Source organism: Epinephelus fuscoguttatus, linkage group LG2 (assembly GCF_011397635.1).
Source record: "Epinephelus fuscoguttatus linkage group LG2, E.fuscoguttatus.final_Chr_v1".
Classification (NCBI taxonomy): Eukaryota; Metazoa; Chordata; class Actinopteri; order Perciformes; family Serranidae; genus Epinephelus; species Epinephelus fuscoguttatus.
Window position 1 is genome coordinate 18441804 of NC_064753.1, and position 118086 is coordinate 18559889.

The 118086-nt window shown below is 40.5% G+C and overlaps 3 protein-coding genes and 2 long non-coding RNA genes across 11 annotated transcripts; 1 reads left to right on the plus strand and 4 right to left on the minus strand.

The window, feature by feature from the left end:
* The first annotated feature begins 2371 nt into the window (after positions 1-2371).
* bcl2l10 (BCL2 like 10) lies at positions 2372-7075 on the plus strand. The gene is made up of 3 exons (XM_049562653.1): positions 2372-2526; positions 4068-4532; positions 6080-7075. Exons 1-3 carry the CDS (start codon positions 2494-2496, stop codon positions 6200-6202), a joined length of 621 nt encoding a protein of 206 aa, XP_049418610.1. The 5' UTR covers positions 2372-2493; the 3' UTR covers positions 6203-7075.
* Positions 7076-10826: 3751 nt separating this feature from the next.
* Positions 10827-15241, minus strand: LOC125898909 (uncharacterized). The gene is made up of 4 exons (XR_007450667.1): positions 15121-15241; positions 14157-14254; positions 13063-13139; positions 10827-12617 (listed from the first exon to the last, which is right to left on the minus strand). It is a non-coding gene; the product is annotated as an uncharacterized LOC125898909 (long non-coding RNA).
* Positions 15242-16219: 978 nt separating this feature from the next.
* Positions 16220-24802, minus strand: LOC125898906 (uncharacterized). Its single transcript, XR_007450666.1, has 4 exons — positions 24675-24802; positions 21194-21294; positions 20864-20940; positions 16220-18727 (listed from the first exon to the last, which is right to left on the minus strand). It is a non-coding gene; the product is annotated as an uncharacterized LOC125898906 (long non-coding RNA).
* A 1275-nt stretch (positions 24803-26077) lies between these two features.
* trpm7 (transient receptor potential cation channel, subfamily M, member 7) lies at positions 26078-85433 on the minus strand. 5 transcript variants are annotated; one of them, XM_049594193.1, is made up of 41 exons: positions 75916-76185; positions 74867-74946; positions 70902-70940; positions 69418-69625; positions 66691-66904; positions 63968-64092; positions 63570-63741; positions 61786-61960; positions 59206-59329; positions 58905-58977; positions 56538-56638; positions 55957-56091; positions 55794-55847; positions 55564-55704; positions 54349-54483; positions 53905-54182; positions 53570-53798; positions 51576-51731; positions 51015-51158; positions 45793-45921; positions 45401-45652; positions 43793-44003; positions 42199-42331; positions 41888-42066; positions 41591-41723; positions 40133-40935; positions 38945-39039; positions 37756-37852; positions 37488-37564; positions 37311-37348; positions 37052-37080; positions 36440-36487; positions 35560-35604; positions 35251-35316; positions 31758-32041; positions 30141-30223; positions 29393-29598; positions 29097-29148; positions 28673-28779; positions 26971-27103; positions 26078-26526 (listed from the first exon to the last, which is right to left on the minus strand). In XM_049594193.1, the coding sequence occupies exons 1-40, from the start codon at positions 75964-75966 to the stop codon at positions 26991-26993; spliced, it is 5814 nt and encodes a 1937-aa protein (XP_049450150.1). In that variant the 5' UTR covers positions 75967-76185; the 3' UTR covers positions 26078-26526; positions 26971-26990. The 5 variants fall into 5 exon arrangements, with proteins under 5 accessions (XP_049450150.1, XP_049450168.1, XP_049450141.1 ...); XM_049594211.1 differs by lacking the exon at positions 75916-76185 and adding an exon at positions 85261-85433 and having other exon boundaries at positions 26078-27103; XM_049594184.1 differs by having other exon boundaries at positions 26078-27103.
* Positions 85434-88424: 2991 nt separating this feature from the next.
* zgc:123258 (uncharacterized protein LOC641502 homolog) lies at positions 88425-103309 on the minus strand. Of its 3 annotated transcripts, XM_049566304.1 has the most exons (17): positions 103095-103308; positions 101821-101931; positions 101277-101459; positions 100813-100902; positions 100553-100686; positions 98417-98571; positions 98223-98319; positions 97705-97806; positions 96662-96743; positions 96224-96298; positions 95737-95793; positions 94511-94564; positions 93126-93225; positions 92418-92498; positions 91923-92083; positions 89588-89621; positions 88425-88892 (listed from the first exon to the last, which is right to left on the minus strand). In XM_049566304.1, the coding sequence occupies exons 1-17, from the start codon at positions 103146-103148 to the stop codon at positions 88852-88854; spliced, it is 1611 nt and encodes a 536-aa protein (XP_049422261.1). In that variant the 5' UTR covers positions 103149-103308; the 3' UTR covers positions 88425-88851. The 3 variants fall into 3 exon arrangements, with proteins under 3 accessions (XP_049422261.1, XP_049422270.1, XP_049422278.1); XM_049566313.1 differs by lacking the exon at positions 89588-89621 and having other exon boundaries at positions 103095-103309; XM_049566321.1 differs by lacking the exon at positions 94511-94564.
* Between the last annotated feature and the right edge of the window lie 14777 nt (positions 103310-118086).

Sequence of the window (118086 nt, forward strand, 5' to 3'; positions counted from 1 at the left end):
TACTGGATAATGCCTCTATGTTTTCACTATGTGCCACCAGGGGGCGTTGCATTGCATCATGATTGCAACAGGAATGTCTGGCTGTCCTTTGTATGTGAAGTCAAGAATAACAACTGAATGATATGCAAATGTATTAGCAGACTTTCAAAACCCAATTGATTTATGTGACTTATCACAGTGAACATCAAGTCAGCATGAACCTTTATTCATCTCACTTATTATTTAAAAAAAATAGCAGGTGTAGAAGTTGTGGCAGGCCCACAGTTACCCCGATATAACAGCACTTGATGTCATTTTACACCCCTACGCTGGAGACTGTACTGTATGTGTGTGTTTTCATGACTGTTTTGTTGACGTGTGTCCTCAAAGCATTATTGATCAGATGGTATCTCCATCTTACACATCTTTACTTTTTAAAACAATGGCCAAAGGTCATCCTGCCTCATCCACATCATCACTTTACATATCACACAACATCCCTTGAGTGCTGAGAATATATATGAACTATTTTTATATCATTACACAAAGGTAGTGAAAGCCATTAAAACCAAAACTGACCTGCCAGTAATTGCAAACAAGGTTATGAGTAACAAAAGAGCCGCAGCATCTTTGCTCCTTTCACTGTGAAATAAAAACCACCTGAGCTGCCTTGAAACCCACTGAAATTTCAGTATTAGACAATCGAAATTATGTTTCCCGGCAGCTCATCTCATGAATCACACACCATCTGGGGATTTGTAGAGTGCAGTTCTCTTTGTCATCTTGTTTTGTCTTTCTGTTTTTCTTGTTTATATTTTAATGACAACTTGGATTAAATGTTTTTTGGATGCCACTGTGGGAAACACCCAGTGGGAAACACCAAAGTAAAGAGAGAGGACGGTGAAAGACAGGAAGAGAAAATGCACTGAGGGATGAGAGGACAGAGGGGTATTACCACGCAGAGGAAGTACCCAAAAATATCACCAGATGCACCAAACTACCTGAAGCATTTGCTTTGACTGCCGCTTTTCTCACTTCCTCATACTGATCACTGAACCGGTCTGTCTGTGCGTGTGTGTAGTTTACAAATTGCGATATCACACAGAGTGTGAGAGAAGTGAGACTGTTCAGTGATGAATGAAACCAAATTGTAAAAATACAAGCTCCCCTGAGCCTTTTCAAAGCAGAGGTGAAACCTGCCTGCACCAGCTGACACCTTTAATTAGTTTAGATAGGTCAAATGAAGATGACATCATCTATGAATTTAAATAAACATGTTATGTGTGAGAGCATTTCACTAACTTTTGCTGTAATGAAAATCAACCATGGGTGCATAGTGAAACAATGGACCCCTGGGCACAGATATGCAAAAGGCCCCACCTCTGCTGCACAGGAGCATGAAACACAGACTGTCTATTTATATGTTGTTGTTTTGCATCCTGTTGTAGTCATTATGCATCTGTTTGTGGGTTTTCCTGGTTGGTATATGTTACAGTAATACGAGTGACATTTTGCAGATGAAGGCTAGGGCCCTCTGACACTTTGGACCTTTGTTTATTTTGCTTAACTAATTTTTTGTTTTCAAAATTCAGGACCACATATTAAAATGTACACTGTCATCTTCAACAACAAACGCCCCCCATCTGCCCACTCCCCAGATCCACATTCAGCTCACATAATCTACTTGCACTTCATGGTTGGGCTTAAAGAGAAGAAAAGAAAAGAAAAGAAAAGAAAAGAAAAGAAAAGAAAAGTAGAGTAAATAATAATAGAGGCACATAATAATAATGATACAATAATGCTAATAAATCAGAAGGGAAACTAAAATTACAGATCATGTTCTTGAGTATTCAATTAATTGCTTGGCCTATAAAATGTCAGAGATAGAAAACTGACATTTTCAAGATGCTCCAGAATTTTGGGGAGCTTTTTCTTAAAAAAAAAAAAAAAACCTCAACAGTGACTCAGTTGTCAAGTAGACCTATACTTTCCATATTACTTTTCTGTTTATTGATCAGTCGATTAATGTTTCTTTGATTATTCCCTATGAGGCCTTGCAGTTGCTTTTATTTACATTAAAAGACTATGATTTTAGAGTTGTACTGACACCTGACAGATACAGGTAAATAGATACAGGTAAAGCTTTCATCTCAACTATATATATGAGAGCCTTATTAACCACTGAATGTATTTAATCCTCACAAGACAGTTCCTTTCAAGAACTTAGTTAGGCTTCACTATAAATATTAACTCCAGCCCCTTTGGTTTTTCCGTCATACCTGATGATGATGTCAAAGATAACGCCTTAATTTGTTTTTCACTTTTCAGTGGGCGAGGTGTGTGGGAGAGGTGAGGGGCTCATCAGAGTGTGTTGATGGGACTTTTGCGGGGTTTTTTTGCGTGGAGCAGATATGTATCAGTAACCCGGAGGCGGAGTCACATAGACGACCACAGTGCAGCCAGCCAGCTGAAGGGAAGCTGTGAGTGTAGAGAGGTTCTCCTTCCGCCGTCCGTATGTGCAGAGAGCAGTCTGATATCGCTGGGAGGGTAAGCTTTTGTCTCTTTTACACATGGAAAACACTGTTTTACCTGCTTATACGTGTGGACTGTTGGAAGTGTGAAACTCGTACCACGCAGAGGTGTTTGTATAATGTCATAAAACGGCGTTGAAGGCGCTGATGTGGCTCTCATAGTTGAGCTAGCTCATCGTAGCCTGTGTGAATGTGGTCCTTTGTGTCCTCCATTGCTCTGGTGACAGATCAACGGGGAACGTTAGTTAGCGGAGGAGAGGTAGCAGGGGCCGGCTAACGTTAACCAACGGCAAGTTCACCGGCTAAACCCCGTAACACACGCTTAATTGACGCTATGCGACGCTCACATTACAGTGTTATTTACACCGGGTTGAAAGGCTATTAAGTTAATGCAGCTGTATTTAGTCTCCAGCATCATCCGGCTCGCATTAACCGACAGCTAACGTTAACGTTCACACCAGCCGAGTCTTTTCCGTAGTTAACGCTGGTGCTAGCGCAGCCGTTAGCTTTCTTCAACACTAACGTTAGCTAACATAAGGTTAACACGTCAAGATGATTTTGACAGCTGGCTGAAATTTTAAGTTATAGCAGGAAATTGGGCTCAGAAGCTCACGATACATTACAATTATTTCCACCTTTTTGTTTTACAAAGCATAAAACACTACCAGTGGTAATACTGGTTATTTCTAAATGGAAGCTAATGCTAACTATTAACTGTGCAGAGCTTGTGTGTAATGTCTTTACTGGCATGATATGCTAATTGGTGGTAACAACTAATTGGTGTAAAGCTGTAACTGCTGATATACTGATTGCCCAATTGGCATAAAATCAAACGGTTGAGTAAAACCTCTTTGTGTGAAAATAAACATAATTTAAATGTAATATTTTTACGTTTGAAAGTGTTGTTTGACAAAGAAAAGGAGTTTGAAGATGACATCTTGGGCCCTAAAAATCATGATGAGCATTTTCACAGTTGTCATGAGGTGTATAGACCTACTAAAAAGTGGAGGAGATATTTTGTGTGGCAATATTGTATCAATACATGAGTGCCAAGTATAGATTTTTGTATTATATAAAGTGTTACTATTGAAAATACAAATTAAACTTTTGGTAGCGTACTAGAATAATGAAAATCACTTGCTTTTCCAGCCTTATCAACTAATTTTGCTGCAATAATAAATGACTGAAGTGAGAAGAATAGACTGAAAACTTTAGATAAAAACAGATGTTGATAATGTTCTCCTTTAGGGACATAATTTGTGGTTGAAAAATGTAATAAATGGGAATATATAGCAATATCTGTTATCACAATACTCTGCAAAACATTTAAATGGCTTGAATATTGTGATAATATCAGTATCTGGTGATTAAGAGTGACTAATTGAGTGTGCAATTGGCAGATAAATTCATAATGTAATTGATTGTAAGTCACACCCCTGAACTGGTTACTCTTTGTTCCAGTCACATCGACAAACCAGTACAATGACTTGATCCTCACATGTCAGCAGGCACCCTTACATTATTAAATTAAGTGAACTGTCTTTTTTCCCCTTTTAGAAAATGTCGTGCGGGCTGTGGAAAGAGACCCTGGCTCTGGCAGAGGACTACCTGTCCCTGTGCTGCACAAGCCCACAGCCAGCACCTCCACCTCCCAGCGAGTCAGCTGCTGCCATGAGGCGCCTGGCGCAGGACATGGAGACGCAGCACCAGGCTCGCTTCCACTCCCTCGCCCAGACCTTCCTGAGGCAGTGCGGGCCGGACCCCTGCTCCAGCCTCAGGAAGGTGATGGAGGAGCTGGTGGGAGATGGACACTTGAACTGGGGGAGGGTTGTTTCCCTTTTCACCTTTAGCGGGGTGCTGGCCAGACAGCTGCTGGAGCAGAAGGGCGTGAAGCCTGGGCTGGACCCTAGGCAGGGGCAGGAACTGGGACAGGAGCCTGGAAACTGCAGGGGACTGGCAGAGACCATAGCTGATTACCTGGGAGAGGAGAAGAAAGACTGGATGCTGGAGAATGAAGGATGGGTAGGTCATAACATGTCTGCTCCTACACTGATTGACTCTTACAGGCAATACTGCAGAGCTGAGTCAACACAAACATTGTAGATTAGAGAGGTATTTTGGTTGTATCTAGGGCAGTGAGCCATCTTAAAACGGAACTGTAAAAAAAAAAAAAAAAAATCCCACTAAGACCTAAGAGCGAAAGTGCTGCTTTTAAACTTTTGGTGCTGGAAACCACCTATTTGATAGGATCATGTTTGCTTCCTGCTCTGCTTTATATTCAGATCTATGTGTAAACGTGGCTTAAAAAATGGTCAGGGCTCAGTTTAGATGCAGCCTTTTTATACTTCACTGTTGCCGATGAGACAAGCGCTCAGACATCTCATGTGGCTGCTGTGATTATGTGAATTGTAGAGTAGCAATAGGCCAGATTGTCTACAACAAGGCAACCCTCAGCAGTGTAAATTCAGTGCCATGATCAAACAGTGTTGGGCTTCAGATCATCAGTTTTGTAATGGTTAAACAAAAGCTGTGTTGTCAGGCAGTTTCGGCCTGTATTCTTGTTTAGCCACTGGAAATCAAAAGTACAAAGATCATTTCAAGCCTGCTTCATATTTAAGTGGAGAAGACATCAAGGGATAGTTATGATAGACTCTAGACTAGAGTCTAAGTTCCCAGAAGCCTCACCAAACCGAACACAACTACAGTTGAATGTCTGCTTTTATGAATGGGCTTGCCCTGGCCCTCGCCCAAACACCCATGTAAACACACACACACACACACACACACACACACACACACACACCCACACACACCCCTCCCTCCCTCCTTTCTTCAGCTGGCAGCTGGTTTCAACAGACACATAACCAGCGCAGCCAGATGGACTTTGTAGTAACAGTCAAAGCTTCTGTGTGTTGAATTTGGCTTCAGCCGTATTGAAAGTAAGCCTGCTATGACTGTAAAAACAAGCAGCTGCAAAGAAGCAAAACACCTGGTCCTGCGAGCAGGTGCACACACTGGTCGAATGTGTGGCGTTGGTTTGAAAACATGATGAAGAAACGTACATCTGCTGAAGGGGCTGAAAAGCATCTGGCTTACCCAGTTTTTATTTTCTTGCTAATGGAGCAGAAGAAGCTAGAATGAGTTCATAACCAAATGAAACCAAACTGAATATCTTCTGTATCGTCTCTATAGAAACTGGCACATTTTTCTATAACTTCGGGTTGACACTTTGACATTATTTTTCTCACTTGAAGAACTGCTGTGCTGTCAGGATATTTGAAAAGTTGCTGATATCAGTGGCACTCTGTGGAAATATTTTCCTGTGTTTGTGGGGAAACACAAGGCTGTCAGCAACTGTGACAGATTTTCCAAAATATATCGTATAATTGCCAGCAGGTGTCAGCTAAGCCACTGTTAGTTGGAAGTCATTTTGGCAGCTAATACTTTCTCTTTTTGTTGTGTAAAACCTACAGTATATGCAGAAAAACTGCAAGTAGCAGATAAATATTCTCTCTTACTGGTAAACAAACATTTTCTAACCATTTCCTGTTTGTTTATGTCTCCCATAGGAGGGGTTCTGTAAGTTCTCCCGCAGTGCCAGAGAGGTGAATCAGGACTCATCCATGAAGACAGCGCTGTTTGCTGCTGCTGGCGTTGGCCTCGCTGGACTCACCTTTCTCCTGGTGCGCTAGCTAGCCATCTACATCCTTAACACATCCTCATTCATGTTCTCATTTCGTTTGGCACAATTAGGTAGACATTTGAATTCTAACATCGATGCTGCAAGTCTAATCTGTAGTGAATTCAGGGTTGTAATCTCAAGTCATCAACTGAATGTTTGCACATACTCAGACCCCCCTCACACACACATACACACACACACATACATACACAGTAATACTGACATTTTGTCACCTACTCCTTAAGATTGTAAAAATGATCTCAATGCCTTTGTAGATTTTGGAGTAAGTGACATCAGCCTGCATATCTTAGACAGTTTAATTACTAAAGCACAGGTTTCTGCACAGAATGGTCTTGCTCAAAGTTTTGTATTTTCAGAGGTGCAGCTAAAAGACTTGATTTCAATTTCCCCACCGCTTTTGGTTTTGATTTGAAAATTGTCAGCTGCCTTTTTATTCATGTGTTTACCTGAGTTGTGTATGTGGTATAGAGCCATTCTAGTGTACAATGTATAAATTAATATATTATATTTATAAGAAATGAAACTAAGCAGTGGCCCTTTTTTTTCTAACTGATCCACGGCTAATTCAGTTGTTTTCTTGTTTTCAAGTCTGTCCTACATTCATGTGAAATGTCTGTGATTTACATGGGTCAGCAGAGCTGGATGCGGCGCTCATGACAACACAACGGTGCTATGATATGTTGTGAAATATTTCTTATATCACTCTACCAAACCAGGGACCAATCTGATTTCAAACATATTGCTATTTGAACAAACCGTTGCTATGTCGTTTCTCCCCCCAACAGATCTCTTAAACATTATATTTTTACATTGTGTTTGTCTATTTATTTCACTGTTTTTTATAATAAAAATGAAGCAATCATGGAGTTTGTGATTCTTGTGATTGAGTGCGGTGAAGTCGGTTTTAACTTTCAATATGAACCAGCATGGTGATGTCACCTTTTACAGCTTTTCCCCCTGACTGTGTAGGCAGCCTGTGAGGAGTGATAAGGGGAATATGGATAGTAAATGATCCTCCCTCCTTTCATATGCAGACATATTGCCATAAATAAAATATGTTCTGCTGTCTGCCTCTGTGCTCCTCCTCATCACAGTGCTCAAGTTACGCAACAGGGACTGCATGCACGAAACATCCGAAGGCTGAAATTTGCCTCATCATACGTTATCAATTTGCTCATCAGGGTACTTTTAATTTTGCGGACTGTTAATTTATTCAAATGTTGTACTTCAACACAGTTTTGAATTAATTGTACTACACTGGATTGCCGATATACATATGTATCCTGCACTTAAAGAAGCTTCAAAATACTGCTGTTTCAACCCAACAACATTTAGTTACAGCTACTTTGAAGATCAAGACTTTTCATACTAAATATATGATGCATTGTCACAGATTTAACTTTTCAGAAGTGTACTTTAGATTAGCTTTACTTAGACAAGCCATAATGTTTAAGTGCTGCTTGCACAGTAATACATCCGTAGTATAAAACTACAATAAAGATCGTTATTGCTATTCTGTGCTAGGACAACAGCTTTAGTCCCTGCTTACTTCCTGTCAACAAACAATGCAACAAAAAATAGAAAAAGGTCCCATTAAGAATGTTTATGTCTGTAACAATCACCTAATGTACCTGTACTTTCATATTTATGTACATTTAGCTTCCAATACTTCTAGACTTGTACTCAACTTAAAATATAAAAACACAGGTATTGTTTTAACTAAGTTAAATTCTCCAAAACTTCTGTCACTACTGTTGCACAGCCAGATAATGTTATGGAATATAAGAGTTACCTCTTATCTCTAGTTACCTCTAAAACTGGTTTGTACAAGAATCAGCTTTCGCTCATCTAAATCGAGGGTGTCAAACTAATTTTAGTTCATGAGCCACACACAGCCCGATTTGATCTCAAGTGAGTCAGACCAAAAAAAAAACCATTGCAACATAACCTATAAATAATAACAGCTCTGACTTTTCCCCTTTGTATTCCTGTACACAAGCACCGGTCCATCTTGTTGACATTCATCCTTTCATAGTACAGATGAGATGTCTTAAGGAAAACAAGTACAATTTCAGTATGTCTCAGTCACATTTTTTTTTAGCGACAGGGTTCCACCAATATCGTTTTAAGATAGAATTTTGATAAAGATTGTTCCGTACTGAAGCAGCAGATTGACAATATTTTGCATAATGTTTAATATCTTTAAGTATTAAGTGTTGTTTTTCCAGAGAGGTATATTCTGATCAGGGTGGAGAGGCCTCTGAAGCAGCAACTCACTGTTTAACTTGCTCCTAAAACCTTGCACCTCTCAGCCTAGTCATCTAGTGGACAGGACTGGACCCTTTGGCGAGCCGGTTCTGGCCCACTGGCTGTATGTTTGACACCCCTGACCTAAATGTGGATAGAGCAACAAAATATTCACTGTAAATATCAATAAAAAGAATTGTCCAAAATGTACCCCTGCTGTGGCTTTAGCAACAACTGTAGGATATTTATAAACACACCAGGGATACATAGTGTACAAGAATACATAATGACATTAAGAGTGTATTTTATATATAGCTGTTTTTAGCAGATAATAATCACAAGACTTATAGACTTTGTCTTAAAGAAGCTCTTTGGAAGCCTTAAAAAAAGATAAGGTTTGTTTAACAGAAGAGATTAAGTCATAAACTTGACACTGCAATGAGGTCATTGTGCCTGCATCTCTCTGACGTCTCACACACACACACACACACACACACACAGCACACAATGAGCCCATGTGTTGGTCTTTCCATTCATTATGAGTACTGAAACTGATCATTTCCCCCAGTATATACACACACTGTATGTACACTCTCACACATTAAGTATTGTCTCCATTACGGTCACAACACACAGCGTAGTGCACATTGTTTGTGAGAAACAGAACCACGACAGCCTCTGATGTGGTGATCTGTGTTTCCTGTTGATAGTTTTTACTCTCCCAGTGAAACCCCGACAGAGTGTCACAAACAGCAGACAGATCTCTTGTTATTATCATTATCTTGTTTATATTATGGATTATATGCTGCAGAGATTACACAGACTGCAGCCCTCTGTAAGTGATTTTAAAATCAATCTAGTCGGCTTAAAAAGCCAAAGTTTAGAGCTGCAGTTTGTGTGCTTTTTTTGTTTCATTCCATAAGCTGATTAATATCTGTCCCTTTAAAAGACAAGTCTGGTGGTATTGTTCTTTTTTTTTTTTAACTGTCAACAAATCCCATGAAAAACTAAAGCAACAGTGAACTGACCCTGGTACCTAGTATTGTCTGTGTAACAAAGCCTGATATAATTTATTTCTCTGTGCCGTCCATTGATGACCTTTATTATGAAAACTGCCCCCAACAGATACACAAATATTTGCTCCTGTCTAAGTAACAATCGCTTAAAACGGCAGTGCCCAGCTGTTTTTGGAAGCTGCTTAATCTTAGAAAAGAATAAAGGAAACTATACATCAGTGACCCATTTTTAAATATGTATGTTTTCAATAGGAAGCAATAAGCTTTGGGCAACGGACATGCCAGGGGATGACCCCATAAGGGTAATGAGGAACATGTTAAAGTCTGTGACCTCAGGGCTGACCAACACAGCAACAACAGACAGACAGCTGGTGCAGATAATATGAACAGATTTTCTCATATGCTTTGTTCATATCCACAGTTTGTTCTTATCCCCAGTGTTCACCAGTGTTTTCTTATTTTTGCTCTCCTCATGGGTAAGAGAAAATTTTATGAGAGCACTCTTACCATGATGAAAAAAAAAAAAATTTTGTACTTGAGGAACATAAACAAATAAACAAATCATCAAATGTAGATAATTATGTTTTAGAGTAATTATAATGAATGGATTATTCAATCTGTGGACTAAAGACATTCTAATACACTTGGTCCATTGATCCCAGTAATTTCATTTACCGTGTGTCCCTCTGCTGGCCTCTGCTGGAATGTAACTAAGTACACATACTCAAGTACTGTACTTAAGTACAATCTGATGTACTTTTACTTTACTTGAGGATTATTTTGATCCCATGCAACTTTCTACGTCTAGGCTAGAAATCTGTATGCATTGCATCTACTTTGTATTTAACATATGAAGCAATATCTTATGCATTTGTCAAATAGTAAACAAGTTAATAAATAAAATACACATCAGGAGGAAATATTGTACATTTTACCCCACTAAAATTATTTAATAACTTAAGTTACTAGTTGCTGTAGTTTCACTTCCTGTGAGTCCCTCTGCTGGCTGATATGTGGATCATAGGTAACAGAGAGTACTACAATTTCAGCACCTATTGTTACCTTGCAGAAAGCTATAATGAGAAGATAAAATATGAATCATTTTAGGTGCATTAATCAAACCAGCATTACAGGAAATAGTTAAAACAGGCAGCTATATATTTACATCTCACAGTGATTCCCCAGATATGATTTGATTTTATCTGCTGGAAACAAAGGGACATGTGAGCGGGAACAGTTCAGGAAATCTTGCTGATCTCTGTTGAGATCACTGATCACCACACACACAGAAATTTGACTACATACTTGCGTAGCCTTCTTTTCCAGAATAACTCAGCACTGTGAAAATCATTGTTGTTTTACCAGTGATATTTTATTGCATTTCAAGTGTTTTGATGGAATTGATTACAGGTGATAGTCTATTGCTTTAATGTGTAAGTTGTTCTGGAGGGTTCAGATGTATTTCCAACGGTGAACTGAAGATCTCATATGGAGCATTTGTCATTGATTTAATGTTTATCTGAACTGCTAAATGCATGCTACAATAGTAACAGAGACAGCAGTAGCAGACAGCAGGTTATAGTGCATGCACATGTTTGAGAAAGCAGAGCATATGTGGCAGGTGTGGATTTAAAATCGATCTGATATGTTAGAATTTAATGAGTCTGTGTCCATGAAGTATTTTAGAGTATGGATGCAGATCTAGAAATACAGGCATTGATATCTGAATGAGGTGGTCGACCATACAGTAAATGCACTGTGTGTGAGGCTTTAATAACGTTGAAAAATCTTTTTGTTTGTTTCCAAATCAGGGAAGTGAATAGCGGCACATTTTATGTTCCGCCACCTTAAATGTAAAGAATAGTTCAACATCTTTGGAAAAACGTTTATTTTGCTGTCTTGCAGAGTAAATTAAGAAGATTGATACCACTCTCATGTCTGTGCGATAAATATACAGCTACCACCAGCTGGTTAGCTTAGCTTAGCATACAGGCTGGAAACAGGGGGAACAGCCAGCCTGGCTCTGTCCAAAGGTAACAAAAACCCGCTGACCACAACCTCTAAAGCTCACTGATTCACATGCTGCTGTATATCTTGTTTGATCTGTACAAAAACCACAGTGCACAGATGACATTTGCCATTTTACAGAGGGGTTAGGAGCCGGACTATTTCATGGCATGGACCAGTAGCACGACTCCAGAAGGTTACTGGTCCAAGCCAAGAAAGAGTCCGGCCCATAACCTCCTGTCAGCAGCAACTTGTGACTTAAACACTGTGGTTTTTGTACAGATTAAACAAACCAGACATCACATGTCAATCAGTGAGCTTTAGAGGTGCCGGTCGGCAGAATGTGTTGACAGGACGGAGCCAGGCTGACTGTGTCTCCCAGCTTCCAGTCTTCATGCTAAGATAAGCTAACAGGCTGCTGGTAGTAGCTTCATATTCATCGTACAAACATCAGAGTGGTATCGATCGTCTCATCTAGCTAACTCTTGGCATGAAAGCCAATAAGCCTATTTCCAGAAATGTCAAACTGTTCCTTTAATTTGTGCCCTGTGATGTCACAGACTGAAATCATTTGGAGTTATCTAAACAGAGAAATATGAAATATATAACAGAGTTACAGTTTCTGATTTTCTATTCCTGAGTAAATGCAGCTGTAGATAGGTTTTATGTTTGAGTAAACGGCAGACGGACATGACGAGAGCAGTTCCTCAGGCTCCAGCCAGCTGAAAAGCTTCTAGGCTTGCATCATGAACACACTGCATGGCTTTTAGTGAGTCCATTCATAAACAGAAGTGCAGATCAGTGCCTGGCTCCTCAGAGTTACTCTCATCATCTTCTGGTCTTTGTCTGTATTCACAGTGAAGATTAATGGTCTGATCTTCTTCTCATGGCTGACGGTGACACTTGAGGGTTTCAATTTAGGTTAAATTAGAATTTTAAAAATGTTTTAATGTCATACTTTAATTGCTGAATTCACTTTTGTATTCAGATAGAGAGCTGTGAGAGAACATAAAGATCAAACCATTGTTCTTACAGTGTGAATACAGCTGGTGTTTTGACCTCCATCTTCTAATGCTTAGAGCCCTTTGCAGATGTTTTTCCTTTGTCAATTATCTTCTGCACCCTCTCCGCCACCTGGTCACATGAAACACAAAACATTTTTAAAGTTAGGACAGTTTACTTTTCCTGTAATGTCCTGACAGTCCACCACTTTGGTCCAAACTGAAATATCTCAACAGTTCTATACACTACTGGTCCTTATGTGCTATTACACACTATTACAGTACTTTAACACACTACTGTGAAGAACACAGACAGGTGTAACATGTCATGTAAAGTATTGGCTGTTTTCTAGATGAAGAAAAAAACAAATGTTACTTGAGATATAAATGTTATTATGACCCTAACCCTACGGTATGATTTGAACAGTTAACAAAAATGTTGTCAGTCTAAAAACATGTTTTGATAAGTCATTTACCAACAGTTACTTAAAATGAATTTGAACTTTTTTTAATGTCATACTGTAAATACAATGTCACTTTTTACAAATAGTAGATACCCATCTCACTAACACACTGACCGTCTGAGATTTTGGAAACAGTCCTGTCTTAAACCTGGAGTAGATCAAATGACCGTTCACTGACACCTCAAAGCTATCTGTGGGGGTGGAAAATGAGAAAATTAAAATGCATCCATGTCAAATCAATATATAATGTAGTTCATCATGCACACACATTATCTGCTTTGGCACCACAACCAGTCACTGCTGGAAGGCTAAGTAAAGACACTGAACTCCTGTCACCACAATGAAACCTGAGAACAAACACAGGCATATTTCACAGCACGCTTTGAAAGATTCTGACATAAAAACACTCAAACATATTTCTGGGGACATATTTGGCACAACAAATAGCCTAACCCGTTTTTGTGAGCAGGGTATATCAAGAACACCCAGAGGGAATTTCTTCAAATTTGGCAAAAATATCCCATTGGACTCAATAATGTACTGATCAGATGTTGGTGGTCAAAGGTAAAAGGTCAAGGCTACTGTAACCTTCTCTGTCTTATTCTTGTGAATGCGATATATCAAAAACTCCTTAGAGAATTACTTCAAATTTGGCACAAACATCCACTTGGACTAAAAAACAAACTGATCAGAATTTGGTGGTCAAAGGTCAAAGTCACTGTGACCTCACAAAACAATATGTGTGGCCAAAACTGAAGAATTCATACACTAATTATGATGACAATTCACACAAATGTCTAAGAGGATATAATGATGAAGTGATGACATTTTATATCCAAAAGGCCAAAGGTCAACTTCACAGTGGCATCATAATATTCTGCATAAAACACTTTTCTGGCCATTACTCAACATCAAACTCAGGAACAGAGGAGGAGACATTTGGTCTGATACTGAATTATTAAATAATTATTACATTGAATAGATCCTCTGTGCTGCAGGTGGGAGATGTGTGTGAAGCAGCCATGTTTTCACACACATGGATGTAAACTATAATTGCAACTTGACAGGAGCTCAGAGGCAAACAACCGCGGGGTCTAATTCTATTTTTTTTCTTTTTTTTTTATACTGAAAGTTTTTTTTTTTAACTTAGTGGCCAGAGTTGGCCTCCATACAGTGCTGCATGAGTGTAGAAAGACAGAGCAGCTTACTCGGCCTCCCTCTGTGTCCCTCGACCGTCACACCGTGGACCAGGGTTGGGACGACACTGGCAAGCTTCCGGAGGTGCCCTGCAGAGGTTCATCATCCACTGTAACAAATAACAACCATATTACTGCCACATAGAAACTCTCATTCTCATAAAAGTTTTCCGCACAGGTCAAAATATGCTGAATTTGAAGCTGGAGTTCAATGCAGAAAGAAACAGGCTATTTCTGCATTAATAACCTACATGAAGTAAAATATGTAGCCTACATAGGTAACATTACGTCCAGTTATATAATAATTCTACTGCTTCTACTGCTACTGGCTACTATGGAGGATTTTCCACAACCTTGTACATACTCAGCCAGGTTCATACAGGAATAATTCCTCTTAATCATCACTAATGACCCACTAGAAGTTTGTGTTGGTGTGTCTATTTGCACACTCTGCACTCTGCCTGTAGGTACTTGTCTTATTTTTTTGTGTTCAGGACGCTGATGGGTGTGTTCCCCTGCGGCGCTCAGGTGAAGTTGGAGTTTTATATAACAGTAGAGACCAGCTGCTAGACTCTCAGCAGGCATCTAAGAATCACAGCACCGAAAAAACACAAATATAGTGAGGCGAAACGCCAAACGAAAGAGAATCTGGGGTTGGTTTTTTCTTTCACCTTCACTGGCCTGCATGTTTACAAAAAATAACTAACAACCCTGCAAAGTAGGAGTCTACCCAAATATATATTTACTTTGTCCTTGAGCTTCTTCTTCTTGAAATTAATATTAGTTAAAATGGAAAATAAAATCTGACGCATCAAGCAGCCTTCTGACATGTAATGCACATAATGTATTTTCAACCAGGTGTTCCTGGACTACACCCTAATTTGAAATTAAACATGAATCTACCTGCCAACCTTAATTACTTTATTATTATCCTAACTACAAGACTTAGCAGCACAATATAAAGTTGTAAACTCACCTATATTCAACGATGATTCTGGTCATGTTTCTGCAACAGGTCTGTGTGCAGCTGTATGCACTGTAGTTGATGCAGAATCCGAAGATGAGCTGTATGTAATGCAGAGCTGTGAATCTTGGACTATTATAAGGTGAACCACACCCAGTGGGAGGGTAATCCAGTCTGTCTAGTGTATACATCATACCTGCTGCCACCAGTATTATTTAGGATAATTACACTTTCAAAATGTCAAAACTTTTCCATGACTTTTCAAGAACCCATAATGCATTTATGTTTTTCTTGCCCCACTTGCCAGGTGTTTTTTTAGACGTAGCAAATTCAAACTAGTCAAACACAATCTGAGCCAGCTGGCATACAGAGAGACAGGGAACTCTGGGAGAAGCTGAGGAGACGTGACATCAACGCATATTAGAGCAGAAAATAAATTTGCCCTTATGTTATATTAGGTGGAGGGTCGTCCATGAAAGATTACTGTAACAATTTCATTACACAAAACAGGTCAAAACATGGAAAATATCATTGTGAAATTTCATGACTTTTCCAGGTTTTCCATGACCATGGGAACCCTGAGTATGTCACAAGAGTTACTGGATCCTCCTGATCATACTGGCCGTAAGAGAGTCCTAACTAGTGATGCTGTTCCAATGCAGATGAAGGACAAAATTGTCTTTTGCACCAAAATAAATCTATTTGTCCAACTGTGACTGCTGAAGCCTCATATTAGCCTCAGCTGAGCTTTACACATTTTTTCTACACAGGAAAAAGACTGTGCATCTTGTCCCCCAGTCACCTACGTAAGTCAGTGAATTCTTCATGGACGGCAGAGACAGGAGGAATGGTTACAGCGACGAGAAACTCTTTCAATGCACAAAAGGACCAGTTAATGTTGTGTTAAGATACACTTGAAAAATACAAACCTATACTTAAAGGCTCAGAGGAAAAAAGTGACAGTACAAACACCAGCTCAGTGTCCTCAGCTGGCACCAATCACCACACACACACACACACACACACACACACACAACAATTTGAATACAGACTTGCATAGCCTTCTTTTTCAGTATAACTCAGCACCATTAAATAAGCAGTGTCAAAATCATTGTTGTTTTACCAGTGATATTTTATTGCATTTGTGTGTCGTGATGATTACAGGTGATACAATGATATAACAATGGTGTGAGTTGTTGAAAAGCTCAAAGGTATTTCCAAAGTCGAATTAAAGATCTCATGATATAATAAGGTTATAGTGCATGCATGTGTTTGAGAAAGCAGAGCATATGTGGCAGGTGTGGATTTAAAATTGATCTGTTAGAATTTAATGAGTCTGTGTCTATGAAGTATTTTAGAGTATGAATGCAGTTCTAGAAATACAGGCATTGATATCTGAATGAGGTGGTCGTCCATACAGTAAATGCACTGTGTGTGAGGCTTTAATAACATTTGAAAAATCTTTTTGTTTGTCTCCAAGAAAGGAAAATAGTGGCACACTTTATGTTTGACCACCCTAAATGTAAAGGATAGTTCAACATCTTTGGAAAAATGTTTATTTCACTTTCTTGCAGAGTAAATTAAGAAGATTGATACCACTCTCATGTCTGTGTGGTAAATATACAGCTACCACCAGCTGGTTAGCTTAGCTTAGCATACAGGCTGGAAACAGGGGGAACAGCCAGCCTGGCTCTGTCCAAAGGTAACAAAAACCCGCTGACCACAACCTCTAAAGCTCACTGATTCACATGCTGCTGTATATCTTGTTTGATCTGTACAAAAACCACAGTGCACAGATGACATTTGCCATTTTACAGAGGGGTTAGGAGCCGGACTATTTCATGGCGTGGACCAGTAGCACGACTCCAGAAGGTTACTGGTCCAAGCCAAGAAAGAGTCCGGCCCATAACCTCCTGTCAGCAGCAACTTGTGACTTAAACACTGTGGTTTTTGTACAGATTAAACAAACCAGACATCACATGTCAATCAGTGAGCTTTAGAGGTGCTGGTCGGCAGATTGTGTTGACAGGACGGAGCCAGGCTGACTGTGTCTCCCAGCTTCCAGTCTTCATGCTAAGATAAGCTAACAGGCTGCTGGTGGTAGCTTCATATTCATCGTACAAACATCAGAGTGGTATCGATCGTCTCATCTAGCTACAGTAACTCTTGACATGAAAGCCAATAAGGCACTGATATCTGAATGAGGTGGTCGACCATACAGTAAATGCACTGTGTGTGAGGCTTTAATAACGTTGAAAAATCTTTTTGTTTGTTTCCAAATCAGGGAGGTGAATAGTAGCACATTTTATGTTCGACCACCTTAAATGTAAAGAATAGTTCAACATCTTTGGAAAAACGTTTATTTTGCTGTCTTGCAGAGTAAATTAAGAAGATTGATACCACTCTCATGTCTGTGCGATAAATATACAGCTACCACCAGCTGGTTAGCTTAGCTTAGCATACAGGCTGGAAACAGGGGGAACAGCCAGCCTGGCTCTGTCCAAAGGTAACAAAAACCCGCCGACCACAACCTCTAAAGCTCACTGATTCACATGCTGCTGTATATCTTGTTTGATCTGTACAAAAACCACAGTGCACAGATGACATTTGCCATTTTACAGAGGGGTTAGGAGCCGGACTATTTCATGGCGTGGACCAGTAGAACGACTCCAGAAGGTTACTGGTCCAAGCCAAGAAAGAGTCCGGCCCATAACCTCCTGTCAGCAGCAACTTGTGACTTAAACACTGTGGTTTTTGTACAGATTAAACAAACCAGACATCACATGTCAATCAGTGAGCTTTAGAGGTGCTGGTCGGCAGATTGTGTTGACAGGACGGAGCCAGGCTGACTGTGTCTCCCAGTTTCCAGTCTTCATGCTAAGATAAGCTAACAGGCTGCTGGTAGTAGCTTCGTATTCATCGTACAAACATCAGAGTGGTATCGATCGTCTCATCTAGCTAACTCTTGGCATGAAAGCCAATAAGCCTATTTCCAGAAATGTCAAACTGTTCCTTTAATTTGTGCCCTGTGATGTCACAGACTGAAATCATTTGGAGTTATCTAAACAGAGAAATATGAAATATATAACAGAGTTACAGTTTCTGATTTTCTATTCCTGAGTAAATGCAGCTGTAGATAGGTTTTATGTTTGAGTAAACGGCAGACGGACATGACGAGAGCAGTTCCTCAGGCTCCAGCCAGCTGAAAAGCTTCTAGGCTTGCATCATGAACACACTGCATGGCTTTTAGTGAGTCCATTCATAAACAGAAGTGCAGATCAGTGCCTGGCTCCTCAGAGTTACTCTCATCATCTTCTGGTCTTTGTCTGTATTCACAGTGAAGATTAATGGTCTGATCTTCTTCTCATGGCTGACGGTGACACTTGAGGGTTTCAATTTAGGTTAAATTAGAATTTTAAAAATGTTTTCATGTCATATTTTTCTTCATTGAAAATTATTCAGATAGAGAACCGTGACAGAATGTAGTCTGAGCCATAAAGATCAAACCATTGTTCTTGCAGTGTGAATACAGCTGGTGTTTTGACCTCCATCTTCTCATGCTTGGAGGCCTTTGCAGATGTTTTTCTTAGCCAAGTCTCTTCTTCAAAGCCTTGACCACCTGGTCACATGAAACACAAAACATTTTTGAAGTGAGTACAATTTACTCTTCTCATTTATTCATTCATTCATTTTCTGTAAGCACTTATCCCGTTGGGGGTCGCGGGGGTGCTGGAGCCTATCCCAGCTGACCTTTTGTGAAGCCGTTAGCAGTGTAGCTCTGGGGATTTTGGTAAATGTTAGTAATCTTACATTGTAAATTAAGATGGTGAATAGGGTAAACACTAAGCCAGCTACACATCAGCATGTTAACATTATCACTATGAGCATGCTGGCAATAGTATTTGGCTCAAAGCTCAGCTGTGCCTTACAGCCTCACAACGCTGCTAGCAGGGCCGTAGACTTGTTTATTGTGGAAAATGGAATAAAATTGTTTTTCATTTATTTCAAATATAATGTACACTCTGTTCTCTCTGTTCAAGTGTGTCCCATGACATCAGTAACCAGAAATGTCACAGGGGAAAAAAAAAAAAAAAAAATCCTGGTTTTCCCCCTGTATTTTTGTGCCTGAATGACTAACTAACTATGTAATACTGAAACAGAAACTAAATTAAAGGTATACTATGCAGGAATTGTTGATTACCATTTTTAAACAATATCGCCAGCAAAAGTGAAAGCCGACCCCAAATGCACTCTTGTTTGCTATGTTTGTATATATTTAGTGCTGTATCTTCCTCTTGGATGCGTGCTGCTTATGGTCTGGCACCTACTTTTTTAATTTGTCCTGACCTCACCTGAACGTTGTCCCTGAACACAGCAAAATAAGAAGATAATACAGGTAGAGGGGGGTGTCTGCAGATAAATACACTGCCACACACTTTTCAAGGATAATAAGTTTTGATTCAGAGGGATTACTTTTGTATGAGTCATGACAACGGCCCTTATTTATGAAACGAACACACAACAGAAAACTTCGTTTCCATGCAAAGCTCAGCATTTATTGAGGCTTTTTTTTGTTTTGTTTTGTTTACTTCTGACCAACCTAAGCATGTTTAGATCATTTATCATTAGAACACCAATGAAAAAAGTCAACAACCCTACAACAGTGTAATTCTTCAAATACTATTAGCCTATGGGTTATTACATTTTTACTGGAGGTGCATATGTGTCTCTTAAGCCACCTGTTATGCCTGAAATGAAGGCAGACCTGACATGTGTGGTCACACACTCCTGATTTGTAAGCTTTTATATTAATAGGTTATTATAACAATACCAATATAATGTAGTATATCATAATGTAGGCTTTAGGTTGGTACTTACTATAGATGTATAAATTAAATGTTCCATACTGCATTTTTCTGACTTCCTTTAATGTCACTTTTCAGGCTGCCAAATGGAACCAGTTGGTTAAACTGGACCTAATACGTCAGCGTTTGCATTTCCAGCTTAGAGAAGTATCTCTTCTTGGCTGTATTATGTCTCTCCATATTGTAAACTCAAAGGTTGAGGCCTCTAAACCCAGACTATATTGGGACGGGATTTGTAAATGATGATTGTTTTCAGCTGCCACATTTATCAGCTTTCATTCCTGTGACATGCTGTGATCTGCGAGATAAGAATGAATCACACACGAACCCTGTCGATTTCTGTCCTCGGATCTGTGCTGGTTTGTACATTAGATTGATAAATTAGGGCCGATGTTTTTTAGGAAGAATCCTGCACAGAATACCTTTAACTATGTATGGCTTCAAACATGACGTTCTTAATTTAGTTCATAGGTATATGAGCTAACACACCCACATTCTTAGGAGTCTAATGTACTGTATGTGGGTGTGAAGCCCCAAACCCCAACAGCTTATTATTACGCACTACTGTGAAGAACGTAGTCGGGTGAAATGTGTCATGTGAAGTATTGGCTGAATGCTTTAATAGAATAGTTTTCGAGACATTTTTTTTTTATTGTTGTTTGAGATACAAATGTTTGTATGACCCTAAACCTCAGGTATAATTTCAATAGTTAATTAACAATTAAAGAAAATATCACTGAAGAGAATTAACACAGTATGTTTAAAAATGTGTATTCATAAGAAAATTATCAGCAGTCCCTTAAAAGTAAGCTAATCACATATTTTTTTATGTCACATTGTAAATAAGATGTCACTTTTTACAAATATATCTATCTCACAAACATACTAACCTCGTCATTATCAGGAAACTTTCCCATCTTGAGCTTGGAGTAGACCTCCTCACCATCCAGTGACACCTCAAAGGCACCTGTAGGGGTGAAAAATGAGACAGTGTAAAATGGAAATGCATCCGTGTCAGTTCAATATAATATGATTCATTATGTACACACATTATCTGCTTTGGCACGACAACCAGTCGAACAGGTTTATATAAAGGAGACTTGAAACAGTATGTCACGGCTAAAAGGCAAAGTTACTCCTGTCAACACAATGAAACCTGGGAATAAAAACAGGTGCAGTAACATTTGAAGGATATTGACATATAAGACAAAGCAGCTTACTGCGTCCCCCCTCTCGTCCCACCACGTTCACATCTTTAAGCTCTGCCTGGATGGCATTGGCAAGCTTCTGGAAGCGAGGGCGATAACCTCATCCTGCGCCACTATACAAAACAACCCGAAGGAGACACACAATAGACCTCATTATTGTCACACTGTGATATTGGGCTTTATAAATAAAATTGATTGATGATTGATTGACATGAAAGGTGGTGCTGTGAACACTGCAGCCTGTTGATTGGTCAATAGTAGACGGTCACTCTGCTCAGGGCCGAGTTGTGGCTGGTTTTGAGGCTCATGTAACCACTGTTTATATCGTGGAGAGCTTTATTAGTAAACTGTGACTATAAAATGAAAGGATGTTTTGCTGCCTCTGGCAGCAACCGAGACTGAGCAAGAAATAATTCACCGGGCCGACTGCTGGCAACTTTTAAGGTAGAACTTTAACTTGTAATGTTACTCAATGCATGAGCTGATGACGTGACTCAATCAGCACACCTTAAAGGTCATTGCGACATCTTTGAAAATTAGTTTTTATATGAGTAATGAGTGGATCTTTAAGCATTTATATGTAATGATTTCGACCAGGTTATGTCAACTGCATATATTCTAATCCTCATTTGGAGAAAAAAAAGAGTGGTGGAGCACATTCCTGTGGGCTACGGCAACATTAACACCTGAGCTTGCCTGAGAAGGACTCAATGCACAAACCGGCTATTTATATATCCCATGGAGAGAGACTAGCTTCTGTTTTGTTCGGAAAATGTCAGCGTGTATTGACCAATCAACAGTATATGAATTTCATGCTCTCATACAGTTATTCTGAAAACACTTTAGAGAGTAGTTAAGTAGGAAAACCTCAACAATGCCTGCTTTAGATCGTTGGAGTATTCTTTTTGGTGTGTCATTAACAGATAACAAATTGGACCTGGTGATCAAGCCAAATTTTTTATTCACAAAGCTAAATTTATTTAAACCCCACCCATCTTTATTGGCTACTAAAATTAAAATTCAACTTTACACCCCTTAGTCCCTTACATTAATTAACTCCAAATGTGCAAAAGACTTCTATAGATTAATTGGTAATGAGTAAATATTTTGAATTGCTTATTCAGCCTTATTATAATGGTTGCGCTTAATTTAATCTATTTTGTGCCTTTTTTTGGTTTTGTTTGTTGTCTTTGTGTTTTGTATCTCTGGGGCCACATTCACAAAGCGTCCTGGTGCTAAGAGTCGCTCCTAGTGATGAAACTCCCTTAAAGTTAAGACTAGATCCTGGTAAAGATAAAAGGTATTCACAGAGGATCTTAGACCTTAACAGAGCTCCTAAGGTGACAAACTGTTGGGAGGACTTTTAAGAGGCTTAAGAGTTTCTCAAGCAGAAGAGAAAATGGTGGAAAAACAACCAAAATCATCACAATACCCTGAACCTCTCTCAGTCAGCTGAGGGTTGATGACGCACACCTGGGGACACTTGTTAACCTGTTTCAAATGTGTGTTTATGGCAAGCCGTTTTAACATTTAATCACTAAGTCTGACTATCCGGAATTACCATTATAGATATCTATAACGTCATTTTGACTAGTAGTAATGCCATTGTGACTAGTATGAATTTTAATTTAAGATATCTGTAACGTCATTCTGACTAGTCAAAACTGAATTACAGATATCTATGACGTCATTCTGACTAGTCAAAACTGAATTACAGATATCTGTAACGTCATTCTGACTAGTCAAAACTGAATTACAGATATCTGTAACGTCATTCTGACTAGTCAAAACTGAATTACAGATATCTATAACGTCATTCTGACTAGTCAAAACTGAATTACAGATATCTATAATGTCATTCTGACTAGTCAAAACTACAGTTACAGATATCTGTAATTCAGTTTTGACTAGTAAGAGTCAAACTATTTTTGCCATTCATGTGTATGGGGTTTGTCATTATAGATATCTCCAATTACATTATGACTATCTATAATTCCAGTTTGACTAGTCATAATTCAGATGCAGATATCTATAACGTCATTTTGACTAGTCATAATTCAGTTGCGGATATCTACAACGTCATTTTGACTAGTAATAATTCGAATTCAAGATATCTACAACGTCATTCTGACTATCTGAAACTCAATTCAAGATATCTAGAAAGGACCATGTAGATATCTTCAATTGATGATAATTAAAGATATCTTGAACTTGAATTATGACTAGTCAAAATTAAATTGTAGATATCTCAAACTGGAATTACAGATATCCACAATTCAGTTGCAGATATCCTCAATAAGAATTGCAGATATCCGCAACTACATTGGAGATATCTATAATGACAAACCCCATACACATGAATGGCAAAAATAGTTTGAATCTTACTAGTCAAAACTGAATTACAGATATCTGTAATTCAGTTTTGACTAGTCAGAATGACGTTATAGATATCTGTAATTCAGTTTTGACTAGTCAGAATGACGTTATAGATATCTGTAATTCAGTTTTGACTAGTCAGAATGACGTCATAGATATCTGTCATTCAGTTTTGACTAGTCAAAATGACATTACAGATATCTGTAATTCAGTTTTGACTAGTCAGAATGACGTTACAGATATCTTAAATTAAAATTCATACTAGTCAAAATGACATTACAGATATCTGTAATTCAGTTTTGACTAGTCAGAATGACGTTACAGATATCTTAAATTAAAATTCATACTAGTCACAATGACATTACTACTAGTCAAAATGACGTTAATGGTAATTCCGGATAGTCGGACTTAGTGATTAAATGTTAAAACGGCTTGCCATACATACATACTACCAAGGAAGGAGCCTTGACATTGAGAGGTGAGTCACCACAACTCCGCCCACAGTTAAGAGCACTGTCTGGAAACGCCAGGGTGTTGACAACATGTCTGGAGGGTAACTTTCGTTTCCAAAGCCTACTCAAAATATTTGGTAGAAACGGGGCTTTAGTACCGAGTCTGTGCGCAACTGAGAGGTGACTAGAATTGGAAACGGTACACGGTTCCGTTGGTACCCCAAACTTTTTTTTACAGTGTAAACGGAAATAAGCGTACCGACCTGAACCGGACCGGACCGCTCGGTGGAAACGGCGTTACAAACTCTCACACTCAAAAAGTATTTCTACAAGAGTCCAAATAAGCCGTACTTGACGCCAGAGTCAGTGAGGAGAGAAGTAGTTCCGCGTTTATGGCCAATTTAGATTAACGCAAGTCTACTCAGATTACTTCTGCTTTGCCCTCGCGTCGCGCTGCTTCGGATCATTAGTTACATTATGTGCTGCGTTACCGCCTCATGTAGTGATATGTAAACCCTAAAGGTGCTTAATTAAACTCTTCTGCCACTTGTACCAGGACCACACCCTAATGTGACATTAAAAATTTACCTCAAAACGTTGATTAGTTTATTACAGTCGGTCCTAACTATAAGATTTAGCAGCACAATATAAAGTTATAAACTTACCAATATTGAACCAAGATTGTTCTTCTTCCACTCATGTTGTGCAAGACAGCTGGACTGTCGCTGAAGTGTAGCTGTGAACCTCAGGTTCGAGGATGTGCTGTATGTGATGCTGCTGAGTCATGATGGAGTAATATAAAGCCAAACCACACCCAGTGGGAGGGTAAACCAGTCTGTCTGGTGTATGGGTCATAGCAGGCCACCAGTATGTTTTGGATAATTACAGGTGTACCAATATGTACAGTGTATTTCTCTCCTGCAGCATATCTGGATAGTTCTTCCTGTTCATACTGGCTGTAAGAGAGTCCTAACTAATAGTGCTATTCCAATGGAAGTGGAGGACAAACTCTGACTGCTGAAGCCTTATATTAGCTTCAGCTGAGCTTTATACACTTTTGACACAGGACAAAGACTGCATCTTGTCCCCAAATCACCTACATTAGTAAGAGACCTCTAAACAGACTGCATAGACAGCAGGAATGGTTACAGCGATGAAAAACCCCTGCAATGCATGTGGACCAGTTTGTGTTGTGTATAGATACACTTTACTTATAAGAGGGAAAAGTGACTGCACAAATGCCAGCTTAGTGTCCTCAGCTAACTCTAACCCTAACCCCTATCTCACAGGTGAGCAGCCTATCAGTTTGGTCTGAGGCAGATAAACAGGTTATTGTGTGTGGATTCAAATAGCAGCAGCTGCTCTTCAACATCAGGCCACCAGGTTTAAACACCAGGCTCATTGTTTCGTGCTGCAGGCATATATTGAAGAATCTACCATCCGTATTTTTCTGCAGGATTTCACTGCTCTACTGACAGTGGGTTTGATGGGATGGCAACATTTTGAATTTCCATTTACATTTTAGGGCGGCATGGTGGTGTGGTGGTTAGCACTGTTGCCTAACAGCAAAATGTTCCTGGTCCTTCTGTGCGGAGTTTGCATGTTCTCCCTGTGTCAGCATGGGCTTTCTCTGTCTGGTTGTCTGTCTCTATGTATCAGCCCTGTGATAGTCTGGCGACCTGTCCAGGGTGTACCCTGCCTCTCACCCAATGTCAGCTGGGATAGGCTCCAGCCCCCCCCCCCATTTGATCATTTGATGTAATCAAATGATTAGATATATGCAACCAACAATCCAAATCCAAAATATGTCTATTTTACGATCATAAATAAAAAGGAAAAGCATAAAATACTCACATTTGGGTCCCAGTAAAGTTTGGTTTGTGTGCTTAATAGTAACAAAAATAGATATATTGTTTCATTATTAATTTATACTGAATATCAGAACTTTGGAATAAAATCTTTAACACATGGCTGATGCTCACTTCTTAAAAGTTGCAGGGAGTTTAATGTGAACATTATCAATCCATTGAAACACATTCATTTAAGACATGAGCGATGTTGCTGAATCTTTTTAACATTTTATTTGTTTAAAATGATGTCCAGTACAAAATGTATACAGTAATAATACCCTTAAGTCTGTCAGTTCCCCTGAATAAAATATTTTAATCTGTTCAGCTCATGCCAGATAACAGTATCTATAAGATACACTAGATTGTAATTTGCTCATACAATAGTTGATGACAAAGATATAGCAATAGTACCTTTGTAACAATAAAAACTATCAGCAATATTTTGGTGGACACACTTTCAATACAATAAAATTACATACATTGTTCTGTAAAAGTTGCATTGCAATCTGCCCATATTTTACAAGATTTTCAAATTCATGTATATCTGTTCATTAACTAAGAGACAAAAGGTTGTGATACGAGTCTTTGTACATTTATAAAAAGGATCTGGTGGCAAACTGCGGCGTCGCAGTGACTGAATCTCAGCAGGCTGTCCTCTCTGAAGCTGCTGTAACAGATGTACAATGCACTTAGATTTGTTCTTTTTTTTTTTTGATAAAACAAGGCAACTTCTCAAACGTCATAATAAATAATAATCCCTCTGCAATGATATTGTACCTGTCGATATATATCCAGTTCATATATATATATATATGTATATATATATATATATATTCATAAACTTGTGTATATATATATTCATAAACTTGTACAAAATATGTTTAAAACTTCTTTTCCTCATTGATGTACTAAAAAAACAAAAAGGTTAAGATGGTTGAATAGTCTTCGACACAGCATTTTGGTGGGATCAACAAAAACATGACAATCTGCATGCACTGGTTTCTGTGGAAACGCAGGTGTGATTCTTCCAGTTGATTGGGTGCGCCTCTCTGCTCCTTGGCTTTGACTGAAATCAAATAGAACAGGTGTCGCTGCATGATCATTCACTCACTGTCTCTCGCTTTTAAACGATCACAGCATCAGCCTCATTGATTGGCGGGACTCTTTGACACCGCCCCCTGGGTTGGGAGGGTCTTCCTGTGGGAACGTCACCTTATCTGGTGTGTAATCGTTCCGCTTTAGATCTGGAAGAAAAGGGAGGTATGTGAGAAAAGAAGATGTTGCAACAGATCAGAGACCATGTTATGTTATCTTAGATATGTGTCTGTAACTTCATTTTTAATCATGGCCCATGTGTGAGTGTGATTTAGATCAATTCAGAACAATTTCGTCTGGTACACTAAAACGTTCTTAAACTACAGTTAAACGCTACACTAAAATATGTTTCTGAACACATATAAACAATAGGCAACTCAGTAACAGAATCCCGGTAACAGAATCAGTTTTTTTCAGATGCTGTTTTTCACAATACAGGAAAAACATTGGCGCCCACTTCCTGCTCCCAATCTCTCGAATTATATCTACGGTCCACTAAAATATGTTTCTGAAGACCATGTAGTTGAGCCATAGGCAATACAGTAACAGAATCTTATTTTATATTTGATCAGCACATCCTAGTTTTACGGTTTGATCAGACTTTGTTCTTGGGGGCGGGTCTCTCTCAATCTGCTCCTACACTCTTTGTGTCGGTGGTGGTGATAGAATTTAAAAAGAGGAAGTATAAACTGTAGTTCAAGCAACACCCTATGAGCCAGCGGAAATCTGTTGGATGACACATTTTGCATCATCCCTGCTCATCTCTGAGTGCTGGCAAGATGAAAGGAAGTTAAACATAGGTCACTTACACATACTACCCACACTTGTGAAACTCATCGAAGTATCGCTTTAGATGGACCTTTTTTGTGTTTTTGTGACATTTCTTTCTGAACACATCATACATGTTTCTGAGAACGTGAAAAGACTGGGAATTCTATAGTGTAGTAGTGAATTGTAAAGTTATACCATTAAATTGTTTTTCACCATTTTTGTGTTCAGGACATTTTGGGCGGGCTTGAGATCATGGCTGGATGACACACTGGAGCCATCCTTACAATAACCCCTCCCCTATACTGACTGTATAAACACTAGAGCCTTTAGCATTAGCTCCTGCTCAATCATTACAACACTCACTTACCACAGCTATCTATCAGCTATTATCAATACCCGCACCCACTCTACCTGATATGAGAGCAAACCGTCAAAAATATGAAATAATCAACCAATAACCCTAACCCTGCATTATAGTAGCGCTACTATAAGGACTGAGGACGGACAGAGACAACGACTAAGCGCTGTGGCACAAGTGTTTGAGACAGAGAGAGAAACAGAGGGTGGTAGGTGGACTATTGCACGCAATGTTTCTTTAAGTTACTAATAACTTACTCAGAATGCTGCTTTGGCTGGTAAAAGTAACCTTCAGCGGACACGCCCCCAGTATTTCAGAGCAGAGAAGACTGCTCATTTTATCACAATTTTGAAACCTAATTTTATATGCTTGGTGATTTTTCTAATCATTCAAACTTGGCTAGGTGGGTAAAACCACACTTTTCCGTGGAGTGACAAACCAACTCCAAACACTGGACTTTAAAACACGTCTGGAGGGGATCTTTAAATCACCCAAGCCTGCGTTGAAGCGTGACAATTTCGAGCACATTTGTGATGTAATTTAGTTTAAGAATAAGGTAGATGAACAGCAACCGGTCAATATCCCTCACCTGGAAGTTTGAGTTTCCGACAGCAGGAGTTGCAGTGGTGTTTTGCTCGGAAGTTCCTGATAGCATCGTCCCCCAGGTTGGCAGGTCCAAATATCATATCATAGGATCTGCAAGAGACGCACAGTGGTGCACAATTACTAGAAAAGCAGCTGGTAAAGTTGACATTTAATCAAAAATGATAGTTTGGTCTATAGTATAAAATGTCAGAAAATTATAGAAAAGTGCCCATCACATTGTCTTCAAGTTCTTACAATTCTTTTTTTTCTTTTTTTTAAACTGAGCAACAGTCAAAACCCAAAGATATTCAGTTTATGATCACATAAGACAAATAAAAGGCAGCAAATCTTCAGCTTCAGCTTTACAATAGTGAGGATTCAAAAGGTGAATAAATGACTTGTCAGAGAAATTCAGAGAGCTCACTTACCCCTTTTCACCGCTCTTAATCACTGATGGATCTGTCAGAATCTCCCCAACCCCTACACACACACACACACACACACACACACGCTTCATTATCACAATATTAACTCTGCACTGGTAGTCAACAGGGAAAGAACATTAATTTAAACACATTTGTCACATACGGGAAACAGAGAAACTACATGTCCCGTCTTCACGAATAATAAATGTTTAATCCTTGTAACAGAGTGCCATTTAGAGATCTAGCGTGGTGGTATGCCAGTGGTGATGTGGTGGTATTCAAGTGTTGAGAGTTTTTACCCTGCAGGTCGAGCACCAGCAGCTCTCCGCGGGTGTACTCATACGTCCAGTGGCTGAAGGCCAGCATAGTTTCCTCCAGGAGGTTGGTGGGGACGATCTCATCTCCGTTGTTGTTGTTGAATTTCCTGAACTCCCCAGTAATGCACTCTTCGATAGCAAACCACTGTCCAGCAGAGTGACAGTAGAGCAAAAACACCTCCAGAAACCTGAACACACAGAGAGTCTCCTTTGTTAATTTAATGTGAGGCTTTAACTGTGAAGAAAGAATTCTGTCTTCAATAACTGCACTGCATCTAAAGTGACTCTGCTTATCATGCATTCAGAATTGTGAAATATGGATTATAAATCTGAAAACAAATCTTAATCAGATAATGTCATATGTTTACAAAAGTCTTGATGATTTAAATCAATAGTCTGAAATTCGCTTGTTTGTTTTCTAGCATGTCTGTCTGTGCAGTATACTGTGAGGCTACAGCCAGCTGCCAGTTAGCTGGAAACAGTTGGAATCAAAGAACAATGGCAACAACGCAGTGACTGACAAGCAAGTTCATCAGGTTGGGTGCAGGAAGGGTTCGTGTTCATGTAAATCACATGGCCTTGCCAAACCACAATGAGCTAAGCAAAATCTGTGACTTGGTTATACAGAGCATCTAAACGTGATTAAGATATGAAAATATAACAGTTTAAAGATGGGCGTGTGTGTGTGAATGGGGTTTCTGTGTCTGAGTTCTGCCAATGCTTCGCTTACCTCGGTGAATAAGGAATAGTCTTCGGCCTGATTTGGTTAAAGGCAAATGTCAGCTTCTGAGCAGCTCGTTGTTGTTGAATTTCCTGCAGTGACACAGACAAACAGAACTTATCATTAGGGCTCTATGCAATGTCTTTCTGTTTTCTACGTGCAAAGCTTCTCCCAAAGTTTTCAAATGACATTTTGAATGTCTATTGTCGTATTTTATGACATCATCACCATAAAAATCCCTGAACAAAATCCTTAATTTGTATAAAGTGATTCATAGGTTTAAATGAGTCAGGCTTTTTTACTGAATTAGCTTTCTTTAATGAATGAATGTAATTTATGGTGCTGTTAGAATTAGAATATTTTGTTAGATAAAAGTATGGTGTGAATTTTGGCAATAATCACATCTGTCTTTTTTGATTAAATTTGACTTTTGGACTTAAAGGGTGCTTTCACACCTGCCCTGTTTGGTCCGCCTCAATCCAACTCAAGTTTGTTTGCAGTTCATTTGGGCAGGTGTGAACACAGCAATCACACTCAGGTGCGCACCAAAACAACCGGACTGAGACCTTCTTGAAGAGGTGGTCTCGGTCCGGTTACAAACGAACTCTGGTGTGGTTCCTTTGTGGTGAGAATGTGTTCCAGCCTCGATCCAAACCAACTGTGGTCGCATTACACATTGTTTGGGTTACAAGCATAATCACGTTACAGTCCTGGAGGATTATTAATGTGCGCCTCCACCTGTACTGCCTTAATACGCACATTCAGCACATCCAATGCATCAAAACCTTGCTTTCTAGTTGGAGCTGCGCCTCGTTTTCAAACTACACAATGACCAGCACTAAAATCAGCCCGTGTAGTTGTCCCTCCATTGTGACATTAGAAAGTGTTACATTTATCTTGCAAGAGTACTCTTCTCCGACGTTTTTTTTTACTTCCTGGATTCTGACCAATCAAGAGCAGCTTTCTCTAGCAAGGCATTTTATCTGGTCCGCTTGTGAATGCTGCCATGAGAACACAAACCAACTCTAGGCAATTACGAAACTTTGTAACAAAATTAGTTCCTGATTGGGGCCAAAGCAAGTGAACTCTAGGTCTGACAGCACCCTAAAATGCTTTGGAGTTATTGGAAATGTTTGGATCACATGAGGCGGAAACAATCCTACGCACCCACCACTGGGATTATAACGGTGTATTATATTAGCAGTGTAGCCTAATCTGTATCTGTAACTGTGCAGAAATGCCAGGTTTAAACTGAATGAATAGACATATTGAAAAAAATATGGCTCAAATGTTTCTGTCATAGCCGCAGTTTTCCAGGTTTATAAGGTTTATGATATTTGCTTTGCCTGCAGTGATACGTCTTTTTAGCTAAAAGCAAGGACTTCTATGTTTTTCGAGAAGAGATGACAATTTGGCATCTCGACAAAGCAGACCCTGGTTGTCTAACACATCATGCTTTCAAAAAGCTGCAGAGAAAAGAGTTCAAACCACAGCAACACATCAAACTGTAACTTATACATTTACATCTCAGACAGTGTCTGTGAAGCCCAGTCCCACCAGTGTGAGGAAAATGGATAAAATCTTACAGGAAGTGGGGTCTACAGTGTATGTGTCTGCGCTCCCTACCCTGAGACAAAGGTGCAGCACAGTGTCCTCCTTGTAGATGCTCTGCCAGGTTTCGACCACCTCAGGGAGGAAGGATTTGACTATATACAGATGTCCTGGTTTCAGGATGTCGTACTCTGACCAAGTGCAGAGCACCTTGAGGGCCCGCCGGAGTCCTCCGCCCATCTCCTCTTTGCTGAGAAACTCTATTTTAGCACAGAGGCCCCGCTGGGCCCAGGAAGACATGCTGTTGTTGATAGTGTTGGGAGAGCTCTCCTCCAGACGGTACACAGTCACCGGCTCCCCTGAGGGAACAGAACAGCAGGTGAGAGTTACACACACTGACAAACACAGCGTTGGTTTGATCAGATTTACTGGCTTAATGTTACATCCCTGTTTGCAGACCTCTGTCTCCCTCTCATCCATTTTCTTTTTGTGTCAGAACAAGAAACACAGTGACACAGATAAAATATCAGTGTTACAGTGGGTTTGTTTTGAACTCTTTTTGCCTCCCTGTGGATGAAATCTGTTGATCAAGTGTTACTGTCAAACATCCTACTCGCACATCCAGCAAACAAAGACCAACACGAACACTCCTGGCCATCTTTGAAATATGTTAGAGACTGTAAAGCCCTCATTCATCATTGTATGCTTTACTCCAGGGCTGGTTGGTGCTCTCTGACCTTCTGTAGGCTGAGTCATTGGTAAGTATCATTGATAATATCATTGTGTAATTATAAAGCAATTCTGGGGAAACTCCCACTGTACATTTGCACTTTGATCGCACAGAGATTTGACTGCAGATGCAGTTCGAGAAGTGAACAGACTGCCTTCATAAAAGAAACTGAAACTATTAGTCTCTGCCAGATTTTAAATATATTAGAAATGCAATGTGTATCTTCTGTTTACTTCTGAGTATTGTTTATGCTATTGTCTTGGCCAGGTCTCCCTTGTAAAGAGATCTCAAAAGGCTTTATTTTTTGGCCAAACAGTACGGTGGCCAAGATGTGTCGAACAAACGGCATACCCAAAATGCTTTGAAAGTTAAATAATGCAGTCTGGATGCAACCTTCACTGACGCTCACTTCCTGTTTTGGCTTTTGTAATTGGGTTTCCATTAATGGAATAGTGTTTTTGGCATTTGGGATACGCAGCTCACTTGACAAGTTTCGACCAACACGATTTTAGTATTATTTGCATACAGCAGAGAATCAGAGATAAAATGTGAGGGCAGGAAGAGTGAGGGAGACGACATACAAAGAAAATGTCTCCAGGCTGGATTTAAACACGGGGCAATGCAATTACAAGATGTGCCACGACACTGACAGGTTTTCGTTGTTCCAGTGCACTGTCACCGTGCCAATATCCACTTTGTTTGTTCTGGGCGTGTCTCTACAGTACTGGTGATATGAAAAACAACAGCTAATGAAAACCAGGTCTAGTCTCTGATTGCAAAACAACTGCAGTTCCTCAGCAGCTGTAAGATCACTGTTGAAGGATGGCGACATTTTTTTGGAGAAGTACTGTAGCTACTCCCAGTATTTACTTTGTTCGGTTATGTCTGTGTTTTGGCACATTGTCTGTACTGAACTACAAAGCCAAAACACTGTAACTACACCTTAAGTTAGAACTGAGTGAAGACCTGAATCTGAACTAGTTGCGTCTGTTTAGTATATCAAAAATGAATGCCAGAAAAATGTGTTTAAACACACACACAAAAAACCCCTGCTAGTTAACTTAACGGCTAGTCAAGGCTGGCAGGTGAGAACCTTAACCAAAGCTAAGAGAAAGGCGACGTCTCTCTCCTTCCTGTGTCCCCAGGGGATCTTAGTTTATGAAAAATACATATGGTAGTCAACGACATGAGACAAATAATTTTTCAGATATTGTTTGAATTGCACCATGAATTACAAATATCACGTTTGTCAATATCAACGATACTTTTTAAAGGTTGTCACAGTACCATTCGTTTTGTGTCAAACTGCCCACTGAGGTACATCTCTTGTCTCGCACAACTTACATTACCAACACCAACAGCTGGGTAACTTAACTATGTCATGCACAAATGTAATGTAATCTTAACTGATGTGTTTTATCCAGCTACTCCTGGTCTTTTCATCAGCCACAAAGCTAAAAAACAAGCAAGATGCTGTGCTGGTCAAAACACACAGGCATTGTAGCTTCAGTGAGACAGAAAGCTACACTTTTGGTTGTTGTAGTGTTTCTTATTCTGTATTTTTATTGTCATACTTAAAGCGTTTAAAGACAAACTGCAACTTTCTTGACTTGCACTCTTTTAAATTGACAAACATCATGTGTAATTACTGACATAATTCAAATAGGATAAAACAAATGATTGCCGTTAACTACTGAACATATTTTCTTTACTAAATCTCCTCCTCTTTACTTACCATCATTTTCACCCTGTTTCCTGCAATAGAAATTTTGATATTTTGACGTTCCAAAAATCCTAATAATATAGTTTGGTTTACCACATAAGTAAGTAACTAAATCTAATCATAATAAATTAAGAAAAAGTAGGCTAACACCAGATAAAGTAGTCTTTCTAAAAAGGTAACTAACCCAGGTTAGCTGCCATCTCGGACTCCAGTGGAATTCATATTAAGGTTAAGCTCGCTACATTTCAATGACATATTTAAATGTATTTAAGATTAATTTACGAAACTAGCTCATTGGTTCAAATGGACGAGAAATGCTAAAATAATGTAGATACCATGTTGTCCCTGTGCCTTTTAGATCCAAACACACAGTGTCTAAATGTGTTATTAGGTTTTATGTTGGGGGAAAATATTATTAGTCAGTATATGAAGGCATAAAATTGAGATTTAACAACTTGTATATCTATTTCAGTTTGGCTAAGAGCCTTCAAACTTCAAGTCCTTTTTTTGTTACCTTCACTGTAACTTAAGTTACAACTTGCCGTCTTTATAAGGCAGTGTAGATTTATGTTTTTTTTTCACAAGTTGTCTACAAAGAAACTCTTTCACACTACAGGACAGGAGTCTTTAGACTAAATCATAATTGTAACTGCAGCCTTTTTGTTTCCTAATTCGAAACATACTGGAACTGTACAATGTGTTTGTTGCAACACACATATTACACCCCCCCATGATGAAATACCTAGAAACTGCACAAATCACAAGACAAGACATCCACAGAAACAACAACAGCGACAGCAATGTGACAACCACATTACTCAAACAGGTACTTCCTCTTCAGCAGGGAGATGTGACTTAATTGTGCAGCCAAAACAATTCCATATAAATACAACGTGCACCCAGAAGACTGCACCTACACTTGGCTTCACAGTCACAAAGCTGGTAATGAGCAAACAGCTGCAGGTGTGGCAGGGCCAAACAAACGAAGACAACACATCTCGGATCTGCCTCCAAACTTCCTCATTCTCCAACTGCCTGCAGTCTTTTCTCAGAAGTGTCTGCGGTGTTTTCACCCAACCTGACACACCTGGGAATGCACAGTGATGCAGACTTACCTCTAGGGGGCACAGGGGTGAAGGGGATACTCTGCGACAGCCTCATCAAGTTGTTGCGCTCCACAGCTGCAGGAGGAAAAGTACAGGCACACATAAAAACATAAACAGGTTTAGGCAAGTGCAGAGTGAACTGAGGTGAAAATACTTTGTAGGGTTATGCATTGCTCTCAGTGAAAGATCATTTTCACCCACGGACAGCACTCTAAATTAAATGCAATGTTTCAATATAACAAAATCTACAATCATTTATTTTGTAAAGTAACATAATATATGACAGCGTCATGATACAACTTCTTCTCCATGTTTCACCTGAGTACTGGTAGCTTTCCATGGGCTTGAAAGGTGAGCCAATAGCTGTGGAGGAAAAAAAGACATATGTTAATATTTTTACAGAATTACGCTATCTAATTAACAAGCCGGTGGTGAGCATTGAACAATCATAAAGGCACATTAATTCAATGGAAAAACACACTGAGCTGTTCCAGCATCCACCAGTAGGTGTCTCTGTATGACTCCACAACAGCTCAACCTTGATGCAACAGTTCTACTTCCTGCAAGTCATTTCTGTTTACAAATGGCACAAAATGGATTTGTATTTCCGTGTATTTTAAACCTCCTTTTTTTTTTATCATAAATAGAAAACAACAAGTACAACACTCAAGTAAAACAGACCAGAATTATCTCTGTAAATATCATGTTAATCAGTCCATCTTATTTTCACCAGTTTATCTGTTTTAATTAGGAAACAGTCCAAAATATTGTGGGAGTGAGGCTGCAACTAGTGACTATTTTCATTAAGACTCATCTACTCATCGACTCATCTTATCAGCTTGATATCTTGATTAACTTCCTGGTTCATTAAATGTCAAGAAGTCATGAAAAACTGCCCTTCACTTTTTATTAGAGCCAAAGGTGATGTCTTCAAATGTCTTATTTTGTCAAACCAACATTCCTAAAGCTAAAAATATTTAATCTACATTTTTATAAAACTGAGAAAAGCAGAAAATCCTTAGAGAAGCTGGATCTGGCAAATGTTTGGCATTTTAACTTATTAATTATCATAATACTTGCTGCCTCCTTTTATTCCTGACCAACTAATTGATTAATAGACAAACTTTTAACTGTAAAAACCCTGCTACATGGCTCTGAGTCGGTTGTACTGTTTCGTCAGTCGGTGTGGGTTACTCACAGTCCTTTCTGGCTCCGAGGTGGGTATGTCGTGGCGCGTAGAGAGAAACTGAGAAGAGAAGCACAGTGAAGCTTTCATCCAGAAACATAAGTAAACATATGTGGTTGAACAGCAGAGTTCACTTTATCTAAGATCTTCCATACACAAAATTTCAAATTACTTACAAAACAGGCTTTCTGTGTCAGCTAAAAGATAATCTAATGCAATATATAGTATAGAGATGTCAATATTACAAATGTAGTTTTAATATCCCCCACAATGCTTCATTTCATAGTAATATGTGGTGACACATTTTACCTTTATGAAAAAATATCAGCTTGTGCAATCTGGAAATTGCACTTATTGCTATTTCAATAATAATTCAATTAATTGTGCAGCTCTTGCCTGTTATAGTATGGACTGTATCACACACATACTCGATGGCCCCACCGCCACACCCTAAAGCACTACGCACATTCAAATGAATAGGAGGACTGGTGTTTTCACCACAATGCCTGATTTGGTGTGAATGCAGCCTAAATGCTGCTGGACCAGCTGATCCAGACAGAACGAGTCTGGCGCAACTAAACCATGTGAGATGGAGGAACTACAGTGAAAAACTACATGTCTTACTATTTGGTGCATCTTCCCCAGGGGCTCGTCTGACAGGGAGCAAGAGAGACAACAGAGGGACGTTAGTTGGCGGTGGTGGTGTGAATAAAGTGAGCATCAGTGAGTGTAGGTTTTGAATAAGTGAAAAAAACATGTGCATCAGAAATCACCAGGCATGAAGTAATTTGACTTACACAAATAAAGTAGAGAGGAAGTGGGTTTGTGTGTGTGCGTGTGTGTGTTTGTGTATACATCTCGTTGTGTATGGGAGGACACTTACAGGCTGCTGGCTTGGGCTGATTTGACCTGAACTCTTTCCTGGTGGAGAAACAATAAGTAGTTAAACACTAACAAAATCCAGCATTCATAGAGTTAACAGGAGTTAAACTATATAGAATTGTTGCTTTGTTAGTTTTGTACTTTGTACTCATGAAAGTATGTACACAGACACACTTACCAGTACTGCAGCTCTGGGGTCCTCGTGGATGAGGATGTCCTCAGCTGACACTCTGCTCCTGTCCTTCTTAGTCAGAGCTACAGAAACACATTGAACAATCACAACCATCATGTGTTGGCAGGATCACTGAAAACTGACAGACTATTTTCAGACACAGTGAACAGAAGCAGCTGTCGATTTTTAGACCGCAGATAACTGAAATGATCACATATATCTAAAACAATGTTCCTCAGCAGATATTTTCTTTGTGTTATTTTTGTGATCTTACTGGAGTCAGGATGGAGGAAAGCCGGGTTTCTGTCAAACTCTGTGAAGCCAGCGTAGGAGTTAACTGCTCTGATGAGACCGTGACCTTCAGGCTGAGCCTGTGGAAACAGACAGAGAGACACACAAAATGGTCAGAGAAGGTAAACATTATTCTGAAATACTGATTAATGGTGAATATCATAAAGTTTAATCTCATCAGGTTAAATCATTAAGTACGAGTGCAACAGAAAAGAGTATAAATCTAAACTATTGTAACACACTCACACCCCTTCATGGTTTCCCTTAGCATTTCATGGACCATTTCAAACTTAGTAACAATCTGAATGGGTCCTTTTGTATTTCCTGTTGTTGTGTTTGCAGTGTATGTGAATTACATCAGCTGACAGGAGGTAACCATGGACCCAAGCTGTTGCCTTATACTGCAATTCCAGTAAAACAGTCGATAATATGATAAATAATGATCAATAACATGGATATAATGACTAAGTTAGTAAAGCCAAATAATAGAACAGCTAAGACAGTCCGGTAAGTTCAGAAAATTACATCGCTTTACTGTAATGCATCCTTTAAGACCAGGACAAGATAACACTTACAATATTATGATATCCGAAAACTATGATGTAATATCAATATATTGCCCAGTCAGCTCTAATGTCAGGCAACAAGCAGTGGTATCACATCACATAATAAAGATCACACATTTAATGAGTGAGGCGACTGAAACCACCATCTACTAACTACATTAAATATGAGATGAGATGCATCAGGGTCTCTCTGACTGAGCTCAACAGGTGATGGATTAATCAATCACATCATACATTGACAATAATCAATCAGGGCATCATGTTTCAGCGTCGAGAAAAAAGAAAACCTTGTCATTTTTGCAAGCTGGGTCAAGCGCGATCAGCCCCATCAGTCAGAGTCAGTTGCTGAGTCAGACACCAGAGACAAAACTTTTTGCAAATACAGTCCACATCGAACTGAGGTTTGGTTTAAGTTGGTATGACCACCTCTGCTAATTACTGAAAGGTGGGTGAGGTCACATTACAAAGGAGACAAAGTTTTTACTTCAACATCAGAAAATCAACTTGGAGGACCTTTAAAATGAGTGTCTGACAGCTACCATTTTCAGTGTCAATACAATTGACATGGATAAAAGAAAAATGGTCCATGCTACCACACGTACACACCTGTGATCTGGCCTGTGTGACCGGGCTTTGCTGTCTGCTGGAAGTGGAGGTCTCTTTGGGTGTAGAGTGCTGGAGGTCCAGACTGTCTTTATGCCCTGAAACCAAGAAAGTACTGTGAGCAACATTGTGACAATTTAAACTGCCAGTTAGTCAGTCACATTATCAAAATAAATAACACACTTTACTTTTTTCCTAGTGATTCATGTTTGCCTCATGTTATAAAATCCCACAAAACAATCTGGACGAATTATTTGCTAGAACAATTTGACAGATTTGTTTACTGATCCCATTGTGAAATGAAAGGCAATCACATTCAGAACAAGACACACTGGTGACATGATCATCATCGCAGTGGTAAAAATAATCACAGGTCAAACATTTGATTCTTATGAGAAACTCATCACCTCCACCTGCCGAACAAATCCCTAGTCAATTATAATTAGTACTGAAAACCTCAAACACTCAACTAATCATTCATGCTCCAGTCATTTTATAGATGAATAAAAAAACTTCAGAACCACCCAGGTACAGAGAGTAAACCAGTCAGACAAGAGGGTCAGACACAGCACAGAAAGGAAAAGGCACAAGCAAAAGGTCTACTGGGATCCTGATCTGAAGATGGACAGGCCCGAGCACCCCGCAGACGCAGTCCTAAACTTAAGCTCAGACTGAAACTCAAACCTCTCGTTGTGTTTGTCTCTCTTGCCGTGCTCCTCTTGTCAAGCGGGACTTCTGACCCACTCTGACTCTCATAGCAGGACACTGGAGGGGCAGGTGGTCCCGACATATTCCACGCCCTTCTCCTTCGTCTGTGGGGTCTCCTCAGTGCCACAGCAGGGGCACAACGTGGCAGGCTGTTATTTCTGAGGGCGTCACTCGCTGATGATTCAGCTTCAGGAGCCAGTGGGACCTCAGTATTTGGTCTACTCAGAGAGCCTGATCTGCCATCGTCATCGCAAAATGCCTCATTCACATATCCCAAACCCACCTCCCTGTCTCTCCCTCTCTCCCTGCTTCCTGACCCCTCTGTGTTCTCAGGCTTCGCAGTGTGAGTAGGCAAGCAGGCAGGCCGAGCAGAGCCCGAAGTCTTAGAGATAACAACAACAGTAGGATACACACACACACAGTTTTCATCCTCCTCTTTTATCTCCTCATCAACACCAGATTCACCCTCGGTCTCATACTTACCAACAAATGCCCCAAACTCTACAGTGGTGCTGTCAGGCTGGAGGGGCTGCTGGTAAAGCCCTGCGAGGGCCAGTTCTGGGTGGCTGGAGCCACTGGGCTGAGAGGGGGTGCTGCTGATGTGGAACTCAGCACCGGGGGAGGGCACATTAGGCAGGCTGGATGGGGAGTCGGAAAGGCCGGGCTCTTGTGGACGGGTCTGCTTACTACGGGTGAGAGAGTGGCCTCGGAGACGCAGCTCCGGAGGGGAAATGGCCACAGCACTTTGGACAAAGGCACTGGAGCCGACACTGCCTGAGGAGCCAGCCTCTGCAGCAAGGTGCCCGAGCCCAAACAACCCCCTCTTCTCTGGACTCAATGCTGGGTTCAAGTTGGGGTCCAGCCCCAGTCCTGCTCCAGGGCTGGGCCCGACTCTCCGGCTACCTTCCGTCCCAGCCCCTCCCGCTACACCAATCCCAAAAAGAGAATCTGCGATGTTGACTCCTGCCTGGGGAAAAGAGGAGCCAAAGTAGGCCCCCACACTGCGCTTGCCTATCACAGAGGATTTGGAGTGGGGGCCAGTGTCTGTTGGCACAGGGGCGATGCTGGGGACCACGTTCTTGGAGAGGCTGAGCTCTCGAGTGATCTGATTGTGGACCTTGCTGGCCTCTGACGCCCTCTGAGCAGTGAGGGTCTTCAGAGTGTCCACAGTCAGAGCTGAGAGGTCCTGCAGGTGGCCGATCTGGGAGTCCAATGTGTGCAAAGAGCGTTTTATAAAGTTGACCTTGTTCCCAACCTCCCTGAGCTGCATACACATGGTCTCAACCCTGGAAATGACAAACAGTAGACTCAGTTACCCACAGGTTGCTAGTGTTACCTATTGTTATTAAGGTTAAATGAAAATATAAAAATGTTATTATACCACTAAATTAGAATTTAAAGAAATTATTTCTTCATTTATAATACACGACCAAGGCTCTAGCATGGTGTGTTCACCAACTCATTTGAAATTGTCATTTTTTTCCTCATTTCTAGTCATTTAGGGAGTTGATTTAATTTAATAATAACCTCTAGTAGCGCTATGGAGCCCACTGTTATGAGTGGTTCCTGTTTGTTTGTCTCAGGCACTTGCATGAGGATGCACATGCATGACTCAAGGATACACAAAATGCATTTTGCTGAGTAACGCTAGTTGGGTTTCCATCCAAATGTAGTGCAAATATTAACTGAATTTTCAGAAAATCTGAAAATATACAAATATTGAGATATGTTGGTTCATTGAGATAAGCAGCAGGTGGCGCCAATTCTCCACTCAGGTGCCATTATTCTACTGCAGAAGAAGGCGCATCAAGATGATTATTTAAGTGTTCCAGTCAGCCTCAAACGCAGGAAACAGTGGATGGAAACGTACTAACTGACTGTAAACATTATCCACAAGAAATCTCCACAGGGCACCTTTAAGAAGGCCTGTAACAGTCCTACCTTTCTGAGGTAAGACGTATGCGCTCCTCACTCCCCGAGTGAAACTGATCATCCTTTTCATGAAAGTATGTCTCCACACACTGCTCCTCAAAATCATGAAGCTTCTTTTGGTCTTCCTCCGTGAGAAACAACTCTGAAAGAAAGACGCCTACTGTTACAAATGACCCTAATGCACAGTATATAGTTTTCTTTTGAACACTAAATCCCAGATGTTTGTGTAAAAGGCCTCCTTTTGCAATAATAAACATTTAAGAGACATTCTTTTTCTGGAAGACAACAATGGTAGTGTGGCCGTACTTGGTCCGTAGGTATGCTCCTTCTTCCTCTTTCGACACATACAGAAGAGGGAGTAGATATGGCAGAGGAGGATGAAGGGGGGAGGGAGGACAGGCTTCTCATGGTAGGCCATAATGAAGTGGTAGCGCTGGTATTTCCACACCAGATTAGAAATGGACTTCACTTGCAGATACACATTGCTAGAAAACAGAGTATGGAAATGACACTAAGGACAATGCTGCTGTGGCAAATATATCTGAAGATTTAACACATGACCAAGGCTCATCAGTACCCACATTATTCTGGATTTTCTGGACATGCGGCGCACTTACTTGAAGAAGGCGATGAGGAGGTTGACCATTAGTATATACTGTACAAAGAGGTAGACTGCTTGTAGGAGGGGAGTCAGCCACACTCCTGCTGTACACAGGTGCTTAACTTGTTGATCACTGTTATTGGCACACACTGTGAAGAGGAAAACCTTTTAGGATATGCACAGACCTCAAAGACAAAGGAGATGGACAATACTGCCTTTAAATGGCATTAAAATATTGTTGGTTTTAAAGGTCCAGTGTGTAGGATTTAGGGAGATATACTGGCGGAAATGGAATATAATATGTTTTCTTTTGTGTATAATCACCTGGAAATAAGAATCGTCATGTTTGTGTGACTTTAGAAGTAGCCGTTCATATCTACATATGGAGTGGGTCCTGATCCACAGAGAACGCCATGTTGAACCACCATATTTCCACAGTAGCCAAGGACAGACAAAACAAACACTGGCTCTAGAAAGGGCCATTCATGTTTTCATGTTTTCTTGTCAGCCACCGCAGTTAGCAGCCTCACGACGAGCATCGGTAAAACCGCTTTATTCAGTGTTTTTACTGGTTTAAATCAACAGGTCTTTTTGTTTTGGAGAGCAAGAGACCTCTGCGGATAATTTGGCTCCTGATAAAAACCATCTGAATGTCTGGAACTTGAGTTATCAGAGAAAAAAGGTGAGCGCACGTTAGCAGGTGCTGGGCTAGCGGCTCGTCTCCTACATGCCAAACAACGTCAGATAAACACTGGTTTGTAACGTCAAACTGTTTTATTCAGTGTTTTAATCGCCTCGTCTGTTTGTTTTGGAGAGGAAGAGACCTCTGAGGATAATTTCCGGAAAAATCCTCCTGAACAATGAACAATCGACTGAAGGAAATCTAACCCAGAAACGTCTCAGCTGGTTGCAATCTGCTGCAGATGCCACTAATTCCCCCTGAATCTTACACACTGCTCCTTTACTAAAATCCTATTTAGATTTTTTTAGTTCATGTATTCCTTGTGATTATGAAACTGTGGAAACAGCTGTTGGTAGCATCATCCCTATATCTTCATTAATGTATTAACTGTAACAATGTAAAACAAAAAGCCGACACATTAACAGGTGCAAAACTTTGGCTCCTCACACAACCAGGATTTGTTCAGAGGAATATTCTAAATGTTCAAGAAGTAACACTGACCTTTTCATTCTCTGTTATTCCTTCTTTTCTTTTCACCAGAAGAACTCGACAAACTTACACTGTGATACTGACATCTGACTATTAAACATTTCCAGGTTGTAATGACAGTGATAAATTTCAACGGTGTGTGAAACCCTGGGATGCCAACTCAGGTCATGGAGCACAGCCGGGTGTTTCGTTTCACCTAAGCTTCAAATGCGCCCGACTCAAGTGACGATCACTTAATCGTTGTCAAGGCAGTCGACGCTGTGGTGAAGCAAAAAGCCCTGCCCTCCCCAAATAGATCGTGTTGGCTTGTTCTGCGTGTGAAAGAGTCTGTGAGGGGGAACGATGATTAGGTCGTTGTGGAGTTGATTTCCAGTGCTTGATTGGAGTGACAATCAGCTGTCATGCTGTGGTGAGAAGCTTTGAATAAAACTGTTCTTACCCTCGTAATCTCCCCTACCATCCTCATCGTCCTTACCATCGATTTCATAGGCATACACTTCCCCGTACATCATCCAGTACGGCTGAAAGACCACGTCTTTGGCCAGCGTCCAGCTGGGCTCCTCGTCTGGGTACAGAATGGCTTTCCTAGGTACGCCATAGCTCAGCAGGACTATAGCCATTATTACCACAATATAAAACATGTTGGCCACCTGCAAGACATGTAACGCACATTGAATCACAGATATGACTCATGCTATTATCGCTATCTAAAATAATACTGTACCTATAAAGTACATTCATAGAGTTTCCTTACTGCACGTGTCTACTGTGGGGATCCAGCTCAGCACTTCTTTACTTTGATAAAAAGAAACATTTAAAAAGTCCCTTCATAGTTCATGTAATAGTTTGTTAAATAAGGAAAATTAAGAACATGGCCATTCTTTTTTATTCTTTGATTTGTGTTGCCTGTTTCAAAGCAATTATTTATAATAGCTGCTGGGTAAAAAATCCTTATGTCGTTTTAGAAATCCCCAGAGCAGACACAGTAATGTTGAAAGGTTCATGACTACTTCACATGATGGAAACTTATACACTTTTTTGCTTTCTTGGTGCGAACTGGATGAGAACATCAATGGAACTCTAACACCTCTACAAATAAAAAAGCTACAGCTAGCAGCTGGTTAGCTTAGATTAGCATCAAGACTGGAAACAGAAGGATTTGCTAACGTGGCTAGGTCACAAAACAGTCCCACACGTAACTCCCTAAAAACTACGACGTGTCAGTTTTGCACTTTTGTTTGTGTGTTGACTAAACAAACAATATATTGTGTCATTCAGTAAAATGTCCAGGTGCTGGTGAACAGACACACCCAGGCTAGCTGTTTGCCACTGCATCCAGTCTTCATGCTATGCTAAGCTAAGCTAAGCTAAGCTAAGCGCCAGGTGATAACCAGCTTCATATTTAGCGCAACTTTCAAGAAAGCAAATAAGTATATTTTAAAGAATTGGCCATCAAATTAAAATAAGGAAAATTAAATTAACCAATCATTTCATCCAATATTGTGTTGAAGGTAAGCTTAAGGTTTATAAATACTCTGGTAAAACTATGACATGGAGCACACAGTAAATGCACAAAATAATAGCGGGACCAATGGAGAGTCTGTTCTAAAGCTGATAGGGCTGCTCAGGATATCAAACAGGTTACAATACCTGTAACAGCATGAAGATGATTTACGCTGTTTAAATATGAATGTTCAAATTAATAAAATAAAAACAAATATTTAGATAAGTAATTTGTGAATGCACAAAAAATAACAACTCAACAGTTTGTTCAGACTATTTGCTAAATCAGATATGATATTTAAAAGGTGTGTGTAATATTGTCATGTAAATCAGTTAAAAATTTTAATATAATTTCTTGCTGTGTATGAAGTGTTGTCTGCTCATTACAATTCAATTTTGGTTACATCAACAAAGTATTGCATGCATAAATAAATTATTATCCCTGTTTCATTGTAAATCTGAGAGCACCTTCAGAAAAGTAACAACAGTATGTACAAAAATTTTCACATCTGTCCCATGACTTCTCACTCTCACAAGAACTCACCATTTTAGCGATCATCATGACGTACGGTCCAGCCTGCTGGTTAACAGCCAGAATATCCAGGAGTCGCACGTACCAGAAGATGATATTGAGACAATACACCGTCCTCCCGGGGACGAAGGCTTCACCTCCGGCCAACCTCAGGCCAAAGCCGATAAAGAAGGTCACAATGGCCAGAAAGTCGGACACATTAAAATAGTCACTAAACCACACCTTTATCTTCTGGCTTATTTTGCCTGCTTCAGACATAAACATCTGGAAAAAAAGAGAGATGGAGGTTAGAAGAAGAAGGAGAATAAAATGTGAAATAATAATCGTGCAGAGATCTGTTAAGAAGTCAGTGGTGAGGTTTACATGATAGTTTACATGTCCCTAAACACTTCTATTGCACATACCTCTCGGATTTTCTCAATGGCTGAGGTGAATATGTAGAGGATGACAACCCACTCCTGAGGAGAAGGCCAATCGGGCATTTTCACCAGGACCACATACGAGTAGAACATCAAGAAGCTCAGGTAGAAGAGCTGACGATGGAGACACATATAGTAATCATTATATAAAACACTTCTTCCAATGTAAGTAAAGGATCAATTCTCACAAGAATGGGGATGCTGTGTCTCTTCTATAAAGCAGTCTTTTTAACTGGTTATGAAACAATCTTAATGTAAGACTGATGTCTATATAGTTACCCCTCATGCCTGAACCCAGGTTGGATTACCAGCAAAATCAGATGGAACTACTTACAGATGCAGACAGAAAGAGCCTATGTTTACATTTACCAGGTTAAGTAACGCAGTGAGTACATTAGCCAGTTAAAGGAAGAATTTTCTCAAGGGAATTTAAAAATTTCCATCACATTTTGTGGTTATGGCTGAGACTGGAGCAGGATTAGCAAAAAGAGAAACAGAACAGAACGAAAAACAAAAAAAAGCTAAAAGCTTCCCACACGGTGACCATTTTTAACTTTTGTGGCCAATATGGAAGCTGAAAAATTGTAATAAAACATGCTATATACCCTACTTATGTCATGCAAGTTAACTAATTTGTCATCATTTTTTTCCCCTTTTTTATTTTTATATACATATAAATATTTTTGTATTCCTTTTTTTTATTTTCAATTTTTCTTTTTTTCTTTCTTGTCTATTGGATTTCCTTTGACTGGTCTGACTTTTTCGGTTTGTTCCTGGGTTGATGGATGGGTGGTGTTATCTTTTTGTCCTTACTGGCTCTGTTTTTGTTATACTCTGTACATCTTTATTGAATTATCAATAAAAATGGCTTGTTTAAAAAAAAAAAAAAAAGCGCCAGGGACAGTGATAGAGCAACCGTAAAAACTTGTCTCAACCTTGGTTAGCCATTCAGCAGATGAAGAGATCTGTGCGATTTGAAAGAATACAAAAACTGATCCTGAATTCCTCCTCCCAGACAGCTATGTAATATGTCCATTTTATTTAGGAAACAAATTAAAAGATGTGGTTTTATATCAATAAAGAATTTACATTGGTGGCTAAGACAAAGTTTACTTTGTTTTACCATCATCATATGACAGTTTTTAATCTTACATAGCTACAAATAAATACACTTTCCACAATTCACAATTTTAGAAACAATTTTCTTTCCCTCGCTTCCAAAACAAATGCACGCTCTATCCAGATCAAGATCTTTATAACACAAGGCATTAGTGTTCATGAAAACACTAAGATTTGCCCACAGGGGCTGCCAAAATCAACACAAAATGTAAGTTCCTTGTAGTTGTTTTTACTGTGTGTGTCATAAATGTAGGACCTATAGATATACTGTACAATAAGATATGTTGGACGCAGATGATAATTGGCCGGGAGCCTCTAAATTCGGACAGCACCAGAGAGGGACTTCCTCTCTCTGAGATATTTTGAGACGAGGTCAGCTGAGGCCCTCTGAGGGGGCTGAACCTCATCATGGCACTTTGAGTCGGGAGCAAATAGCCTGCCATTTTGACTGAGGCCTCTGAACCTCTGAACCCTCAGAGCTCAGCTGGCGGTTAGCTATGTGGATAAGGACTGTGTGAGAGAGCAGGAGAAATTTCATCTTCCCCATCTCAAGTGAAAATTGCAGTTCCCAACGAAGTCTGTTCTCAGGAGGGGCAAGTGGTTCAGGGGATTATATAAGAAATAGAGATGGGAATTTTTATCCAACTTGCAATTTAATTGATTGAAAGCTGTAACAATATGTATTTTGATAGCAGCGTTTAATAAATCTACTGTGTGTAATTCACTGTTATCTGTTATCACTTTTATCAACCTCATGTTATGCTGCATTCTATTGGTAACTGGGATTGATACGGTTTCCGGTCTGGAAAGGTACAAAAGAACACCCGTTCTACCTGGAGGTCTCGTCATCAAACTCGGGCAAGGTCCAGGTAGACCGAGTTGGTAGAATTGACGTCACGATGAAGATGGCTGCGCACATTGTGAATGGTAGACAAAGTTATTTGTCCTCAATTTGTCCTCGTATATGCTGTTTAATTAAGCGTTTGTGTTGTAAAAATCATAAAGTATTTTGCAACGGAAAAAAAAGTCTGTGCAAGCCCGTTGTAGCCTAAAGTCCTTTGAACCAGCAAAGTCTCTGTTGCTCAGCAACCATGCAAACAAAAACAAACTTATGGCGCGCCGCCATGTTTTCCAGACTGTTGCAATGAAACGCTTTCAGATCATACGTGTCATACAGTCATAAAAATCCGACAAGGAATGACCAGCCTGGATTGCCAAACGAATGCGGCATTAGTCATAACCTCTTCCGTGAGGTTCTTCTGCCCTCCACTGGCCAAAAATTAATATCTTGACAACTACTGGATGAACTGCCATGACCTTGAGCACAGACATTCACACCCCTCTAAGGATAAACTTCATCAGGTCAAATTTCACTTTTTTAGACCAAATCCTTGCAAAACTATGACATTCCCGCCTTCAGCTGCACTTTATGTCTTGAGCTAAATAACATGCTAACATGCTAAACTAAGACGGTGAACACAGTAAACATCAAACCTGCTTAACAGCAGCACGTTAGCATTTTACAGCAAAGCAAAATATTAATGGTGCGTTCCAGGCAGGCTTCTGAACTCGTAAGTCACGACTTCAAGTCACGAGTTACGACTTTGTAGCGTTCCAGGAAAGTTACGGCAAACTGCCAGTTACTTCCTGTTTAACGTTGAACATATTATGTTAACACATTATGATTGCAACGTGCAAATTTATTTTACATTGTCCTAAAGTCTATTTCTCACCGTGTATCAGACGCAGCATCACCGCATCCACAGGAGCTGCCACATTTGTTTGTGGGTTATGTGACGTCAGAGGTCGGAACTGGGAGTACATCGATTTGGTACTGGTGGTGGAGTTCACAGGTGGGAAGTTACGGGTTTGACTGTCGTTCCAGTGCACTTTCACGGGTTACAGGTTGTGAAAACACGAGTTACGGGTTGCCTGGAACGCACCATAACTCAAAGCAAATTACGGCCTTACAGAGCCTCTGGCATGGCTGCATGTCTCTTAGCCTTTCTTTAACTGACTCATTATGTCTTTTAAACATTAATAGCATAATATTCCATTTGCATAACAAATGAATAAGGTGAGAGATTACAAAGTAAACCCTTATTTATTCGCCTTTTCTTTTGTGGGGCAAACTGATGAGTATTTTAATCTGAACAAGGCTGAGGTAACGTAATTTAGGTACTACGCACACCTCAAAGTGGCTTCGTTCAAATGAAAACTTGTGTTTTCTTTTTTTTCTTTACTTCATAAAAACAAATACAAGCCACATGATGGTCTCCCAACGATACATGACCTCCCTCCTGAAGTTTGACCCAGAAACACAGGAAGACTGTGGGAAAATTTGTCCATATAGGCAGGTAAAGGCACGCCCACTTCCTGGTACAACTTGGATTAGAAAAACTGCTGAACCTTGACATGCGAGGTGTGAACACTTGGAAAATCAGCCATTAACACATCCCATCTGACGGGCAGGCTCTTGTTGTGGGCTGCGCTGATGTGCTGAAAAGCAGGTACGGCTGATGTAGATAAGCTTGAGCACAGGCTACATTACATAGACTAGCAGTTTCAGTGATGGTATCAGCACCTCTCAGTCTTGAACAGCCTGAAAAACAACACTGTCTCTGCAAATAAAACCCTCAGTGACAACTCCTGGGTCCCTGAGAACCAGCCTTGGGCTTGTGTATATAAATAAACATTAGAAGAAGAAAAAGTGAGAAAAGATGAGCGATAATCCCGTGCAGGAGTGTGAACGTGACAGTTGTAAGTGTGAATTCAAGAAAATGTGTTAGGACAAGCTAGTACTGCTACTGCTGTCTCTTTCTTGATTGTCTGTGGTCCATAAATAAGTGTTTTAAAGATAAAGGTATAATATGTAACATTTCTGAGACCCCTAGTGGCGAAAATTTCATACTGTTCACCTATGTGTAACGACATAACACATGCAGAACCTTCTGCTATCAATCTCAGATTTCTCCTCACACCACAAAACCAGTCAGGAGGAGTTTCGGTGCAGCATGAAAGAAGTAGTTCCTCATTTGCCTCCCACTTCCACAAGGGTGTAATGAAGCGCAGAAAAAGCAGTGGCTTCAATTGCATTGAACTGTATTAGATTCTATCAATGGTCAACAACAAAGTGATGTATGATTATGTTCCCTGAGTTACTGAGTCTTCCTGTGGGTGGTGCTGTGGCAATATCTGTCCACTCACTCTATGCTAAAATACAGAGTGAGAGAACTTCGTCTCCATTCTCAAGTGTTCCGCCACTTTCTGTGTGGGTGTCTGATAAGGTTGCACCTTGTCCCCTTCTCCAATATGTGGTATACATGGATTGCCAAGTGTTGGAGATATCAGCCGTAGAGATGTCTGCCTTCTATGGAACTAGATGAGACTTGGCTTGTGGTGCTCAAAGGGCCAAAAAAATACATTTGTAAAACTCAACAGCAATGTCTCTTTCAAGAAATCATGACCTGGTTACTCAAGATAATCCACAGACCTTGTTGTGAGTACTATCATGTAGGAACTATTTTCTTTTGACCCAACTACACCTGTCAACGGTATCAGCAGGCAGAAGGATGCGTGCATCTACTCATGGACGAAAGGCTTGTGCTCGTGACAGTGTGACAGCTAGCTCAGTGGTGCTAGGTGAGCTAGCAGTAGATGCACATTTCTGCACAGTGATATGGTTGGGAGATGGTAAGAGGGAAAAATATATTTTTTTGATTATGAGGTGAACTGTCCCTTTAAGCAAATCTCTCAGTTTATTCTGAGCATCACCCATGGCCACATCTCTAACAGCCCCTTTTGACTAGATTGTCTCAGGCACTTTGGCACAAAGGAACATAATTTGAGAACAAAATCCCTTTAGTACATTCCTGTTTGCATTTCTACTACGCCTGAAACAAAGTGGAGATCAGGCTGATTCTCTTTCTTCCAAAGCAAAAACAATCTGTGTTAAACTACTGCTACTGGGTGGTAACATCTTCTCCTGTCACCCTGAATCCTGCCCAGATGAAGAACCACAAAACAGATGGTGGGATGGATGTGTAGATGACTGTATGTGTGTGCGTTCTCTTTAGTAATCTCCATACCGTGTTGGCCCAGAACTTGACAATGGGAGCGTGGTAGAAGGCATAAATTTTCCTGGTTAAGGGCAGCTTCCTGGAGCGAATGTGTGTCTCCATGTCGCTCTTCGCCTCCACATGGTCGTGGGATCTGGCCTCCTTGAACACATCCTGGAGAGAGGTTAAAGAGGCCCAAATTAGACAACAGCAGGCCACAATGTAGAGACAGAATGAGATAGAGAGAACATGGAGTAAAGAAAGAAAGCAAATAAATGAAATGAGTATGAGGAAACAAAGAAAGGAACTTAAGGCCAAAAGTGCAATAAAGTACTTATCAACAAACTTTTGCTGTGAATATCTATCGTCTTACATAACACACTCACAACCTGTTCACAGCTCATTAACCCTTTAACACTACCTTAACTCTGAACATGAATTTAGACATGATGTTCAATAATTTACGTCATTGTGGCAGTGCCAAACTGCTTTGACGCCATGAAGATACCATATATTTTCAGTTTTTAAATGAAAAGTAAAAAAAGCAATGGATAAAAATACAAAAAAGACAGAAGGAGTGAGTAAAACAACCATTTGGATGTCCTCAGCAATGTTCTGGAAGTTGTGTTCGCTGTCCTCCATTGTCATCTGGTGGTCGTCCTGACTCTGAGGTATGTGAGCCATCTCAGCCTTGGATTTGTACTCCAGCAGGAGGATGGCAGGAGGCACCAAGATACTCAGAATTACCTGGGGACAAATACACACTCATGTGGGTGGATGCTTCTATATTTGTCGACAAAATCCTTTGAATTAAACACACTGATGAATCCCAAGTGTTTTGTTGCTCGAGTGCACATCTAACCTGTTTTCATTAAATTAAATATTTTCATTATAACACAGGTCCAACACTGCTGTGAAAACTGAGATTCAGACATGTACAAACAATGCTTTCTTTAGTAGCATAATTACTCTTCTACCACTACTTCTGATGTTTACAAATAATTGCTAAAAAAAATTACAGTGTCTTTTGAAACCAAAGTACTGCTTTTGAAGTGCAGATAGTTCCTCAAGTTTTATGAATGGGTTTTGACCTACAATTCAGAAAATGCTTACACATGGAGGTCACATGAGTGGTTCTGTCACAATGGCATGATATCTTGCCCCAGAAATAATTACAATAACTTATAATATTGTCATTTTAAAGGCTCAGTGTGTAAGATTTAGGGGGATTTAGTGGCATATATTGGTGACGATTGCACATTGCACATTCACTCCCCCCTGACCTCTGCAACACCACATCTGTCAATCTGTTCAAATCCAAACTCAAAACACATCTGTTCAGACTTGCCCATTCCATCTGATCAAATGCACTGTCCTTACACTGTCTTACTGTCTTCCCCTCTATTTTAATGTATTTGTATGATGTTTTGTATGCTGTGTTTCTTGTTTGATGTATGCCTTTATATATATATATATATATATATATATATATATATATAGTTAGCTAGTTTTCCTTCCATGTTCATTGCTCAGGAGGTTTTTACTGGGAGCTGAATTATCTGCAGAGGTCTCCTCCTTGACTTGACTTGTGATTTAAACCGGTAAAAACACTGAATAAAGCAGTTTAACGTTATAAATCAGTGTTTCTCCAACACTCTCATCACATTTGGGCTTCTAACTACTACTGCGCGAAAACGCTAATGGTCCTATCTAGAGCCAGTGTTTGGTTTGTCTGCTCTGGGCTACTGTAGAAACATGGTGGTGAACATGGCAATCTCTATAAACAACAACCCGCTCCCTTTATAGATGTAAACTGCTCATTCTAAAGGTAAGGAAAACACATGGATTCTTATTTTCAGGAGATTATACACTAAACAAAACATACTTTTGATGTTATATTCCATTTCTGCCAATATATCGCCCTGCCTCCCACACACTGGGCCTTTAAGACCATTTTATGCCACTGATATAATGATGATATAATGTCATAATAATGCAAATGCACCCTTTTAAAGAGCAATACATTTCAAATATATAATAATATAATAGTTACCATATAATACCATTAATTATAATGGTAGGGAAGTGGCATCAAGTTGAAGAAAATGTTGGTGACATTCTAGTATGAACGAACATGCATGTGAACACAAGGTCAGTATCATACAATATATGGACATGACCTCCGTCACTCTGTCCTCATCAGGTCAATAACGTAATTATCGCCAAACTGGCAATCACGGTCTACAACTGAGATAAACAAGAGTGTTACTAAGCCATTTATTCCCTGTATCACCATGAATCATCCAACACAGTGGCACTTAACACCTCTGAGTACTTGAACTGATACTGGGATTAGATATGAGAGCAGACCTTTGTTCAAGCCCCGGGAACACTGCACCTGTTGACAAATCTTCAAACACAAATATTAAACCACTACAGGATGGTTTAATATTTATATCAAGCTGTACACAGACTAATAACTCACAATGTCGAACCTCAGCAGCCACTGAAAAAGCAAAGCACTGCTTCCAGCAACTTGGGTTTCCATTTGTAACAAAAAATAAAAATCTAGATGGAACATGAACCTTGTACCAGGAGTTCTTGCGCATGTTCAGTCGTCCCATCCACATGTCTGACAGCAGCAGCTGGGTACAGGTATGAGCCACAAAGGGCCGGAGGTGGGAGGAGACAGCCAGCTTCAAACAGGTGGAGTTGCTCCAGTTCTTCAGCTCGTAGGTGAGCAGCTTCATGGCCATGGTCTCATCCTGCCTGAACGACTCCTCCAGCAGATCCACTGCCAACGTCCCAAACTCACTGAAAGAAACCAGCATAGTTTGTTTATGTCATACTCTAACTTCTGTCGAGAATTGTGAGAATCTTTTAGCGATTTGACATGATTTAAAGCCACAGGAAAACTTACTTTGAGTATTCCTTAAGCTCCTCTGAGGTGTCGTCCACCACATCGCTCTTCTTGGCCTCGTAGCCCATTGATCGGCAAAGCTTGCAGGCCACCAGTGCCTTTGCCATGTTCTCCTCACCGTGCTGCCAAAAGAAGAGCGACATTTTCTGCCTCTTCATCAGCACAGCCCACACCAGCAGCTCGTTGAAAGGGTAGGGAAACCGCCGCGTCTCTGGGTCGTCTATGTCCACGATCTCTTCTTTGATTCTTTTTTTATTCTGCTCAGTGGAAGACTCAAGCTAGGAAGAGAGGGAAGGAGCAGTGAGAAGGGTAGAGGCAGACAGACTTTTCCCCCATGTAACAGTGGCTCTTTAGATGCAGAGACAGATCTTTATCTCTAGAACTTTTTATTTTAAGGCATGCCCCAGTCCAAAGAAAGACTTTCCCCTTTTATTGAATGTTTACCTTGGGTTTGTATGGCTGTGCAGTTTTGATGAAGTGGTTGTGCCTTGTCTTCTCCTTCTTGTCAGCCTGCATGCTAAAGGACTCGTGACTTTTCCTCAGATGAGAACCAGGACCTGCTGTGTGGCGACCCGACCTCTGCTTAGGACATTAAACATTTTCAGATTAGTTGACTTCCACTTATTTTCACCACAGTTCACAGTCCATATAATAACAGTTTATGCAGTACAATGCATGAAATGTTACTATAGATCTTTTTTCTTAACACATCCACACACCATCCAAGATTTTAACTCCAGCGCACCTGCATACCAGTTTAGATGTCCAGTGTGTGGGACTCAGGGGGATATATTGACAGAAATGGAATATAATATAATCGGTATGTGTTCTTTATTCATGATCATCATTGCAGTGAGCAGCCTCTTTGCGACAAAAGCGTTGGAAAAACCCAGATTTTTTTTGACATGAAACTACTTTATTCAGTCTTTTTACCAGTTTAAAATCCCCATGGGTCTCATTTGTAAACACTGCATACGCACAAAACAAGGCCTGAAAGAGGCGTGCGCCACTTCCTACGCAAAGCTTGTGTGTGTATAAAAACAGACTTAATGTGAGGAACTTTGACCCATGTTTATGAACATTTTGAAGATGGGAAATTGGCAAAGCAGATGGTGATGGGGAAGCCTGATTATAGAAACCGTCAAACATTTTTTGGTGCACACCATTTTTGGCTTTTGTTCATACGTACATTTTTAGTATGGATCCTATGCATTGTTTTAGAATTGAGACCCCAGGTCCATTTGCTTTGTAGAGGAAGAGACCTCTGGGGATAATGTGGCTCTCAGTATAAATCTCCCTAATGTCTGGATCTTAAGTTATCAGAGAAAAAGGGTGAGCACAGAGAGGGCAATCTCTGAGGTGCCAATAAGCACTGGAGAAACACTTATTTGTAACCTGAAATTGCTGAGGAAGAGACCTCTGGGGATGATTCGTCTCATGGTAAAAACCTCTTGAACAATGAACACTGAAGGAATTCTAACCAAGACAAGTTCAGGCTGGTTGCAATCTGCAATCCTCACCACTAGACACCACTATATCCCCCTGAAACTTAAAAGCTGGACCTTTAAATAAAGCTAAAACACAAGTAGAAGTTTCAAGTATCAACCCCATAAAAGAGGTTTGGGAAATTGCAAAAAAGACACTACAGTTTGAACTCACCCTATTGTTTCCATGGAGATTGTTGTAAATGATCCGGAAGCGTTTCCTGGTGTAGTTGCACCTGTAAGTCCCGCCCATCAGGTACTCAATAACCAGGCCCACATCAATCAAAGTGATCTTATAGTTGGGAGGCAGATGACTCTGCAGGAAGGCACAGAAAAAACAAAGTGGTGAATGAGAGTGAAAACACTGAGGTTAATATCTACTGATATAAAACAGACGCACTCTACCTGTTTAACATCTCTAACCAGGTGGAGGAGACCTGGGTTGTTGGGAGGTTGTTTCTAAAAGAGAAGATAGAAAAAAGCTTTAAAACACTAAAAGCATGCAAATATATTCTTTACACACAGCTCATCTGTTGTTTGGTGGCTGGTGTGTGTTTCATAGTGTTACCGTGTTGTAGAGCTCCTCCAGCCGACTGATTGTCAGGAAACGATGCATGCTCACGCCATTTTCAATGAGCAGCTTGACAAAATCCACCCTGTCCATCACGAGCGCATCCAGCATTGCTTGCTCCAAAGAGCTCACCTAAACATATAAACAAAGAAAAACATGCTGTTATAAACCAAGTGATTATTTATAAAATAAATACAATGAGGGAGAAAACCAAAAATATGTCCACTTTACCAAAAAAGAAAACCAACACAAGAAATATAAACAAATAAATATCATCCGTCATCGTATCCATGCAAAGCCAGGATTCCCCAAAGTTTCAAAATAAACACAAGCAGCGAGGGCAGCTTATGAAGACAACTGATATGGTTCATGTTACAGTCAAGACAAGCAGTCCGTGGCAGCCTGCCCGTATCCAGTCCCCCCGGCTACTCAGGCTGCAGATTGTGGTTAGCAGAAATTCTGGGGTCACTTTGGGCAAGTCCAAAGGTTTGGAGCTAAACAAACATCCCTCAGAGTTGTGGCTCAAACACACAAATACACACACACATACGCACAGACAAACAAACACGCATACGTACCAGGAGCTGCTGTCCGTACACAAACACATGATTCTTGGCAATGTCGACCCGGTCCCAGGCCAGAGTCAGGACCAGCTGGTCGAAGGCAGACTCGTTTGTGCCTGAAATACACAGGTACAGCCGCGTGTAAACACATACGCAGATATTAATTCCCAGGCAAGTAAAGCCTTATTAACTGTGTATTTCCTGTTAGCCAGCTAGCAGGATTAGAGGGGGTTAGTAGAGCAGGGCCAGGGCAGTAATACAGTCAATTACACACTAATACGGCAACGCAGATTAGACTACAAAGTGAATCCCTGTTCAATATCCTGCTCTCTTCCACACTAATCTGCTTTATTGTCCTCTAGGAGCCATCTGAATCAAATGATCATAATCACTGTACACAGAATTGATCGTGTGGATGTCAAACAGGAATCTCAGTGGAAACTGACTGGACTAAAATCAATAGGCTGAACTCCATATAACCTGGTCTGTCTGCTCACTAATCAACACAAGAGAGGATGCATTTGGCTTTTAAAGAAATACTTTACCCTAAAATGACCATTTGTGCGTATCAGTTACTCCTCCTCTTACACTGAATTCATACAGAAAACTTTGGGTTTTTTGTTTTTTTTTTGCACGCCTCAACAGTGAACGAAGAATCAAAAGAGAAAATTCTTGATGTATTGAGCTCTGTGTATCACAACAGCAAATTTATATCCAAACATCAGTTCACAAGCTCTCACACAACTTGTGCAGTGTAATTAAAGTCTCACTTATGCAGTCTTATGCTCAGCACACTCTCCTAAAAGCCAGACTCCATTGACAAAAACAGTAATTTTACCTCACTGAACACGGAAGCTGCTGGCCTACCACTTCCTCGATCACTTAAGTTTGTGTTGTGTTTTAAAGGGTTGGCTCAGAAACACCAAAGCCAGACAATAACACAAACAACACAAACACACTAACGATCAAAGCAGTTGTAGACCAGCAGCTCCTGTGCTCAGTGAGGTAAAATTACTGTTTTTGTCAATGGAGTCAGGCTTTAAATAGAGCAAAGATAAGTTTCACTTTTAGTTCGGTTTCAAACCAGAGAGGGCAGTGTGTTTGGGAAGTACTGAGCATAAGACTGGATAAACAAGACTTGGATTATACTGCAGGAGTTGTGCGAGAGTTTGTAAAGGAATGTTTTATTATCGGGAGAGACAACTGGTTGTTCTGTGTATACAAACATAGATAAAAATCTTGTGATAGGTGTGTATATATTTAACTTATTTTTTTCCCCTGGATATCTTATCTCATGTCACTCTTGTTATTTTTTCGTTACTGTCTTTTTGTTTCACCTGCTATGCCATTATATAGGTCATGTGATGGCCTCTGATTCTGAATGTTTTGATATAGTTTTGCCGTTTTTAAACGCAGACCCCTTTGACTTCAATTCATCAAGAATTTCTCAGTTCTTGGATTCTTTGTTCACTTTGGAGGCATGCTAGAAACATAGTTTTCTTCATTAACTCAACATAACACAGGGTGAGTAAATGAAGTTCTCCTTTAATAACAGCGATGGCATTTCGTTAACTCCTTCACACTCCACATTTAATATCCAGCCGTCTAAGTGATTGAATCGTACTGAGAGAGAGAATGATCTTAAGTAGCACTCGATATTCTTCAAGAGGCCTGAGAGCTTTTGTACTCCAGGGTCCTTTTGAGGATGAGTTACTGTTTGACCAGGATGACTGCGCCTCAGGTAGACAAATATTTACCAGAGCGGCATTTTCAGTCGCAGTCTGTTTGTCTTTTGAGTGTCTGAACCGGTTTCTCCAGACTATTGATCAGCTGAAGTCGCTCACGAATTCCTTGCTTTTGTCTGAATAAACTTGAATTATCAGAGGTGCTGCACCCACCTACATTCACTTCAACACCCCTTTTTCAGGTGAATATTTGCTCCATGCTTGAAACGAGGAATGCCTGTGTTCATACAACAGCTGGTAAGAGATATTTTTTTAACAGCGTTATGAAAGCAGAGTAACTTGGGTGAATGTCCAACTTTCTCTTTCTCTAACAGACTGCAAAAAAGAAAAGGAGTAAGACTGAGATATGCAGCTCAGTGACTGACAGTGCTGGAATAAAGAGGCCCTGTGAATGTGGGCAACATGATCTCCTCAGCAACACAAAGAGAAGGGTGCACACAGGGGGGAACACTGTTCTCAAAGCATATCTGTATCAGTATGAAAACACTGCAAAGTCCTGAAATCTTTATTTCCCAATGCCAACAACCTCAGCGTATGAATAGTCTGAGTCAACTTTATGTGACTTTTGTGACTCAGTTCCTTTATTAAAGAAGTTGTGTGGAGGAAAAAAAGGTTCAGAGAGAAGTCATGGACTAACCTTGGAGTAAAGCCCTCAGAATGGCTACGTCAATGTCCTGGGTCTCCTCAGAGCTGATGTGAAACACAGTGATCTGTTTTTCAAGAAACAAGATAGCGCTTATCAACATGTTCCCACAGACATGATCCAGATGTTTCAAGAGTTTGTGATATGTGATATATCACTTTATAAAAACTAACAGTAGATCATCACAGTTTACTGCTGCACTCGTTGAAATGGGAATAAAAATAAATAAATACTTAACATGAATAACAAAAAGTGTATATAGTGCAGTTAAAAATTTGAAGTAGCATGGATGTACCAATTCTTTGCTCTTCATGCACTCCATCAGAGTCTGAAAGAGATGGATGGCATCGCTCTGGCTGAAGTTGAATGTTTTCTTGATGGTTGCAATGATGTCAGTCTCCACTCCATCAGGAAGACGACTGTAGAGGAATTACAGTAGAACATGGTTACACTGGTCACACTGCTCAAACCCACACAGCTGTAAAACACTTAAAATACAGGTTTGATGCCAGCGCCACGGTTTTTCGTGCAAGGAGAATTACCAGGCGGCTGCCTCTGACAAATTTCGTGCCACCTCCAGCTCTTGACAAAACTCTGACTGGTGTCTTCGTGGAAAACACTTCTTTCTAACAAGCGTAGCATTTAGTGGATTTCTGTCATTTGTTACTGCAATTGCAGCATGATGCTGATGTTGTGGTGCTGTATCGTAATCAGCACAGTGCACTGAGAGAGTGCTGCCAAACTGCCAAGTGCTGTCCACAGCAAACAAATCACTAAAAAACAAAATTCATGTTTTAATACAAGTTTATGTCACCAGCTGGCATTTATAAATGCCGTTACAAACAGCAGTCTGCATTCATGATCGCCGCTCCATGGTCATCTACATGTGTGCCTGAACACCATCCTGTACACTCACTACAATGTTTATACCAGTGAAATGTGAGGAAAATAAAATTAATTTTGAAGAGGACAAGCTGTCTTACAAAAGTGTCTTCTCAAGTGTGTGAGAAGGGATAACTTTGATCAGTGCTTCCCAACTGGCCCAGCCACAGGGTCCAGATTTCTCCTAAGTCATTAGGAAAATTTGTGTTTGGCTATGTCGTTGAGCTAGTTTTGTCTCTGTCAAATAGCTGTCTCTTAATCTCTCACTCTACAGCAGGAACTCACTGTACTTCATAATAAAATGTGTTTTTTTACAAACTTGACATTTTTACAAGTCACTTGTGGTCCATTCAGAATGGACCCGGGACCCACTTTTGGACCGCAACCCATCAGTTGGGAATCACTGACGTAGATCCTTCAAAAACAGGAGGAGTTCTACATTTGCGTGAATATTATTTTGCCAGCAGAATCATATAGTCTTAAAGAATATTTAGTATATCAGTATTTGTGGTGATGTTCTCAGTCTCAAATGTAGCTTAACCAGGTCATGTGGATCTGCTACTCTAGTACACAAACAAACAAACCGAAATCTGTAGATAAACATTTAACATCCCGGGATCCACATTAAAGAAACAACTGACTATCCCTGTTACAATGTGGCACAGGCTATTAATAATTGTCTTTTTTTTCCTCAGTCATATAAGACACCTCAATTACATTGCTTGTAAAAAGTGTTTGCTTGAGCCAGCTGTAATAAAACTCCGCTAATACATTTCAAAAACGTCAGAACGGCTCGTCTGTCGTAATCCAAGTGCCCTGAAGCCGAGGCATGCAAAACTGACTTGAAAAGATGTAATTTACTCCACTTTTATAACATCATTTCTCGACGTGGTAAGTTAGCTGTGCTGTGTTTACACGGCAACTCGTGCAAGACTCGAGATCTAGCACCACCACTAGCCATCAGCTAGTCTCACGCGAGTTGCCGTGTAAACACAGCACAGCTAACTGACCACGTCGAGAAATGATGCTATAAAAGTTACATTTTCAAAATGTGGGTTCCATGCACTTCAAGTGTAACTGTTATTCCGGCTAGCTGTTATCCTCCGATACCCCGAACTAGTTTTGTGGATTAAAAAACTACACTGGACTTCTTGTCGGCATGAGGGTCAGTAAGTACTGTCTGTATTTTCAATCTAAAGTGGCCATTTCCTTTAATTAACCTTCTGAGGGACGGATAAACATTAACATATCTGCTTTGGATCTGTGCATGTCATGAATCCTGACTTTTTTGTACAAACATAGCTGGGATGGGTTCATTATTTTTTGCATGTCAGATTACAAAAAGATACATTTCCAGTAGGAGCAGCACAGAAACGGGTAGTTAAACTGGATCACAGTCCAAAATCAACAAACCAGAGATCAAATGAGTAGTTTGAGTTCACTGACAAATTTACACTGAAGACACAAAATGTTGGTCGTGTGCGAATGTCTCACAACCTTTCTCGGAAGTGTGTGCAAATTTCTTTTGTTGATTAAGCCTGTCAGCAGATTACTTTTAACTGCGCTCTGTCACAGGTTCAGCTATTTTTAGCTCTGGTATAACAGACTGGGCTGTGGCTGGGCTGTTACAAATGCTTCTGAGACAGAAATAGATGAGAGCCACCAACGACGCTGCCATCAAAGCAATTGCGAGAAAAAAAAAAAAAGGAAGGAGGAACATCACTGTCTGCAACACAGTAAATAATTCAGCACTAACTGCATCATGCTGACAATTTTTTTTTACTGATCCTCCAATTTTAACAACTTTTTTTTAACCACAAATCTAAATATTTAGATCTTTGAAACCTTGATTTTCTTTAATTCCCTGGAGGCAACAGTATTTGGAAAGATTTAGCTTTGGCACGCCAACCACAGCTGTCATTGTCTCTCCCCCACCCATCCCTGTCATCTGTGTGTGTGTGTGTGTGTGTGTGTGTGTGTGTGTGTGTCCTACCCTCCCTCCTCTGTCTGCTTGTGGATATAGGCCAGGATGTCAGCAGCACGGCCGGTCCCCTCACACACCACCACTGGGACAGGAGGGCTCTCCTGCAGGTACTCCAGCACGGTCAGGATGACATTGGGACCCCCCTCAAAGATCAGAGCCACAACAGGAACACCTTGACCAATTCCTACAACAAAGAAGACAGAGAGTGTGCTCACAGTTAGGTTACATTTTTCCCTTCAGGAAAATAAGGACAAACAGGCACAACATGTTACCCCAGCAGTTTCTCACAGAATTGACTCCAAAATTGTATTGCTTGGCCATTAATCACTGAGCGGTTTGGGTCCAAGATCTCCTGACCCAGTTCGAACCTGCAGACCTCTCAGGTCACCTGGTTCTGGATTACTGGTTGTTCCCAGAGTCAAAACTTAACATGTGACGCTGCCTTCAGCTTCTATACTGCTCAAATATGAAACAAATTGCCACTTGAGCCAAGACTTGACACAATGTGGACTCCTTTTACTTTGTGGTTAATTTTCTTTTAAATCAAACATGTTTTAATTATTTTGTTTTTATTCTGTGTGCTTTTGCCTTTATTGTTTTATTGCTTTTATCCTTTGTTTCTTGTGCTTTTACCTGTGTAATCTGGAAAGCACTTTAGGTTGCCTTTGGGTATGAAATGTGCTATATAAATAAAATTTGCTTTGCCTGCTTTCAGCTCTAAAGCCATTCACATTACACAGCTCCACCCCAGTGACAGTTTGTGAGAGGTTAAGATGATAATACTCAGCTCACTGTTATCAACTTGTTTCCAACTGGTAAATACAAACAGACTTGATGACACTCTGGAGTTAAGTTCCCTCTGAAGGGTATGTACTGTACTGATAATTGTCTACCATAGGAATTTATGATGCCAAATAACCACTCAATGCTTTGGTTGTTTCCCTGTGGTCTGTTTGAAGTTGTACTGGCTGCACTTTCTGATGTAAATTCAATCCAGCTCATACAATACTTCACTGATGAAAGAGCTATACAACTTATTAACTGATATCAATTAAAACGTAAGTAATAAAGAATTTATTTTACCACAAAATGTAATGTATGACTTCTTACTGTGAATAAAGGAAATCATGCCCGGGCAAATTTAACTTCCTTCATACAGAAAATATGCAGATTTATTTTTGTCTTCAGGAAGAAAATCATGTCAGCTTCTTTGAACAAGTCCTAATTTATCCAGTAACACTTAACAGCCTGCACAAAATGTCAAAAAGGAAGAAATTAGTTAACTATATTGCTTTGGCTGTTTGGAGTAATTTGATGGTACTTTTATGCCCCTTCCTTGAAAACATTCCTTTTGAAAAAGGCTGAAAAAAAGTTGTTATGCTGTGTGTTTATATTCTACCAGTTCACTGACAGACATGATGAGCTTAGTGGAACATTACAGTTTTGGGTTACATTACAGTTTTATCTTAAAAGATACAGAAAACCAGGTATTTTAATTCAAGGGACCTACAGAGGCACACTAGAATCTGCATATTACTGATAAACAATACATGGTAATAATAATGAATTGTCTTTGTCCGCTGCGTAATGCATGTGTAGCCAAAATGAGACATGTCGACACACAAGATTTATGTGCCAGTCTGTGGGAGGCACTTCACACAAGTAATGTCACCGCTTATCTCAGAAGAAGAGCACCTGACTGCGTTTCCAGATCTAAAGTGACCCTGTATAATCTCACTTCTCAAGAATCCAAGCCACAGAAACTGTTGGACTGAAGTTTCAGTTCTTCTTACGTGCGTGTATTCTTTGAAGGTTGATGTTCTTCTCCAGGTCTCGCCGCAGTTTGACCTCAGCGCCGTACTTGCCCACTGTCCCATCGTCCACCAGGAGGAAATGGGAATGCAGATTGTTAAGAACGTTTAGTTTGCTGAGAGGGTTCAGCAGCGTCTGATACGGAGCGATGATCTGCAGTGCGGACATGAGGAGGCAGTGAAAGGGAAGAGGATAGGAGCGTGAGGGGAAAAGAAAAAGAAAAATTAATTCCGTACATCAACAAAACAATCCAAACTATGACAAAATCAATGCTATCATCAATATTACACAGATGGAGGTTATCTGGTGTCTTAGGACTCATTGCCAAAGTATCATGAGATAATCTTAAACAAATGAGATTATAAAAGTTGCATCTTACGTCTCTGCCAATGAGATCGTTTCTGTTTTCAATGACTCCCCAGGGTGCGATCCCGATAGTGCAAATTTTCTTTGATGATCTTGAACAGTGTTCTTTGAGAGCGTCTCCCACATGCTTTGCCACACCTTTAGTAGGGATACATAAAACAATCAATAAACTTTCATTATTTCTGGACAGGAGCGAGTTTTTATGGCTACTTAGAGGGTAACTTCAGTAACTTCAATACTTTTTTTAAACATTGGAGGAGGACCTAGAGAGAGGTTGGGCATCAGAGAAGCAGCAGGGCAAACAGCACGTATAGCCAGCATGTTTTCACATAACTTGGTGAAATTGGGCATAGCATCAGTTCAGACAGGACACGATGCCAAGCTCAGCTCACATCCCAGCTACATCAGCTGATCTCAAACTGCCCAGTCAACTGATGGAGCACCTTACTGATTGAAGGGAGTCAGCTGATAGACACATGATTCCTTTCTATGCAACCAATTGGCAAATCTCATCCACAGCTACCTATTTAAACTGGTTTAGCCTGCCTACTGTTGCTGCTCCCTCTGCACGCTGCTTTGCAACCCGCCTCCACCCCAGCTCCTCCTTTCTTTGTTGTATCTGACTTATTAATGTCATTTCTGTTTGTCATTGAAGCTTGCTCTGTTCTGTTCCCGTGGGTCTTTGCTGCTGCTCTCCCTGCCTCAGGCTTTCCTCATTTGTACGTGGCAGGGTGGAGAGGTGTGCTCTCTCCACCTTAAGCTTTCCACGTAGACATGCAGAAGGGCGGAGAGGTGTTCTCGGTCCGCCTTTGGCTTTCCACGTAAGTGAATGGAAGAGGCTTTCTGCGCAGGCCTGAGAAAAGGCAGGGAGGCCCCAGAACAGAGCCATACTGCCAAATATAATACTGCAAATGGAAATAAAGTTTTCTTTGACATTAATTTTCCTGACTTAATTAAGGGTTAACTTCAACCAAATCAGAGCTGGTGATAGCTGGAAAACTGGAAAGACAAACTAAGATAGTTTTTGTGGGTTTTGTTATGTCCTTTTAGAATGTTTTTGAATTAAGTGTGTTTTACAATGAGAAAATTACTGTTTTCTTAAATGGTGTCTTTGGTGACAGTGATTTTGAGGCTTCCTGGCAGAGGTGGGGGTAAGTCACACGTGTAGGTCACAGGCAAGTCTGAAGTCTTAACCTTCAAGTCTCAAGCCAAGTCTCTAATTAATCTGTAAGGAATCAATCAAGTCATCGAGTCCCTGCTATTATTCAAGCAAGACAAGTCCAGTCATTACTCAGGTCAAGCAAGTCACAAGTCAAGTCATACCAAATTCTGATGATTTAATAAGCTTATAAGTTAGCTATGAAGACACATTCATGTCTCTTTCTTTGTGGGTTTTATAGTGACTGATGAAGCTGGATGTCGTGGTGGTTGTGTCATTGGGCTTTGAGCTGCAGACCTTCCATACCACTGTTTTTGTTTTTGTTTTTTTCCTTACTACCCACATCGACAACCTAACCTTTGAATCCAAATTTTATTATTTTGGGACTAGCCCCTCCATGATAGGTTTCTTGTGCATTGGTCTATGTGTAGTAGGTTGCCAAGTTTGCACGCATTGCACTTCAAGTCACCCATTTCAATATCTAGAAAAATGCAAATATTTAATAAAAAACAATTCAAGTAATTTCAAGTCACCTGCCTGAAGTCTAAGTCTCAAGTTGTGAATACCAAGTCAAAGTCAAGTCAAGTCTTTTATCACAGTTAGTCAAGCAAGTCTCAAGTCCTCACATTTGCGACTTAAGTCTGACTCAAGGAAAGTTACGAGACTCAAGTACCCCACCTCCACTCTCTGGTTAAACAAAAAGAATTTTACTCATCTATCTCTGGGGATCCTTTCTAAGATGTTCTCAGTCAGAATAACAATCTGAGCCTGTCAGTGACAAAAACAAGCACTCATAGTAGATGTACACTGACGGTGAAATACTGCCTCTACTGCCTTCATTAGTGACTTGGTATCCTTGGCCATATCTCACTTAAATTTCTCCTTACCATATATATTTCTGCATAAATTTATGAACATTAAAAGTCAACTCGACACCATAGATGCCATTAAACATGCATGTGAAAAGAAACAGCCAAGACACCCGAGCTTCTGTGACCAAAATGCCGCATATGGGGCAAGTCCACAACAAGTACATTAGTCCTGGGGTTGTTTGTGAACCACAATCCTCTGCTAATGGATCTCATGGATTCAGCAGTAATTTGTGATGCAGGAGACCATCCCAACTGGTCAGGGTGCCAGGGGCATTAAAAGTAATCACTGGTCTGGGTAATTGACCCTGTGAGTAATGATTTAAACACTATGATCAGACCACACCATCTTAACGTTGCGCTGTGGCTGCAGACACACCTTGGCCACGACACACAGCCAAATGACACGCTTAGAGCCCGGTATTACAACTTCTGCTACATCAGCGCATCACACACTGATGGTTGCTGTGTGCTCCTGCAGGTCTGAGTACAAAGTGAATGTGCATGAGTGTTCATTTAGGGACTATGTAATGGAACAGCGGTGGAAAGTAAAAGTTATTTAGCTGCCATATCCATTCAATAACAATAATACCAATTCTTTATCACACTCAGAGGACAGTTTAACATTCCCATGCCTGCTGTATTATTTTCTCATGACCTGAACATGTTTCCCTGTCTTGTTTGTTTATCATTTTTCTGGCTACAAACCTGTGTTGACCCCTCCAGTGAGGATCCAGGCCCCGGTGGTGACTGCAGCCTTGATGAGACCCTTGCCCACAACCTGCTTGATGCGTGGGTGCAGCTCAAAGTTCTGAACTCCTCCATGGACAGAGATGAGGATCTTAGGAAGCTCCATATGCCACTCCTTCAGCATCAGCCGCAGGATGCTCTCTGGCCGTGAGTCGTGGGACAAACGCACATACTGCCCAAGTTTTGCGCAAACACAGGAAAAGCATGTTAATATGAGCACATAAAGAAACATCACATCACATCTGAGAGGCTGAAACCAAGAAATGTTTGGTTGAAAAATTACTACAGGGTTCCTACACATTCTTGGAAAAAATTCTAACTTCTCCATAACTTTTCAAGGACCCATGATAAAATTTACATTACTATTCACAAAGTTTAAGTATATGGACAGAACTGTATGGTATGCTCTACTCCAATTATTAACTACTGTATTATAATTATTGCATTTTGTAAACAAAACACCACATGGACAAATATTAGCGCTAAATTACCACAAAAGCTGCAGAAAATTATTATTAATTCCATGAAACACAACAAAATTTCATTATATTTTTTTTTTTCCAAAACCTGCAGGGACTGTACTTATACCACGACTTTTCCAGGTCTGGAATATTAGATTTAGAAATCCAATGACTCCTCCAGGTTTTCCAAGACCAGGGGAACCCTGTTACTAATTGATTTATCGACTGATCATCAAATCACTTGATTTTTATAATTAATAATAATGAATAAAGACTAATTATGGGTCATGGGTAATTTTACCCATGATCCTTTCATTGTACTTTTTTTATTTTCGAGGCTGTTAGTTAACATTGGCATACCGACACTATCTTTAGTAATTTGAGAAATAAAGCCGATTACATTAGTACACAGGGTTACATGTACACTGAACAAAAATATAAACGCAACACTTTTGTTTTTGCTCCCATTTTTCATGAGCTGAACTCAAAGATCTAAAACATTTTCTACACACACAAAAGACCATTTCTCACAAATATTGTTCACAAATCTGTCTAAATCTGTGTTAGTGAGCACTTCTCCTTTGCCGAGATAATCCATCCTACCTCACAGGTGTGGCGTATCAAGATGCTGATTAGACAGCATGATTATTGCACAGGTGTGCCTTAGGCTGGCCACAATAAAAGGCCACTCTAAAATGTTCAGTTTTATCACACAGCACAATGCCACAGATGTCGCAAGTTTTGAGGGAGCGTGCAATTGGCATGTTGACTGCAGGAATGTCCACCAGAGCTGCTGAATGATGATTGAATGTTCATTTCTCTACCATAATCCGTCTCCAAAGGCATTTCAGACAATTTGGCAGTACATCCAACCGGCCTCACAACCGCATACCACGTGTAACCACACCAGCCTAGGACCTCCACATTCAGCATGTTCACCTCCAAGATCGTCTGAGACCAGCCACCCGGACAGCTGCTGCAACAATCAGTTTGCATAACCAAAGAATTTCTGCACAAACTGTCAGAAACTGTCTCAGGGAACCTCATCTGCATGCTCGTCGTCCTCATCAGGGTCTCGACCTGACTGCAGTTCGTCGTCGTAACCGACTTGAGTGGGTAAATGCTCACATTCGATGGCGTCTGGCACGTTGGAGAGGTGTTCTCTTCACGGATGAATCCCGGTTTTCACTGTTAAGGGCAGATGGCAGACAGCGTGTGTGGCGTCCTGTGGGTGAGCGGTTTGCTGATGTCAACGTTGTGGATCGAGTGGCCCATGGTGGCGGTGGGGTTATGGTATGGGCAGGCGTATGTTATGGACAACGAACACAGGTGCAATTTATTGATGGCATTTTGAATGCACGGAGATACCATGACGAGATCCTGAGGCCCATTGTTGTGCCATTCATCCATGACCATCACCTCATGTTGCAGCATGATAATGCACGGCCCCATGTTGCAAGGATCTGTACACAATTCCTGGAAGCTGAAAACATCCCAGTTCTTGCATGGCCAGCATACTCACCGGACATGTCACCCATTGAGCATGTTTGGGATGCTCTGGATCGGCGTATACAACAGCGTGTTCCATTTCCTGCCAATATCCAGCAACTTCGCACAGCCATTGAAGAGGAGTGGACCAACACTCCACAGGCCAACAACCTGATCAACTCTATGCGAAGGAGATGTGTTGCACTGCATGAGGCAAATGGTGGTCACACCAGATACTGACTGGTTTTCTGACCCCCCCAGACCCGCCCAATAAAGCAAAACTGCACATTTCAGTGTGGCCTTTTATTGTGGCCAGCCTAAGGCACACCTGTGCAATAATCATGCTGTCTAATCAGCATCTTGATACGCCACACCTGTGAGGTGGGATGGATAATCTCGGCAATGGAGAAGTGCTCACTAACACAGATTTAGACAGATTTGTGAACAATATTTGTGAGAAATGGTCTTTTGTGTGTATAGAAAATGTTTTAGATCTTTGAGTTCAGCTCATGAAAAATGGGAGCAAAAACAAAAGTGTTGCGTTTATATTTTTGTTCAATGTATATAAGTAAAAGTTCGCAGTGAGTCCACACACATCTACATTGAAGAAAACACCTTAAATACTGTGTAAGACCATTTTTTCTATGATCCATATCACAGTTATGAGAGTTTTAAGACTCCCAAGCTGTCTTTTGACATGAATGTGTCCTCCAGCAGAAAGAATTTGCCCTCTTACCTTGGCTCTGTACGAGTGAGACCCTCCCTGGAAATTGATGACACCATAGGCGTCAGTGGGGCTCGCCTCTGTGTGTTTTTCCACCGACCACTCCTCCAGCTCGGGCATGGACAGGTTGGCATTTTCACCCAACTTCACGTCCGAGTACTTTGTGGCCAAGCTGGCTGTAAAGCCAACATGCTGGCGCACCAGCCGCCCACAGCAGCACCTTGAGGGTGAACAGAATCACTTTTAATTGATACAATAATATACTTTTTCAGCTCGACACACCTTGGCTGTAATGTTGCAGAACACAGGGGATAAAACAGAATATTAACAATAGCACATGTAAAGGTCCAGTGAGAAAGATTTAGGGAAATTTAGTGGCATTTAGCAGTGAGGACTGCAGACTGCAACCAGCTCAAAGTTCTCCCGGTAAGAATCTCTTCAGTGTTCATTGTTCTGGAGGTTTTTACTGGGAGCTGAATTATCTGCAGAGGTCTCTTCCTCTCCAAAGCAAATGCACCCGGTGACTTACCCATAAAAACACTGAATAAAGCAGTTTGATTAAAAACAAACAAACAAAGAAAATCAGTTCCTTCGCCGCAGAGGATCTGCCAACAACAGTGGCAAACTCAAAAACGTGAATGGCCCTATCTGGAGCCAGTGTTTGCTCTGTCCATTCTTTGGTACTGTTGAAACATGGCAGTGCAACATGGCTGTCTCCGTGGAAGAGAACTTGCTCCCTACTTAAATATAAACAGCTCATTCTCAGGTAACAAAACATAACAATTGTTATTATCAGGTAATTATACACTAAAGAAAAAATACTTAATATATCATATTCCATTTCTGCCAATATATCCCCTAAATCCTACACAATGGGCCTTTAAATTATCAAATATACATAATCGCTAAGAAACAGGTATTCAAAAGCAGGGACATAATACCTAGGGAAATTGACAAAAATGACTTTTTGCCGACGACATTTTCAACCAACTTCTCAAATTAATAATAGCTTAGCTATATCTGACACAATGTGCTCATAAATGTTGTTATTTCAGGCTTAAAATACGAATCTAGTTTTTGTCTACCTTTCTCTGAAACTGATTCAAGAATTACTACAAAATTCAAATGGTAATTTTTTTTGTATTATCACTGTAAACTGCATATGTGATGTGTGAATAGAAAGGTTGGGGACTCAACATCAACATCTGAAACATCCAACATCCATTCACTTTCATCATTCGCCTCATCAATTTAGTATTATTACAATTAATGACCACACTAAACTGTCTTTGTTTTCAGACCTCCTTTAAACCTCAGGCGAGGATGTGCATCCTGACACACAAAGCCTGAAGGTTAATTGTTTTCTGAGCTGCTGTTCAGTGGAATTACACTGTAAAAGAATTTCCCTGCAGTCCTTTAAAAGTAACTGGATACCTTTAGGCTAATCCCATCAGGTAACAAAGAATGAGGGAAACACAGACCAAACAAATACTTACCGGACTAGCTGTTGGCAAATCTGGCATCCTGGAAGGCATCTGGAAGGAATTTGACATCAATGTACTTAGTCAACATTTTAAATTCAAATAAATATGAACCACCAAGATTTGCAGTACATTTGCAAAGATACAAAAGCAGTTACAATGTTATAACGTTCTGATCTCTCCTGGTGAGAAGGAAGCTCTCTGTAGTCAAAGTTTGAGGACATTAAGGAAGGTTATCTGTCAGCTGGGCAGGCAGCCCAGTTAGATTGGCCTTTAACCAAGAGAGCATTGTGAAACCTGCCAAGGGGACTCTCACTTTGATCACAGTCACATGCAGGCCTTTGGCCCAGTGTTAAGAGGGCCTATGTTCCCTAACACCTCCGAATCATCTTCCAGCAGCAGCACGTACTTTAGTTAGCAGAGGAAATCCAGTGGCAAATAATTGATGTAAAAAAAACAACGAAAAGAGTAACCTAGTATCACTGTGAGTGTACAAGAAGAGAGGAAGGAAGGCAACTTCTTCAAAATGTAACTAAAAACAGGAATGGTTGACACACGAAGAAGGAGGTTAAACAGTAAATACACATAACTGTGAGAAAGTACTTATTAAAAAACCAAGAACCTTCCAAACAAAAAGGTTCTTTTGTCTTTGCCTATTTCTATGACTTCAATACCAGCTGCTGTACCTTTAATTGAGTTAGTTCGTGTGTGCTTCTCATGCACACATAGTACATTGTGAATGAGTGGGCTGCATGCCAGACCAGTAAGAAGTCTTCCATACAATTTTAACACTGCTTTGTAAGATTCCAGTAAGTCTACAGGAAAGTCCCCCTTCACATTACACACACAGTAAATCGTCTTTAGTTTTACTTTTCAAAGAACAGTACACAAGGCAATAAATGACAATTAAAGTGGGATCTGGATTTAATGAAATCGAATGAGTCATCCAGATGATGAAATCCAAACTTCCTAAATTAGCAGACTAACAGCAAATTAAAAAGAAAATCGATTCTTTTACCAATCAGGGACACTGTCAGCTCCTTTTGTGTTACACAGTGGGGCTACTGTGGGATGTCCCCTGTCCACTTATTTATTTTCAACAGCTATGTAATGACTTGCCACCAGTGTAAGGCAAAACACTGAGATAATCTCCATCACTATTAAAGTACGACCCCAACGCATCTCGCCGTATGCTGATGATGTACTTATATATAGCTGAATGGGAGACATCAATTGCAACTTCACTAAACTTGCTGGAAATTTAAGTGCATTCTCTGGATTTACCATGAAGTGAATTAGTGCCTCTTTCTACCAACACAAAAAAATTCTTTTTTAACACTCAATACATTTCAAAATAGCCTTCAGTCCTGGTAAATACTTTGGGCTCATTATTACGAGAAAACTGTAAATACTGCTACAGACAAACTGGAATAAAAGAGTGGCTGGACTTAAAAATAATACTGAACTCTGGAGGATGTTGCCTCTATCCATGGCCGGGAGGATTACTGTGATCAAGATGGCAGATCTTTTACGAATTTTCTAATTATTCTAATCAATCCCATACCAAAACTTTTAAAAGCTTGTGTAAGACAGAGACACTTGGCTAAGTTAAAATTAAAGGAAGGGTTTGGTATCCCCAACTTTAGAAGGTAAGATTGGGTAGTAAGTCTTTATAATGTGGCTTGGTGGAGAGAAACACTCTTTGATAAGGACAGTGAGACCCCGGAATAAATTTGCCTCATGTAAAGGGGTGTCACTGAATGCACTGTTCAACAGCCCATTCAAAACAGATTATTTATACAATGGAAATACAACCATGTTCAACATACTTAAAATATGGAAACAGATCAAACCATACTTAAAGATATTTCCAACTTAGACAGCCCAATACGTAATAACCATGCATTTCTACTTGAGCTCCAGGACAGGGTTTTCAGTCAGTGGAAACAGAGAGGTTTAGTCAATATAGCAGATTTTGACAACAATTTATGGTCATTTACTCTAATTAAACAGAAGTATGACCTTCTTTCACTGACTTCTTTAGATATCTACAAATCAGGGATTTCACTAGAAGGCACCTCCACAAATTTGAAAAGATCAGTAATCAGTTAACTATTAAAAGTATCAAGCAACAAAACCCAATGGATCCATGATCTCCTTTTATTATATTACAATGGCAAAGACAGATATTATCAGCACAAATAATCTTAGGGGAGTACCGGAGGGGGAATTTTCTCAAGAGTGTCTTAGCAATACTAATAAATCCTCTATAAATGTTAGACACATATTAATCCACTTCAAGGTTATCCATAGACTTGATTATACAAAATCAAGATTACATGAGATACCATGAGGTATCTCCTACTAAACCTGTAATAAATGTAACACATATGAGAACATTTTGTTTTACTTTCTTTGATTATGCCCAGAAATTCAGCCATTTTGGAAGGATATATTTGAATTTCTGTCTGTGTTTGGGTGCCACATTAAATAACACTAAACACTAAATACTAATTACAAGCAGTGTCATTATGTGTGGTTTAAGAAAATACAGCTTTACTGCAGTAGTGGAAAGAGGAGTCTGTGCCCACTGTTGAAGTGTGGCTTAGGGACCTGAATAGTGTACTATACTTGGGAGAGTGGAATTATTACTTAAACAAAAAGTCACTGTCATTTGTGAAAGTTTGGCATCCAATTCAAGCCTTTATGGACTGCATTGGCCAGTGACCTTAATAATTACCAAATTTGGGTTAGAATGAAAATAATTCTGCCAGAAAGGTCTCTCTGACAGAAAGCCCTGAAGGTTAACTTATCCCATGTGCTGTTTTGTGTGTTAGTGGAGTCAATTTAACATAAATTTTACTGCACGCAAGCCGTTATAATTTTTTTTAATACATATGTGTTGTTTTTATCTTTTATGTCCAAAAGCAAAAAAAAGGGAGGCAGTTTATTCTGTAACCGAAAATGGGCACATGACATTGTATCATATCAATCAATCAAAGGCCCCTGAATTGTATTGAATTGAAAATGTATTGTGGAAGACTTTGTAATATCAGCAGATATCATATCTAATACCTAATTCTTATTAATCATTTTGTTTGGCGGTGCTCAGTGTGCCTTGACTGCCTTGAGTTTTTTGTCATGTATTATCTGATGTGACATTATATCACACATCCTAATTTCAAAGCATTTATAATAAAAATCCTAGCCCTTTTAACAGTACTATAAGGATCAGCATTCCCCATTGAAGGGGTAGCCAATAGTTTTCCTTTTTTCACTTTGTAATTTGCCCTCTTTACTGTCCTATGGAATAAACAGTATGTTATAAAAACAGTTAAAAAAAGACATGCGCATTCCACATTCCAATGGAGTGGGTGCTGGACCAAAGAAACACCTGGCAAAGTAGAAAACAAATACGTCCACACACCAAGCAGCTCCCATTTAGATGGATTTTAATGCAGTGTAACATTTCAAGCCTTTTGAGAAGTCTGACAAAGAGCGTAGATTTGAAACATTAAACCACATTAAAATATTTATAATGTAATGTAAAATCCTTATTTTTTTTCTACACTAATAGTATGTTTGACATAATTAGAAATTGTTAGCACACTAAGTACATTGAATCTGTACTGTTGTTACAAAAACATTGTCAATCACAGTCTTAAATCAAAGCATAATTTTTCATGACAATTTCATGGAACAACAAACAATTAAAACTATTGAACGAATTAGCCATTTCTAAAAACTAAAATAAATATCCCTAAGAAGCAATGATACACAGGTTCATCACTGGTCTTCCCCCTCACTTAACGCTGTAATAATAGTGACAGACATAAACATCAAAATTATGTGGAAACAGACTCATTTAGTCTTTGGAGAGTAGTGGTTAGGGTTTGGGCCTACTTTAACACACACCATGCAATTACACTGTTTCCATGGCTATCACCACAAGGCACACTACAGGACGACTAAGCACATACCTGTGGGGGTCCTTTGACACTGGAAGTATGTACACACATTCCCGCTTGGTGAAAGTGCTTTCTATCCAGGGTTTCTGGGACTGCAAACAAAAGAGAGACAGTTGCATATTGTGAGCAATGGACATCAGCTGATGTTCCTCATTTGTATTTACGGCTTTATTATATTTGCATTCTAAAGAAGTCAAGCTGCCGAGAAAATGGTCCCCTGTGGATGCTGAAAACAATGCTCCTCTGTGTAGCAATTTATTGAGTGCTTGTACAAACAGGGCTGACATTATATCCATCGTATTTTCACAAAGACAAGGAAACAGAACACGTGGATAAATCAAAAGTGGTAAGCTGTCTCTTTTACTTCAGTTAAGACAATTTTCCCCGAAAATGACGGAACATCCTAAAAGGGGGCTTGTAACCCCTTAATCCAGGATTTAGTCACTGGAAATCAAAGGGATTAGATGTTTTAATAAATAAAAAAATACAAATTTACTTCGTAAAATTAGGACAAGTAAGATTCAAGAGGCACGCCAGCTACAGGTGCCTGTTATAAAGTACAATAAAATAATCTCAGTCTGTATCACTATTCCTTTAAAACAAGGATTTATGTTGCAGGAATTTTCAATTAAATGCCTCATGCCTTATTGTTCCCCCAGTGCAGCTCAGAGCGATTAGCACCATTAATCCTTCCCGGCACAAAGCAGGAAACCTGCAAGCACCGTCACCTGCTTCACACCAAAGCGTTTCAACTATTTCTGAAACTCAAACAATAGTATTACAACAACCAGGGATGGAAATGCTGTTGGTCAACATGACTGTTTAGTTAAATATAGACAGCGTAGCTACAGAAGTGACACAGCATAAAGCAACAGTTCCATGTCCAAATTTCAATCAATCATTTTATCTCTCCCTGAAGTCACTTATCTCTGGTGCCAGAGTCCCATCCATAGTGCCTCAGGTTCTATACTGCCTACAACAAATGGCGGTTTTACAGAAACGTCTAAACAAACAGGTCATCCCGCCACTTGACCAGTGACACCGAGCCGCTGAGTATGTACCTGGATGTACTCCTCTTCATCTCTGTGTTTAAGGGCTTTGTACAGGAACATGCCAAGGCTCCTTCATGCATCTCCTTGACAAACCACAGTCACCACAGCCTCCCGTGAGCGCTGGATCATCAGCAACAAAATCACTATACTTCTCTCCGTTTCCGTCTCTCAGAACAAGTTTCCATCCAGGTCTCAAAGTCTACAGCGATGCTGTAACCATACAGATCCGGCCTGAGTTAAAAGCTGAGTGATCAGTGAGAGGTTGCAGCTTCCAAACTCCATCCACAGTTAATCTGTAAGGAGCCACTCAGGGGGCAGATGAATGTGTCTGAGACCAACTAGATATTATACTTAGGCTGGGGAGAAAGAGGCGAGGGAGGCGGGGGTGTGGGAGAGGATTAGTGGATGGGCAGAGGCCTCAGTGATATATACCTAGTTGTCTACTGAGGACACACCACCAACTGTGATTCATGCAGCACACACAAAACCGCTCCCAACAACACACACAAGGTCCGCACTTATTTTGAAGCTTATTTTCAAAAGAGCAGCATTAAAACAAACGTAATCCAGATCAAACTGAGGGCAGCAAACTAATGTTAATCCTGGGTACTTTTAAATTTATCTAACCTTTATTGGACTAAAGTAACACTGAACCTAAAACACAGGTTCACATATTTACACAAGACAGTGGTTTTGATGTTCACACTGAACGTCCTGTATGGAAAACTTCTATAGCAGGCGTGTCCACACAGAGCAACCATGACAGATTAATTTTTCTCTTCTAACAGCGCTGCTGGAGATCATTTATGAGGTGAGTGATGGCGACATCAAACACATGTTAAAGGAATACTTCAACCATAAAATCATCATTTGTATATCAATTACTCACCCCATTTTGAGTTGAAATTGTGAAGAATACTTTGTTTTTCTCACATGCCTCCAAGGTGAACAAAGAATCCAAAAACTGAGAAAATTCTTGATGAATAAGAGTAAAGGGGGCCACGCTTATCAACAGCAAGACTATATCAAAACATCCATTTACAAACTTTCACACAAGTTTTATTTATCTAGTTGTATGCTCAGTACCTCCCAAACACATGCATTTCCTGCTAAAACCTTACTATTTAAAACTATTTGTCATACAAGTAGCGTGCCTGGGCAACCATGTGCGTTTGAACTCTGCTTGTTTGTTCCGGTGAGCAGGCGCACAACAAGTCGTATAAAGAGGTGTTTTAAATAGGTAGGTTTTAGCAAAAATGGATGGGTTTGGTAAATACTCAGCATGGAACTGGATAATTAGACTTGGATCATGCTGCAAGAGTTTGTGAGAGTTTGTGAACTGATGTTTTGATAAACTTTTGCTGTTATTAAACCAAGTCCTCTTTACTTCAATTCTTGAAGAATTTTCTCAGCTTTTGGATTCTTCGTTCACTTTGGAGGCATGTGAGAAAAACAGTTTTCTTTATAAATTCAGCATAATACAAGGTGAGTAACTGATACACAAATGATTATTTTGTGGGTGAAGTATTCTATTTATGGTTTCATTTCAACTTAATTTGGCATTTTAAACACTGTTTAGACCTACAACTACATTGCTGACATTGGCATCAAGGTTTTTCTCTCATTAAAGTCCATTTTACATGTATAGTGCCAATTTTGTATCTACAATTCATTCTTCGAATTTTCGCTTGCGGTTAACACAGTATGTCCTAAATGTTTAAATGAATCATTACAAATGATCTGATGAGTGTGATGTTTTTGTAGGTGTGAACTATTATCTTGACAGAGGGAATTATCACCTCTTTCACTATGTATTTATGTTTTGGCTGAACCTTGCCCCTGAACCCAGAATTAACCACAGTGTAGACAAACCTGCACTTAAGTTACATCATCGAAACCACTTATTTAGAGGGAAAAATAAAAGTGAATGGACTTGGAAAGTTATGAAAGTACTGAATACAGTGTATCGTCATGAAAGAGCAGCTATGAAAGTAATACAAAGGTTCTCAACAAAATCAAATCTTTAGAAAAGTGTTGCCCTTTCTTTTACAAGGAATAGTTCAAAATATTTGGAAAATATGCTTACTTGCTTTCTTATTAAGAGTTACAGGAGGGGATCACTCTTGCATACAGTATGTCTCTATAACATGACGCTGGAGCCAGGAGATGTTTGCTAAGGTTAACATAAAGACTGAAAACGGGAAAACCTGCCTGGCTCGCCCAAAGGTGACTAAAATCCTCCTCCCAGCACCTGTAAAGCTCTAAAACCTTTAAATAGAGCTAGGCTAGATGACTCCACCTGTTTCTAGTCTTTATGTTAAGCTCAACTAACCTCCTGGCTCCAGCCTCATATTTAACAGACAAACATATAATTGGTATTAATCCTCTCATCTCTCTGCAAGACAATGAAAAAGTGCATTTCACAAAAACTATTCCTTTAAGTTTCTGTATTTGAAATATATAGTATCCAGCCACACACCTAGTGTACATAATTCCCTGTAAATACCAAAAATGGTATATTACACATTTCTTGTACAGTGTGCTGTGACTATAGTCAACAACAGAGTATGAAGATTTTTATATAGTATTAACTTTACTAGTATAGAGCATGTAATTACCGCGCAGCTCGTGTCACAGCAGTACAATCAGAGCTTCATCTAATAATGGTAATTGGTACGTTGGATTTTGGTGTGCCAATTAGCAAATGCTGACAGCAGCACTATTATTAATGCTTGCTGACCTTCATCAAATGTAGCTGTCAATCTCAAGAGCTCTCCATCTGTTAATATGTGGTCATTAATTTAACTGTGTGGCCTGCCTACCATTTGTGAGTCATGCTGTTGATGTGATGTTATTATTACACCCTGCCCTGTAATTGTATACCGCAGGTCATTGACTCTTCAGTGCCCCCGTACTGACCTGATCAGTGTCTGCGCTGCGCTGTGGAAGAATGCTTTCCACAACAGCGCTGGCGGCATCTCGAGCTAACAAAGTGTTAATGAGGCAGATGAAGCCGGACTGTGCTCTGCTAACCTGTAACCATGGTACCTGAGAATGTCAGGCAACAAAAGACTCGAACACTTCAGAGCCACTGCCAAAACCACACGAACACACTCTCACTCTCCTGCTTCCTCGCTCCCTCCCTCTTCCTCTTGGAGCTCCAGCTTTTATGATTACTTTGTTCCTGTAGGAAATATAAGCCAGCACCTTTCCATCCCTCTGGGTTCGACAATGTAGGATGCTGAGAGTATTGTTTATGGGCAACTGTGTGTGTGTGTGTGTGTGTGTGTGTGATCACGTTCATCTGCACCAAAAACAGACATGGTAGTGAATATGATCAAATGTAGAAAGACAAATCTGACCACATACTGTTCCTTTATCTTCCTACTGTCATCCAACACACACACACACACACACACACACACACACACACACACACAAAGTCACAGAGACACACACACACACACACACACACACATACTGTGAACTCAGAAACCTTGCCAACTGAGCTCTTCCTTCCCCCTCCTTCTTCTTTTTCCCAACAATGTAACAAGGCTGGCTGGTCGACCCATCATTCCTCTGGCCCTGCGTGACGTAATAGGGGCTGAGATAACATCTGGCTTGGCAATTCTATTACCCATTTAGAAAGAGCGGAGGATCTGGGGTCAGCACTTCAGTGTGAGCGGTAGTCAAAGAGAAGAGACTTTCTCAGAGAACCAGCAAAAGCTGTTTTATTTCTCCGCTGTGTACTTTGAGAATTTGCTATCAAGGTGTGACTGGCTTCAAGAAGTTTGCAACTCTTTGTAAGAGAAGACAGAAGTTTTGGGTTTGAAGAGATAAGGTTCAGAGTTACCAGAAAAATTAAATTACACTGAGCAGCAAATTAATCCAACTGCCTCACCGTCCTGGTACAACAATGATTACAATTGAAGCACTGGTCTATGGCTGTAAGCATGGGCGCAGAACTAGGCCATCCTCCACGGTACAGTGAGCTGAAGCTCCTGTCATGAGTTTTTTTCCACGCCATAACCTTAATTCCTCACTGCTGTTTCTCTTTGCATCAAGTCACATCACAGTGGAACTTCAGTTGTACCGCACAGCCCACAGACATACTGAAAATCTGGATATAGACACAGAAGGCACCTAACAGTGCAATCAATTAAAAGCTTATGGCTGCACGATTATGGCCAAAATGATAATCACAGTTATTCTGATCAATACTGAAATCACAATTATTCATCTTGATTATTTAATGGACGATAATGTACAAATCTTTGCATCAAAATAAGACTTAAAATAAGATTCTTCTTCACCTGAATTCAGTGCATCTCTTGAAGCTACATTTAAAAAAAGAGTGTTTATTGGACACACATCTTTAGGCGAATGGCGTGTAACTGCATCGGTTATTTCAGTCCATCTCTGGGAGCTGGATGGATACAGTGGCGTTCAGTGCAGTGTTGCTGTTATGGATGCCTGAGTTGATGCTGGACAAGAACGGGGATTCAGTGAGGTAACATTAGCAACGTTATCATTCTTAGCCGTCATTGTACTGCAGTTTATGGTGTTTTATTGGGTGATTGACCAAGTTGTGTTGCTTTGCTTGTCTTATTCGGTCTAAATACAAAATACTTCTACTACTTCTACTACACTTGATTTTCATTTTGCCTTTTCATTTCCTAGCTGCTGTCTGTTTTATATTACTCTTCTTGTCTACTTTGGACAAGAGGCTAACACAGTTTCGGAAATCCTGTTGGTCACTACTTTTTATATATAAATATGCAGCTCTAAAATGAATAAATGCTATCATCTTTATTATTGAAAAAACAACATAGGAATGGGATGCGATGGGAGTCATTCTTTCGGGATTGGGTTCTGTCATGGGATTGGGACCAGACAGGACTTTCTTTGTGGGAGTGGGATCGGACAGGAGTGAAAATCCACTTCCGTATCATCCTCTAGTCTAGACTGAAGCTGCAACATTCAGGAAAGTTTTCACAGTCTGTCACTGCGGGATGTGTGAGCACAGCAGCATGACAGGTGTAATGGCTGTTAGTTTGGGAAGCGCTTTATTTAATATACAGCTGAGTTTGCTATAAGCAGTGCATGCATTTTAAACATCAATATTGCAGTTAATCATGTTTAATTTAACTGCCGGAGGCCAAAATCGTGATCTAGATTAATATTTGAGTAATCGTTCAGCTTTGGTAGATCTGGAACGATTAGTAGATTTATCAATAAGCCAACAGACAGAAAATTAATCTGCAACAATTTATTCATTTAAGTGACTTTTAGGCAAAAATGCAGAGAATTCTTCAGTTTTACTTGTTTGTTTGTTTTGTTTTTGTGAATATCTGATGGTTTCTTTTTATATGATTTCTTTTTTAGGTTTAAATAACAGTAAATTGAATATTTGGGGTTTTCAAATGTTGGTTGGACAAAACAAGTAGGAAACTGTGATGGGAAGGGTTCATTATTTTCTCTTATTTTATGGGCCAAACGATTAATCGAGAAAGTAAGAGGCAGATAATCGATAGGTGCAGCCCTACAATCACAAAAGCAAAGAGTTCCAACAAATGTGCTGATATCAGACCTGTTTCTCAAGTCATCTAACCAATCCAAAGTCAAGTCTTTCTTCTGCCAGAGCAAGTCTCAAACTAAGTCTTCCTTTGGAAATCTTAAGTCTTTCATGTCATGTGTCTGTATAATGGCACATTACACATTCATAACAGTGCAGTAGTTTTACCAGATTTGAACATTTTCCTTTTAAAGCTGTTTCTCAAATGTTTTCCAATGGCCGAAGCTGTGCTTTAATGGAACCTTTATTTGATAAAGAGGCTGTGCTATAAATTCATGCTACAAAAAAAGAAACGAATGAGCGTTCCTAGTTTATTTTGCACACTTGACATTCAAACACAAAGGTCAGGAGAGCCCAGTACAAGTTTTTAAGTGGTCTCATGTGCCTCTAAGGACACAATGTCAGGAGGACCATCATAAATTTAATCATAATAATTCAAATAAAAAGTCACAATATGCCTCACAACATGAAAGTCCAAGTCAGATCTCAAGTCCTGCTTTTGGTGACCTGGCTTATATCCAAACCTCAAGTTTGCAGCTCGAGCCAACACAACTAGTACTAGTAAATCTTTCTGACAGAGCCAAGGCCAAATCAAAATAGGCCTTTGTATTGGCTTCATTAAAATAGAATATGTATCACACTATGAGACATTTTAACACAGAACCACCTCATCAATTTGCAATCCTTGCCACATGTTAGGCGTTTAGGATTAAGGATTCCCTTTAGCCAACAGATAAGACACTTACAGACAAAACAACCAAATGATAATACAATCAGAAAAGTATAATTAACACTATTTTTCTGTCAAATATACTACTATATTCTTAATTATATCCATTTATATGTATATACTAAATTAATAAACACTGAATGTACATACAAACAACATATTCCTGTTTTCCCATTTTAACCTCCAGATAAGATTCCCGGAAGGTTGTTAAGTCAGTTCCTACAGTCATGAGACCAAAGTGTGACGGCTCTTCAGCTCTCAACCTTGTGTCCCCTGGGCATAGCTCTGAAACACTACACAGCATGAGCTGATACCATGCTGGCATGCCACCCTGAGTCCTGCCTCCAAGCAGATGTATAACCTAGTAATGTAAAGCATGTGATGGCTATTCATGTCAGCATCTGGTGCTCATGGTTATGTTAGCCTATGAAAACCAGGGTTAACTCAGTCTCAGGATAGTAGACAGGAACAGTGCCAAGTTCCTGACCAATAACAAAGAGAGGAACTAAATAAAATAGCATACTGCTCCTGCACATATTACACAATAGCTGCAACACAAGAGATATACTAAGCTGGTATTCCCTCCAGTGCTCTTTGGGTGAGCGCATGCAAGTCAGCTGCGTGTCCGACCAGGAGCTACAGCTCTGCACAGTGAGGGGAAGCAGTGTGTGTGTGTGTGTGTGTGTGTGTTTGTGGTGGGGGGGATCAGCTGGATAAGATCTGCAGGGGAGCACTCCATTCATAAAATCAACAAACTGAGACTCTGTGACCAATTTTTTTTTTGAAACCCCAATCCAGGGCCGCTGGAAAAACTTTATCAGCCATCTTCAAATGGGCTTGTGCGTGTGTGTGGTGCAAATGGATTAGCGCGTGAGATAACCCCGCTCAGAGAAGCATGCCACGGTCATTCTGCAGGCTGAAACACACAAGCACTCTAACACAATACACACACAAACAGTCACACACACTAGTTGTGCTAGAAGCTATTCTGGAGCACAACAAAGTGATGCAAGACCATTTTCGACCAGCTCACAGAGAGCTAAAGCTGATGACCAGTTCAACCATCCACGGTTATGTAAGACACTGTGACCTGCAATTGTAAAGCTGTATTACAGATTGGTGATATAGATCAAATCACGCTGACTACTCTGATGAACCAGACTGGCATTGGTTGATCAACATTTATTAGCACTGCTATCAGACTATCACACTGTTCAGAGCAGTAGCACAGGAGTGTCTCCCAAGTAAGCTGGGGCATGTGACCGGCTCAGGTCAGCACTATGGGAAATAAGACATTTTTACACTGAGGCAAAGGACAGGCACCAGCTGCACCGGCGTCTCATCGAATAAAGGACATGCTATATCATACCATACTGTGTCGTCATCAACATAGGACAACTTCTGGCAAATGCACGTGACTGTTCAATATGAGTTCAATCATGACAATCCAATGCTTTTCTTTTAAATGTGCACAGCTTTGGATTTTTGGATAGCTGGTTGGATAAAACAGAGTATCTGAAGACATCAAGTCGGGCTCTGGGAAATCACATAGGCATGTATCCCTATTTTTGTCATTGTATTGACGAATCGATTGATCGAGAAAATAATGGGCTAATCAATCGCTAATAAAAATAATTGTTAGTTGCAGCCGTAGCATCACATCCACATCATTAATGACCTGTTTTTGTTTTTAAACATTGTGAGTCTATCTTTTGATAGACAGACTGGACTGGACCAAAAATCACATCTAAAATATGGTCAGGTAATATAATTTTCAAAATGTGTCTACTGTCAGAGACTCTCTTTATAACTTGATAACTCTCACTTTAATATCTCAGGTTGTATGAGGACATTGTAGGAAATGCTGTACACTAATGAGCACGACTGTTAAGACAGCGATAGTATGATTTTTGCATCCAGTGATGATTAACTGTTATTTGACAGGTCTTCTCACTACTTATTTTCTAAAAGAAATGTACTATATTATCAGTGCCATAATCTAAAATAGCAGTACCCTGACACAGGATCATACAGGTCACTCACACCTCATATGAACCATCATCACAGTGTTGATATCTAAGCACTGGGTGTGTTATGACAGTGGATACTGTCAGTGTTACCCAGCTCTGCACACTATGTAATAGTAACACTGTATGGTCAATAATGACTCACAACCTTAGCTACACGTCCTCCGCTCTCTCCATTGACTCTGAGCTAATAGACCAGAGAGGGCTAGACAGGAAATCCTTGTGAGAAGAGGAGGCCGAGCTTGTCCCGAGGAGGAAGAGGAAAAGTTACAACTCCACAAACACCAGCGTTGTCTTCAGCAATGTCTGCAGCAGGCCTACAACATGTAACTGTCTCCAGACAGCCCACAGCCGTGAGTGGGCGCACAGAGGTCTAACAAAGGTCTGTGATAATAAATGCACTGTTTCAACATCACTTAACTTTCCCCGGCGCTGTAGGACTAAAGGCATTCACCGGACTTGGCAGCCACTCAAGGTGGCATTGACTTGTTACTGGCAATGACAGCGTGTCTTGTCCGACATCTGAGACAGCTGCTAGAAATGTGTCTCAAACAAGTGCCAGCTGCTGTGAAGAGCACTCTTTTATCTGTCTTTGTCTGGTGAAGAGAGAGGCTCTGTCTGTGTTGTCTCACGGCACAGAAACCGCTGCTAACATCAGCCAGCTACCGCAGCTAGTTAGCTTAGGTTAAGTACCTAGCATTTAGCGCTAGCGAGCTAGCTATTTAGCCTGCTAACGTTACGCCCGTGTGTGATTTGGGGGTTTTCTCGCTAGACGGTGTGTCACCGTGTACACTTTACTCATTACGTGCGTGTCACAGTGTGTTAGCAGTGAAGCCAGGCAGTCGGCAAACACAGCAAATGCCAGCGGGGTCTCGACTGGGTACCTGACAGGCAGGAGGCAGCATGCACGGGGGGACCTGCCACTCAAAACCCCCGATCAGTCACGACGATCCTCAGCGCCAATTTGACAACACTATTAAACCCAGAGGACGACAGATGACTACTGAGATAGGGTCACATACCATTCTCTTCACCGTTGAGACTCAGGAAGAGCTGTGTCGTGGCTTTTATCCATCTATCGGCGGTGCTCTCGGTTAGCCTTGGAAGGAAAGCCCGGTGGACGTTGGAGAGATCCGCTTCGGCTGCAGCTCCAACGGAAGGTTGCTTTTTCATAATTGTGCGACTCCAGACTGACGCTGCATGACGAGCCGGCTGACTCAGCCAGCACACTGTCACATGGCTGAGGCGGAGCCAGCGGCCACATGTGCGCTTTGTTTTAGTTCCTACACAAACTATACTGAACCAACAGCCAACAAAACCATACATTATTCTAACTTCACTCGTCCTGTCGCACTTATTTAGCATGGCTGACTGTTAATGTTGCTCACACAGTCATTAAAAGACTCTGAATTGCCCTAAAATACCCCATAAAAACATTATTCTCTTTAATAAGGCACCCTTTCCTCAGCACCTTCATAGTTCATAAATCATAAAGGCTTGCTAATGCTTTACAAATTAGTCAGAAGCTATTTAGAAGCAGTGGCGCCCCCACACTTTTTGTGGCCAGAGGGGGCCACTGGAAATCTTGGGGTGGCACACCAAAACCAAAACCATAACTGAATTTCAGGAGTTTGATGATGATGTTGAAGCAATAGGCTAAACTATGTCAATATGGAGAGTTCAGGAATCACACTTTGCTATACTTTAGTTTCTTATTTTACAGTTGAATCTGCTTTTATGTCTGGAACCTCCCGGCTATGACAGGCTTGAGGTGCGTCCACGTTGAGGACTTGGCTCAAGATTAATCTGATCCCGGTTGATTCGGCGATGGGAACCCAGCGGCCACATGCCTTTGTTGACGTATACCCCAGCGGGATTCAAGCCCTGGACCTTCCATGTGGATTATATATGCGCTAACCACTAAACTAGGGTGGCCCCTTCTTATTTCATAGTTAACATTATTAATTATGGCGGCACAGTGGTGTAGTGGTTAGCATTGTCACTTCACATCAAGAGGGTTCCTGGTTCAATCCCAGGAATCTGTCAATCTGTGTGGAGTTTGCATGTTCTCCTCATGTCAGCATGGGTTTTCTCCAAGTACTCCTGCTTCCTCCCACAGTCCAAAGACATGCAGGTTGGGGATAGATTAATTGGTGACTCTAAATTGTGAATGTGAATGGTTGTCTGTCTCTATGTGTCAGCCCTGCAATAGTCTGGTGACCTGTCCAGAATGTACCCTGCCGCTCGCCCAATGTCAGCTGGGATAGGCTCCAGCCCCCCGCAGCCACCAAGAGGATAAGCGGTTACTAATTATCTGATATAAAGGAGGTGGCCAGAGTGGCCTTTTTTCACCTAACAAACATTACTAAGATTCAACCTAACCTTTCATTAAAGGATGCTGAGATCCTTATTCATGCTTTTGTTATGTCACAGCTAGATTAGTGCACTGCCCTTCTGTCAGGTTTGCCAAAGAAGAGTGTTCAAGGTCTTCAGATGGTACAGAACGCAGCATCTCATGTTCTATGAGCATGTTACTCGTGTGTTCAGTTGATGTATTTAAAGCAAAGCTAAAGGCCCCTTTTGTTCACTGTTGTATATAAGTCTTGATTTGTCCGTTTATTGTTGTCTGTCATTGTTTTATTGTGTTTTATTTATTGTAGACTGTTTTTAGTAGCCTTTCTGTTTTTAATGATGTATAGCACTTATTGAAAGCGCTTTACAAATAAATTTATTATTATTATTATATACATGGACTGACATCTGTGCAGTTAACATTTTGAGTACCACAACACTCCTGTCAAATAGGTGTCATTTTCCTTAAAAAAGGAGAACACTGATTGTAAGGAACATGGCATTTACTGGGAACAGGCCTTCTCAAGTTTAGGGGAGATTTGTGGGTCCCCATAGAAATCATTTTCATTCAGATATCTTTAGGTAAGTTTTCAAGGGACCCTTTTAAAAAAGGCCATAATAGTTGTTCCCTTGCCAAGGAAGGTGTAGCCTAATTTTGGACCCTTATTCAGCCTCTTTTCCACCAAGCAATGCCCACATGGTTGATGCATTATTACTGGATGCCTGGTGTTGTCTAGTTTCCCAGTGCTACCTTTGCACCAGCTTTCAAAGAAAGTGTCTCACGGCCTCTTAAGGACACTAACGTTGGACTCCAATTATTTTCAGGGTGTGGAGTTACCATATTGTGAAAAGTCCCTGTGCACCCACAGGGATTTTTGACAGTTTCACTGTTAATCCTCAACCACATTTTCTGTCTTTATGACTTCATCATAAAGAACTCTCCTACAGTATGAACTCCTACTCCCTGATAGTACATTTGCAGAGCACCTAGACCAAATTACATGTAAAACATATCAAATTTTACATTTACAGAGTGGATTATTATGCACATGCTTTATTAACGGCTTATTAACATTTATACCTGCAGATTTGGGGACTTGTTAGAAACTGAGCAACCCATACACATTTATTGTTTACCCACATTTATAACTGCATTATTATCAAACAGATAACCAGCTAAGCATCTAGCAACATTCTTTAACCTTATTATGAGTGTATTCTTACTGGTTCATATGGCAGTAGCAAATTTATTAACCATCAGTAAAGCCACCGAGTGCCTGAAACAAGATTTAAAAATACAAGCACAGTATGTGCATTATAAACCCACTAATAGGGACTGTATATGTCAAAGACTTTAGAGGTCAGATATTTATGAGTGCTGGTTGTAGGGTTGGGCTCCTCAGGATGATAAAGGCATTTTACCAATTTACATTCCACATCACATTTATTTAAAGTCTAGAAGACACAAATATTGATGTGACACCCTGCATATGACTGCTTCATGATTCTTAACTCTCTCAGAGATGGCATCATGCCAGCTGTCTCCTCCTCTTCACATTGGCAACCTCCTTTGCTGCAGAATTAATTTTAAGAGCTTATTGATTGATGCTTGGCACTGTCTGGCCCCTGGCTACCTCACCGAACATAAAAGCCCCAATAAGTCCTTTAAAAAACTTGTCTTTCCTCTCAGTTCATACACTTAATAAAAGCTGTATTGATTTTTTCCTCCAAACAGAACACTGAGTTACTGCTTGACTAGAGATGCGTGGTTTATCTACAGGAGGATGTTATTCCCTAAAGCTTCAACAAGGAATGTAATACACATCCAAGAACATTAAATATAAGATAATTTTAATATAAGGCAATGAAAGAAATCACCTCATACAAACAGGTTACACAGAAACCCCCAAAAACAGTTATCAAAAGTGTATCATATTGTGGCTATGAGTAATTTAAAACCCAGCCCACCCCTGATGCAACAACTTGTCAAGCTGAATATTATAAAGTGCTTTCTCATTATTTTGTTGTATGCAATCATCACAAAGGCATAGTCATTACAGTTTTCTGAACATGTACCTAACTGACCTCTCAGGCACTAAACAAGCCTACACAATATTTATTAGCCTTCTAACTATTCGCAGCAGTCAAATGAACCCATACTGTTTTAAGAATCTCTTCAATTACATGATTTCCCTTGCTTTGCAACTGTCATATTTAAAAAAAATGCATCCAGCAGTAGGGTCCATTTTCAACATTGTAAGTCAGCATCTTTCTCCTTCTACGGAACAGTCAGTTCTTCCCTCTAAAGAAAAGAGGAAAGAAAAAAGTTAATCATTTTTTTAATTTCATGTTTTGGTTCAACAAATACCAAATGGTAGACAAAGAAAGACAGTCACTGAGATGGGATTTTAATTTGTAATGCGTACTGCATATACAACAGCAGACAAGCGGTACCTTCTCCATATACCACCAAACCACAGATATAATGCATCCCAATCCCAATTACTGCAAGCAACAACATGCAGAGGGCAACATGAACATGTTGGTGACTGCATGAAGGATGGAGTGATGCAAGTATTAATTCCCGCTGGTTGAAAAAGATGGATGAGTGGAGAAAGAGAATGATAAAACAAACTGCAGAAATAAAGAGATGAAGTTAATGGTATTCCAGGGCCTTGAATTTAACACAAGGAGTGTGACTGACAAGCTCATCGAGACATAGATTATTTTTAATCTACTAGAGACACCTAGTGGTCAGTTAATGCAAAACACTGTACTGTCCAAACAGGTCCTCCAAGTTCTTGTGTCTTTTAAAAGATATAACATCTATTGTTTCTTTGAATATCACATTGACCCTGGAAATCTGGGGTTAAAATGTCAAAAGAAGGGGTCCAAAAGAAGCTGGCAAGAAAAGATAAGGCACTGCAGTAAGCAACACTATAACATGGCATGGCAGGAGGGATGCAGGGGAGAGGTCTGGGTTGGAGAGAAGCACACCTGGCAACAAAGGTTCCCTGGATGAGTCCAAGACCTGGTGAAGATGAAGCCAGGTCAGAAGTGTATCTCTTTCCTACACCTTTTTTTTTTGTCTCTTACATACAAAGACAACCATATTCACACATCCATACACATCCATCCAACCTTCTCTCAGACCTCCTCAATGAAACTAGGACCTCAGGGTGACAAATATAAGGACCGGAAAGGTACTCTTGGATTTTTTTGTATATTAACTACAAACATACCACAGTTAGTAGGTCAATTTCATAACTTCCAGGCAGCCTTTGATTCAATTCATGCCAGTTGTGGATGTGAATCGGGCCCATATCCTAAATGCGACATTATGCACATACCAATGTACACCGACCAGCCAAAATATTGGCAAAACATTGATTATTTTGTTATAATGCAATGTTCTGCTGGGAAACCTTGAGTCCTGACATTTATGTGTATGCCATCTCATGTGCTCCACCCACCTACACACCGTTGCAGACCAAGCACACTCCTCTCATGGCAACACCACTCCCCAATGGCAGTGGCCCCCGCAGCAGGAAAACGCACCATGTCACACCGCAAAAACTGCTCACGAGTGGCCTAGGGAATGATACGAAGGGCGTCGACCTGGCCTCGAAATTCCCCAGATCCCAATCTGATCGAGCATCTGTGTGACGTGCTATTACCTCACCTCGCGACCCACAGTACTCAAAGGATCCTCCGCCAACACCCTGGTGCCAGACACAACAGGACACCCTCCCTGAGATCCTGTGTCGCTGCCTCGACAGGTTAGAGCCAAGTCCAATCTGGGGTACCTTTGTGGTACCGACATGTCTCACAGATGCTTGATCAGATTGGGATCTGGGGAATTTGGAGGCGCGCTTGACGCCTCGAGCTCTTTGTAACTTTCCCCAGGCCATTCCTGAGCAGGTTTCGCACTGTGACATGGTGCATTGTCCTGCTGGTGAGGCCACTGTAATCAGGGAGTGCCATTGCCATGGGAAGGTGTATTTGTTCTGCAGTGGTCTTTGGATAGGTGGTGCGGGTCAAGTGGCATCCACATGAATGCCAGGACCAAAGGCTTCCCAGGAGAACATTGCATTGTAACAAGATGATCAATGTTATTCACCTAACCAGCCAGTGGTTTTAATGTTTAATGTTCAGTATATTTGCATATGAGCTGAGACGCATTTAAATACAGATAACACAACCTGTCCTTAGCTCACTGTGGGAGATGCCACCAAATAGTAATGACTGGGTGTAACACACACTGTCACATGTCAGGCTACTAAGTGTGTAACTAACAGCTGTCTTTCATTGCTGTGCATTGAGTTCTTGAAAGACAGGACAACATCCTGGAATGGAGTCAGTCACAATACTACAACTGGGTGACTAATAGCGATTTCTGAAGAGCACGCCTGAACATGCAATGACAGTGTAGTCATACTGTAGTGTTTACTCAGTGCCTCTTACTGCAGAGAGCTGAGTGATGTAAAATGAAGGTTAGATTCAAAAGAGGTTTGAAACACAACCTAAGGCCTAACAGAAGAATCACTACATTAAAAACTGCAGATTCTATTTTTCACTTCTTCTTATATTGACTCATAAGATTATAAATATCTGATTCATGCTGTGGACCATGCAGTTAATAAAGGCAGCAGCATCTAAGATTTAAACATTAACACAAACTAACACTCACAGTCAAAACTTAGGTCACATGATTTTCAACATTAGGCAAAGAAACACTAAAAGGAACAGGGTAAAAACTGCCTAGGATCATTTCCCTTGAGGCTGCCATTCAATAAGTGGACTAACTTATCTTGCAAGAGCCACAGGTGGTCGGGTGCGACCGGCTTCCTTTAAGTTTACTTGCATGACAAAGGCTGTTGCTCAGCAAACTGGAAACGATGCAAACAATGTAGCTGCATTTGTAAGAGCAAATTTTTCTTTACTGTTTTGTTTAAAACAATAGCAGACCAAGAAAAAACTTGCTCTGCAGACAGGCTGCAATAATGAGGAAGCAAATCCTCGGGGCTGACGAGGACATGGCTGAACAGGTAAGATGCTTCTTTTATTATGTTATACACAGGCAGCTCGGCACTGAAGCACACAAGCCTTGTTCGTATTAGTAAATATTGTGAGCATACATCTTGGCAGTAAGCCTTGCTGTGCACTTCAGTCTTTACAAAAGTGCTGTGTTGACTTTGTCTTCATGAGCTGGTGGTAAAAAAATCTTATGTCACAGATACGTGAGCAGTGAAGCTCCTCAGAAACACACTGAACCTGTCTAAATGTGGAAAGCTCCAACAGGAAGTACCACTAATGTGCTTTGAACTCTCACCTCATAGGTAGTTCCTTTCCAGAACTGCCTCATCTCTCCCCTGCACCCAGCCACTATGGCAGAGGTTATCAGGGTGAAGGGCACCAGGTAGAGTAAGGCGGGCTGGCCCATCCCTGTCAGCAGCATCACAGCAAATGTCACTATCATTCCCAGCAGGTAGGCTACAGGGAGAGGGAGAGACGGACAAAAACAAACACAGAGGAAGACAGGAAAGGTAAACCTAAAACTTGCACTACACAAAGATACAATCACATCTTGTATCTACTGAAAATCTGTCAGCAAACTGCTTAATATGGGAAAAGAAAAGACCAGAGACACCTAGTGGTAAACAAAAACATGTCAGCATTTAAGTATAAAAAGACTCAATTTATCTTCTGACATACACATATCTATTACACATCTATTAACATTAAATGGGATAAGATGTATATTTAGCTTTGATTATTTTCAGTTACAACATATGAATAACATAATTGTATTTGAGTTGTGATGTACCTATGCAGCAGCAGACAAAGTAAATCTTCTTGCTGCTGTTGATCCAAACATCAAATCTGCTGCAGTAGGCCACCAAGAGACCTGTTGGACCAATGAGGATGCAGAGGTTGAGTAAAACATCACACTGCAAATGCTTGTCTTTATTTATTCTTTCTTAGCTCAGAGGCAGAGCTGACATTTGTATTTCTGCTTTTTAAATGTAGCTGGTTTTGGTACTTTTAAAGCAACAAGAAAGCAACACATATGACATTCAAACGAGCAAGTAACTTCAATAACACACACCTTATCCAGACAACAGTATTCTCTATTAGCAGCGGGAGAAAAATTGATACAGCATAGTACTGCAATATTTCTGTGTGGCAATATCATATTGTCACACAAGGATGGGATAGGATGAGTGTCATTAAGATATAGACAATAGTTTGTTAAATGTACAGAGCAACTCTTGTGCTTGCATCCACCACCTCCTACAGTGTTCTGACTAGTAACTCCACAACCATGAAAAGTAGAGGAGTATGTTTATTTTAACTAATAAATAAGTACTGAACAGTGCACATCATGTGTTTAGGTTTCCCCTCTTTTCCTCTATGGTTTCTATGAGTTGATATAATGTAGCTAAACTGACTGGTAACCAGCAGCCATTGTTTTCTGTATTTAAAATATGCACCAGGAACAGTTTAAACACTGACAGCGACACTTTAACCTCACCTGGAACAATGATGTCTCCATAACCCAGAATGGAGAACTGCATCCCACACAGGTTCTGAGCCCAAGCTGAGAACCGCGGGACACGCATCACCACTGGCAGCTGAGAAAATAAAACATTAAAATGACATTATATGTTTACAATGATATCAAGTGTGACAGCAGAATTATTATGCTGTATGTAACCTAATACAGCACGCTGTACATTGTATTGTACTAACTCCATCTGTTTACATTCATTTAATTTCTGTTGGCTTTCCCAATTTGACATAATGCTCTGTCTTAATGTTCATATAATTAATATGATGCCAACAGATTTCATTTTAATTTTTTTGCCACAGGTGTTGGAAATTAACAGTTTGTTTTTGAACTTTACCTGAGACTGTTTGCTTTGATTTCATTCAAGTGGCTAAGTGTTAGCAAACACATACCTTTTTGTTTAAAGTAACCTCCAAGACATTAACAACCTGCTGTTTCCAGAAATTCACACAAACATATAATGGGAACTTTTTACACAATAACCTGCTAAATAGAATTTTGCTGTGAGTACACAGGAATGCTGCTCGTGTAACATTTCCCAGGAAAAAAGAAAATCCAGGAGGAATCCTGGGAGAGACCCTGCTTCAGCTATTCACTAATGGCTTAACATTCCTCACTGAAACCTCCGGGTACCTCTAACTGAGGAGCAAAAACACTGACATTGGTCACAATAAAACTATGTTTTACTCAGATGAAATGTAAGTACAGAAAGTTTTCTATAAACAAACAAAAAAATTGATCCCCCTGAATATTAAATTACAAACAACATGGGAACACTGCTCCTAAACTGATTCAGCCTGAGTAAAAATACTGAGTTCAAAATACAAACTCAAGTAACTTATCAGCACACATCACCTGACCGTCATGAGAGTCTGCATGGGTGTTTCTTTCCCTTGCATCACATTTCCCTTTTGCGTGGGGTTTCAGTAAAAGCATATGTGTATCCTGCAAGTACCTTGCTTTCATATGGAGGCTGACCACAATCGAGAAAATGAAACACAGTTGATCCAGAACTTTATTATATCTACATACAGTATATAATTTATTTATTTTTTTAAATTTGGCTGAAAGAATGCATTTGAGTCACCGCTTAAGTACGGCATTTTTATTACTTGTTTGCTTTCTTTAATCTCTCCTGTTAACCACATTTTAATAGTCAGTGTGGGAGTATCTGGTTGATACTTTCCTCATCAGATTTTTATCACATAGCTGGAAAGCCTTTATAAAAAGGGGAATTCTGCAAATAAGAATCTACGTCAGACTAAACATCTACAACCCCAATCCCTTCCCACGCACCTCAAACTGTAGCATTAAGAAAAGGAGTGGGAGGTTAACAAGTCAAGCCTTACTTTCTCAGAGGGAGCCTGGGGTTCAGCGGGGACCTCCACCATGTTACCTTGCGTCTACGACAGAGCCCACCCAACCCCAACGCACAGTTAGTCAATCAGTCTATCATTCCCCTTTAGGGCATCAACAACAAGCAGTGCAGATCAGCCAGGATGTTAATAAAGCCAGCGCAAAGATGAAGGGGAATTCCACCAAGCACAGCTTTTAGTTTGTTGTTCAGGACTTAGGTGATAAGGCTCCAGCACTCCTACATTCACAAACTCCTACACACTGCTCTTCTTAAACAAAAATGTACTCCACCAATTTATTTATTCACAGAACAATGTTTAAGTATTTAGTCCCCCAATTAAGGCCCTGTTTAGACGACAACGGTTTCTCTAAAAACGGAAAAGTCTGTCCTTTGCATTTAAAACTTCTGCGTTTATATGAAGACATTATTGAAACGATCCCCGTTCACACGGAGCCGCATAATCTACCGGAAACGCTGTAGTATGCACGCCAGGCCGATGGGTGGCAGTGTAAATTTGCAAAGCAACACCACGGCATAACGCCACGTGCCTGCACTGAAGCGCAGTGATTACATACCAAAACAAAGAAGACACACTGGGGAAAGCATGTACAGATAACTTTATCTGGATGGACGAGGAGGTGCATTTGCTACAATAACAAATCTACACGTCACTTCAAATCAACAGGGTGAGCAGCACAAACAGAACTCAGCATTTTTGTTGTGACAGCCGGCATGCCTAGTGACTGGAACCGTAATACGCATGTGCAAAAAGTCTCCGTTTTCAGAGGAACTGCATATTTCAAGTTTACATGACAACGGAGATGCTGCCGTTTCCAAAAAGTTGCACTCTGGAACCCGTTTTCAAAACGTTGCGTTTTCAGGCACCCAAAACGCTGCTGTCGTGTCAACGATCAGCCAAACGCAACTAAAATTTACCGTTTTCAGTTGAAATCGTTGTCGTATAAACGGGGCCTAAGTAAACAAGTTTGGGCAATCAGCACTCAAAAACAATTCTAGTTCAGTACAAAGTGCCTGAGCTGGTTTCAAAAAATGTTTTAACAATGATGCGAACAAACATAAAGCATTCATTCATTTCTGTTGTAAATGTAGATATTCAAACTAGCAAATGAATTAATCAAAGAATTAATGTGGACTTTGAGATTTTTTACAATTGGTGGAGTTCCCCTTCAAGGTAGGAGGTGATGCAGTGAGACTTACCTTCTCTCCAGATGCATCTGGGCCCAGGGCAACCTGCACCATAATGCTGACTCCATTCTGTAGATAGAGAAAGAGATGCTGAGCATTCATATCATGTTACTTATCCATTTGTAAAACCATCATGCATCACACTGAAACACCAACGCTGCAAAAATATCACATGATACTAGCATCTGTATGTAGTGTGCACGTTTCCCTTGCAAATCATCACTTCTTCACTTAAATTAAGCTTTTGTGCATCAGTAAAATGTTAACTCAGTGCCAACACACTTTAAGTTCAAGTCCCAATGATTGTCACACACATGAGTGTGTGAAATTTGTTCTCCGTATTTGACCCATCCCCTGAGGGAGTGGTGAGCAGCAGCGGTGCCACGCTTGGGAATCATGTGGTAAATCAGTAGCAGTTAAGTATGCGAAAAACCCTACCATTCCAGGCCTGAGAAAAAAAACAAACAAATAATGACAAAATAAATAAATGTACTCGTACCTTGGTGAAGAAAGGAGTGATGAAAACGAAGAAGACGTCATACACAAGCAGGAGGCTCAGTAGAATCACACAGATCTGTGCAAATATGAGGAAAATCACAGACTGATTCCAGCACTGATAAAATTGGGGAAATATATATTTTAACATTCCACTGCTTTATCAGGATTGCATGCATTGCTTGTGATGGTAAATGTGTAGAAGTCTGTCATCTGTTGCAGATGCAAAGATAACAAGATCTCGGACAATGGGACAGTGCGTAACATACTACTGGCAGAGGACAATGAATATAAAAATACATTTCAATAGGTATAAAATTGAGAGTACAAGTAGTCATTATGCCTAACAAAGTACAAACAAAACATCCCCTGGAGTAAGTAAAGATAGAATAATGAAAGAAGAGAGTGTGATTCTCAGAGACGAAGACCTGTTAAGAGTTACCTTGAAGTTGGACAGTGAAATGGTCTTCATGAAGTTGAGGCAGAAAGCAATGCCAAGGAGGTCCTGCAAGATCCATATCCATCTACAGGGACATGAAAAGCTCTTTTACCTTGTGTTTTAACCTCAGCATTTGCATTTTTAACTTCAACAAGAGCAGTCTAGCTCTATTTAAGGATACAGCACACAAGGGAAACGCATGAAGTTACACACTATTACAAATACTTTCTTTCTTTCTTTTTTTTTTGTTTAAGATATTTTTTGGGGCCTTTTATGCCTTTTTTGCTCTATCCACCAAGCCACCAATGCCCCAATTACAAATAATTTCTGCTATGACTCATGACACAAAGTCAAGAGCAACATAAATGGACAACTGATTTTGCAGCCATATGTTTGATGACTTACCATGAGACTTTAATTTACAATGTCGCTGACTTTTACATTCACAAACTCAGACTAAGCTGTCATATTGTGTAAATTCTAGTAACACTGACACACATAAGGTACTTGAGTTGCAATAATCCTGTTAACACAACACATTGAACATCACTGATTACATTATCATTATCATTTATTAATATATAATTTAGATGTTTGCTTATCGAAACATAAGTCATCCTTCAAATTTCATAGAAGACATATTTATTCTGTATCTTAAAATATGTTTTCATCAATATTCACACAGCACCATGCTCCTACGTTTATTCCTGCAGTCACAAGTATGTGTCACCATTGAGACATAATGTCCTTCATACCTGCTTCCATGGTGACGGACGGGAATAAAAAGCCCTGCAATCTCTCTAGCGAGTTCACATTTGGCTTTAAATATACAAAGCTTTAACAAATAACACTGGCTGGGGTAATGTAATGTTTAAAACACTGCTGCTGCTGCTGTTTTTAGTAGAGATTTTTCTGACCAATAAGCTTTTCCTGCTTCACCACCCAAATAGTCCCCTGTGGTGGGAGCACAGCCATGTCTGAGTGTGAGAGTGAAACAAACAGGATTATGGTTGTGTGTTTTGTGTGCTTGTTTGCCCTCACAGTACCTGTCTTCATTCCTGTAGACCCCCCAGACCACGGCAATGCCTATGCACACACTAGCCAGAATGAGAGACCTCACTGAGAGGTTGCAATTTCGGATGGAGAATCTAGAAAAAGACACAGACAATAATAATAAACAGAGACTTTTGGCACTTGAGGCTTGTCTGGTAGGGAGTGGTTCAGAGACAGACATGTTAACACAAACAGATCTGTTTCACATCCTCCCACTGTGACCACAACCTCTGTCTTGTTTAGACTGGGAAAAAGTTACAGTATTTATGGAGAAACCAAGAAAATGGTAAAACATTCACACATATTCACATATACTGAGCTGTTTTCAGGTAGTATTGGCACACATCTGTTCAGGCTGACATTGTTATTGCTATGTTATCATTTTTTGTAAAGAAATAACACTGTCTGCTGGTCTTAAATAACACCATTATCGCCTATATACTTGCCCAACAATGGTGGAATGTGTGTGTGCGTGTGTGTAAAACTTTTTTTGAAAGAGTGATGCCCATACCTCCCAGCGGCACAACCAATTTTTTCCAACACTGCATCTAGACAGCTGAACAGTGCAGAGGCAGACGCCAGGCAGAATATAGCAATGATGACGTAAACTTGGGGGAAAACGAAACACAAATCACATTAACATAAATCATGATATAATTACTACTTTGGAGAACACAAGACCTGTTTTTTGTCTCACTCACTCACCAAGGATGTTGTAGAAGAAGTACATGAGGACCAGCATCCCACACATCAGGGCAACAAAGATGACCACTTTGAGAGGAGAGTACAGGGAGAGCTCTCCGCTGTCTGCTTTGCTCTCTCCCCCTCCTCCCCCCGCCGCACCACCATTCAACCGGTCTCTGCCACAAACAGAAAAACATTTAACTATTTTTGTATGTATTTTAGGCTCATTGTTTATAAAACTGGTGGTTCTTGGAAAAAACAGGGGGTGGACCGTACAACTGAATGCAATCTAATATAATAGCACCACGATAAATATAACCTTTGGTTAAGTACTGTATGTGTTGCTTGTTGACAATGCCATCAACTGTTTGTTAAAAATACATACTAACAATCAGCCCCTTCAGAATGCTGCAATGTCGCGATTGCAACTACTGTAGTCTCTCGCATAACATCATCAAACTCACTTCATGTTTCTGGTGGTAAAGATGCAGACATGTGGACAATAACACACTCGCATATACCAACAAAAAATTACTGCTAATGAGCGTGCAAGGAAATTCCCCAATGTTCTGCCTGAAAGCTGAAGTCAACAGCTTTGCACCGCATGCAATGTTGTGATGGAACACTTTTCTACTGCAAAACACAGTCTGAGAATGACTGAGGCGCATGGACAACGGACAAGACACATCACCACAGCGGCTGTTGCATCCAGATCTATTGCACATGCTCAAAAATCAAGGTCAGTTAGCCGAAATACGCATGGTTAGTGGTAACATTAGTGTAGTATTAATCACAAGCGGTGCATTTTCATTCTGATTTTAACAACTTGCCTTCAATTTTTAATTATTACTTGCTCCTGCAACTTCATTGCAAAAAAAGAAAACACCTAAAAAACATTGCAACAAGCATCATTCTTTTTTTTTTTTTTTTTAAGAAAAGCTGCTGTTAAATTTTAGGCCACAACAATCCCAAAAAAACCCTGCAAAATCCTGGAGGGACTGCTACGCCGGAATTATATATTATTCTAATATGTTCTCTAGTTTGATTTAATCAAAATTTACAGATACTAGGGCCGTAACGGTACATGTATTTGTGTCGAACCGTTCGGTACGCGACTTTCGGTTCGGCACGACCCTGTACCGAATTATTGGGCGCGGGATATTATTTTATTTTACTTTATTTTGTTTTATTTTAATTACATTTTTGCGAGCCGAACCATTTAAAATATCTAGTTCCCCGACAGACATAATTGAGTGACGGACCGAGTCCGACCGTAAATCTCCGCTTTCACTTTGTGCAGCGCATTCTCGCATTTTGACAACATGGCAAGTGAGTCTAACGCACCTGAAGACCCACCCGCAAACCTTAAGTCCTCCGTTTGGGAACACTTTGGTTTCAAGGTAAAATAAGAAGATGGAAATAAACAAGTGGACAAGACAAAAGCAGTGTGCCGACACTGCAGAACAGCGGTCAGGTATGTACTTGGAAACACGTCTGACATGCTAACGCATCTAAAGCGACACCACCCGAGTTTGAACATTACGGCACGACTAGAAAAAGCAATCTGGTGCAAACTACGATATCGTCGTCGTTTAAAAAGAAAGAGCGTTTCCCTGACCATCACGCTAAAGAAATAATCAACGCCATTGGTTGAGTAAAATTGTTTAAGTTGCACTTGAGATATAAGCATGTTTTGTTTACTGCACTTTAACAAAGTGGGAAAGCTAAGTAAGTTCCTAGTAAAACTGAATCTAAGCAGGCTTTAAAGCTGACCAGCTGCACTATACTTTTTATTTTAATTGAGTAAAACTTTAAAGCAGAAATGTGTATTTATATTTTTCATTCAAAAAATGTGTTAAAAAAACAGCAGGATTTTATTTTTCACTTTTATATTTCTATTTTCATTCAAACAATGTGTAAAAGCAGGATTTTATATATATTTGTTTCATTCAAAAATTGTGTAAAAAGAGTTAACTGTTGTGGTGGTATGTTTTAATAAGGTTACCAATAAGTATAAGATATTTAATAGTTGTCTAAAAAAAAAAAAAAGAACTGTGACTTGTGTACCAAGGTATGTACCGAACCGAGATTTTTGTGTACCGTTACACCCCTAACAGATACTGCTCTGTATGTGAAGCTGACGCTGTAATATCACACCTCTCACAGGCCCCGCTCCAGTAGCCGCCCAAGGCGACCGTGATGATGGCAATCAGCAGCATGACTCCGATGCTTGCATCAATCTTTGAGTGAGGTGGAGCATAAAGCTTCACCTGCATGTCTTCACCAAACACCTGAGGACAAACAAATAGCATAAACATTTAATGTTGCATCAAGTTTGACCTTCATCAAAATGAACTTTATAAAAGGGGTGGCAAGACCAAATTCAGTATCAGCAGAAAAAGTAAAGACCAGCTGACCTGCTTTGCTTCAAGGAAGTCCCTGTGCCTCATAAGAGCTAGAGGAATATGGACCTTTGCATATTCAGAGTCATTGGCTGATGGCGTGATCTGAAGAAACAAGAAGTACACAAGAGATTTTTACAAATACAGTTGATAAGACTTAAGGAAATGTCTTATCTGGCCTTTAGTGAGTAACTTATTGTGTAACATATCGTCAAGTAGGCATAGAAAAGATGATGCATGAAACCGATCATGATGACGGGAAACGAGAAAATTTGTTTTCCATCGAAAATATATATTTCGATGGAAGTCCCCACATCTGCACCACTGGTGGATCACTTCCCTTTTTTCTGAATGTGTCTGTGTCATGTGTCTTATAAGTGACATTAGGAAATCCTGACACTGTTATCATTATCAGTTAAATGTCAAATCACATCCCTGTATGTCTACAAACAAAACACAGATTGATGTAAATGTCCTACCAGTAATTTGGTGCTAGCAATGAGCAAAGTTGTCGCTCCAAGGCTTTGAGCAACCATAGCTTTCTGGCTGAAATCACAGTCCCCCCTCATCACCACGATTGCTTTGTCCTTCACCACATCTGGACTGACCCCAGAGCTGTTACACAGCAGAGTGGACGTCAGATTCACCAGTGGATACTGCAACTGGAAAAGTGAAGACAATAAGTGATTAAACTGCAAATGTTAATGTGCAGTTCTGCACATTAACATTTGCAGTTAATGTTAATGTGCAGTTCTGCATTAACCAGAGTGGTAAACCAGGCAGCCTCCAGGTTGTAAATACAGGATCAAGTGACATTTTTAAGTTCAACTATGGTACACATTGGCATCGTCCATTTCTGTCCTGATGTCAGAAACATAGAAAAAAACATTTAAAAATAGACAGAAAAAGACAGAAAATAGAACAAATGACTTAAGATATCAATAAAAGTCAGGGTTACTTGTACTTTACTGTTCTGATACTAATAAGTCCAAATCAGAAACTAAAAAGGTTTGAAAAACTTACAGCAGCATCAAGGGTTTGTGACAGGGGGGTCCAGGAATGGTTGTGGACAATGCAGTACTCCTTTTCTGTACTTCCATTTGAGATGTGCAAGATCGCCTCTTGGCAGTTTATCTGTTGGGATGAAATATTAATCTCTTAAGCTCCACATAAACTCAAAAGTGAAGAAAATATCTTAACTGGACCAAGCAATGTAAGATGAAATTAATGAATCAAACTAAGACACTGTGTTGGGCAAAGGGGTGGACAGAAAACAGCAGATTAACTCCACCAGTAAAAATCATTCAAATTAAACCATGTGTGAAAAAGAAAAAAAAACCCTGTTGATTGTTAACCTGCTTACAACTCATGTCCACAAGTCCACAACATGAGATGATTTGTCTCAAATATATAATGCTTATATTTTAGGCGCTAAACAAATTGCTCTAAATTGATACTGGGCTAAATCGAATGTATTTAAAACATTGTAGTGTTCTGAGACATTGTTTCATAATCGTTTCCATGGCTATATTTTATGTAAAGTTAGATCCAGTCCTAACACTGACACATATTCCTTTAAATGCTGTCATTTCACTTTTAAAACAACAAATCCATGCAAACTGAAATGTTATATAGACCAGCCTGACTTGAAGTCATCTAAAGCTTGCAGAAGACTTTTGTTTTCCTTTATCAGTTCTTTTCCCACTATAGTTTGTATCCCAAGTGGTAACCAAACACTGTCAAGGTCAAAACGGTGACAAACACTGTCCAAAGACTGCACTGGGATCATTAAATTTCTCAGTGATCAATAAATCTGTCCTCATTCCTGACATAAGCACTTCCTTGTTGGTGACGTTCAGGGACGTCAGGGAAATCACTCTCAGCCTGCCCTCGAGTTTCACTTCTGTGTAACGTTAAATTAGCTAAATTAGATTTTAACAGCGTAATTTAACTAGAGTTTTGGAAACTGTTCCTCACATTAATGTCTTCCCCAACATTTCACGTTAATTCAACACATACATTCATTTTCCAAGCTTGAACCACACTAGCTGATGCTAGCGCTGAAGCTAACGCTAGCTCACTGACAGCAGTCATTTGTCTCGTTGTGTACCGGGCAACACGGCGCTTCTGCTACATATATTAGCACAGTGTGTTGACTACATCATAAGAATATAGTTTGGCCAGTCAACAGCAGGGATAGCTGATTTGTTTTTCGACGGTACAAGTTCAACTATCAGGCCCGTTTGATGCTGACGCATACCCTGTTTAGTTTCTGTTACTATCGTCCATAAACTTACCTGCGATGCCAAGAAAATGAGCGACAAAATGATGATCCCGACAGCTCTCTCCATTTTGGTAACATTCGTTTTCTTACGTAGTTCGGTGGCATCCGCATTAATTGACTTGTATATGGCACGGAGACCCTTTTTTATTCGCTAAGTTACTCGTATCTTCATTGCTATTGTTTAGCTTGCCAGTAGCTGCCAGGTACTTCCTGTATTGGCTCGTGACACATGACACGCTGACCCATTGGTTTCTGTTTCACCCAACAGCGTCTACAGCAGCAACAGATACACTCTCCATTAAACGACTTAAAATAATACAAAGGTGAAAGCAGCAACACAAGTCATACACTCACATGTAACATTAAATTAATATTTTTTTTAGCACAACCGGCTTTAAGTATCACAGCCTCAATATACGGGACGGGCTGTTATTTACTTATCAGAGCAGGGGTGTTTTTTTTAATATCATGGCTGTCCCCAGTAGAGCTGGACGATATGGACAGAAATTCATATCTCTGTATTTTCAGGATGAATGGCAACACATGATATGTATTTCCGTGTTTCCTAAGCAATGGGCAACATGCCACATCTTGCAAGCCACATCTGAGATGTCACAACACTTTTATAAAAACAGACTGTGATCAAAATAAAATGCAAAGTCAGGAAATTGGTTTCCCTGTTTGAAAATGCGCAGCTGCACAACATGTAAATGAAAAATTATGTAAGACCTACATATTAATGCTTTGCACATAGCACTGGAGCTGCAGAGGTTATAAGGAAAACTATAGCATGAGTAGGCCTATAAAGTATCAAGTAGGCCTAAATCTATTGTAGTTTAACACAAGTAAAAATCTTTGAGGGGGGAGTAGAAAGTCATTTTCCCTGGCCATTCAAATGAATCCAGCACTGGAAAATAATGCAAATAGTTTTATTTATTTAGGCTATGTACACAGCATCAACAGAGGGGCAGAGGGAGGGAAGGAACAAGAGACATTTTGTCTGCATTATATACGTCTTGTATATGAAATGTTTGTGCTCTTGCTGCATTTAAAAAAGAAACAAAAAAACAACACACATCTGTTGCCTTCATCCAGGTGCTGTCTCAGTGTCACACAATAGACTACAACTACCAAGAAGAACAGTGGTGCGCTATGATCCACCTCACACACAAACTAGCAAACAAATGCTCACCTGACACAATAAAGCTGCTCTGTGTCCCACACCTGCAGCGCAGCACTGGGTTGCACATGTGCTATTGCGCTAATTTAATTCATCTCACAAACTGATTTAGCATAGTTTGTGCAACATGTAGTCCAATGTGGCACTGTAGACTAATTAACAGACAAATTAAACAGAGTAGCTGTGCATAGCTGAGCATGTGAGAGCAGAGATGCACATTGGCATAACTTTCTGGAGGACTGGTGTTGTGTAACGCAACTTGACCCTATATTGATATCAAAGGTATTGTCAAAATCTGGGCTATATTATGCTTGAAAGTATATTGATCGTACTACATAGTCATTATTTCACCCAGCTCTAGTCCCCAGAGCTTCACATATATTTCCTTGAGCCTCCCTGAGTGACTGGGGTAAAATGCATGACCCTCCCTCCATGTTACGGCTGTGTATGTGTTCTGTGCTGCTGTCCCTTTTTCCCTCCCTTGTAGATCTGCTCAGGTGTGCTGAATTACCTGGCATAGAGGAGGTGCTTAAGAGCTTCTGCGCCAGCAGCAGAGGGGAGAGGCTCTGGTGTAGGGACTGCTGGTCCTGCTGCCTCTCACCGTGAGATTTTTGTTGTCTTGTCTACTTGTTTTCATTCTAATAAATCCCATGGATTTGATTGTTTTAATAGTGTTCATGTGATCATTATGGGTCAGTGTTTGGAGTTTTGTTCACCCCATAGGGCTGCCTGAGCAGCACTGAGCAGATCTACAAGGGAGGGAAAAAGGGACAGCAGCACAGAACAAATACACAGCCATAACTCTCCACCATGAATAACCATATTTCACAGTTTCTTTGATTAATGGTGTGACTTTGGAGATTTTCAAAGAAAACATGGCTTTAACACCCACTTCCAAGTTTTGGGGTTCTGAGGGTATTCAAAATAGATACAGAATATGACCATTTAAAGTTGAATGTCCCGCCCCAAAGCCAAATCTGAAAACAACAGATCATTTTGTGTCTCTTTGAAGTAATTTTGTCTTTTTTGTTGTTGTTTTGAGTCCCTTCATAGTAATTTTGTGTCTCTTTGTGGCTGTTTTAAGTGTTTGTGGCTGTTTTAAGTATTTAAGTAGTCATTTTGTGTGTCTTAGTTGAGGTTTTGCCCATTTTTGTAGTTCTTTTGGGTCAGTTTAAAGTTCATTTGCATTTCTTTAGGTATTTTTGTGTGTATTTACAGTTCCTTTGCATCTCTTTGCAGTCAATTTGAGTCTGTTGCTGGTCAGTATGTTTTAATTTGAGTGACATTTTGCAGATGAAGGCCGGATTGGACCATAAAACTTTAGGCCCTGGGGCCTGTGCTTGGTAGGCCTGTTTAGTAAGCCATCAGAATCCAGAATCATCTGATGGTACTCGAGGGGTTGCAGTGTTGAGTATTATTTGAATGACTTGTTTTTCTACACACTGTGCACTCATGCAACTGCTTATGATTTGTAACTGAATTCTGCCCTTTGCCTCTTTAGCTTTGCATGAGTAGCCTGTTAATGTATGACTCTTGCAAATCACCCATTCAGTTCAACATGACCAAAAAGCAGAAATGCTTTAAATGGTGATCTATCCTTAGTTTCCATCCTGTACTCTCCTCAGTACCAATTAGCTAATAGCCAGTCTGCTCACTCGTCCAAGATGTAATCTTAACGGTTGAACCTGATATTTCAAATTCATCAGTTTCACGCGCGCACACACACAGACCATTTGGGTCAGGATGTATGTTATGGTAAGGTTTAGTTAATAGTGAACATGCTATCACAGTAACCATGCCAACGAGTATGTATATGTGGCTAGGTGTAAAACAATATTTCAAGTAGATTTCCCATATCAATAGGCCGCAGAAATTTACAATTCCACTTGCACGTAGACAATAATTTGAATATTACCTGTATCTTTTTAAATTCTCCCATACCATTATACAAATTAATTAGCAATATGCCATCTGTAATGTGATCTGAACAGCCGTCACTGCATGATTAAGAAGCTAAAACTAACCATATGGTAATGGATTTTCAAGCGTACATGAAGACTTCCTGGCTCACTCCTGGAGCTTCACAGCACCAAGACTTGAGATAAACACAGCAGCTGCCTCGCCTTGTGTGACCCTGACCTGAGCACCCAGCTGCTGCTGCTGGGCTTTTTGCTTTAAATGTGCCACTTTCAGATCTGCTGTCTCGCTAAAGCTGTCAAGGCACACTTTAACTGCATGACAACTGCTGCTAGATGATGACAGTCATGATGCTTTCAATGCATTTTGAGTGTACAATGTTTCAGATTTAAGAAACTACAACATGAATATCTATGTTGCTGGAATTTATCGCAGTGCATTTTATGTTGTCTATTTGTATCTGTAGAGAAATCACATATACACTCACACACATCCAGCTGAACTCTTTGGGTGCCATGTGGGGCAGATTGATTTATGCTGATTCCCTCTGGGTGCAGTTTCAGAGTGTCAAAGAAAAAAAAAACCTTTACAGAAAAATGAAAAAAATTATGTTGCAATGATGAACAGATTATTCACCATGCTTCTGCTCACCTAATTGTTCACATAATGAGCAGATGGAACAAATAGCTGAAATTTATACTGAAGACAACCAGTTGTTACAGAGAAATGTTGCTGTTATCATATTAATTCCTTTAGCATTTTTTCCAAAATGATATTCTGTGAAAGCCCATCTGTGTGACTTGTAAGCAACTTGAAATTTAAAGTACTCCAGCCATATAAATAACCTACAGAGATAATACTACAGAACACTTGCCGAACCAACTTGAAAACATCCACACACACAAAAACAAGTAAACAAAAACTAAAACCAAACTTGAGCAGAGAGAAAAGTCTTCTGATTAAACACAAACTTCATCAGTGAAAACATATAATGTGCTCATTCGCTTTCTTTCCCAGAGAAAACTAGATGAGAATAGTGGCCAGCAGCCGGTCAGTTTATCTAATCTAAGCTAGTTTAGCTTAGTTTAGCACAAAGACTAGAAACAGGGGGAAACAGAGAGCCTGACTCTGTCCAAAGGTCTTGTCTTGCTGAACTTATCTCCACAGCACTGTGTCAGCATTAGAGAAAAGTCTGGAAGCAATTACTATCATTCTGGTATAGAGGGGAAAAACTGTGGGTTGTTTGTATTTCTCTAAACCAATCACAATCATCTTTGTAGCGCACAGATAGCTGAAAGGGAGGAGAATGCCATCTGAAAAATCCAGGCTTATACTCTCAGTCTACATCTAGTAAGACAGATGAGTCCAAAGGCATCTGAATCCACTGAGCAGCACCTGTAAAGCTCAGCAGGCGTCATCTTATTTGTGTAATCACTACGAAAACCGAAATGCAAAAACAACATGGGGTGTGATTTGGCTGACTATTTATTGGACATGACTCACTGTAAATTGTTGAATCTATGAAAGGTTGAGAGAGAACGTTTTTAATGATTTCTTCAATCGTTGTCAACACAGAAGCACCTGAATCTCCTGAAATGAGGCTCTTCATCGTGGTACGATGGAGTGGTGATAACAGAAGAAAACAGAAAAGATCAGTCTCCTTTAAGCGCTTGAATTCTCAGTGTGTCACATAGAGAAAAAAATATTAGTATAAGCAGTGTAACCAGTGACGATCGAGTGGTGAAGTCCCCAGACGCTTATTACCCCCACGGAACATTATGCCCCTGCTTGCCAAGAATCGAAGCTTGCCAGAGTTTTCTCCCTCACGTCGAACTCTCCACTGAGAGAAAACAACATGTTCCTTTTAGGCTAATGGCACAACCGTTCTCTGCTGTGTGCTTTTCACATAATAGGAAAGGACAGACATTTCAAGCTGAGGGGACTGTAATGAAGGCTCCAGTTGAAGAGAAGACATACTGCTTCAGTGGTTCTCAACCTTTTTTAATGTTAACGACCCCTAAATTGATACAGATGAGGTCACAGAGATCAAGAGAGGGAGTTCAAGTATCTTAGGGTCTTGTTCACGCGTGAGGGTAAAATGGAGCGTGATATGGATTGCTGGTTGGGTGCGGTGTCTGCAGTGATGTGGGCACTGTGCTGGACTGTCATGAAGAAGAGGGAGCTGAGCTGGAAGGGGAGGCTTTTGATTTACTGGTCCATCTACGTCCCAGCCCTCACCTATGGTCATGAGCTCTGGGTAGAGACTGAAAGAATGACATCACAGATACAAACAGCCAAATGAGTTTCCTCCGTGGGGTGGCTGGGCTCAGCCTTAGAGATAGGGTGGGTAGCTCAGACATCCAGAGGGAGTTCGGAGTAGAGCTGTGGCTCCTTCGTGCTGAGAGGGTTCCGTTGAGGTGGTTTGGGCATCTGATTGGGACGCCTCATGGGCATCATTAGAGGTTTTCCAGGCACATCCAACTGGTAGGAGGCCCCGGGGCAGACCCGGAACACAATGGAGACATTACATATCTCATCTGGCCTGGGAATGCCTTGGGGTCCCCCAGGAGGAGCTGGAAAGCATTGCTGGGGAGAGGAACGTCTGGGATGCTTTGCTTGGCCTGCTGCCCCCATGACCCGGCCCTGGAAGACAGGATGAAAATGGATGGATGGATGAGGTCACAAATCAGATGAGATTTTGCTTCAGGGACCTCCCTTTGGTTGTTAAATGATTTAGACCAGAATTCTATATTTTTCAGGTACAGTTGAGGAGATAACCACGGATTAAGTGAAACTTACCAGAATAGTCAGTTTTATGACTCTTACTCACATTGGGCTCACTAGTGAATTAAGTAATGAAAATAAACTATAAACCATTTTTTTTGACGACCTCCCAGAAATCCCTCAAAGATTTTGGAAAATGTAGGACAATAATCTTAAGTAAAAGTGAATAAACAACATTAACGGGTCAAATAAATGATTTTTGTGTTTGTGTTCTTATTTCATATCTTATCTCTGACAGGTAATTAAAAACCGAGAGGCTCACAGGAAACAGAGCTTCCTGTGAGTCAACTCAGACAATAGGCCTTTTTCACCAAGGACATTTTGACATGTCACAGTAGGAACAACACAGGCGCATATAAGACATTAATGATGGCTGAATTCCATTTAGCTGCTTTTAATTCTGGATCCTTGTATCCTGCAAGCTTTCTCATTGTTAGTCTCACTGGGACACATGAATAGAGCAGAGCGAGCATCATTAGTAACACCTGTGCTTTTTCCACGATAACAAGCCAAAATGTCTGCTGTGAGAAAGGCCTGTTCATCACTATGTCGGAGCCTCAGGGGCATGGTAGTATTAAAACATTTTAAATTAGGTATCAGCAGTAAATCAGAACTGTTTGAATGTCAAGTGATTATCAAGCAAAGTGACAAAGATCATGGACTCAGCTGATTTTGGCATATTGATGATATAGTTGTAAATTAAAAGAAAGTAAAGCACACCTTGGCACATTTACAAAGGGGTTATCGTCTTGAACCATTATAACGTCAGTCTTGAAATGCAGACCGTGAAGAGGCCAGACTCCCAAAAGGGTACATGGTGTCAGCATCTGTGTAACATGTATGACTTTAAAGGTTCATCATAAATCCGCAGTGGTTTTAAATACTCTAAGACACTGTGGAAATTCTCTCTCCATCCATCTCAACACATGTGAGGCTAAAACTAAGCTGGTCATGATACAAGGTAATCTGCCAATCGTTTTTGTGTACATTGCATTGCAGAAAAATTTGAGCCATTCACATACAGTCAACTTTCAACAGATTCACACAACTCACTCAAACTTTGTGTGGTTATTAGCAGACACAGAACAAGAGGAAACAAACTTTCCAGTACCTAATCAACCAACATCAAGGCTCTTGAGACTGAAAGCTGTTTCCACTTGAGACTGAATTTCATTACCACCAAAATGTGGTGCGTCGGTACAGAGGCACACCAAGTCACCACGTAGACATAATAATAATTAACTGAAAAGCTTGAATGTGTACTTTGAAATGATGTCTGTTGCATTTCAGTCACGTTAAACTGAATGAGACACTAAAGTGTGATCCTTTTATCATCATTTTGTCTCTGTCTGTGTCATATATTATGAAAGACATGCTGAATTTAGAATGATGACACAAAAGCACAGCTGCTCTGCTGTGAAGGATTTAGCATCAATATCTGTTTGCAAAAAAAAAAAAAGGTTCAAACTTCAACTGTGTGTGTTTCAATTGTGTGCAGAATTGTGGCTGGCCAGTAGATTGTCGGCAATATAGTTATGTGGGTATATACGGTGATGGTCATGTTACCATTATCAACAACTGCATTTGGGTAATATGATCACATCCTAAAACAAACTGACATATGGCCATTTAACAGCAGCAGCAGCAGCAGCAGCTCTCCTGTATTTTTTAAAGCTTATAAACACAACTGTGAACTGAGAGCGCAGAGTCGTGTTGTGTGACACGACTTCGTTTCAAGGGCTTGTGATGAATGAAGCAGGAAGACCAGTGTGACAAGTAACAACATGTTTTGGGTCAGCATGTTCCCTTCCTTCCTGGCAGTGAATTTAACACCACATAAATATCTTTTTTAAATTGGAACAAGGGAAATTAATCCATCCCATCAAAACAAATCCTGCAACAAGCATACAAGATCATCAAAGAGGACCATGAACCTTGAAATCACACAGTCTCTAATTGTGAAAAAATGCAATAACTCAGGCAACATTTAAGGCTGAGAAAACAGTATAATCATAGGGTACATATAGTAATTTGTCATGTTGTATAATACCTGTCACAAGATAGTTCTTGAGGGGTCATGAGATGATATATGGGGGTATGGAAAGCAGAAAAGTAACATTCATGCATCTTAAAGGTCTCTTGTCCTAATTTCTCAAGTGCTGTAAACAGCACATTAAAATCACTATGGCACGAAACCAATCAGTGATAACAACACTGATATTTGTTTGCATGAACAATGTGGATAATTGTACCTCAAAATGAAATCATCGAGGGCATATCTCAGGTCCCACTGATTGCAATTTCACAATGTTTTTACAGAATTTTATTAAATCATTGTTCAATTTCTGCACTTTCAAAAGAACAGTGGCAGGTCCTTGAGGGGTCCTACAAAAATGTGTTACTGATTGGAAAGAGTGATGATCTCATCTGGCACTGAAGTGTTACTTTATACTTAAATAAGAAAAAAAAAAAAACGACGTAAACATACAAACCACCCAGCCTTTGGGAAAATAAGCAGTTACTTATCCAAATCAAATCACCTTCCACACACACACACACACACACACACACACACACACACACACACACACACACACACACACACACACAGACAGACAACAACAGCTACCCTTACTTTGAATAAATGAAGCTTCCAAGAGCAGAGATGTAGGATGGGATTTAAATAAGAAAGATAAGAATAAGAGACAAAACTTGACATTGATAACTTTAAGAGATTCATCAAACAATAACCTCACCTTTGTTAGGCCATAGATTCCTCATTTATTTCAGTTTCTCACACACACGTTTGTGGTTTGGTTGTGTAATTACAGCCTGATTGTGGCTGTCACTCTTCTCCTTTTGTATATTTACAGTGTTTAAAGGAGACTGCATAAGGAGGAGGAATGTGCTATGTACAGTAATTAATCCCTGCCACCTCTCTTTCTTGGCTTGACCCTGCATTTAACTTTCAGTGACACATTACCATGGAAACAGAGCCCAGCACTTTGATGAACTCTGACATATTTATTGAGTCCCTGTAACCATTTAATTACAGAAAGTTGATGGCTGTCAGAGGGCAAATCTCTGCCTGTGAAACACATTTGTATAAGATCCATGTGAACATGACATATTTTGAATGCTTAAAGGTAATTCCTTTTTTACTGTCTCAACTTTTTTTATATGAGGTTTAAATAAAACATCCTGCTCAAAATGTTCACCACTGAGCATTTTACTTTATGACAGTGATCAGTCAGCAGTGCACTTGGTCATTAGCCATCATGGCTGATCCTCTACTGTCTACGCCATGAATAAGCTAACTACAGTAGCATGTCACCACATGAAGGACTAGATTTGAGGATTTTTCTGTTTCCAGTCAGAGCTCTGGCCTGTAGTTTGACATTGTTAAAGCAATAGTTCAGCATTCTGGGAAATAAACTTACTTGCTCCAGTCCAAGACATAGTCCAGCAAATAACGCCCATAAAACCGCGAGTAGACATTTTTGCACTTTGGTTTTTGTGGACAAAACCAAACAAGGTATAATGGGGTAATTGGACCTTGTATAGCACCTTTCTAGTCATCCAACCACTCAACGTGGTTTTTACATTATGAGTCACAGTCACTCATTCACCGAGGCTACCATACAAGGTGCCACGTGCTACTCAGTTTTTAACACACTCACAAACCAATTGAAGCATCATTGGGAGCAATTTGGGATTCAGCATCTTACTTAAGGATACGCCAACATGCAGACTGGGGGAGGTGGGGATTGAACCGTTGATCTTCTGATTGGTGGATGACCTACTCTACCTCTGAGCCACAATCACCCCTTATGGAGGGGCAGCATCAAACAGGGATCTGACGAAATAAAAAGCCAGAGATAAGAGGAATGGTAAGACATAATGTAATAGTGAACCAAAATAAATATAGTATATTAATGATGTATTATGTTCACGATTTTGCACACACTCTCAACACAAAATTGAAACAATGTGAAAAGGCTATTCCAACAGTATATTCCTATACACTGTGCTATATAACCTGATAAAAAGAGGGACCTCAAATAGGTCAACACAGAATATGTAAAAGTTGTAGCCTATACAGACAACATTTAAGCAGGATATAGGGAAAGACTTTTTTAATGATTTATGAATGGACTTCATAATAATTTTCTCTGACAATGGTGAACAATACAGGGTAAACTAAATTGAGTAGGCCTGTGTTTAGTTTGCAAGTAGTGGAATTATAACAAGGACCAAGTCTGATCAAGCAGCCATGTTGGTGCCTGCTGATGCAGATGTAGCTGAGAGAACCCTTGATCACTTTGTTTAATCCATTAACCCCCATCCATGATGGCACCCAGGAAACAGGAAGCAGAAGCAAAAGTGCAATATCACTTTCTCAATCATGTGCAATACTACTTCTCATTGTTATTTCATATTCAATATAACATTCATTATCAAGCAGTTTGTTGTTTCAAATCATTTTAGTTTATTTTTTAGTAACTCTTGAACTTATGTTACTCCTATTGTTACTCTATTGCGCACTGGTTTTGCTTTAGCTCCTTGAAAACACTTTTGTCTGGCATATTTATATATTTTGCCAGATATTTAATACTCTATTGTCTAAAACTGGCCTAGTAAGTGACCCTGACTTAGGGAACCCACTGGTTGTGTATCGTTAAAATTGTGGTTACTGTACTTAGTGTTACTGTAATTTGAAGTATTCTCTGGAACAAGAAATAAATAAATGAATGAATAAAATTATATTGAATTGAATTGAATTGAGCTGAGGGGGAGTGGAAAAATAACACGCTATTACACTATATCAAGTAACACTGGACACATTTTTAAGAATAAGAAACACAGCAAACCAATTAAAATGATATTTTTTTATAAGTTGGGCTTGTCACGGGGATGCCCCGTGACCTCTAATGGTAAAAGACAAACACACACAATGCTTGTCCGCCTCCAGGCACTTTCACACACCATCTAGCCAGCAGGTGTCTGGGGTTGGTAATTAGCACAATTAAGATTGAAACCTGGTAGTTGTAGGTGTGTAGTTGTTTGGGTGCTTCAGTGTCACAGGCACATTTACATGAAGTCAGGAAGAAAAGTCTGACAATATTGTGGTTTTAAATCGTTTTATTTGACTAATTCTTTGTGTGTCTTACCTCTCCTCTAGACTGCACTTGGCCAACCTCTGGTTTGAACTCAGGAACTGCCAAACCAGACCCCGCCCATCTGGATTCCTTTTATAGTCAAGTTCCTGGGGGAATGTGCCAAGTGTAGTATGGATGAGGGGGAGTTTTGGGGAGATATTTGTGCAAGTGTTGATTTTGAGCAGTTTAAGAACATTTTTACTCTTTTGGAGTGTGTAGCAATGTTTTTCACTGTTGGCTTATAAAAAGTAGTCTGAAGAGTATGAATTGATCACTGCTGATTGTTGATTGATTTATTAATTGTATTTCCCATGTGTAGGAGGAGCTACGGCCTATATATGCAGGAGTTGGAAGGTTCTCTCGAGTTTTTTGAGATCTGTCTAGCAAGCCAGCCACAGCGGCTGTTACTGCCAGGGGCCCAACTTAAAGGGGGCATAGCCGGGTGCAGAGTTGATTTTTGTTTTAGTTTTTCTTCAGTTTTGGCCAGCTGAACTGCACTGTACATATTGCTGCACCTAACCCACTGCTGGAAAAGAAAAGGGAAATAAAAAAAATTGGACTGTTGAACAGTTTAAAGTCCTCTTCCTTTTGCCTTCACCGCTCGACCAACCTTACATGTGGTGTCAGAAGAAAAAGACGATCTAGGATGCCTTCAAAGCACCAGCAGACACGTCAGCAGCAGCAGCAGCAGCAGCAAGCGGAGCCTCCAGAGGAAGAGGGTGCCACAGGGGGAGCTCTCGAAGAAGATTTCCAGCCCACAGTGGACACAACCTCCTCCCAGGAGGCAAGTTTTTCCAGCCTGGCCAGGATGTTTGAATCCTTCATGCGGTTTCAGATGGAGAAGGAAAAGAAGCAGGAAAAAGAGAACGCAAGGCAGGAGCAGAAACTCAGCGTCCTCAAACACATCACCCAGCTCCAATTGGACATGGAGGCGTCCAGGTCACAGCTGCCGACATCAGGGTCAAGTAGGGTGCTAGTGGGAGAACCAAAGCTGATGAGATTGGAGGATTCAGATGATATTGAACATTTTTTCACAACTTTTGAAAGATTGGCTGCTGTTTACAACTGGCCGCAGCGAGACTGGTCCATTCGACTAATTCCCTTGCTGACTGGTAAAGCGAGAAGTGCTTTTGTTGCTATGGACCCTGCCCACACTCAGGACTATGACAGACTTAAAGAGGCAGTTTTAAAGAAGTATGAGATCAATAGAGACTCTTACCGCCAGCGTTTCCGTACCCTTGATACACCAGCAGATGAGTCTCCTCAGGAGTTGTACACCCGCCTCAAGGACTTGTTTTGCAAGTGGGTTAACTTCAGTGCCGCCAGCAAGGAGGAAATCTTGGAGAAGATAGTCCTTGAGCAGTACCTCAGAGTCCTTTATCCAGAGGTGAGGACCTGGGTCAGGGAGCGTAATCTGGAGACGGCAGCAGAGGCGGCAGAGCTGGTCGACACCTGTGTCTTGGCACACAAGGGTCCAGGGTCCTACCACTACGCTGGACAGCGCCAAGCGAGGGGTAAGTCTGAGGGTATGGTTCAAGGGGGTGGTCCAGTCAGTAGCTCTCCTAACCAGCCTAGACCAAGCAGACCAGTGTTTCAGGAAAGCTCCAGGAGCAAGGCTCAGCCAGTTGACAAGGCACAGGTTATCTGTTACAACTGTGGTGAGGCAGGCCATACACGTCCAGTTTGCCCCATTAGAAAGCACAAAGCTACCAGTCTCTGCTATGTTCCTAGACCTGAGTACATTGTTCCCCCTGAAGAGCAGTCAGACTCCCCTCTGGCCATGGTGCAGCTGAATGGTAGGCCCCACACAGCCCTGTTAGACACTGGTTGCACCCAGTCCCTTGTTCAGTCTCAGCTCGTTCCTAGGGAGTTGTGGTGTGAGGGAGAAACAGTCCCAGTGATTTGTGTTCATGGACATGAGGAACAAGCCCCCACAGCTGAGGTTTACATTGAGGTTAAAGGTCAAGTTTACCTCATGAAAGTTGGTGTTGCCCCAGAACTGCCCTACCCCATCCTGCTAGGGACAGATCTGCCAGTTTTGTATGACCTCATCCATGAGAGCAGAGAAGGGTTTTGTGGTGCAGTTACACGTTTCAAAGGGAAGCAGGTTGCAGTGGCTCCAGCTCCGGAGGTGTTGCCACCAGTAGTTTCAGCAACACAGCAGGCAGAGCCACCCACTACACCTGAGGCAGTGCCAGTAACAGCTCCCTTACCCAGCACACCAGACACAGAGACAGACACACTGCAGTTATTGCCATTTCATGGGGAAGAGGTTATAGTGGGGCCCACAGTCACACAGGAGAACAGATTGGAGAGGCGCAGGCAGCAAGTGGGGGATTTTATGTTGCAGTCAACACAGCAGACAGAAGAAGAGCTTTCAGCTCCAGAGCTGCAGGTAGATCCTTTGCCCTTTGACCTTGCTAAACAGCAGCGAGAAGACTCCACTCTGGTGCACTGTTTTAAGGAGGCAGAGAAGGACCCCTCATTCACTTCCCTAACTGAGCAGTTCCTTATTGAAAATGACCTACTTTACAGACAAAGTGACTGTGGCGGACAGCTAGTCCTTCCCAAGTCCTGCAGAGAAGAAGTTCTGAGGGTAGGTCACACAATCCCTTGGTCAGGTCACCTAGGCTTTATGAAAACCTTCATGCGCATTTCCAAAAGGTTTTATTGGCCAGGGATGTACAGCCAAGTCAAGGATTACTGTAAAACCTGTCCAGAATGTCAGTTGACGGCAGGGAAAGCTATTGCCCCTGTACCTCTTGTGCCGCTTCCTGTCATTAGTACTCCATTTGAGCGCATAGGGGTAGACATAGTGGGTCCAGTGGAGAGGAGCCAGGCAGGGAACAAGTTTATCCTGGTCATTAGTGACTATGCCACCAGATACCCTGAGGCTTTCCCTTTGAGAGAGGTGACAGCTAAGCAGGTAGCCTCAGCGTTGCTAAAATTTTTCTCTCAGGTAGGGATCCCCAGAGAGGTGTTAACAGACCAGGGTCCCAATTTCATGAGTCGTACGCTCTCACAGGCCTATCAGCTGTTAGGGATTAAGAGAGTGAGGACTACCCCCTACCACCCTCAGACTGATGGCTTGGTAGAGCGTTTCAACCAGACGCTGAAGGGAATGCTCAGGAAGTTTGTGTCAGAGACTGGAAAGGACTGGGACAAATGGCTGCCATTTCTGTTGTTTGCATACCGCGAAGTACCCCAGGCCTCTACGGGGTTTTCACCTTTTGAGCTGCTTTATGCCCACCAGGTCAGAGGTCCCTTGGATGTGCTCCGGGAAACCTGGGAGGGGCCTGGGAAATCCAAGGACATGAACATCATCTCTTATGTCCTGACAATGCGAGAGCAGCTCATGAAGTCTACAGCAATTGCCAGAGATAACCTTCTTCAGGCCCAGGCAAAGCAGAAGGAATGGTATGACCGGTCGGCCAGACAACGAAGTTTTGAACCGGGTGAGGAAGTCTTGTTGCTATTGCCTACATCAGAGCACAAACTATTGGCAAAGTGGCAGGGCCCCTATCAGGTTAAACAGAAAATGGGTCCTGTGACATACCAGATCTCCATGCCTGACCGGAAACAGCCTTTGCAGACTTTCCACATCAACATGCTTAAAAAATGGCATCGTCGTCCCACCCTTTCACCACCGGCAATTCACTCTCTGTTCATCAAGGCAGTGAGGGAGGAAGAGGAGCCAGTGGAGCAGTACCTACCAGGATCAGAGGGGGGCCCACAGTTGGAGCTGAGCCACCTGGAAGAGGAGATGAGGAAGGAGCTTCTTCAGATCTTGCCACTGTACATGTTCCGGGAAACTCCGGGCCGCACAGAGGTCACCCATCACCACATCACCTTAAAGGATCCCAAGCCTCTTCGCCAGCCTGTCTACAGGGTCCCAGAACGCCTGCTGCCAGTGTTGAAAAGGGAGCTGGAGGTGATGAGGGAACTGGGGGTTATTGAGCCATCCT

Coding starts and splice junctions, on each gene's coding strand:
- bcl2l10 (XM_049562653.1), top strand. CDS start 2,494: ATGTGCAGAGAGCAGTCTGATATCGCTGGGAGG. Junction 2,527..4,067: donor AGTCTGATATCGCTGGGAGG/GTAAGCTTTTGT, acceptor TTCCCCTTTTAG/AAAATGTCGTGCGGGCTGTG. Junction 4,533..6,079: donor TGCTGGAGAATGAAGGATGG/GTAGGTCATAAC, acceptor TGTCTCCCATAG/GAGGGGTTCTGTAAGTTCTC.
- trpm7 (XM_049594193.1), bottom strand. CDS start 75,966: ATGTTCCTGTACAAAGCCCTTAAACACAGAGATGAAGAGGAGTACATC. Junction 55,848..55,956: donor TGGAGGAGCTCTACAACACG/GTAACACTATGA, acceptor CTTCTCTTTTAG/AAACAACCTCCCAACAACCC. Junction 55,705..55,793: donor TGGTTAGAGATGTTAAACAG/GTAGAGTGCGTC, acceptor GCCTTCCTGCAG/AGTCATCTGCCTCCCAACTA.
- zgc:123258 (XM_049566304.1), bottom strand. CDS start 103,148: ATGGAGAGAGCTGTCGGGATCATCATTTTGTCGCTCATTTTCTTGGCA. Junction 101,932..103,094: donor TCATTTTCTTGGCATCGCAG/GTAAGTTTATGG, acceptor TCATCCCAACAG/ATAAACTGCCAAGAGGCGAT. Junction 98,572..100,552: donor TGGAGCGGGGCCTGTGAGAG/GTGTGATATTAC, acceptor TGTTTGTGGCAG/AGACCGGTTGAATGGTGGTG.